Source organism: Notechis scutatus, chromosome 6, assembly GCF_049901735.1.
Source record: "Notechis scutatus isolate UNSWTSFEM ecotype Mainland chromosome 6, rNotScu1.2, whole genome shotgun sequence".
NCBI classification, from domain to species: domain Eukaryota; kingdom Metazoa; phylum Chordata; class Lepidosauria; order Squamata; family Elapidae; genus Notechis; species Notechis scutatus.
In genome coordinates, this window is record NC_142014.1 from 35,074,909 (window position 1) to 35,191,448 (window position 116,540).

A 116,540-nucleotide genomic window follows, 5' to 3' on the forward strand; every position below is an offset into this window, starting at 1 on the left:
TTTAGTACTATTTTGTTATGCTTGTGCATTTATAGTTATGACATCATGTGTTTAAACATAAATCACTGCTTTTATGACAGAGAAATGTGTGCTAATCCCTATAATTTACAGTTCTTGAGTCTAAAGACACATACAGGCGGCCAGTTCAACATGTTCTGCTCCAGCCAGTGAGGCGACATAAAGTAGGCCAGCATAATTTGCTGTCTCAACAGCTGATCTCTATTCCGCTTCAGTAACAAGACTGGCAAATGGTGCTGTCTCGACAGCTTTAATGTGCAACAAATTAAGGAAAGTCATTAGATTTCCTGCCAAGAGGAAAAACATTCCCTAGTCCTTCTTCCTAATGTTGCATGGGACTGGGAAAATAGATGTGAGTTTTAGCAGATGGGTTTGGTCTTCTCTGAACCTGATCTATGGGATAGATGGGGGCTTTCTGCCTTTTCTGCTTTACTAGGAAGCCCACACTTACTGCACAGGGCCCAGGCCACAGCTGCTGTCTCAAGGGGGATTTACAGATTATCATTCTCTCTCATTGTGGTTCCTCATGCTCTCTTTTTCTTCCTCACTCAACTTTTTCACCTTTTCACTTTTCTTCCTTGCTTTTTTTTTCTCATTTTCTCACCCTATCTTCAGTCAGAGAGATATAATTTTCTCCATCGGTTTTGTCCATTGTCCATTTTTGTCCCTCTATTGCTTGTTCTACCAGCCCAGTGTGTCATTCATTTTGGGCCCTACTCTGGCATATAAGTGGCCGTGTATAAGCCGTTCTGTAGGCAGAGCCTTTATACAGAAGTCTCCAGTGATCAGGGGGAAGAAATAGCCAATAGGAACATGTCAAATTCTGGTGAAATACAACAAACTGTGCTTCTGGAAAAGATGAAAAACACCACTTTAACATTGGATCGGATAAATATGAAGTTAAGTTGCTTCAGTAATGGGTGAGGGTTGAGGAAAATGCTTCAGTAATGGGTGAGGGTTGAGGGTTGAGGAAGATTCCTGTTTTGTAAGGAATCTTACATAGTAGCTGCAATTAAAGGAACATGGGATGAGAAATTAGATGTCCTTCTCATTTGGTCAGATAAGGCTTCTCCTAAAACACCATATACTCTAAATCCTTTACCAACCCATGATGTTATGAATTGGGGACACTCCTCTTGAAAACATAAACAAATATTTTAATTGCTGATAAATTTATTATTTACAATTTAATAGTAAGGTGTATGTTTTATCTGCAGAAAGTTGCAGGTATGAGGGGGAAAAACCCAAGGAGCTGTGTACCAGATCTTCTATACCGGGGTGGGAAAGTAGTCTTTCTCAGTTGTATCAACTGTAACAGTTGATACAACATAGCAACATACAGAAAACCACATTTCCCATGCCAGGTAGGTAATACTACCAATAACTCAGTTTCATATTCTTTATAAGGTAGCTTAAACTTTTCCTTCTTGCCAGTTTTTAGAATTTCTTTTGCATAAACAGGTGGATCTCTTTCATCAGACTTTAATATTTTTAATAGAAAAACTTATATTTGCATATGTAATCTTCTTTCTGACCCAGTATAATTACTATAACTTACCTATAAACAGTATGTGCAATTTATATTAATGATGAGATACTGCCATGAACAACTCTCACTAGATTTTGCCTACTGATAAAATGCCTCACTTTTATAGGTCTACTTTGTGTAAATAGAAAAGGATAAAGTAGCAAGTGAAGACTGAGAATCTCCATAGACATTTAGCAAGTGAAGAGATTTTCTAAAATGAAATAATCACATTAGCATGGGAAAAAAAAACAAAATAGAATGAGCTAAGCTTCAAATAGACTGCATGTTAATGAAAATGGGTCATAAAAACATGAAAACTTAAATTTATTTTAAATGAAAACTATATTTTACAAAACTGTCTTCATAAGCCCTTCCCATATATATATAAAAACAGCCTTTGAAAAATAACCTTGCAGATGTCCTCAACATTCTCTCTATTCTCATCTAAAAATTCTTTTTCACTTACGTTCTATGATTCAAATATGGTTGCTTGTCATTTAGACAGTGCTGACTTTAGACCATGAGCTTAGTAACTCCTTTTAACAAATTGGAAGAAGATTGTACCATTATAAGCCCAGAATCTTTCTTCAATCCTTATAAGATGATTATTCTACTTAATTCAAGCCATATTACAGTGCACGTAAAATTTGGTTAATATAATTTTATTTTGATTATCTGACGAAAGATAGCTTCAAACCCAGACATGCTTCCCATGACTATACTGCAACCTGAAATGTACATCTCAGCCTAGGGTTATTATTGAGGGCTTACCAAGTCCTATAGTTGTGCCTAATATCCTGTACTAGAATAAGTAACAATTATTCAGGTATTTAATATAGAATTCCCTGAAAGTGATTGTTCAATTAGAATTTCCATATGCAACATAAACCTTTTTTAAAAATAAAAACATATTTTGCTTTAAATAATATCTCAATGTATGATGTAGTGGTTCAATGAACTTTAATTGGTAGGCTTGTCTTACATCTAATTCTGAATGTAATTCTGAATTTAAAAAAAATCCAAGTTGGGCATGGATTATTATGTTTAAATAGTCAAACTGAAAACTAGGGTCAGGCTAAAAATAAAGAGCTAGAAATATGTCCCCCCCCCCTCTAATACAGACTTCTCGCTATCAAACTGCCCAATATAAAGCCAGGTCAGTTCCTTCACAGATAGTGCAGATATAAGAAACAAAGTTTATTTAAATAATTTTCAGCTCTGTGGGTGAAATGACCCTCATCATCAACCAACATTGAATTATTCTGCATTTGATTTTAGACTTTTCCGAATAGCAGCTATCCAGGCGTGTTGCATTTCTCAAGTAGCAGCGTCAAAATTTAGAGTGGTTAATTGAAAACTTGTATTAGGGAAATTCTGTTTCAACTCTTATTCGGCCATGAAGCCCACTAATGCCAGACATATCTGAACTTATCTTCACAGAGTTATTGTAAAACTGGTTGAGGAAGTTATCACAGCTCCTTAGAAAAACGGATTATACATGATGTATTATTTAGTACATTGCTTAAATGCCACGAAACATCAATTTCGAACATCAATCTTGGAAACAGTTTAGAAAACCAAGGAATTTAAAAGATTTCAACAATTGCTCGCAACTTAACAATAGCAGCATAATTTTCTGTCAGTCTTGCAAGCATCAATGTACTATTTGTATTTCGCAAGCCGAGAGCCCTCTCCGTGGCACTAAGTTACTCCTTTGCCTTCGGATCTGGACCGTGCGCGCGTGTCTTCCACAAAGATGGGTGTGGTTACTTCTTATACTTCCAGGCGCATTCGTGTAAGATATATAGATGCGTGCGCACATCTATACATTCTTTCTCGGTGTAAGATCATCATAATACTCTATATTTTCCCTTCTAATGGCTATTTAGTAGGATTCTTAAAAGGGACAAGGGATGGCGGAGGCACCTAGATGAACACGGTTTTCAAGAGAACACAAGGAAACAATGCTCTGGCGATCTTGCGACAAGGTTGCAGACGTGATCTCCAAACTAAGTAACCGCCCTTCTCTTTCCTCCTCCCATCTCCGTCTTCCAGCTTTATGTCTTCCAGACAGAGCCTCATTTACTTTCCACGCCAGGTCGAGAGTGCTTTCCGACACCTTATCGTCGCCCAACACTCCTTTCCCCGGCACAACCCCGCTCACCAGATGCTCGCCGGGAGAGGGAAGAACAGAGGCGCCGCGCAGCTCAACTGCTGTCCCTCCCCTCTGCAGCTGCTTTGAGTCCCGCTCAGCAGCACCGCGCTTCGTAAAGCCGGCGCTTAAGCACAGCCTCCAGCGCCAGCCTGGTCACAGGCCGCTCGCTTCTTCACCCCGGGAGGCACTCGGCAACCTCGCTCGCTACGTCCCACCTTCTGCTCTCTGCCATTGGGCGGCAGAAGAACTTGCGTAGTTGCCGTTGGCTACTACAGACGTCGCTCCGCGCAGGGTGGGGGAAAAAAACCCCGATCGGCATTTGGACGCCGCTGGGCTGGAGACTAAAGTCTTTCTCCTTGAGCGCTTTCGGATGGGCTGCTCGTCTTCTTTCCCCTTTCAGGCCAACAGCTGAGGGAAGCGGCGGGCTCAGTTAAAGGCTTGGCGGCAGCAGCAGCTGGAGGAGGCGAGGCGAGTGGGAGCAGGCGAAGGAAAGGGCGAAGCGAGAACTTTGTTGGGAGGGCGAGGCTGCTGGCTTCTCCGGGAGACGCTTTGAGGGGCTGCTGGAGGTTGAATTAGACGGCGCCTCGCCCAGGTCTCTTGGGAGCGGGTCGCCTGCGTAGCTCTCGCTCTCCGGGAGGAGGCGACAACAGCGATAGCAGCTGCCGAGAGAGCTCCTCGAGTGCCGCCGGACGCGCCGGAGACTAGCCGAGCACGACCCGATCCATTCCTTCTCTTCGCCCGAGGCAGGAGATGCTTCCAGGGAACACTCGACGGTTCCAGTGACTTAATCGAGGCTTCGGAGAAGAGCAGCCGCGATACGGAGCGAAAGGAGGCGAATGCCCCGCCTTTTGCTGCTTTCTTCCCCCCAATCCTTACCTCTGGAGATGGTGCCCGCCCCGGGATTAGTTTAAAGCCTTATCTTCAGCCCCTCTTTTGGGGAGGTGAGCTGGAGGGACCTAGGCCAGCTACTCCGAGAACCGGCAGGCTCTGTCTGGTGTGGGACGCGTTGCTTAGTGCCGCGCCTAACCCAGCCGATCCCTCTTCCTCTGTGGGAAGGAAGATCCTGTAATCTCAACTCCGGAGTCTTCTCTAGCAGTGTAAAACGAACAAAAAAAAATATCGTCTGGATAATGTCATCCTCAAGCAGATTCAAAAAGGACAAAGAGATCGTAGCCGAGTACGAAAGTCAAGTGAAAGGTAAAAAAGCCGGGGTGGGTCAGGATGCCTGTAGTTTATTTCTCTTTATTCCCCCCATCGCTACCATCACCTGTTTGGTTGCGCTTCCCTGCCCTCTTCGTGCCGAGGACAAAGTGAAAATCCGTTCTTCCGGATTAATCAACCGGAAAAAGAGAGCCACGGTATGCTCTGTGTATACAGATACTAGGATGGATTTACAATCTGGGCACTCTTGAGATAAAATTGCATTGATTGGAAAGGGTGACAAGAAAATCCACGCTTGTATCACTGAACCTGTTGATGAACTGTAGTAATAGTGCTGTTGATGTTGGCAGCTGTGTCGGAGTAAAATTAAATCTTTTTAAGTGATAAATGCTCCAACTTCCAGGAGACAGTAATCCGGGAGTCATTCAGTTCATCAGTCTGTCTCTTGGAGGAAAAGGAATGGGTGGGACGTTGGTATCAAGCCTTTATAGACTTACCAGCCATCTTTATAACTCTTCCTGGGCAGAAATCTGGAAGAGAGGTTTATTTTTTTTAAAAAAAAGTTAACTATGCACTTATAACAATAGCAACACATACGGTAGTTTTCCTTTCTTTGAGCTAAGTGTGTGAACTTGTCTAGTTACCCTAAATTTTTCTGTACATTAATTTGGTGAAAGGAAGGTTGTTCACATCTGCCATATACGTTCAATGAGTTCTTGAGAGTATTCACTTTTCATTCAATCAGGGCTATTCAAAATACTTTTTAAAACCAACCCTATTAGAGCCAAAGAGAACCAGAGTGGTTTGTCCATTTCATATGTTTTTCTTCAGTTATTACCTTTTTCATGTTACAAAAATTATATTTGAAGAACTCTACTTTTTATTCTATTTCTGTTCTTTCATATATCATGGCTGTTTTTTTTTAAAAAAAAAACAAAAACTAATGGAAATAAAATCTTCCAGCCACTTAACTAGAGTTCAAAGAATAGAAAAAATAAAAAGACATGCAGTAGTGACATTTTCAAATACAATATGTATGACTTGATTTGCTCACAAAATATACTTGGTATACAAGTTGGGATGTTCATTCTTTTACAAATGGAGCTTAAAACTGTGGAACTTTAAATATTTTTGTTTTTAGGAGTAAAGTTAATGTTGAAAACGAAATAAATTATCAATACTGCTGTAAACATTGTTTTCTGGGTTTGCCTCGCCCTCCATCAAGCAGTTACAGAAAGCTTATTTTCAGGAAAAAATAGATAAACAAAGTGATGGTGATGGGAAGTTCAGACTTCATGAGTTGTCATATGAAGTCTTGTTTAACCAGTTTCATTTCTGTAACTCTAGTAATATCAACAGTTTTTACTGCCTTTGAATGTAGATTTTATTAAGTAAAACTTTTTTATCCTTTCATGTATTAGTTTAGTTCTTAATTTGGTATATTCTGGATTATTTTGGATTGTGTTTGGTTTATAGTACTTCATGCTTCATAAATCCTTTCCCCACCTTTCATATCTCTTATTAAAGGATCCAAGATGGTGGTCATTTTGAATTTAGATTACAGTGTTAATCCAGAGTTAACTAGCATGCCTGTAGAGTATTGGAATGGCGCAGTAAAGTCTCTTGATGTGTAAGGTTTTGAATTCAAATTGACTTTGTTCTTATAGTCTACTTCATCTCATTCTGTCTTTTTCCCCTCTACAATTCCCTCACTAATATAAGCTTCTAATTAAAAACATAAATGCATGTGTAACATATAAACTCTCTTTGTATAACTATTAATAGAAGCGCAAGATTCAATTAAAGACTTGTGATGAAGTAATGAAAACTCTTTAGCAATCTATATTCTTTTAACTTCTGCATTCTTTGTAATAAGATCTCTGTATGTATTCTTTTGTTAAGATTTATTTTTTAAGTGTCTTGTATTCTTCCAGCAAAACTAAATTCACAGCAAAATCCACTTTAGATTATTCAGTAAATGTTTCTTTCGTTAGGTTTAGATATTTTTAAAATATTTCATTTCTTTTTTAAAAATATTTTTATTGAATTTTTCCTTTTTACATATCTCAATCACATATTAAACAGTACTGTGACATTTTTATACAGCTACGTTTCATATCCAATCCAATACAAATCCAATAAAATACATTCTATTGCTATACCTTCTAAATCTATTGTATACATTTCCTTTTCTTATTTCTATTTTCTATCCAATTATATCATTTCTCCCATGTTGCATAATATTCAGAATCTTTACCTTTCAATTCTGTAGTCAATTTATCTATTTCTGCACATTCAAAAACTTTTAATTACTATTAATTATTACTGGATGGTGTATATTCTTTCTTCCAACACTGCCCAAAGGTGATCCTTGTCACTGTTATTATATGTTGCACCATATATTTTGTCCTTTTATTAAATTTTCCTTTAATTATCTCTAGTAGAAATAATTCTGGGACAAATTCTATTTGACTTCCTATTAGTTCCTGTAACCACTTTTGTATTTTCCTCCAGCATTTATTCGCTTCAGGGCATAACCACCATGTATGATGGAAGGTACCTTGTTTTTGTCTGCATTTCCAACATTTTGGGTTTGAGTTTGGATAAATCTTAGCCAGCCTTATGGGCACCAGATGCCAGCGATAAAATTAAAATATTTCATTTCTAATCTAACTTCATATCCTGTAATGTCACTGAATTATCTTAGTTCCAAATAAGTGAGATAACCCTTTGTTCATTTTACAGAGCAGCTTCACCTCCACCACATCTTTTGTTGGAAGGTATGTTCTTTCTTTGGCATCTTTTTAAAGGACATAATGCTTATTTCTCTAATGTTTCCTCTGGACACAATTAAATTTGACAGGATGAGTTATTGTAGAAAGCATTGTTGCTAATGAGTCAATTTTATGGAAGTTTTATCTTTTCCCCCCCATTAGTTGAAATGGTGATCTTTCTGTGATAGAATGAAGAGTAGTTTAATCCTCAATAGAGTTTCATGTACTAGTGTTAGATTGAGGCTAATAGTTAACTATTACATTTCTTTTATTCTTTCTACCAATATTTATATCCTTGGATGATATAAATAAATATTTTTATGTTTTAACCCATTGTGACAGGTATTTTTTCCATTACAAATGAAGCAAGCTGCATTTTATCAGTTGCTATTTTATGTATTAGGAAAATCATCTCTTGAAAAAAAGCAAGCATGAAATGAACTGAATTGCTTTGTTTATAGGCCATTTGAAGTAATATTCTACCATTATTTGTTTATCAAAAACCCATTAGACCTAAAACAAGATTCTCTTGTGTACTATTACAATATTCTACTGGAGATAATGGAATATCAAATGTTTCTGAGATCACCTTTTGAAGTGTAGGTCAGATAGTCCTTAATTGCTTCCTTAATTGCTTGTCCATTTATGGTCATCAGTTTTTCTGGCTCATTGTTTAGTCAAATTAACTATTGTGGCTTGTAAAGAGGCTGGTAGTATTGAGTGAACAGTTTATTTATTTATTTGTAAAATTAAACCTCCTCCCTTAACAAAGCACTAATTGGCTCTTGAATATTCAAATGCAGGTACTTACCAGTAAATCCAATCACCTATGGAGCAGGGTATCAGATCATCACTAGATTTGTTGCATGATATTTGTTACTCTGCCTTCCTAGCCATTGAATTATATCTGCTGGTGCACCTGAAATTGTGTTGGCAGATCACAAATAGGGCTTATCTGCTGTGCTCTGCCGATTAGGGCATGGTTATAATGCCAACTCTATCATTCTCAAACAGGATTAAGAAGGAGTAAGATCTTATTACACAGGAAGTTGGCATTCACTAATAGCAGCCTGAAGCTAAGATACTTAGCAATCCAACAAACAGGATATGGAAGAAGGCAGCTGGATGGAAGAGGAGAACCAGTAACAAATTGCTGTTCTCTCCCAGAACAGCTACCTTATTGGTACAGGTACAGGAATTCTCGACTTATGATCACAATTGAGCCCAAAATTTCTGTTGCTTAAATGAAGAGAATTGTTAAGTGAGTTTTGCTCCATGTTACAATCTTTCTTGCCACAGTTGTTAAATGAATCATTGCAGTTAAGTTAGTAACAGAGTTGTTAAGTGAATCTGGCTTCCCCATTAATTTTGCTTGTCAGAAGGTTGCAAAAGTGATCACATGATCCTGGGACACTGCAACCATCATAAATATGAGTCAGTTGCCAAGCGTCTGAATTTTGATCATGTAACCATGGGAATGCTGCACTGGTTATAAGTGTGAAAAATGATGATAAGTCACTTTTTTGATGGTGGTGTAACTTTGAATGGTCACTAAAGAACTGTTGTAAGTCAAGGACCACCTGTATCTCATTCTAGCCATCAGTGTAATTCTCCCCTGCACTCCTGATGTTCCCATGATCTGCTCCAGCTAATAGCTGAAATCCTGAACAGTTCCTATATGCTGTCTATACCTGGCTGTCTGGCCAAAGGTCATTTCTGTTGATAGCTATTGTATCTCAACCACTCAAATAACAACATAGCCTCAGTTTAACATTTCTCATGCTCCTTGGGCCCTTGCTTCCATTAGAATAGAATAGAATTCTTTATTGGCCAGGTGTGATTAGACACACAAAGAATTTGTCTTCAGTGTGTAAGCTCTTGGTGTACATTAAAAATACATTCATCAAGCATCATAAGATAGAACACTTAGTGATAGTCATAGGATACAAAATAAGCAATCAAAATCATACTAGGAAACTAAATAAAACAATATAATCGTAAAGATACAAACAACAAGGTTATAGTCATACGTAGAAGGAAATAAGTAATAGGAAGGATGAGAAGAATGATAGTAATACAGTCTTAGTAAATAGTTGCTGAATTAGTTGTTTAGCAGAGTGATGGCGGGGGAAAAACGGTTCTTGTGTCTAGTTCTGGTGTCCAATGCTCTAGAATGTCATTTTGAGGGTAGAAGTTGAAACAGTTTATGTCAGGGATGTGTAGATATTTCACAGTCCTTTTTTTGACTTATGCAGTATACAGGTCCTCAATGGAAGGCAGGTTGGTAGCAATTGTTTTTTTCTGCAGTTCTAAATATCCTCTGAAGTCTGTCTGTCTTGTCTTGATTGCAGAGCCAAACCAGACAGTTATAGAGGTGCAGATAACACTCAATAATTCCTCTGTAGAACTGAATCAGCAGCTCCTTGGGCAGTCTGAGCTTTCGCAGTTGGCACAGAAAGAACATTCTTCGTTGTGCTTTTTTGAAGACATTTTGATGTTGGGTGTCCATTTTAAGTCTTGAGATATGATAGAACCTAGAAAGTTAAGGTCTCTAATGTTGATAATGTGTTGTCTAGTATTATAAGAGGTGGTAGTATAGGAAGGTTTTTCCTAAAATCTACCACCATTTCTACAATGTTGAGTGTGTTTAGTTCAGGATTGTTCAGATCACACCACAAAGCTAGTTGTTCAACCTCCCATCTGTATGCGTATGTATTAGGACTTCATAAGCTGAGGAAATATTCTCTGGTCTGTTTCTGGGGTTCCTACTTTTCTCTTTCACACTATTCTCACTCTTAACAGCAAGCAAAATCATAGGAGACAGCATAGCAGAGTCATGGGCAGCAATGGCCTGCATCTAGCCTACATTTTCAAATACATCCTTTAGGAAGCTAAAAGCTACAGTTGCAGCAATGATGGTGAAGGCAAGTTTCTAACTGGCACTTCAAATGACAACAATTGCAACAGCATCACGTCCTCAGTGATTGCAGTGATGCAGTAGTGATAGCAACAATTGCCCTGCCTTTCAACAAGGGTGGAGAAAGAGGCACCAGCACTCTTACCTTTACTAAACCTGTTCTCATAGACCCCATACATTTTCCATTACTTTTGGTCTTGTTCTAACTTTAATTAATCTTTTAGCCTCTCTTCATTTGTTTCTCAGTTCTTTCACCCATCTTGTCATCTCTCTCTCTCTCTTTTTTTTTGTGTGCATTTTCTCCATACTCCAGCCCTTTCCATTCTGTCTTGACCAAATTCTTTTCTATCTTACTGATGTCCCTATCCCATGTTCCTCTGAATACCTTTTCTTTCTGGAAAAAAATAGCTTTGCTTTCTCATCACCATTTCCTTCTTTGATCTGTTCCTTCACATACCTTCCTTCTCCACACACATGCCTTTTGGTGCTCAGAGAATTCAGCAAGTATTCCAGATTATTATTATGCTTGCAAGCCTTAATATTGTTTCTCATTGTTTTCTCTAACCCATTTCAGTACATTTGTAGGAAAGATCAAGGTTAGCAAGTTGTTATTGGCTATAAATATAATAATTATATGGAAATACATGTATGATTAATGTATTTTGCTGCATGAATATGTTCTAAAGTGGCCTACAGTCCCAAAACAAACTAACAACTCCTTAAAATGCTTTTTTTCTTGATGTCCCCGATAGCACTAAATGCTGAAAAATACAGGTTTCTTTTGTGTCAGTATAGCATAAGTGTTCAGAATTGTCATTATTATAGAACAGTTATTTGCCTGATGACATAAAGAGGAATGAAGTACATTTTTATCAGTTAATTATTTTAGAAATTTTATGATATACTTCATATAAGAATAATTTTCTCTTTACATTTCAAATGAAGGCTCAGTGAAATTATCTCAGTGGCAATTTGAATAATATGAAGTCCAGAAAAGATAAAAGGTCTCTATGATACATAGTTTTGGCAACTCTCAAATAGCTTTCACTAGGTTATTTTGAGTTTATATAGGTTTTTGAGGTATTATATATGTTAAGTTATAATCTATGGAGCTGTGGCACTTGAATTCATATACTTTTCTAATTGTACTTATTTAGCTGTATGTCAACCTTATTTATGATCCCTGGTGAATGATCAGAGGCAGTATTTTAATTGTTTCCATGGGGATCACATGTCAGTGGTGTCTACTTTTTCATCAGCAAAAATTGTAATATCTGCATATTTTAATTTGATAAAGTTCCTAGCCACATTAATTCTATGACTTTGCTCAGGATGATATCTCAAGATGATATTTTTTCAATCAGACAGAATGTGCAGACTGGGGAAGATCCTTAGTAGAATATAGAAGATCCTTAGTAGGACCCTTGGGGTATCATTGATGGACTGAGTAGGAAATGAAAGCATCTGTCAGCAATGCTGACCAAACAACAGGAGCCACTTAAATCAAAACCAGTGGCTGAGATGTTGAGGCTTATTTGCAGAATGACTTCAGTTTGCTACCTATATAAATAATCTGGATAATTTATTCTATGGATAAAAAATTCAGGCCATAGCCCCAAGGAAAACCTAAATGAGGCAAATTGAAACTCAAGTAGTTCATGGTAAACTGATTCGAATCAAGGGTTGATTCAATTAATTCTGGAACACCCTATATACCCTAGGAGAGTTGTATTCTGAATAATACATGGCTTTATTATTAATTAATTAATTATCTGTTATGTCATCATTATACTTTTTAAAGATCATTCTTAAGATATCAAATAACTGTGGATACATTACTCCGCATATATTAGATATAACATTATATTTAACATGTATGCCTAAAATGTGTTTCTGTGCCCCAAACTTCAGGAATCACATCAACAGATGGGAACCTTGACAAGTTCAGAAAGAGTTTATGCTATTTGGTTCCAAAATAATCCAAGGATCTTTCTGATTATTTCCATCACAATCAATAGTGGAGCTCTTTTCTGTGCAAGATTCATTTTTCTCTTGGCCTCATGCTTTTTATATCCTAAAAGAAAGTGCATTGTAATAGCTTTTAGTGCCTATAGTCTTGGGATTTAAAGATGATTGGCAGTAAGGGTGGTAGAAGAAAAACCTGGATATTTCATTAGTTTTGCCCAGAAGTGGGTTTCATTTGTATAGCCTTTTCTCATACAGTTGGAGGCAATTTGTTTCCATTAGTAAGATTTCCAAATGGTGCTTAAAATTCTGGCATAGTAATTAGTGGGTTCATCTAATAGAGCTGGGGAACTGTGGCCCCTTTATGATTTGTGGATATTCCTAAGCATGGCTGGCTCAGGAATTCTGGGAGTTGAAGTCCACAAGTCATAAAAGGGGCATAGTTCCTCACCCAATTCTAGCAATTGAGATAGAAAACAAACTTGGAGTGTTCAGCAGTTGCATTCAAGGATTAAAACAGTCATATGAACTTAAATAGCCAGTTCATATGGATCAGTTTCCATTCCTATTTGAAAGGAAAAAGGATTCTTTTTCTTTTCAGAAACCAAACAGAGAAAGACTAGCATTTTTTTAAAATCACACACTTGCTGCAAATGAGTAGCATAAGCAATATATGGTTAAAAAGTAAAACCTCCAATGCTTCCAAGAAATTGGAGGCTTATTGGAATAAAAGGGAGGAAGAAGAGATGTTTTAGTCAAGAGGTTAATCTTTATGAAAGGGGTGGGGGACAAATAGACTATCTAGTGCAGGGCAAATAGCACTAAGTCAGGCAACATAGCACAGAATAGCAAAGCAAATTATTCTCATCCATGCTGCGACAAAAGTCCAGGATGGGTATGACTCCTCCCTCTGACATCATCGAGCTGAGTCTGCCACTGTATAAAAAACCAACCCATAGCTGGCTCCCCCAGCTTTTGACTCAGCTTTTTGTCAAAGAGCTAGTGTCTCTGGATAGGAAAAAGAGCCATAAAAAGCAAAAATCAACAGCAAAGAACAGCAGAAGCAATAATAAAGCTTCAACACAGCTCCTGCGGCTCTGATTGAGCTGTGCCATGAGGAGAGCGGGGATTCACTCTCCTGCAGCGTCGAGGCTTCGGTGCTGCCTTCGGGGAAGCTGTGAGCCCAGGGAGTGATGAGTGAGCCTCCTACGCAGTTCCCCATGCGTTTTGAATGGCTGTTCCACAGCTGACTTCAGAGCTCCGTTTCACCGCCTCCCAGCTGATAACAAGATAAGTGTCTGTGATCACTCAGGGCCGTTAGTGAGCCTAAGGAGTGAGTGAGGCAACAAAGCCTTTTTAGGGCCGAGCAGCCATTTTGGGTGACAGTTGGCCATCTTGAGTGGTTGTTGGCCATTTTGTTTGGCGGAGCGGCCATTACCTGGGCCTCACATCTGAATCTGCTCACTTGGCCCATGCAACAGGCAACACTCTCATAGGGGAAGCTCCCAGCATCCTTTGTGTCAGTCCTGTTGGCAAGAATGGAGAGCGAAATGGCCCAGGCGAACTGGCCTGGAAGGAGCACAGGGTTCTCAGGTCCCAGTGAGGAAAAGGAGAAGAGGCCATTCAGCAAAAAGGGAGGCTGCAGCAAATATCAAGGCCAAGACCTTGGCCCCCAAAAAGACATTAAATCTGAACTCAGGGTTAAGAAACGAACGCATGCTGCTTTGGAAAAACAGTTTGCTAAGACCCAGGAACAGATGAGGAGCCAGATGCAACAATCTTCCCAATTGGGGGAATTGCAGGTTTGCCCAGAAACTAGCTCTGCCAGCCATCTTCAAGCTTGGTCCCCAGAGTGGGTAGAAGAAGAGTTTTTGCCCCAGGACGTCTGGGCCCAACTTCAGACAGGCATAATCTCTTATGTCCTCAGTGACAACAAAAGGTATAGTAAGTTATTATACCCATTATTTTCTTCTATATTATGTAATTATCGCTTTGTAGGAAGGGGTAACTACTTTTTACACCCTAGGATTGCATTTGATCCTAGAAAGATATGTGGTATAATATATGAGCATATACGTAATCATCCCATTCTTTCTACTTTTCCCTCTCTCTCTTTCATACATAAACACCAGTAGTCTTCAGGCGTCAAGTAGCATATACATTTAAATAATAATAAAAGCAGGGGTTAGGATTCTACTGGTTCTGACCGGTTCTATAGAACCCCTTGTTAACTTTCACTTAGTTCAGAGAACCAGTAGTTAGAAGAAATCTCCTTTTGTTTTTTTTTGCCATCCTTATTACATTCTTGGCAGAATGCCTAGACTTACTGTCTCCAAAGGAGGGGTTTTTTTCCCCTTTCATGATACTTTCTTAAAGGGGAAAGGTTGTTTTAAGCTTTTTACACTGCTGTTGGGAGGAAATACTCCCCCGGAAATACTTCCAGCTGGCATGCAATGATCAGCACTTTGAAGAAATAATTGAATAACGAAGCAGAGCTGTGGAAAGAAACTTTTTAATGATAAGGAACCAAGATGAGTGACATTCAGCAAGGCTTTGTGGCTAGCCAAAAAGATTGACATTGAAATGTGAATTTATATACCCTTTCTGAGTTTTGGTCTAAAACTGGTTTTTGGTGAAGTTTAATTTTGTGCTAGGTGATGTTTAATCCTATGTTTATTGATGGGATCATTTTCCCTATTCAGCTTCAGAAAGCAATAGCTACTGTTTGGTACTGTTCAGCTTTGTTTGGAAGGAAAAAGGTTAAAACTGTGTTCCTGAAAAGAAACTGGGTTGAGAAATCTGGCTAGTTCCTGTGTCTATTTGTTCTGGTAATTGGTTTAACAAATAACAGCTACTGTTGTGATTTAATTATTTGAATTGTGTTTGAATTTTTTCCTGCCTCGTGATTTCTTTTTCTATCTGGGGACGGGGTATTCCTTCACTGCTTTAGTGGTATCTGGCACTGTCCTTTTGGGGTGTACTTCCAAGAGGCAGGATGCAAGCTTGGCATTGATTTTTTTACTGCCTTTCTGGAGGGCATGTGACCTTTCCTTAAACCTGGATGATTTCCTTAGGGTATCTTGTGAGGTGAGTCACATGACCAGCTGGTATCTTTATGTGGCACAAATGGATCTAAGAATTGCTTTTCCTGGGTGTGCTCTTTCTAGAGAGCTTAAATGACCTCTGCTAAAGGATTTCACTTTATGAGCAAGAGTTGGCTGCTGATAGTTATCATTGCATTTTAATTATTTTAATTCCTCAAGGTGCTCTGGCACCCTGCCTGATTTGTAACTCCGGCTTGCAGATATTTTTAATCTAATAATTGGTATTTAGGGCAGCTTTGTGCAAGCAAAGAAGCTTTTTGTATTTTTGTACAGGTAATCCTTGACTTACAACAGTTCATTTAGTGACCATTCAAAGTTACAATGGCACAGAAAAAAGTGACTTATGACTGTTTTTCACACTTACGACCGTTGCAGCATCCCCACTGTCATGAGAGGCCAGGCAAGGAGAAGCGCCCCTTGATGTGAGCAACATCGAGTTGGCCACGCCCATCCTGTCATACTCACCAAGCCATACCCACCAACTAAGCCATGCCCACAGAACCGGTTGTTAAAAATTTTGAATCCCACCCCTGAATAAAAGCACCTGCCACATAACACCCCAGCCTTAACAATTGTTGATAAAGAAAACAAAAAAGTCTCAGTAGTGGATATTGCAATAACTGGAAACAGCAGAAGAGAAGAGAAAACCACAAAATACAAAGACCTACAAATAGAAGTAGAACAATTATGGCAAAGGAAAAGCAAAGGTAGTACCTAGGTGCTTCAGATGTGATCCAAAAACATCTGGAGCACCATTTGAACACTATGTGCATTGACAAAATCACCATCAATTAGTTGGAACAACTTCCATCCTGTGACATGCCTTTAACACCATCAGGCAACAACATCTGCCTATCTCAGGTTTTTGGGAAGAAGGATTCAGTAGGTGGATAAAAATGTCAAATCTAGTTGAAACATCTGGCTAACTGTGCAATCAACCAATTACACTATTGCAGGGCAACAATACTTCCATTCACTTCATTCACCATCTGACTTTTTTATTGAAAAAGCTTAGGGGAAACTTAACCAATAAGAAAAGTCAGAAGTAAACAATGCTGATTGAACTGTAACTTCAAAGCACGTGGAGACAATAGCATTTTGTCACAGAAAGGGAGTAAGATGGCAGATCCAGATTGGGAATAAATAATGACTGGAGCAGAAATCTGCATTATATATTGATATATGAAACAGGAAATGAAATTTATATCTAAGGTCACTTTCAAATGAATTCTTGAATCTATCGTGAACTGATAGATTCCCAACATAAGTTTAATCAATGCCACTGTTGGGTGTGTGTGAGTGCATCAAATTATAGCTTTCACTTGCTTTATTTGCTAGATTTTTTATTTGTAAGACATCGCACCATTTTTGCAAAAAAAAACCCTCACCTTTTTCCATCAGAAAGTGGAAGGAATTGAGTTTTATTTTGCCCTCAATTGCTGAAGATTGGCTGAAATATCTCCAGTATCTTATTGGCCAGGAAAGGCACTTGATGATGGGTTGTTAGTTCCCTCGAAGCACTACAGAACTGAGTATAATATCCTTTATTGCAGGTGGGTGTGGGGGCTGGTAATTTTAATAGAATCTTGTACTCTTTGAAATATTAACTTAAAAGAATTGAGATGAAAAGCTTCCTCATCTGGCAGTGTTTTAGACACACGTCTAGGATTGGTATTTGCAAATGGTTGGCAGTGTTTGTACAGAATTATGTTTAGAAAGGATTTTGAAAGATCCTTTCAAATTTAATGAACTTGATAGTTATTTTTGCTAGATTTACCACTATTGAGATATGTGCATTCAGGAGCTTCAGGTTTTCAAGAGATTGGTTTTATTTCAACAATCTAGTATTGTTCAGATATTAAGGATTAGAAACCAATTATCAACAGCTAGCATGCTGGGTGGAATTAATGAGAATTTCCCCCCAAAATAACTCTTTGACTAGGACACACTGATTAAGTATCTGTAACTACAACATACCAATTTGTTAAACATTTATAGAGTTTTCTTTATAGTTTAATCTATGCTAGGAGTTGACTTTCAGAATTTAGGGTTTAGAAGTTAATATATACCGGTATATGGTATTATTAATGGAGCACTAGCCCAAAGGTTAAGGTTCCCCTAACTTTTTAAAGAAGAAACGTAGGCAATGGTCAAATATAATAGTTTGGAGTGTACTGGTAGTGTAAATAATTTACTCAATATGTGAGACTGCAGAATTGATTGATTGCTTATACAAAGAATAAATTAAAACTGGGTGCTTCATTATCCAGTTATGTTATTATTTTATCTTTGGCCTAATCAGCTGCCACAAGATTTCTTTTACAAATAGTTCATTAGCTTTTAATGTATTTGCTCTACCTGTCTCCCAGTTTCTTGGATAGCAATTATTCTCAGTAGTCATGTCTAAATTGCAAAACTTTCCTTTGAAGGACTCCATCTTGAGGATTGGAGAATCCACACTTGGGTTGACACATGCCTTTCTGCCCAGAGACTGAGTCCTCAATCTTTTGCCACACCTCTCCGTCAACTGCCAAGACCCCAGTTTCGACTCAGTCTTGGCCCTATAGGGACGTGGTACAAATTGGCTCAGGAAACTTTGGAGAGAAAGGCATCGGAGTCTCGTCAGCAGGTTTGAAAGGGATCCAGGCGACAGGCTTGCAAGTGAAGTGTAACCATTGTGCTACTGCGGCTTCTGACCATTTTGGAAAAAAAAATGATATTGCAGCACTTATCCTGGACTGGCCGCTGCTAATTAACTCCAGCTGTAGGCAGGCAATTGGTGGAGCCTAAGGCTTGGGATCCCCCTGCCGAACATATCGACTCTGTTTTTTTGACATCAGTCAGCCATTTTAAAAAAAAGAAAGTGTGACTTGGCTCACCCGGGTAATTCCAGTGACGCTGCCTGCGGCCACAGCACTTCCCAGTTGAAGGAAGGGAGCCGGCTTAACCAGCCAGCCCAGATACCACAGAGCTCATTAACACACTGCTTACTCTTGCGATGAGTGTGTGTGTGTGCTGGCTGTCCAAGTTCGTCTGGTCTTGCCGCCACCACCGTGAGCCATGGACCAATCCATGTTAACTATCACAGATGGAAGTTGCTGCTTCATTAATTCGACAGTATCCCCTTTAGTTAGAGCGACAGTTGCAGTGTTCTTCCGTCAAGGATAAGACTAATTGGAGTTGAAGCTGTCAAAATGGCTGAAGACTCAGTGTCAGCAGACAGCTTGGAACAGCAACGTTCCTCTACATCGTCCAGATTGACAAAGCACAGCTCCAGAAAGGCTAGATCAGCTAGCAAGGATGCAGTCAACAAAATTAAAGCCAAAGCTATGTATTCTAGGAAGTCATCTAGAGCTGAAGAGAAAGATGCCAGCAGAAGACAGAAAGCCCTGAAGAAACAAATCTCCAGAGCCAAAAGAAAGGCAGAGCAGGAAAGACTCTCTACCTTGTCTTAGATAGAACCTGCCATTTCCTGCCCTCAGCAGCTGCAGCTGTTAACTCAGTCAAATGCTGCAGTTCCAATGACTTGGTAACCAGAGGTGATATTGAAATTGAAGGAGAAAAATTCCCCTTTTCTTGCACAGCAACTGATGTTGCAGAGCCTCAGTTTAGGGATAGATTTCAAATCCCGTAGGCCAGCTTTACTCTTACTGTGGCGGGGCTCTGCCCAGTGGAAAGGCAGGGATCTGGCCTGTCTGAGGAAATTAAACCCCTCATCTCACAGGCAATTTCGCATGGCATTGCTACCAGCTTACAAATCAGAGGCCATCTAGCCTCCTTAGCATCAGAACCTCCCCATCAGATGACCGAACATTGCCAGTTCCCAACTGAGGTCTCAGGGATCTGTATCACCCGCCCATTCCTCCAGGAGCAGGGCATTAGTGTTGGAGGATAAGGACCAGAGGGAACAGAGCTTATCGGAGGATATCTCTCAGATCCCCCTCCCTTCACTGGTCTATTCTGTTCAGTGCTATTTAAGTCCCTCCTCCACAAGGCCAGCTCTATGGCCCAGATGGGAGCAGAGTCTAGTGCCCCAATGGAACCAGTGGATTCCCAGGGCTCCAATAACACAGTTTTTTCTGAACCAATCATAATGCAGGAGGATATTCCTTGCCCTAAACTGTTCCTGAACGTGGTTCAGAGACAATGGGTTCAGCCTGGTACATTTGCCAACCTGGGGGGGAATGACAAAAAATTATTTAATATGGCTCCCATCCTCTCGGAAGTACTTGAATTGCCTCCTGTGGATGAGCCATTGGCCTCCTTGGTTTCATCCAACGCTGTGTCTGGAGACATAGCAGAAACCCTAAAAGCAGAAGACAGGAAGGCGGAATTAAACTTCCACAGGACCCATCAGGCTAATGCCTGGGCAGTAAAGGCTGCTATAGCCACTTCCTTCTTTGCAAGAACCTCCTTACTGTGGCTTTGCCAATTGAAGCAAGAGTTCCTCCAGAGGAAATTCGGCTTCACCAGGATATAAATAAGATAGTGGCTGCCGCTGAATTTTCAGCTGATGCATCTTTGTACGAGGCCCATTTTTCCTCCAAGGCCCCTTGCTTCCAATGTTATTTCTCACTGCTTACTGTGGCTTCGCCAATGGCAGGTGGATACTAGAACCAAGTAGAGTCTCGCCTCCGCCTCTTACAGAGGAACCTTCCTGTTTGGGAAGCACTGAATCCCTTCCTTGTCAAGAAGAAGGACAAACGCACAGTCTTGTCATCTAGGTGTGCAGATAGTCATGCCTCCCCATATATCCAAAGGCAGTCCTTTCACCCTATGGACACAGGTCTGGACAACAGTCATTTCCCACATACCTACCCTAAAAGATCTGACTGCCAGATCAGAGTTTAGGGACAGGCCCAGATAACAATTCCAGGCCAAGCAGCCATTTCGTGGATCAGGAGGCCATCCCTTTTGCTGCTCCAAGTGACTGCCAGGACACTTCTCCCATTGGCGGGCGCCTGGCCCTATTTGCAAACCAGTGGGAGAATATCACAACCAACTCTTGGATCCTAAATGCAGTAAGATTTGGCCTCACTCTAGAATTCCTCTCTACACCTCCAAGACGTTCATCCGTTGCCCCATCTCCAAAAACAAAATCAAGAGAGACCTCATGGACAAGGCAATCCAACACCTGTTGGATATCCAAGCCATCGAGCCAGTCCCAGAGGATCAACGGGGGCACAGATTTTACTCTATTCATAGGTCCGAAGGCCCCTCACTTGACAAACAAAAGATTCAAAGTGCAGTCCCTTCAGTCCACCTTGGAGGGGATCAGTGGGTGACTTCCTAATGTCTATTGACCTGACAGAGGCGTACCTCCATGTCCCCATTCTTCCTTTCTTCCCTTCATCGAAGGTACCTCAGATTTTGTCATGCAGGGCGCCACTTCAGTGCAGAGCCCTGCCATTTGGCTTGTCCTCGGTGCCCAGGACCTTTACAAAAGTTCTGGCAGCACTGGCCATGCACCTCAGGGCAATTCCCGTGCATGTCCAGTGCTACCTAGATGACATCCTAATCTAGTTTGTCTCTTACCATCAGACACAGAAGGACCTGCAGACCACGATCCGGGTCCTTCAGAACCATGGGGTTTCTGTCAATTTCCCAAAGAGCCACCTGAAAGCAGCCACTCACCTGTTACATCTAGGTGTGGTGATAGATACCAGGTCATGCGAGGTCTATCTCTCCCAGGAACGCCAGGACAGCAGCAGGTCCTTGGTGAATAGAATCCAAGTGGAACAAACGGTTCCCTTGGTGGTGCTTTCACAGCTCCTGGGAAAGATGGTGTCATGCATAGCTATAGTTCCTTGGGCACAGCTATACTCCAGAACCTTGCAATGGTTCCTGTTACCATTCCATAGGTCAGGAGACAGCAACTCCAACACCAGGGTTCGGGTTCCATTAGAGACCCTCAGGTCCCTCAGATGGTGGGCATCTCCAGTTATAACCAAGAGAAGCCTGACTCAGACAGATTTGAAAAACAACATAAACTGGCTGGAGCTTCGAGCAGTCCATCTCCCCTTACAGCACTTTCAGAACGATGTATCAGGACAATATATACTAATTATGTGTGGTTATCACACCAATGTTGCAACACCAGCCACACATGCTGCCAAGGTTCCTGCAGGAAGTCTGAGTAAATCAAAATGTCGTCTAAATAAATGACCACGAATTGATCCAATAAATCATGGGAAACATTGTGCATGAAATGCATGAACACAGTTGGGGCATTGGTTAATCAAAAAGGCATCACGGTATATTCAAAATGCCCGCACCTCATCTGGAAAGCTGTTTTCCACTCGTCCCCTGCACGAATGCGAACCAGATTGTAGGCCCCACGCAAATCCAACTTCGTAAAGATCTTAGCTTAACGAAGCCGCTCAACCAGTTCAGGGATGAGGGGAAGCGGGTACCGATTCCTCACTGTGATTGCATTCAACTTGCGGTAATCACAACACAAACGTAGCTCCCCCGATTTCTTTTTCACAAAAAGCACCGGTGCAGCCAATGGGGAGGTAGAAGGCCGGATAAACCGTTTCCGGAGGTTCTTGTCAATAGAATCCCGCAATGCACCAAATTCAAACAAAAAACGGCTGCCAAGCCTGACACACAAGATTAAAAAGAACCCAATACACAAGCCTGAGGATGGCAGATGAGATTCTGCCGAAACGTCGCTATAATAAAAGCACAATATTAATACGTGGGAAAATACCCAAAGAAACCTAAATACCATACATATAAATACCCACAAAAACATAAGAAAACAAATATATATTAAATTTATATTTAATGTAAAAAAAATATTAAATATATTAGCTTTTTTTAAAAAAAATGTATTAATGGTCCTCGGGATTTAAAAGTATGAATTTGGTGGGCCCTGAGATCCAAAAGGTTGGCGATCCCTGCTCTAGGCAATACAGAGAGCAAGAGTTCATGTTGATAACTTAAAACTGTGCTTCCTGTTTTTAAAGTCACTGTCTTTTTATTCCTTTCTAAATATCATTGAACAAAAGTTTTAAATTCAGTTTATCTTCTGCTTTCCCATAATCATTTATTTTAGACATGCTTAGGATATGATGAGTTGAACCAAAATGTAGAGTTCAAAGCAGTCTCCCCATCATTCCTCTAGATGTGCTTTAGCTGTATGAAGAGAGGCATTCAGCAACATGAAACTGCACTGTGTCTTGCAACTCCATACAGCTGCTTTGCAATGATAAGGAAGCAATGATGCATTCATGCTGACCTTGAATCTAAAGAAACCCTGTCCTGCAACTACTGAAAATAAGGAATAATTTCCTGTGATGTACTGATAATGTTGGGATTTCAGGGGAATAGAATTAAATCCCCATGCATGATGTATATTGTGTCTAACCACACAGGATTTCCTGTGTTGTTGGAAGGAAAGCCTTGTGGAAGCCACATTATTTTCTTCCCCTTAATTCATTCAGAAAAGCAGAGGTCAGCAGCATGAATGGATGTGGCTATAGTTGCTGTTAAAGGCTTAATTCAGCAATTGCTAATAAATGCAATGTGATTCCTAGATGATTTCTACAGAGTATAATATAATACAACTACCACAGGCTGCATTGTTATTACCCTTTTAGTTTAGGGGTTTTAAAAGTTTCTAAGAGAATATTTTTCCATTGATCTGTAGTTTGTATTATTTACAAACATATTTTAGTTGATTCTTCTTCAGCTATGTATTCCAGGAAACTTAAACTGTCATCCAAAGCAAATACCATGTGTTCTGGTCCAGGAAAATATATTTGGAGAGCATGTAGAGGAAGGCTGCTTTAGAAGAATCAGAAATCGTTTACATCTAAGTGTTCCCATGAGAATAGGACTGCTCTTAAATAATATTTCTCCATTGTAATTTATTTTAATATTATCTTTTATTAAGATTTTTTGTTGTATTAAAATATTATTTTATTTTATGGAAAGATGGTTTTTATCTTCTTTAAATTGGTTTTATTATTTTGAAGAATACAGTTGGGCCCCTTATCTCATTTTACTGAAGCAAATATCCCATGAGGTCCTTCCAGATAACAGCATCTTCTCAACTGTCTCCATCTCACCAATCTCAGTTTTGCCACCCACATAGTTACAAGCATACATCCAGAAAACCTTCATGTCCGGAGCAAACATGAAAAAAATGAAACCTCAGTCCTATCTTAATAAAAATAAGAACTGATGAGTAATACTGTTTCTCAGGCAGGTGAGTTTCTTCCTATGTAGAAATATTCTATAGGATATGCATGTGTTTTCTTTCCTGTCTGTCTTTATTTAAAGAAAAGGAAAACACATTTTACAAATAAAACATCCTGTATGTAGATACGTGCAGAGGCTTATATAATAAAGTGTGGGTATAATAATATCCCATTATTGGTTATACTGATAATTATTTATTTTGACTACTAGAGTTCCCGTGGTAGATGTAGTGATAGCTATATAAATTTATTTAATGAATAAATAGATAAATAACTAGTCTTCACTGCTTGGTCCAGCATAAACTCCCAGTCCTATTGTACATCTATCATCTCTCCTTTTGGAGCCTTCTTTGCCGCTCTTCTCAACTATAAAAATCTATTTGATTACGTATGGTGCCACTGTGGTTTGGGTTTATATCTGCCAAGCATTACAAGGCATGTTGGCAATAAATCTCAGCTCTTGAACATCTAACCTCTTATTCAGAAATTGACCAACTTTTAGGATTTCAACTGACAGCTTAGTTCAGGGATTTCAAACTGATGGCCCATGGACTGGATGGATGCATTACGTGCAGACCATGCCCATCCCAACTCCACAAAGGCAAAAAACATCACGATACATCGCTATATGTCACGTGACGCAATTGAGTTTGAACCCTGTGGCTTAGTTAAATCAGATTCTTTATTACAGAAAGAATATAGTTAGAGTATACATAAACATATATTTTGCATTGTGCCATATAAAGAAGTAAAAGATTTTACTAGGTCTGTGCTCCCAGGTTTAAGCTCTGAGTTTGCTTTCCAGTCAATGGATAATGTAAACCATTCTCTTGAGGGTTTTCTTTTCAAACTTTTCTGTATAGATAGTTTGTTGCTTGCTTAGGACTATTTTTTTTATGTATTATATGATTGCATTGTGCGTTAAAGCTACAAGTCAAGACTCTCAATTCTCCCATTTTTTTTTAAAAAAAAGTATTTGACATTGAAGGAAATATCAGTTTAGTTTCTTCTAACTACTGGTACATCTGTTATTCTACAATTCCATAAAGTATGACTCACTGGCTTATTGTTCATTTTTCCTTTAAACTTACAGGATGTATGACATGGTTTAAAACTTCATAGGTCATCATTTCTCATTTTTATTTAGCAGGAAATTTTAAATTGAAAAACCTTCTGGTGGTCCCATTGTATTATTTTTAGACAGCTAGTTTCAATTTCCGTTGAAGTTTAAATTTCTCCAAGCTGTATTTCCTTTCCTACTTATTTTGCAAATGTTAAAATATTTACTGTTAATAAGAATTGCCATTAGAAAACATACAATTATTCCTTTATGGATACAGACATGATGAACCACATCTGAAAAGTGGTTAATTTTCTTGTTGTGAATAAAATAAACTACATAAGAGAAACATTTATTTTACTTGACAATTCTGTTTTCTTTGTATATTTACAAGTCTGAATCTAGTTATCAAAAGAATTGGATATTTTCTTTTCTTTTTTTTTAAAGATTACATGCTATTGTCTCTATTCTTAATAATTACATAAATGTCATAGTTACAATTTCAGTCTGAAAGTTCATTTTACACCAAAATAACATTATTGAAATAAGGATTGTATTGTATCAAGCTGGATGCAAGAGAGTTGTCTCTTTTTATCTTTTTTGTAAGGTGGAAGGGTGTGTATATAATTGCATACCAGGGAGAAAAGGTTAATATAAACCTCTTTCTGATCAGTTACTTTATGATCTGCAGTGAGGTTTTTAAATCAGATATATTGATTTATGTATTATTGATGTAGTTATTTATTTTACTCAGGCTACAATTTACTCAAGGTCCAATCAATCAAAAAAAAATAACATCCCATGTGCAGCAGAACTGATATAAATTCTGGAACCTCAGTCTATTACACTTCATTCTTCATTTGAGATACTTACCACATATTCTGTGAATATCGTATACGACAGGATCAAAGAGTTTTGTTAAAATTATAGAAACATCATGCTATCAATTGCAATTACTGTTTGTTTCATTTCGGTATGAAACAACATGATGTATTTATAAAAGAGGCAGAGCTTTTATTGCAACAGCATGATACTGATTTAGTCATTGCCTTTCTAGACGTCCCTGATGATCCATCTATATATGGCCTAACAACATTTAATTCAATTCAGTGTATATGATTTTGCAAATTGTCTGCAAAAAATACCTGATGTTATTGCAATTGATTCATATTTTTTGCCTTCTGAGGCGATAAAAGCCTACAAATAGTGTAGCTGTTGTGCCTATCCATCCAATACTGGAAGTATTGTATTAACAAAATATATGAAGGGAACTCTAACATTTTTACAGTCTTTGGAGAACATGTGTTAGGTATAACATTGATACCAAATATGGTTTGGGTGAATAAATATATAAAACTTAGATATCATGGTTTAAGTGCTTATCACTTTAAGCACAATGCAGCAGGCAATTAGCCGATTAAGGGTGCGGTTAGAAGTTACTATATAAGGAAGCATTAGAAGCTGGAAAGCTGTCTGACTGTAACTGTCTGGCTGGCTGTAACTGTTACTGTGTGCTGCTGCGACCAACTGTGATTACTGACTGTGAGTGCCTGTGACTGAACTGTTATTGTTTGCTACTGTTTGCTGAATATCCAGCGTTTGTTTCTCTGGAGAGTGAAACCGGAGGAGGAGAAGATATCTTTATCGGCTGATAAAGATATTGCAAGGACTCTTAACTTGGACTATACTAGTGAGTCTTACTGGATGGAAATACTGTGAATGACTTAATGGACTGAATGACAATGCTTAAACTCTAACTGGATTAAAAACTATTTAAACTACAAACAGTGTTTGTGTTCAGTGTGTGTATACTCTGGGGCCCTTCCGCTCTCCTTTGGTTGCCTGGCTTGACTACTGCTGCAATACTCTGCTAGGGGTTAATCTCCAAACCCTAACATTGGTTATGGGCCCAGCAGCATAGTCTAACTAACCAGGATATAGCAGAGAGAGTTGGTGTGAGTTGCACATTACTGTAAAAACAAACTGTTTTAATTAGTTTAAAATAGTCACAATATCTGAAGAGTAATGGCACAAGTAAATTTGTCACAACTGTCCATGATATCCAGGCTGGATGGAACAAACTATGTTTCATGGTCAATGAAATGTAGTTTACTTCTACGCAGAGAAGGTTTGTGGGACATTATAGCAAACCCACCAGATGTGAGTAGCTGGGATCCTGCTGATGATGATGATAACGAAAAGTTACAAGACTTTAAACTGAAGAATGAGCAGGCTTTATGCATCATAGGACTGACTCTCTGTGATCAGCAGCTTGTCCATATTCGTGGAGAAGAAAATGCTGCAAACTGCTGGGAGAACCTCAGAAAGATTTATGTTCGGGACAGTGTAGGAGCACATATAAATCTTACACGGAAGCTTTTTCGAACGCATCTTCAGAGGAATGAAGATATGTTAGTTCATTTAAATTGTATGAAAAGCATTTTTCAAGATTTGCAAGAAAAGAGCTTATATTTAATGAACTGCAACAAGTCTACATAATATTATCTTCATTAGATCAAAGCTATGATGACTATGTGACTTCGTTAGAGGTATTGCCAAAAGAAAGTCTCTCATTAACCGAGATTACAGGCAGGCTACTAGAAGAAGCCAGAAGAAGGCGTGAGCGTGACGAGCTGAGAGAAGATAAGAAAGAAGAGAAATTATCTTCAAAGCTTGAAAGAAACCAGCAAAGCAAAGTAAAGCACCCGGAAGAAGAGAATTTATCTTCGACAGCATACACAATTAAAAAGTGTTTTAATTGTGGAGGCAGAGGACATTTGGCAAGATTCTGCAAAAAGAGAAAAAGCCAGAATGTAAAAAAGCCAAAGAAAGCATTTGAACTAGCCACGTTAAGCAACTCTGATGTGAAGAATAATTTATGGGTGGTGGACAGTGGCGCATCCCACTGCATCACAAGAGATAAGACAAAATTTATAAAAATGTCTACAAGTTCTCAACATATATCACTTGCTAACGGCTGGAACCTGAAAGCGAAAGGTCAAGGTTTTGCACGTTGTCCGTACATAAACCAGGATATAAAAATGTTGTATGTACCGCAACTAAAGTTTAATTTGCTTTCAGTAAGGGTATTAGATAAATTAGGTTATGTAATTACTTTTAAGGATAATAATTGCATAATTGAAAAAGATAACAAAAAGGTAACTGCAGCTTTAAATGGAACATTATATGTATTAGATAATAGTAAGAAAGGGGAGGCTCAAACTGTATTTAATAATATAAAACCTCATGATGAATGTATCCATTTATTGCATAGGCGTTTGGGGCATGTAAATTTTAAAATGCTAAAACGTACAGTTGAGTTATCTGAAGGAATAAGGTTAAAACCTTGTGATAAATATTTGTGTTGTAATGTTTGCTGTGAAGATAAGAGCAAGGTATTGCCTGCAAATAGGCTAAATGGTTTCAAAACAAAAGAACCTTTAGAAGTAGTATTTGCAGACATAATAGGTCCAAAGAAACCCAGTATGGGGGTGCTAGATATATACTGAGCATTATGGACCATTATTCTAGATATGGGTTTTGCTATTTAATGAAAAGCAAAACTGAAACATATCAACATTTTTCAATTGGCTTAGGTTTGCTGAAAGAAAGTCTAAACGACAACTGATAACCCTGGTGACAGATAATGGCACGGAATTTATTAATAACAAATTCCAGAACAGACTTAAGGTAGCTGGAATAGAGCATAAGAAGTCTGCTCCATACAGGCCAGAACATAACGCTTTTATTGAAAGAAGAGGCCAAACACTACAGGCAATGGTTAGAACAATGTTAACTGATTCTGGGTTACCTGATTCTTTGTGGGGGAGGCTACAATGTGTGCTAATAACATATTGAACAACGTTGTTAATACAACAACAGGTGAAATTCCATTCACCAGATGGCATGGCAGGAAACCTGATCTAAGTTACCTGCACACATTTGGTGCACCAGCATGGGTGCATATTCCTGCACAACTCAGAAAAAAAGGGCAACATAGAGCTAAAAGATTTTTCTTCGTTGGTTATCAGGCAAACCATAGGGCATATAGATTTTGGGAGAAAGGCACATCTAAAGTGTTATGTAGTGCTAGTGCCCAATTTCTAGAACATGAAGGATGGGAGAAATTAGAACAGGATGCCAATAAAGATGTAATTATTGAATCCTATAGAAATCCCATTAGTTATCCCTGTAACTTTAAAAATAAAGTAAAGAGACAAATACAGGATGAAATAGTGCCCATAAAGGAAGAAACAGATTCAATAGCTGAACAGGATGAGGAAGATGAACAGGTAGTAGTTCAACAAAGTCCTCCTGTAAGCCCTGTAATTCCCAGAAGAACTACACGTATATCTAGACAGCCTGATAGGTACCAGGCTAACACAGTGTGTCATATTAATCAAGTTCCTAATTCTGTTGAAGAAATTAAAAAGTATCCTACTAAGGAAAAAGAAAAATGGTATGCAGCAATGAATAAGGAACTGAATTCATTAAGTGATATGAAGGTGTATGAAAATGCCAAATTACCTGCAGGAAAGAAATCCATTGGCTGCAAATGGATATTTAAGGTAAAAACAGATAAGGATGGTAATTTAATCCATAAGGCAAGGTTAGTAGCCCAAGGTTTTAGGCAGAATGCTAATGACTATGATGAGGTGTTTGCACCTAGTCTTAAGGCAGCAACCTTGAGAGCAGCTTTAGTGTGGGCAGCTAGTAAAAACTATATAGTTAACCATCTAGATGTGGAAACTGCTTACTTGCACGCCCCATTAAAACATATTATTTATATGAAAAAACCTGTTGGTATTAAAAGTGAAAATAAGGATAATAATGATTGTTGGTTGTTAAAGAAAAGCCTCTATGGTCTAAAACAATCAGGCTATGAATGGAACCAGTATATTGTAAAGGAACTAGAAAATATAGGATTTAAAGCTGGTTTAGCGATCCATGTCTGTTTAAGAGGGAGACAAATGGGAAAGTATCATTATTATTACTATTCACAGATGACATTGCATTGATTACTGAAACTAATGATGAAGCAAATAAAATAATAGCATCATTAGGAAAGAGAATAAAGATCAAGCAATTAGGCGAGATAAAGAAATATCTCGGTTTGAATATAAAGAAAACACGGAAAGGTTTTAAGATATCTCAGGAAGATAAGATAAGCAAATTGCTAAAAGATTACAAGATGGAGCTTTGTAAGCCAGCTAAGACTCCAATGAGTCAGGAGTTTAGCAACACTGATGTACAAAGCCCTGAGTTTGATAAGGTGATTTATCAATCTTTAATTGGTAGTTTGAGTTATATTAGTAATTGGTCTAGACCAGATATATCGTACTGCGTGAATCAGTTGGCTAGATTCAATTCTGCACCATGTGAAAGACACTGGAATGCAGCTAAGAGGATATTAAGATATCTTAAAAAGACAATGAATTATTCATTGTATTTAGAACCAAAGGGTGATTTAATTCTGTGTGCTTATGCAGATGCTAGCTTTGCATCAGAAAGAGACACTAGAAAGTCGACTTCAGGAACAGCCATAATGCTGGGTAATACATTAATAGGCTGGAAGTCAATAAGACAACAGCATATAAGTTTGTCTACTATGGAGGCAGAATTCTCCTGTTTATCATTGTTATGTACAGAATTAATAATGTATAAACAAATGTTAATTGATATAGGTATAACAGTAGATTATCCTATAATTATACATGAAGATAATCAGGCAGCAATTCAAATGGCCACAAATATTGGAGTAAAAACAAGGAGCAAGCATACAGATCTAAGATACCTAAATGTGAGACAATCTGTAAGAAGTAAGATGATTCAGCTAGAGTACTGTATGTCGGAGGACAATTTAGCTGATAATTTTACTAAAGCCCAAGGTGCCAGTAAGCACCAGGAGAGTTGTGAAAAATATGGGATTAGATTGTAAGGTATTATATATTTATTTCACCCAAAAGGGGAGTATGTTAGGTATAACATTGATACCAAATATGGTTTGGGTGAATAAATATATAAAACTTAGATATCATGGTTTAAGTGCTTATCACTTTAAGCACAATGCAGCAGGCAATTAGCCGATTAAGGGTGCGGTTAGAAGTTACTATATAAGGAAGCATTAGAAGCTGGAAAGCTGTCTCTGACTGTAACTGTCTGGCTGGCTGTAACTGTTACTGTGTGCTGCTGCGACCAACTGTGATTACTGACTGTGAGTGCCTGTGACTGAACTGTTATTGTTTGCTACTGTTTGCTGAATATCCAGCGTTTGTTTCTCTGGAGAGTGAAACCGGAGGAGGAGAAGATATCTTTATCGGCTGATAAAGATATTGCAAGGACTCTTAACTTGGACTATACTAGTGAGTCTTACTGGATGGAAATACTGTGAATGACTTAATGGACTGAATGACAATGCTTAAACTCTAACTGGATTAAAAACTATTTAAACTACAAACAGTGTTTGTGTTCAGTGTGTGTATACTCTGGGGCCCTTCCGCTCTCCTTTGGTTGCCTGGCTTGACTACTGCTGCAATACTCTGCTAGGGGTTAATCTCCAAACCCTAACAACATGAAATAATTGCCTTCTCCATATGATTAGAAGTATTCTTTAGCTGTGGAATTATAGTCATTGGAACTCTACAATTCCAGATACTTCTGGACCATTTCAATTACACTTTTAATCTTCTGATCTGCTAGTATCTGTTTTTTAGTATCATAGAAATGCTTCTAATATATTTTTCTGTAGACTTGGTATAACATTACTTAGACACTAGTACCATATTTCCCCCAAAACAAGCTCTAGCCTGATTTTTTGGGGGTGGGCCTAATATAAGCCCTATCCCGAAAATAAACCCAGGGGGATGGGCGTGGCCAGTATGAAAGGCGGTGAGTGGCGGGAGACAATGGCTTTCTGCCACAGCCCGCCGGTTCCTTGGTGCAGTGCAAATATCGTTAATTCTGAGCGTGGAGGCAGGGGCGGCCAGGAGAAGACAGGCAATCTGGACAGGCTGCACGGCCTGACTCATGGGAGGCTCGCGGGAGCTTTGCACGGTGACACCAGCAGCAGGCAGAGGAGGGGGGAGGGAGGCGATACCGATACCCTGTGCGGATGTGTGTTCAGCATGGCCACAGACAAACCGAGAGACTGGGATGGAGTGGGCAGTGCATTGGGATTGTCTTTGCCTCTGCCTGGCTCTGCTGCACAGTTTTTGCCCAGAGGGAGACGAAGCTTCGTGTGCTTGCAAACGGGACGCTTTGAAACAGACCTAATCACTCTGTTTCAAATCAACCCCCTTGCAAGCACATGAAGCTTTGAGTTTCTATCATTTCTCCTTCTGGGTGAAAAGTGTTTTATCGCTTATCGGGTGCTTGGCAACAGAGCATTGAACTAATTTGTCCATTGAACCAAATCTATTTTACATTAAAGTCTGAAGGTGCAAACTTCCCATCTCCATTTTTAATTGCTCGATCCATTAGAGTGGGTCCTTCCTAAGTTTCTTTCTCTGACCTGTTATCCAGTACAGGCTCTTGCCTCTCTTGTGTGATTGTTTCCCAGGCAGTATCTCTTCCCCTCTTTCCCCAAGGTCATTCATATATTCTATTACACTCCTGTATTGTAGTTTCTTCAGACTTCAGCTTTTCTCTTAAATTCTTAAATACTGCATTTCTCATTTCCTCAGCTTGGTACTCTCCAATATGTGTACTATACTCCCACATTTCCCATCTTAGCCAAAGCTTGTCTGGAAATTCTAGTCTCAATATATCTGAAAATTACCAAGTTTTCTAATTTAGAAGAAGCCTTGTTAGTTTGCTTTTTTTGTACAACTAGACAAATTTCAAGCTTGGTTGTGTCCTAATTTTTGTGGATGTTCTTCATCTAGTGAATCATTAGATTCTGGTCAGTCATAGCTGTAACAGAGACGGACATTACAGAGCCGGACTTCTCAGCTTCTAATTCTGCACCCATGAATTCTCAATGTAATACCAAGACCAAATCTGTGAGCCACTCAGAACTAATAGCAACATGTTGAGAAGCAAACAGTAGAGAGGCAAAGGAGTACAAGATTGCCTAGAAGAGCAACTCGGGATAATCTACTCAAAATAGATTCTGTAGTCAGAATGCCAGCTATGATCAGAGCCGCCCTGGAAACAGCAAAGGACAGGCCTGTGGCATCATGGCCCAGGCTGACCAGGCACTGATCTACAACCCACCATCAATTTCTAGCTATCTAGGTCAGAAAGCAGTCAGTCTTAGATCTGTGGGACTGCCCCTGCCCTGCCCCCTGGGTGCACGGACAAGAGCCAGCGACTGTGACCATCTTCTCCCACAGGCTTGACTGTATTCTAAACATCTCCCTTTCACACAGGATGCCAGCACCTGCCTGCTCACTGCCTCCTATGTGTATGCTGAGGTGGCTGGATGGTCCCTCACTAGCTCCATGGGTCAGATCCAAGGCAGGTGCAGGAACCAATGCAGTCTGTGGCCCCGGTACGCTTCTCGCTTACGTGCCCCAGTCTTACTGTTTGAGTGCAGGAACAAAGCCTTCATCTGAATGAGGGGACACAGGGAACAGGTCCCCCCCTCACATCCATGTCCAGCCCTCCCCCCCTCACATCCGTGTCCAGCTCGCCATGCTGGGGGACAAATGAAAGATCCTGTTATCCTGCAGAATCCGCTGACGCTTGAGCAGGGAGGATGAGGAGAAGAGCAGTGAGGATTTGTGTCAGTCAGCCAGGCAAGGAGCAGGTCAGGTGGGGCTGGCTGGCTGGCTGGCTGGGGTAAGACGATCATGGCTGCTCAGGTGCTCCCACTGCCGCCAGAGGCTTGGGTGCCTCAGCTCCATCTGAGCTGAGGAAAGCAGAGGCGCAGCAGCAGAATTGCCCTCAAAGATTGCTCTGTTTCCAAGTACCCATTTGTATGCAGGTGGGATCCATGAGACAATGGGGTCTCATTCGTCCCCGGGTTTGGCAAATTCTGGTGGGCTGGATGCAGGTGCAAGGGGCCTGGCCCTGTGGTGCCTCCTTGCTCAGTAGAAGGATTCGTTCCTGCACTCAAACAATAAGACTGGCACATACAAATGAACAGCACACCTGGGCCATGGACTGCATTGGTTTCTGCACCTGGCCAATTCCATGATGGGCTTACTGTTTGAAGGCAGGAACGAAGCCTTCAACTGAGTGAGGAGGCACTGTGGGGCCAGGCCCCTCATATCCACGTCCCGCCCACCGGAGCTCGCAGTGCCAGGTGAGGAATGAGAGACCCTGTTGTTCTGCTTGAGCAGGGAGAACGAGGGTGAGGAGAAGTGTGTGATATGGGTGGGAGGGGCCTGGCCCCATGGTCCTTTTTGCTCAGTTGAAGGGAAACTTACCAAATTTGCAGATGATACTAAGCTGTCTGGAATAGCTAACACCCAAGAAGATAGGCTTAAGATCCAGATGGATCTTGACAGACTAGAACACTGGGCCGTATCTAACAAAATGGAATTCAATGTAGAGAAAAGTAAAGTCCTACACTTAGGCAAGAAAAACCAAAAGTACACATATAGACTGGGTGAAACCAGACTCAATAGCAGGAACTGTGAGAGGGATCTTGGAGTCTTAGTGGACAACCAACTAAAATATGAGCCAGCAGTGTGCATCAGCAGCCAAAAAAGCTAATGCAATCCTATATTGTATTAACAGAGGGATACAATCAAGATCAAGGGAAGTACTAATACCACTCTATAAAGCTTTAGTAAGACCACACCTAGAGTACTGCATCCAGTTTTGTTCACCACATTATAAAAAAGATGTTGAAACTCTAGAAAAAGTACAGAGAAGAGCAACCAGGATGATTAGGGGACTGGAGGCTAAAACATACAACGAACGGTTGCAAGAACTGGGCTTGGCTAGTCTAGTAAAGAGAAGGACAGGGGAAACATGATAGAGGTCTTCCAATACTTGAGGGGCTGCCACAGAGGGGAAGAGAGCAAGGAAAGAAAAGGAAGGAAAGAAGAGAAGAAAGAATAAAGAAGTAAGGAAAAAGAAGAAAAGGGAAGGGAAGGATTCCCCCCCCCCCCAGGCTAGGCCACCATAGGCATCCCCCAACATGAATGACATTGAGCTGGCCATGCCCACCCCAGGAATTCTCCTGGCCATGTCCCCCCCACCCCCTAAATCAAGCACAACCCTGATGCGGCCCTCAACGAAATTGAGTTTGACACCCTTGGATTAAATGAATCAACTACACATTGACATCTTAAGCATCAGCAAATTGAGATGGACTGAAACCAGATACTTTCAATCAGAAGATCACGCTTTTTACTCCTGATGACAAAGAAGGTTCATTGTTGCTTTCATAGTGAAGAAGTATATAGCAGGAATAGTACTTCACTGTAATACTATCAATGACTGGATAATATCAATTTGATTTTATAACCAATCCTTTGTGTGACAATTGTCCAGGTTTATGTTACAACCACTGATGATGGGTTATGGATTTTAAATTGACAGGACACCTGCCACTTGTGATTGGTAACTGCAGTGCCAAAGTTGGAAATATTAAAAGGGAAAGTACTATATGGTTTAGAAACTGAAATGAAGCTGGACAACAATGATTGTTAACGCAGATTTCATACAATAAAGAAATGCTAATGTACATAGACATCACCAGATGGGGTACAAAGAAATCAAATTGACTATATATTGATAGAAGGAATGATAGAAGGAAATGGAAGAACTTAATAATAACAGCAAAGTTATGGCTGGGTCTAACTGTGGAATATATCACCAGTTGCTCATGCACGAGTTCTAAATTAAACTGAAGCTGAAGCAAAAAACCAACTAGTTCTTGTGGTATGATCTTGAGTACATATCTGCTGTTCTCAAGGAGAGTTAAAACATCCAAAAGTTTTCTAAACTCAGGAGATTCCAATCTCAAATTGCTATATTAAAAGATACTAATGGATACTACTAACTGATTCTAAGAAGATAAAACAAAGATGGTAAGAATACTGAAATTATGTACAGAAGAATTAACGTAAAGATACATTAGAATATATTCCCTACTTGCAAGAAATCTTGTATTAGAAGATGAAGATAGATCAATACACAGATCATTACCAAATTAGAAGATGATAGGAACTGATGAAATACCTATAGAAATATGGCAAATAATAAAAGGATCAGTAAATCTAGACAATAATACATACTCCTGTGTAAAAATAATACTAAGAATATCATTTAATATGAGCAGCCAATAGAACAAGAATTGTTTTTGCCATAATGAAAGCAAAATGAAATTTGGTGACTGTCATAAAATCTTAAAATGTCTAGAACACCAAAACCTGATTATAGTATTTAGGTGCCTCTGGTTAAATGAAATTATATTGATGCAGTATTTTTTGGAAATAGTTCAAAATATTATGCATTTTAATACTTTTTAGATACATAGTCAATATTTTAAAGGATGCTCCTTTAAAGGATTTTACTTTACTGTATATACAAACTAGATAAAGTAGTTTTGCCATAAATCAAGAATGTTATTGAATTTTCAAAAAGCATATTTAGTATTTCCTATTGTCAGCGTTCCAGCAAACCTCCATTCCAATCAGTAACTCCGAGACAAACATATATCAAAAGTACCTTTATTAGAATAGCACCTGGCACATCTGTGGAATCCCGAATCTAAAAGTTTTCGGACTTTCCACAAATTCCCATACTACAAATCCATTCCCCCTTGGTCGTCATCACGCCACATGGCCCAATCACGATCCGTCCAAAAGTAAGATCCTTATTTCATCCTGCGCCATACTAAATGACCTTGAACTAACAAAGAATTTTATTTTGTCTACTTAGAGCTACTTAATTGAAATCACCCCCTCCCACTTTCTCAGGCTATGTGGCAGCATGGAATATGGCTTCCAAAGCTGACACCTATCAATTTTAATGTCCATAAAATAACTTTTAATATCCTCTAGCTAAGAGCAAGTTTCATTGATTGCTGGCTGTTTCAAAGATGAAATGTTACAATAATTTCTAAAGTTAAATTGTTACCAATTTGTGATGCATTGTTTTCTTGGGATATTTTTATTTTAAACTTGTAATTGTAATGTAACCAAACATCGACTTCAGAAAGATAGTTGTATATTTTCATTTGCTGGCCACTTCTGTTTGTTTTTTCAAATGATCTATTTTTAAATATTTGGACAACTTCTAGAATTTTTTGTATTCCTGATACTTGAATTAAGTCTGTTTTTGCTTTAGTATATGATTGTTTAAATTGCAATATATGTTATGCCTGAAAGCTATTTGTAAAACATAAAGTCATCAGCAATATATGTTACCACCTTAAAGCTTAGTCCAATGTCCATTATTTTCAGTCCTGCTAGGCTGGTATGGAATCTGTGTAAATAATGAAGGCCATCTGTATTGCATCTCTATCCACCAAGCATTGTGTGATGGGCATTAACATCTGTAAAGCACCCTTTTTGTTTTAGAGACAGTAAATTTTACGAAAGTTATGTGGTATCTAGTTTCATCAACTAGATCACAAGAAGATCTTAGAGTTTGCATAATTAATAAAATTACAAATGTAAAATTTATTTAAAATGGCAAACAAATACCTATTCAAAGCAGGCTCTCTGTTCCCTGTGTAATGATTGCACTGGATTATCTCAATTGCTGACCCTGCAGGTAGACAGCTGCCAGACTCTCCTAACTTGTTTTAAATTTGACAAGCCAGCAGATATTTGTGTGTTGGTTGAACTAAGAAAAACACTGAATACAATTTTTGACAATTGCCGATACTATTTCTGATAGTCAGCTTGTGGGCCTAGATAAAATACTTCATTCTTAAAAGAAAAACAATATATAAAAGCTGTCAACACATAAAACTTTTTCTATGCCTGTTTTATAGTTGCCAACGGAAAAGGGGGGAGTTTGAAAGAGCATGCTGCAGTTTGGAAGCGAAAGTATATTCCAATGCATACCTCGCAACTGCCATGCAAAACTCCAGTTGGAGAACATATTTATGACTCTTGGCTATGGACATGTTTTGTTGGAGAATATGAATTATGATACACGGGGGGAACCAGGGTCAACGGTGACAGTGAATTGCGTGTCTCAGAATCAGCTACATCCAGGTCATGCCAGTATGTTGTTCCTAATGAATTCTTTGAAGCTTTTTGAAGTTTGGCTCAAGGCTCATTATTTAATTAGGGTGATTGCTAGAATCCTGACAAAAGCTTTATGATTGGATGTTAGAAGTGTACCTATGATGTAGTTGAAGCACTTGACAGCTTGTGCAGAACCCTTGTATATTCATTTTTACTATCTGTTTAATAGCCCCATTGATAGCCCCATTAATAATTCCACCCCTTTTAATTTTAGCATGTTCTGGAATATATTCTCCAAATGCTAAAATCTGAAGGAAATCATATAAGGGATGTGACATTCAGAAAATCAGCACTGGCTTTCTTTCTATCAGAAATAATGAATAAATATCTTCAGCAGATACTTGTTAGAAATAAGAATATGACATAACTGAGATGACAAACAAAAAAATGGTCATGAACTGGCTAGAGTTCACTGGTCACTGACAAGAATTGCAAAGAAAATAATATTAAAATAGAAATAAAGTAAAAAGAAAAAGAAAATGAAATATTACAATTGGTGGTGCCTTTACTGATGGACAAAGTCTGCCTAATTTAACAGGTATGAATTTGGCTAAAGGTGAGCATTTCTGTGTCTCTTCATTTTCAATGACAAAGTCTCATTATACATTTTTCATTAATATGCAGTGTTTGGTTTTCATGGCCTCTTTTCTTCCCAATCTTTTCCTTACTTTTGCTCTCTCTCTGATTTTCTGATGCAGGCCATAGTTGTACCTTTACCTATATCAGAAAAGTATTGTTTGCACTTATCTACAGTTGGAAATAAATTAAAACATAAAGTCAGTTTTGTTCATTTAAACTGTATAGAAAGAGATTAATTTTATTATTTGGGACACAAGTAGAAGAGCTTCATTTACTGAGCCTGGGAAGGAATAACCTTAACATAGTTTGGCATGGCTCTTCATTTTTAAGACTTTACAATATATAATCAGTTACACTTTGCCCAAATATTTTGTGATTATTTCATGCAACATTTATTTCTGTCCATATTTTTAAAAAATTTTAAATTCTGTACTATTGTTTAAAAAATAATTAATGCTCTTTCCTCCTCCTATTTTCTCACAACCCTGTGAAGTGGATTGGGCTGAGAGTGTGTAACTGGATCAAAATCACCTAGCTTTTTTTTTTCATGCTTAAGGCAGGTCTACAACTCATTATTTCCTGGTTTTCTTCATGCATAATAGCCCAGTAGATGCTAAGAATATCCTCCAGTTCTTGGAGTTTTCTGCACTTTTTGACTTTCTTTTATGATTGTGCTTTTTTTTTTTCAGATGCTAATCTTATGATAGTTGCTGGATCTCAGCAAATTGTGGTTTCTAATAGTAATTGTTTCTCTACAATTGAAAAAGTGACTGTTAGAGTGTGTGTATGTGTGTATGTGAGAGAGAGAGAGAGAAAGGGCGGGTTGGGGAAGAGGAAGAGTAAGAGAGAAAGAGAACTGTATGGTTGTTGACTGAGTTAACTAATGCTGAGTTTTGTATAGGAGATGATAATAGTGGTCTTCCAGTCATAAGACACATATAACATGCTTATCCACTCCACAAGGAAACCACCCTTATTTTAACACCCTTATTTTAACTTTTCTCAGTTATACCACTTAATAGTTGTAGCTTCATCGTTTTTCAAAAATTATACAGCATATTACTTCCTTTTCATTATGTTTAACTTGGCCACTTATGTTTATAACATTCATTTTAATTTTAGTCTTTGCATTTCAATGTAATACCATACAGTTCTAGCATTCCCTATAATCACTGAAGCCTTTAAACCTTCCAAACAATTTTATTGTCATGCAATAAAACTGCCCTGCATTTTCTTTTAATCTTAATCTTTGTTCTTTCCTATATTATTTGATAACTTTTTCTTTTCATACAAATTATACAGTTTTTTTTCATTCTCTTTTACTGCTCTGTTGTTGTATGTATATTTTTATCCACAGAATTCATCAACTCTTTCACTTCACTACCAACCAAGGATTATTTTTCATACTTCTAATTACTTCAACACACATGCTTCTGTTGTATTTTATAAGATGAAGCACACAATTTTGCCACTGAATGATGCAGTTATAAAGTGAAAAATCATGTCATTGTGCCTGATTTGCAATGTTAACTGATCAGTTCTGGTTTTCAAAATTAAGTGAAGAACCTGTTCACTATTTGAACTAGAAAGTTCTCGGACTGAGATTCAACATGTATTTATTAGAGATACTAGAAAGGTATCTATAGCTCAAAACCAATAAAGGAGAATAAAGGATCCCACCAAATAGCACTTGCAAATTGAGATTCAAGCTACCCTACCTTTCCTCTTCTTTTTCTTTCTCTATTTTTCTCTCAAAGCTCAAACCTTATGTCTCTTTCTCCCATCTGAGCATCTTGGCTATCAGCCAGAGGAGTTTCTGACATCTGTATGGTGGAATAGAATAGAATAGAATAGAATAGAATAGAATAGAATAGAATAGAATTCTTTATTGGCCAAGTGTGATTGGACACACAAGGAATTTGTCTTGGTGCAAGTGCTCTCAGTATACATAAAAGAAAAGATACATTCATCAAGAGTCAAGAATACTTAATAATAGTCATAGGGTACAATAAGCAATCGAATCATACTAGGAAACAGTATAAATCGTAAGGATACAAGTGACAAGTTACAGTCATACAGTCACAAGCGGGAGGGGACGGGTGATAAGGAGTGATGAGAAGATTAACAGTAATAGTAATGCAGACTTTGTAAATAGTTGGACAGTGTTGAGGGAAATATTTGTTTAGCAGAGTGATGGTGTTTGGGGGGAAATTATCCTTGTGTCTAGTTCTGGTGTGCAGTGCTCTATAGCATCGTTTGGAGTAGTGGTTCCCAAAGTGGGCAGTACCGCCCCCTGGGGGGGGGGATGCCTTAGGGGGGCGCTAAGAGGCAAGGGGGCTGGCAGGGGGGTGCTAAGAGGTGGCAGGGGGGCATTCAAGGCCCTGCAGGGTCACCCCATTGACTGTTGCACCGCTCCAGAGCCGGCACCTCGAATGCGACAGCTCCGATGCACCGCATTGTAATGGGCTCCAGGAGGAGGAGGGGATGGAGTAAAGTGCACTAAATTTGACTGTGCTGCACAGGTGCTGCAAGAGCAACGAACAGCCATGGAGCCGGTTGTGGTGGGGCCTGGAAGGTGTGCACGAGAGGAAAAGGAGGGGAGAGGGAGGAAGAAAGCCTCCGATACGGTTTGCACTCATTCCTCAGCCAAATGGGATTTCCAAAAACTCGCCAAGAAGAAAGTAAAGAAGCTTCTCACGCTCTCAGAAAGTCCTGCGTGCTCTACTTGGGGCTCTTCGCGATCCTTTTTTCTTCCTTCCTTTTGGAAATCCGGGCTAGCTGAGGAACGAGCGGAAGCCGCGGTGGAGGGTTCCCTCCTCCCCTTCCCCCTCCTCTTGTTCTTCAGCCAGCCCAGATTTCCAAAAGGAAGAAAGAAAAGGGGACAGCGAAGAGCCCCAAGGAGAGCACGTAGGACTTTCCAAGAGAGTGAGAAGAGACACAGACAGGGAGCGAGAGAGAGAGAGAGATACAGAGAGAGAGAGAGAGATACAAAGGGAGGGAGGGAGATTCGGCTCAATTCAGCTCTGTCTGCTCCCCTCTCTCTGTCTTTGCCCAGTTTTGCAAGGATTCAGCAGCGATCTAAGACAGCAACCTCGTAGCACTGTGAGGTAACAGCCTGACTGTCACTCCTTTTGGAATGCAAGGTTTATTTTTGTATCTTTCCAGAGACAGAAAGAACGTGGCCAAATTTCCTTACAGTTATTCCCTGGGTGTGGGAGTTGGGAAGGGGGGTGAGGAGTGGGGGAGAAGGAAGGAGGAAGAGGCATAGAGAGAGAGAAAGAGAGTTAGAGGAGAGAGAGAGGAGAGGGAGAGAGAGAGAAGAGAGATGAGAAGGAGGAAAGGAGGGAGAGGGAGATAGAGGGAGATAGAGATGGGAGAGGGAGGGAGGAGAGAGAGAGAGAGCAAACTGTTCCCCATAGAAAACACAGAAAACCACAAATCCTGAGGGGTCATGTGACTCAGTGGGAGTGACATTGAGTTGCCACGCCCACCCATGTCTTGGGGCTCCCGGTGTTTTGTTTTCTGTGGGAAACAGGTCCAAATGGCTCTTTGAGTGTGTTTAAGGTTGCAGACCCCTGACCTAGGGGGAGGCAGAGGAAGGGGGGCTTTGACCACATGCCCAATATCCAGGATCCTGCTCAGCCAAGCCCGCCCCTCTTTGTAGTTGCTGTGCCTGACAGCAAGTTCACAGGGTGCCCCTCCTGCCAGGGATCAGCCTCCCAAGCTGCCCTCCATCTTGGGGCACTCACGTCGTAGAGGGCAGTGCTGTTCCCTCCTTCCTGGAGCAGGGCAGGGTTGAGGAAGCCCAGGGCAGGCAGCTTTGCTCTACTTTTGCAATGTGCCTCTGCTGCGTTTGATGCGCCGGCTCCGCAAGCTCACCTCATTGAGCCCCTTGCACCTCTCCGGTGCAACAGTCAATGGAATGAGCCTGCGGTGCCAGCGCCTCGAATGCCCCCCGCTGCCTCTTAGCACCCCCAAGGGGGGTGGCAGAGGGATGCTAAAAGGTGGCAGGGGGGCGTTCAAGGCACCGGCACTGCAGGCTCACCCCATTGACTGTTGCACTGCTCCGGAGCCAGTGCCTCGAATGCGGTGACAGTGCCTTTGCTTTACTTTCCCAAAGTGCTGTTGCGTTCTGTCTGTCTGTCTGTCTGTCCATCCATCCATCCATCCAAAAGGTCTTTCTGTCTACCTTCCTACCTACCTACCTACATCTAGCTATCTACCTACCTACTTATCTACCTACCTACCTACCTATCCATACATCTATCCAAAAGTTCTGTCTGTCTGTCTTCCTGCCTGCTTGCCTACTTACCTACCTACCCACCTACCTATCTATCTACCAATATATCTACCTACCTACCTGTCTCTCTCTCTCCATCCATCCATCCATCCATGTTCGAAGTGCCGGCTCCAAAGGCACATTGGGAAAGTAGAGCAAAGCCAGTCTGGGAGGGAGGGAGGGAGGGAGGGGGAGAGAGAGGGGGGGAGAGAGAGAGACCTGATGCATCAGATTGAAATGAGGCCCAGTTTCAGTCTGAGACCCTTTTCCACACTGAAACATCTTTGCCAGCACATTGAAACATCTTTGGCTTCTATTAAAGGTTTTGTGGACGAAACATGGTCATAAGTCACTTTTTTCAGTGCCATTGTAACTTTGAATGGTCACTCCACACAAGCAAAGTACCAGCAAAGGAGGGGGAAAAAACCTCCAGAGAAGTTCTTGAGACAGGAAGTCCAGTCCTGCCAAGAATGTAATAAGGGTTAACGGAGAGGCAGTTTCTGTAAGCAACACCAGAATGTTTTCTTCCTGCCTTCCTTACAGGATTAGGCAAGTAATTTCTTCTAACAACCGGATCTCCAAACTGCTTAGAATGTTAACAACCGGTTCTAGCGAATAGGTGCGAACTGGTAGAATCCCACCCCTGGGTTCAAGTCAGGGCTCCAGCTGGGCCACTCTAGAATTGTCCCTAAGCTACTCCAGGGCCACATTCACAGAATTGTCCCTAATCTACTGCTGTGTTGTCTTGGCTGTGAGCTTAGGATTGTTGTCATGTTGGAAAATGAACCTTAGTCCCAGTCTGAGGTTGTGTGTGCTATGGAACTGTTTTCATTGAGGATATCCCTGTACTTTGGTCCATTTAGCTTTCCCTTAACCCTGACCAGTTTCCCAGTAGTGCCTGGTTTCCTCCAGTCATAATCTTTAGAATTGAGGCCAAACAGTTCAATCTTGGTTTTATCAGACTACAGAATCTTATTCCTCACAGTCTGAGAGTTCTCAGGTGGTTTTTTTGCAAACTCCAAGTGGACTTTCCTGTGTTTTGCACTGAGGAAAGGTTTCCATCTAGCCCAGGGGTGTCCAACCTTGGCAACTTTAAGACTTGTGGACTTCAACTCCCAGAATTCCTCAGCCAGCAAAGCTGGCTGAGGAATTCTGGGAGTTGAAGTCCACAAGTCTTAAAGTTGTCAAGGTTGGACACCCCTGATCTAGCCACTCTGACATAAATTCCAGAGTGATGGATGATTGTTCTTCTGGAACTCTGCTCCATCTCCACACAGGATCTCTGGAGCTCAGTCAGAGTCGGCTCCAGAGTGAGCTCTCTTGATAAGGCCCTTCTCCTCCAATTCCTCAGTTTGACCAGGCAACGAGCTCTTGGAAGAGTCCTGGTTGCGCCAAACTTCCTCCATTTGAGAATTATGGAGGCTCCTAGAAACCTTCAGTGCAGCAGAAATGTCATTTTAGCCTTTCCCAGATCTAAGCCTTATAATAATCCTGTTTCTGGGCTCTGCAGGCAGTTCCTTTGATCTCATGGCTTTTGCTCTGCTACAGTTTAGTTTACTTTATTGTCACTGCACCTCGTACAACGAAATCAAACACCATCTTCAGTGCACATCATGACCATAAAAATAAACAAACACACATCCTTCACCCTCCGCACATTGAACCGAAAACCCCCAACACCACACCAATACTGTACTATACAGCAGAATTCAAAAGAGCTACTGCCCTGGGTTAGAAGCTGTTTTTCAGCCTATTTGTCCTTGCTTTTATTATTCTGTACCGCCTGCAGAATAATAGTTCAAAGAAAGGGTTCCCAGGATGAGATGGATCTTTGAGAATGTTTTGAACTTTCTTAGGCAGCGGGAGCTATAAAGCTCTTCTAAAGAGGGGAGAGGGCAACCAATGATCTTCTGGGCAATGACATTAATCCTCTGGAGTGCTTTCCTATCTGCCACTGTGCAATTGGCAAACCATAGAGGTGCAGTATGTTGCAGTGCTCTCTATGGTGCAGCGGTAGAAGGTCACCAGCAGTTTTTCATTCAGTTGTTGTTTTCTGAGAAGTCTCAGGTAGTATAATCTCTGCTGGGCCCTTTTGGCCAGTGCTGCAATGTGAGCACTCCAGGTCAGGTCCTCTTTTAACACTCAGAAACTTAAAACTGGCCACTTGCTCCACTTGGTCACCATTGATAAGCAAGGGCTGGATGTCTGATCTGTACCTTCTATAGTCCACTATAAGCTCTTTGGTCTTATTGGTGTTGAGGACCAAGTTATTGCCTCCATACCACGAAAGCAACCGGTCTGCCTCATCTCGATAGGCAGACTCATCCCCCCCGGGGATAAGTCCCACTACTGTTGTACCATCTGCAAATTTAGCAATAGTATTACTAGTGTAAGTGGGAATGCAGTCATGCACATAAAGAGTATAGAGTAAGGGACTCAACACGCAACCCTGTGGTGTACCAGTGTTAAGAATAAGGGCTGAAGAGGTATGATTACTTCATCTGACCCTCTGTGAGCGGCCAGACAGGAAATCCATAATCCAAAGGCAGATTGAATAAGAAAGTCCAAAGTCCAGAAGTTTAGATACTAGTCTATGTGGAAGAATTATGTTAAATGCAAAACTAAAATCTACAAAAAGCATCCTCACATAGCCCCCTTGCTGATCTAGATGAGTCAGAGCAGCATGAAGAGTGATGGCTATAGCGTCCTCTGTAGATCTATTTCTTCTGTAGGCAAACTGGTGTTTATTAAATGTATGTGGAAGACCAGAAATGATGTGCTGGCAGACCAATTTCTCAAAGCAATTCATGATGATAGGAGTGAGTGCTACTGGTCTGTAATTGTTGAGGTTATTGAAAGGGAACTTCTTTGGCAGCGGAACAATGGTGGAAGCCTTCAAACAAGATGGAATAGTGGACTGGGATAAAGACCGATTGAAGATCCTGGAAAAGACTCCAGCCAACTGATCAGCACAGTCTTTTAGCACTCGGCCAGATATACCGCCAGGACCAGCAGCCTTTCTAGGGTCCACAACCCTCAGAATGCTCCTCATCTCCTGTTCCTCCACAATGAGGTGGGGGCTACAATTGGTGGTTGGTTGTATTTTATGGTGGTTGTATTTTATCTGTCTCTGATGTCTCCACTTCAAAGCAAGCAAAGAAGTGATTCAGTTCCTCGGCCAATGAAGCATCCCCCTCAGCAGGGATGACATTGGTCTCTTGATGGTTTGTAATTTGTTGAATCCCTCGCCACACCTGGCTCATGTTATTGCTATAAAATTATCCTCAATCTTCCTCTTATAATCAGTCTTGGCCTTCTGAATACCTTTCTTCAGATTAGCTCTGGCAAGTATCTTACCCCATCACTGGACCTAAAGGCCTTGGTCTTCTCATGCAAGAGGTGCTGGACTTCCTTGAGTATGCATTATCAACTGTGATGCTTCTATAAAGAGGTGTGCAACTTTCCAAATCATATCCAATCAATTTATTTTACTACAGATAAACTCCAGTCAAGATGTAGAAACATGTCAGCAACGATAAAGAGAAATGGGGGGGGGGGGGACTAGAGCCAAATTTCAAGTGTTGCTGCAAATGGTTTGAATACTTGTGCCAATGTGATGTTTCAGGTTTTTTTAAAATAAATTTACAGACATTTCTAAAATTCTGTTTTCATTTTGTCATTATGGGGTACTGAGTATAGATTAGTGAGAAAAAAATGAATTTCAACAACTGTAGAATCGGGCTGCAGCATAACAAAATTGACAAAAGTGAAGGGGGTCTGAATACACTCTGAATGCACTATATGCATAAACCCTGGGAGAAACATTGTAGTAAATCACCACGTCCTTGGTATCTATGATATTTTATTATAGATTTTAATTATTGTTTTTATTTTATACTAGAATTTGTAATTGTATATTTACTGACTGTTTTTATTTGTTCTGATCTCTGGCTTATGACTGTAATAAATTGAATTGAAATCCTTGATAACAATCTTTTTCAGTTGAAATAGGTGATATTAATCGAAAAAGGCAGCAATTCTCTTTCTATCACTGATTTTAATGGCCTATTTCAAACTATCGTTAAGAATGTTAACAGAGTTGCAATACATTTCTTGAAGAACACTGGTATATTTTGCAATTTTTTTTTAGTAATATACAATAAGTAAACCATGGAGTCTTAATATAGAGTAATATTTCACACAGGGTATGCACTACTGTAGGTTTCACAATTTATTATTCAGATATTCATTGTTTGCAATTATTGCTTCCCCAGACAAACAGATGAGGAACAATTAATGTCGGTGCTTTTGGCAGAAATAATTGTTGTGTTCGCACAGAATCAAACAATTCATGTGCAATTTCATTTTAAAGGAGAAAATATTCTCTCTTTCCTGATGAAAATAATGCTTTACAGTCATGGTATTGTCAGAACTGTATTATTCATGACAAAAAGTAATTGTGGAACAATAAACTTCGGAATTTCCTGCAGAAGAGGTTTGTTGTGAGCATGATATGTGAACAACTGTTCTTTTGATAGAGAGACGCAAAGAAATGAAAATATAGCATTCTTATTGCAAGGGACAGTAAGCCAGTTTGGCGAGACAGCAATTTGTAAAACTCAAAGACTGAATTCGTGTTCTAGAAAAATCATGTTCTTACATGGATGATACAAATACAAGTTCAACTTTAGAGTAATAGGAATATTGACAACAGAGAAGAAGTAGGCCATATATAAGTACAATTCTGTTGCTAGGCAGAATAAAAAGATACTCGCGTGCATACTAGGTCCTTGGCAGTAAGGCAAAGAGGTCTGAATGTAAATTTCATATAACTTATATATGACATCTTCTAAGATAAGTTTTCAGCCTTCAGGGATAGTAAAGGATTTATTGACTAAATTAGTCATTGAGGCCAGTTGTTTCCGTAAATGCTGTATTTCAGCCATATTCAGTGAGCTGCTTCTAAATGTCTTATTGAACAATAATAGGTGTCATTCGGTGCTTTATGACACTGAAATAGGTACAGTCTCAGATGAAACTGACATGATGAATGAGGCCAAGAAAAGAGATACTTTGACATTCTCACTTGGCAGCTATTAAGCTATGTTCTCTCTACATACTTAAAAGGAAGAACAAGTGCAAATACTTAGGCTGAGTATCTAAGATATGGCAGAGAATTTTGGAATGATAGAATTAATGACTACTTCAGAAAGAAGGATGTGGTTTCCCATGCTGTGGGCAAATGACTCCCCTAAAAATGCAGATGGAAAAGATCAAAAAGTGCTTAGAAGTGATGAAAGATTTATAAGCACTCTTGGTGCCAAACACTAAACTGGCTTATCTCTTTGAAAGTGTCAGCACACTTGATATCAAAAGCTGGATATCTTTGCTTTGCTGTTGGGTTTTTTTTCCTTTACATTGTAATTCTATGATATCTACATAACAAATCCAAACAGAGGAGGGTTTTTTAAAGCAAAAAATATTTTGCTATTAAGGTAGTACCTAAATATTTTAATAGTGCCTACTTTTGTTATATGATATAAGCTATTTATTAATAGAAGAGATTATTTGTGGCTTAGGATTGAAATGTAGGATCCTTGGTGCTCTCTCAGTTTTAGTACACTGATGATATTACTTAACTTGGTAATGAAATGAAACGCTTGGCAAGAAAACAACAAGCTTAGAGAGCACCAAGGACCCTAAAAGCTACTCATTTGAAAACTATTTGCAACAAATGCAATTAATACACGATGAAGTGAGAAGAGATACAACAGTTAGTTTGGTTGTTAACAGTTTAATTAACGATTTAAAGAAGCCAACCACCAATTCTTTCTCCATCATCTTCCCAAGGTCTCAGTTCTCATGCTTTCAAGAAGAGGTGGGAAAAACTGGAACAGTGTCCTATATCACACCTATTCATAAAATGACTTTCTCTCCTTTCACTAAGTGCATAGTAGAGATTAGATCGGTGCCTTCAGTACACCTACCTCTTGTTTATATGAAAGAGATGTCATATACTGTACATAAAGTTCTTTCCTGGGTCCTAAATGAAAGCTGGGCATGATTAGGGTTTCTAATGCAATTGTGGAGCCTTACACTTGCATAGTTACATATTTCAGGCCCTTGTGCACTATTTATAAACATAGATGTCAAGGCATGAAGCCCAAATAAATTTTTTCTTCATCTACATATTGATTAATAACATAGAGAAAACTCTTAAATCAAGATGTGTATATAAAGATATACACATTTGTGTATGTGTGTGTGTGTGCGTGTGTCTTTAATGCTGAGTTCTATAGGAGCTATGGTGGCACAGTGGTTAGAATGCAGTATTGCAGGGTAATTCTGCTGACTGCCAGCAGTTCAATTCTCATTGGCTCAAGGTTGTATTAGCCTTCTATCCTTCTGAGGTCAGTAAAATGAGGACCTAGATTGTTGAGTGGAATATGCTGACTCTGTATACTGCTTACAGAGGGCTGTAAAGCACTGTGAAGTGGTATATACAGTAAGTCTTTCCATCTTATGTAGCAAAACTTGATTTGATTTGTGTGTATGTGTGCTTTTAAGTTAGTTTTGACTCTTAAGAATTGCCTGGATAAGTCCCTGCAGTCTTCCTGGCAAGATTTCCTGAGTGGTTTGCTATTGCTTCCTTTCTCGGTCTGAGAGTGACTGGCCCAAGGTCCCCTAGCTGGCTTTCTGGTTGCAGGAGGACTAGAACTTATGATCTCTTGATGCCTTAACCGTTCCACCAAACTAAGTCTCATTAACTGTAATACACTGTTTACACTTTTTTTCTAACTTTAAATTGTAAGTCTCACTTAGAATTAAAACACCTGAGTTTGCAGCTCAAAATACTGCATATTGAAAACAGGGAAGTTTTCAATGGAACCGTACAATTTTAAAACAGGTGTAAAAATGTCACTTTGAGGTGTTTTTTTTAAAGAAAGATCTTAATTTTTAAATATCTATGAAGATTCTCAGTCATCCGGGTCATAGTTATCCCAAAGTGCTTTTTCAAGAGGAAACTGGACTTTCTGATATTTTTTTTGAATATATTTTGCTTCTCATCCAAGAAATAAAATGTCTTTTTTTAAAAATGGAAAGTTCAGTTGCCTGTTGAAAAAGTACTTTCAGGACGTCTTAATTTTTAGTTGCTTTTCTCTTAAGGAAATATTTCTCTACATAGTGGAATATGTTTGTAAGTTAATTTAAGAAAAGTCAGCCCACATTGCAATTAGGAATGTAATTGGATTCAGTTTTGTGCTTGTTCTTATGTCAAAGCCTGTGCAAGTTCTTTAAATGCCAAGGCTGGTGGATTCATTCCTTTGTGTTTTAATTCTGAATCCTGTGGAGAAAGTTGCCTCCTCAAAAAAAAAAAATAAAGCTTTTCAGAAATTATTTTTTCTGTGTTTTCATGCTCTTACTGTGTAGTGAGACTGCTGTTTGAGACAGCTTTTCCCAGCAACGAAGTTTTAAAGCTTCTTTATTGAGCATAGCCATATGACATTGAATTATGATATAATTTTGTTTTGAGTGCCTGTTCCTTAGCGATCAATCTATAGCAGGGGTGTCAAACTCGGTTTCATAGAGGGCTAACTGCTAATTAAAAATAAGATTTCAAGTCTGTTTGGCAACTCTTTATAATATACATTAAGCATGTCCTGTAATTTATCCACGTTATCTCTCTATATAAAATAACATAGAATTAGTACTGTCTGTAACAATTATCTTTTGAGGATTTTCTTCAATTAGTTGTAATTTTAATATTTTGGGTAATATAGAATTCTGTTGAACTTATTATATCTAAAAGTGTAATGTCTAGTGTTTGTCTAGTGTTTACTAGACAAATTGGTTCCACTTTGTGTCTGAACAAAAAACAGTTCCTGAAATATATTTGCACTTAGCTGCAAAAACAGAAACATTAAAAAGCAAAAGTGTGTCGATTTTTTCATGCCATGTTATTCCTGATTAAAGCAGCATCTCATTCCAATTTAATTTTCAATGTGAATGTTAGTGAAAAACATTTTTAATAAAACTCCTGAAATTGAGTCTTAAACTTAGAATTTACAAGTAAGAAAGAATGGGTGTCAGTGTACATCTGTGTTTTATTCAGCTGCTTACACTTTGAAACGAGGAACAGGTTTAAAGCATGAAAAGACCCTGTTCTTTTCCTTGAGTTTCCAGGTCCATTCCTGCAGAGAGCAAAATAGAGATTTTGTTATATTATGATGAACAGATGTCGTGCCAACACTTCATTGCTGGCATTGCTGGCATAGATGGCTGGTTTCCACAATAGAGATGGTGCTCAAAATGTTACTCAGCACTATGATGTTTACAGGTCTACCAGATTGTGGGTGGGCCAAGTGCCTTCCATTCAAAAGTCTGAGAGAATAGGCAGCCAAATGACTCTCGGCTGTGACTACGAATAGCCAAGAACGAAAATCAAAGACCTCTGCAACTACGTGGAGTATTTTGGCACTCTTATTACTCCAATGAGTAGATTTTTCAACAAACTAAACAGCAGGGCAAAGGGCTCCTTGCCAGAATTGAGTTGGTTGTGGGGATAGAAAATTAATTCTTAATTCAGAAGAATAGCTGCATTAATCTATAGCAATACAATAAACCCCAAAGATTGTTATATAACTTCAGAAACAAGGTGGTTGATTAGGCAACAGATCTAGCAGGTTTTAACTTTCACTTTCAATTCCAGTTCATGGCAGGGGCTAAAAAGATGTATAGTGGAAGGGGTGTCTGTATGCACGCATATACATATATACATGTATATACATATTTTCTTTATATGCTGAAGATCTTGTTAATTTATAGTTTTGGTTCCAAATATTCAATTGGTGCTTCAGTATATAGTTTTTATAGTGAAAGAAACTACAATAGTTTTTCCTAGCAGCATTTTTTAAAAAAAATAATCAAAATCAAAATGAAGAAACATTAATGATGATTTCATTCTTTCAAGAACCACTGAAATTCAGCCTTTTATTTTGTCTGTGAATAGTTTTGTATCTTGGATGGTTAAAACTCTGCACCGAGGAATATGTGGAAGTAAAGAAAAAAACAAAAATGATATGAAGAATTATTGTTTAATTTTTCTCTCAAGACAGATGGTGATACTCCCTTAGGAATGTTCTTACCAGCTCCACTTTAAGTTATAAACAATTTCTCCAGCATCTGCTGAGCAACCTGCTACTCAGATAACACCCTGAAGGGTTTTTGTTGAAGGAGATGTTTTACAGAATACCCTGAAGAGAGAAGGGACACATCATTGAATTTAAAATGCCAAAGAAAATCTGGAATCCACAATTCAGAACATGCAGGAATGCAGGCCTACATGCAATATTGAAAGCTAAGATTAGATTAAAAATCAGCAAAATGGCTAGAAAGAAAAGTAGACCGACCAGTGATGAGTTTGTTTCTGAGCCCAACGAGTTATATATAAAATATAAACTACTTGATGTTTCATCATTCAATGATGAGTAAAATCTGTATTTATCAGCTTCCTCCACAGAAAAAAATATTGTTTGGGGAGAGAGGATAGCTGATATTATAAGAGTTCTCTAGAGCTTTGGATTGTGAGTTCTTTTCATCATGCTGGATTTCTTCACTTAACATTGCAGCTGTTGGATCTCATATCTTGTCTATATGAATGTACTCTGATTCATAGTCTTCAAATCGCCAGAATAAATTCTTTTCTTTCAAAAGCCGATTGGAAGCTTGGTGAATTTTTGTTAACATTCTGAATTTCTACTGTTGTCAACATGTGTTAAATAATTACATATTATTATGCCAAATTAAATTCAGGCTTGACAATTAATTTCCTACTAAAATATACATACCCATGACTTGTAGAAGATTATGAACAGGTTTTAAGATCAGAAGGGGGAAGAGAATCTTAACATTTATTTCCTTTTGTGTGTGTCTGTGTATATGTTTCATTTGCATTTAGAAAAAAATATGAAATAAGCTGAATGTTTATAAGACATGGAGTTACTACCACATGAAACCTCCTCTCACTTTGCAGTGTTTTTAACATTAAGAACACGTCATGTCATTCTGTGATGTGTTTCTTTGTACACATCTGCTAAAAGAAAATGTAGAATACAGTGACCATGTTGTATTTTCTATAGATGTTACAAGCAAGTAATGGAAGAGGTCAGTTCTAAAAAATACTTTCCTGGCTCTCATTTTCGAATGTTAAGGCCAGATCTATTTTTTTTTTACTGTCCTTCATTCAGCAAACAAGATATTTAAGTCTTTAGGATACTTATCATGTATTTGTCTATGCTGCTGTGAATCTATAGCAGTAGCTGAAGATACCTGACATTTATAATGAAACATTATAAAATAAAATACTAACATTACCTTCAGAAACAGTCAAAGAACCAAAAAGATCAGTAGGAAGAGATTTCCACAGTTACAATAGTATTCAGAAAGCTTTAGAAGCTAATTCCCTTCAAGGCTGCCTGAATTTCAGGATGAAAAGGTTAGGATGATCTTAGACAAGGCACTACCAAAAAGCTTCCGCTTTTCATAACAATCAAGGAAATATAATTGCTTAGCACATTCAAAACAATGTGTTACATCATTTATAAAATGATATAACCATGCCAGGAAAGTTACAAATCTTGGAATATTCTGTACTATGTAACATCCATTATTGATTATCAGTGTTAATGTATACTTAATGACCACATAGATGGATTTGCTCAAACATTTTAGAGGTGGAGAAATGAAGCAGATACTCTATGTTTTAAATTTGTTGGAGACCTCACCCCAAAGTTTACATCAAATACAGTATCTTTGTGCCAACCATAAAACAGCAAAATTTGAACTGTTTTTGAACTAGTTATATCATTATGTAAAATAATGAAGATAATATGGAATCAGCCTTTTCCTCCAGACATTACTGAGAATAAAGCCAGAATTTATATTGAAAGCAGTATTTCCCAAGATCTCATGCAAAGTGGAAACAATATATTTGATTTGACTGCAACTTCCTTAATTTCTCCAAAATTCTTACTAATAACCAATGAATTATTTTTCATTACAGGTTTAACATGTTTCCTTTGACAAGCATCAAATGTAGCCTGTCCACGAACCATTTGTATATTCTTGCTAATGATCTGATTATTCTTAAATTGTATGGTATAAACTTTATCAAAGTATGCATATGAGAAAGCTTGCTGGTAAGTTAGTAAACTTCTAACCACACTGCTATGTTTCCATCTAGAAATTCGAGCTCAGCTAATAGAACAACAAAAATGCCTGGAGCAGCAAACTGAGATGAGAGTGCAGCTTCTTCAAGACTTGCAAGACTTCTTTCGTAAAAAAGCAGAAATAGAAACGGAATATTCACGCAGTCTTGAAAAGTTAGCTGAAAGGTTCATGGCAAAAACAAGAAGTACTAAAGATCATCAACAGTACAAGTAAGCTGAGGTTCCTTGTACAATTGAAGGCTTAACTAATTTTCAGAATAGCTGTGCAATCAACCATCGTTTGTCAGACAATTTTAAGAGTTTTTTTTTGCACTCAGCCAATTTTTCTAAAGACATCCTAACCTTTTTAAAAATAGATATTGTACATGAAATATGAATTGTGATTAAAGAATGACTCCTAAATTATGATGTGAAACAAATCATCTTATTTTGGTCTCATAATCTGGTTATTAATATTGTACTCTAGACCTAACGAGGTATGGCGAAGAAAGTATCTGAAAACAGTATTTCCTAGGCAGATTATTCAGATATGTGATTTGTTCCTAGACTATGTCAAGTTATATTAGATTAATACTATGAATCTGAATACAATTCATTTGTTTTCATTTGAGAGTTGCATATTTGTTTAATTTCAATGTTGTTTATTAAAATAGCAACATTTACCCTTTTGCATTTTGATTTTTAATTGCATCACTTGAGAATTTGGTGATTTCAACTATTTCCCTCCCTTACAAATCTTGGAATATTCTGTATTCTGTACTATGTAGTGTCCATGGTTGATTATCAGCGTTCGTGTTAGTAACCACATAAATGAATTTTCTCAAGGAGGAAATAAACATTTTAGGGGCAGAGAAATGAAACAATATTCTATGTTTTAAATTTGTTGGACATCCAACCCCAAAGTTTATGTCAAATACAGTGCCTTTGTGCCAACTAAAAAACAACAGCAAAACCTGAATTGTTTTTGAAGTAGTTATGAAGATTAACATAGAATCATTTTTTCCTCGAGACATTACTGAGTATAAAACCAGAATGCCTCTGCTTGTTCCACTTTTTGTGCCACCTAGAGAACAGCTTTTCCAGTTTTATTATTAGCTTCCCACAAGGGATGTCCTCTCCCTGAATTATATCCTATATTTCAAGCTACAGCTCTAAACTGTAAACACTAAAGCATACCATCTGGACAGGGCCTTATTCACCATTGTTTGTTGACTTCCTGCATATATATGTGAATGCTACTGATAAAAGCAGATTTACAGAATAAATACATATATGTTACTTTTTAAAAATGTAATATTTATTTTAATATTTATTTATGCCTGTATTTAAAAAAATGTAAACTTAATGTCTGGTTGCAAACTTATGGCCTTTAAAAAGTTTAAAATCTAAACTGTCCTTAAATATCCACTGGAAGGCTTTACTGTTTTTTCAGAATGTTAATTTTCAGCATTGAAAGGGTACTTAATGAATGTTAAGATATAATTCACACATAAATATAATCCTGAAAATGCTGGATTTGTTAATTATTGATATAACGTAATGGTTGCAAATGTTTTAATTAAACTAAATAAAACACCAATGGTGCCTGCAATTGATATGAACTATATAACATATGTATGCTTACTAGGAAAGACCAGAATCTGCTATCTCCAGTAAATTGTTGGTATTTATTACTCAACCAAGTAAGAAGAGAAAGCAAAGACCATGCGACACTGAGCGATATTTACCTGAACAATGTCATCATGCGTTTTATGCAGATAAGTGAAGATTCCACGAGAGTGTTCAAGAAGGTATAATAATGTTGTTTCTTTCATTTCCAATGAAATAGAATAAAAGACATAATTTGAAAGCAAATACTCTGCAGGAGATTAGTAATTGACTTCATTATGACATTTTTCACTATAAATATGGAGAACAGGCTTTTTTGGTGAAAGTGACAAGAATATACAATTTTAAATACAGAAAAGCTAAATATGACATGCTTAAGTATACTGTGTTATCTTCAAAAAAGAGAAGCTAGTCTATGGATAACAAATCTAAGGCAATGTACAAGATAATTCTATTATTTTTTAATATTTGGGAGGAGTTACATTTTAATGAAAAAGAAAACTTATCAATCTTGCTAAAAACTCCACCTTAAAAAACTGCAATGAACTTTCTAAATTCTTTAGGTCATTCTTGAGGATAAAACAAAGGATATTGAAAAATCACATCAGAGGATGAGTTTGTCTAAATTAGGAATGTGGTAATGATCTAAAATTCTGTACTTCTTACTTTAATTATAGGAAGTGAACTGTAATTAACTATGCAAGCTCACTTGCATAGTTAATTACATTATTCTGTGCCTTCCATTTTGACAAATTCTATCAGCTTTTATAATAATTTGTGTTTACTAAGGAAACATTTTGAGATGATAGCATGTTCATAAATATTTCAACCAGAACTTAGTTTTTAAAGATATATTTTGCTTTCTGTTTTAGAGATACATGGAAGAATAAGCATTTTCACAGAGGTTTGCACTCTTTGCCCTGTCAGATAAATTATCTCTAAAAATCTATTGAACTTACTGTTTAGTTATGTACCATTTACCTTAACTTATGGAAAGGATAACTAAGGGGAGATATGGTAGAAGTCTTTAAATATCTGTAGAGTTGAAACACAGAAAGAGTGATCTTATTTTTTATACTGAGAATACAGGACCAGATTAAAACTACAAAGATATATGTAGGTTCAGTATGAGAAATTTCCTGACTTTACAGAAATATTAAGCAAATGAAAGTGGTAAGTTCTCCAACAATGGAAGCCATCAGACAAAAGCTGAATAACCATCTAAAGATCACTAATGGAATTGAATAGGTGGTTGGATCACATTTAAGGATGTTTCCCACAATATGATTTGACAATAAGTAATTAAATCCAAATTTATGTAACCTGGGCTGTTTCTTCTCAGAGGTTTCACACAGTTACTAAGATCTTTTAGATACCCATCAGGGTAAAGTAACAACAAATTAACATTTTGGATGACAGTTGTATCTATATTTATTTGGGAGAAAGCTTCATTGTACTCAGTGGAATACTAAAGATGTTTGTTAGGGTTTGAGGATTAACCCCTAGAAGAGTATTGCAGCAGTAGTCAAGCCAGGAAGGCCAAACGAGAGTGGAAGGGCCCCAGAGTATACACACACTGAAAACAAACACTGTTTGTAGTTTAAATAGTTTTTAATCCAGTTAGAGTTTAAGCATTGTCATTCAGTCCATTAAGTCATTCACAGTATTTCCATCCAGTAAGACTCACTAGTATAGTCCAAGTTAAGAGTCCTTGCAATATCTTTATCAGCCGATAAAGATATCTTCTCCTCCTCGGTTTCACTCTCCAGAGAAACAAACGCTGGATATTCAGTAGAATTACGCAGTAAATCAGCAAACAGTAGAAAACAATAACAGTTCAGTCACAGGCACTCACAGTCAGTAATCACAGTTAGTCGCAGCAGCACACAGTAACAGACAGTACACAGTTACAGCCAGCTCACAGTAAGCTTTCCAGCTTCTAATGCTTCCTTATATTGTAACTTCTAACCGCACCCTTAATCGGCTAATTGCCTGCTGCATTGTGCTTAAAGTGATAAGCACTTAAACCATGATATCTAAGTTTTATATATTTATTCACCCAAACCATATTTGGTATCAATGTTATACCTAACATACTCCCCTTTTGGGTGAAATAAATATATAATACCTTACAATCTTATCCCATATTTTTCACAACTCTCCTGGTGCTTACTGGCACCTTGGGCTTTAGTAAAATTATCAGCTAAATTGTCCTCCGACATACAGTACTCTAGCTGAATCATCTTACTTCTTACAGATTGTCTCACGTTTAGGTATCTTAGATCTGTATGCTTGCTCCTTGTTTTTACTCCAATATTTGTGGCCATTTGAATTGCTGCCTGATTATCTTCATGTATAATTATAGGATAATCTACAGTTATACCTATATCAATTAACATTTGTTTATACATTATTAATTCTGTACATAACAATGATAAACAGGAGAATTCTGCCTCCATAGTAGACAAACTTATATGCTGTTGTCTTATTGACTTCCAACCTATTAATGTCTTACCCAGCATTATGGCTGTTCCTGAAGTCGACTTTCTAGTGTCTCTTTCTGATGCAAAGCTAGCATCTGCATAAGCACTCAAAATTAAATCACCCTTTGGTTCTAAATACAATGAATAATTCATTGTCTTTTTAAGATATCTTAATATCCTCTTAGCTGCAATCCAGTGTCTTTCACTTGGTGCAGAATTGAATCTAGCCAACTGATTCACGCAGTACGATATATCTGGTCTAGACCAATTACTAATATAACTCAAACTACCAATTAAAGATTGATAAATCACCTTATCAAACTCAGGGCTTTGTTCATCAGTGTTGCTAAACTCCTGACTCATTGGAGTCTTAGCTGGCTTACAAAGCTCCATCTTGTAATCTTTTAGCAATTTGCTTATCTTATCTTCCTGAGATATCTTAAAACCTTTCCGTGTTTTCTTTATATTCAAACCGAGATACTTCTTTATCTCCCCTAATTGCTTGATCTTTATTCTCTTTCCTAATGATGCTATTATTTTATTTGCTTCATCATTAGTTTCAGTTATCAAAGCAATATCATCTGTGAATAGTAATAATAATGATACTTTCCCATTTGTCTCCCTCTTAAACAAACATGGATCGGCTAAACCAGCTTTAAATCCTATATTGTCTAGTTCCTTTACAATATACTGGTTCCATTCATAGCCTGATTGTTTAAGACCATAGAGACTTTTCTTTAACAACCAACAATCATTATTATCCTTATTTTCACCTTTAATACCAACAGGTTTATTCATATAAATAGTATGTTTTAATGGGGCGTGCAAGTAAGCAGTTTCCACATCTAGATGGTTAACTATATAGTTTTTACTAGCTGCCCACACTAAAGCTGCCCTCAAGGTTGCTGCCTTAAGACTAGGTGCAAACACCTCATCATAGTCATTAGCATTCTGCCTAAAACCTTGGGCTACTAACCTTGCCTTATGGATTAAATTACCATCTTTATCTATTTTTACCTTAAATATCCATTTGCAGCCAATGGATTTCTTTCCTACAGGTAATTTGGCATTTTCATACACCTTCATATCTCTTAATGAATTCAGTTCCTTATTCATTGCTGCATACCATTTTTCTTTTTCCTTATTAGGATACTTTTTAATTTCTTCAACAGAATTAGGAACTTGATTAATCTGGCACACTGTGTTAGCCTGGTACCTATCAGGCGGTCTAGATACACGTGTTGTTCTTCTGGGAATTACAGGGCTTACAGGAGGACTTTGTTGAACTACTACCTGTTCATCTTCCTCATCCTGTTCAGCTATTGAATCTGTTTCTTCCTTTATGGGCACTATTTCATCCTGTATTTGTCTCTTTACTTTATTTTTAAAGTTACAGGGATAACTAATGGGATTTCTATAGGATTCAATAATTACATCTTTATTGGTATCCTGTTCTAATTTCTCCCATCCTTCATGTTCTAGAAATTGGGCACTAGCACTACATAACACTTTAGATGTGCCTTTCTCCCAAAATCTATATGCCCTATGGTTTGCCTGATAACCAACGAAGAAAAATCTTTTAGCTCTATGTTGCCCTTTTTTTCTGAGTTGTGCAGAAATATGCACCCATGCTGGTGCACCAAATGTGTGCAGGTAACTTAGATCAGGTTTCCTGCCATGCCATCTGGTAAATGGTATTTCACCTGTTGTTGTATTAACAACGTTGTTCAATATGTTATTAGCACACATTGTAGCCTCCCCACAAAGAATCAGGTAACCCAGAATCATTTAACATTGTTCTAACCATTGCCTGTAGTGTTTGGCCTCTTCTTTCAATAAAAGCATTATGTTCTGGCCTGTATGGAGCAGACTTCTTATGCTCTATTCCAGCTACTTTAAGTCTGTTCTGGAATTTGTTATTAATAAATTCCGTACCATTATCTGTCACCAGGGTTATCAGTTGCCGTTTAGACTTTCTTTCAGCAAACCTAAGCCAATTGAAAAAATGTTGATATGTTTCAGTTTTGCTTTTCATTAAATAGCAAAACCCATATCTAGAATAATGGTCCATAATGCTCAGTATATATCTAGCACCTCCCATACTGGGTTTCTTTGGACCTATTATGTCTGCAAATACTACTTCTAAAGGTTCTTTTGTTTTGAAACCATTTAGCCTATTTGCAGGCAATACCTTGCTCTTATCTTCACAGCAAACATTACAACGCAAATATTTATCACAAGGTTTTAACCTTATTCCTTCAGATAACTCAACTGTACGTTTTAGCATTTTAAAATTTACATGCCCCAAACGCCTATGCAATAAATGGATACATTCTTCATGAGGCTTTATATTATTAAATACAGTTTGAGCCTCCCCTTTCTTACTATTATCTAATACATATAATGTTCCATTTAAAGCTGCAGTTACCCTTTTGTTATCTTTTTCAATTATGCAATTATTATCCTTAAAAGTAATTACATAACCTAATTTATCTAATACCCTTACTGAAAGCAAATTAAACTTTAGTTGCGGTACATACAACATTTTTATATCCTGGTTTATGTACGGACAACGTGCAAAACCTTGACCTTTCGCTTTCAGGTTCCAGCCATTGGCAAGAGATATATGTTGAGAACTTGTAGACATTTTTATAAATTTTGTCTTATCTCTTGTGATGCAGTGGGATGCGCCACTGTCAACCACCCATAAATTATTCTTCACATCAGAGTTGCTTAACGTGGCTAGTTCAAATGCTTTCTTTGGCTTTTTTACATTCTGGCTTTTTCTCTTTTTGCAAAATCTTGCCAAATGTCCTCTGCCTCCACAATTAAAACACTTTTTAATTGTGTATGCTGTCGAAGATAAATTCTCTTCTTCCAGGTGCTTTACTTTGCTTTGCTGGTTTCTTTCAAGCTTTGAAGATAATTTCTCTTCTTTCTTATCTTCTCTCAGCTCGTCACGCTCACACCTTCTTCTGGCTTCTTCTAGTAGCCTGCCTGTAATCTCGGTTAATGAGAGGCTTTCTTTTGGCAATACCTCTAACGAAGTCACATAGTCATCATAGCTTTGATCTAATGAAGATAATATTATGTAGACTTGTTGCAGTTCATTAAATATAAGCTCTTTTTCTTGCAAATCTTGAAAAATGCTCTTCATACAGTTTAAATGAACTAACATATCTCCATTCCTCTGAAGATGCGTTCGAAAAAGCTTCCGTGTAAGATTTATATGTGCTCCTACACTGTCCCGAACATAAATCTTCCTGAGGTTCTCCCAGCAGTTTGCAGCATTTTCTTCTCCACGAATATGGACAAGCTGCTGATCACAGAGAGTCAGTCCTATGATGCATAAAGCCTGCTCATTCTTCAGTTTAAAGTCTTGTAACTTTTCGTTATCATCATCATCAGCAGGATCCCAGCTACTCACATCTGGTGGGTTTGCTATAATGTCCCACAAACCTTCTCTGCGTAGAAGTAAACTACATTTCATTGACCATGAAACATAGTTTGTTCCATCCAGCCTGGATATCATGGACAGTTGTGACAAATTTACTTGTGCCATTGCTCTTCAGATATTTTGACTATTTTAAACTAATTAAAACAGTTTGTTTTTACAGTAATGTGCAACTCACATCAACTCTCTCTGCTATATCCTGGTTAGTTAGACTATGCTGCTGGGCCCATAACCAATGTTAGGGTTTGAGGATTAACCCCTAGAAGAGTATTGCAGCAGTAGTCAAGCCAGGAAGGCCAAACGAGAGCGGAAGGGCCCCAGAGTATACACACACTGAACACAAACACTGTTTGTAGTTTAAATAGTTTTTAATCCAGTTAGAGTTTAAGCATTGTCATTCAGTCCATTAAGTCATTCACAGTATTTCCATCCAGTAAGACTCACTAGTATAGTCCAAGTTAAGAGTCCTTGCAATATCTTTATCAGCCGATAAAGATATCTTCTCCTCCTCCGGTTTCACTCTCCAGAGAAACAAACGCTGGATATTCAGTAGAATTACGCAGTAAATCAGCAAACAGTAGAAAACAATAACAGTTCAGTCACAGGCACTCACAGTCAGTAATCACAGTTAGTCGCAGCAGCACACAGTAACAGACAGTACACAGTTACAGCCAGCTCACAGTAAGCTTTCCAGCTTCTAATGCTTCCTTATATTGTAACTTCTAACCGCACCCTTAATCGGCTAATTGCCTGCTGCATTGTGCTTAAAGTGATAAGCACTTAAACCATGATATCTAAGTTTTATATATTTATTCACCCAAACCATATTTGGTATCAATGTTATACCTAACAATGTTCTAAATAAATTTGAAATGTCGCTTTGCTTTTGGTATACACTTACCTATTTTCCTGTTCAGAAATCTAATGTTGCTTGGTAGAGGGAAAAAGAGCTATATAAGCCCTCCACATTTAATTTAATTAGAATATATTCTTCCTTCAATTAAGATGTTTACCTTAATTGCTCTATTCTGTGCCAGTAATAAACATATCTCTTTTACAACACGCATGCACGCACTTAATTTGATTAAATCTGTCTCTGCTCTCTGATTATGACCAGAGAAAGGCGCAGTTCTTCAATTTTCAGTCTACTAGAAGAGCTGTGAAGTGCTCAGTGGCTATAGAATCCAATTAAATAGAAGTGCTGGCATTTGCTTTTCAGCATAAATGTCAAGTGGATATTCATAAAAGTTTTTAGATCATTTCAAAGGTCACTTATTTTTTAAAACCATATTTTCCCCTTTGGGTTATTAGAACCCATAGAAAGAACTTCAGAGAGACATAAACATAAATATGGCATTTCACTCTTAAGCACAGTGTAGAAATATTTGAGTGTCAAAATCTGTGCTTTTATTTAAAAAGTGTTTGAAGCTTCTGAGTCTAAGAATCTTTTCTTGAAAATTAGGGAAAATTTGCAAAAAAAGAAAAGAAAGAAAGAAAAAAAGAAAAGAAAAGTAGGGGACAGATTTCTTTTGAATGTCCAAAAGCAATAGTTAGTGAAATAAGATCCATTTTGATGCATGTTGATTGGACTTAGCCTGCACCTACCATTCCCGCCAGGTGGACAAGGTAAAGCTCCCAAGTTACATTTATAAGTATTACTTATTCATTTCAACAAATAATCACCTTTTAGGCTAAACAAATCTTCTAATTCTATGACGCTTTAAAGTTCCATTTGGTGTAGCAATTCACTTAAAATATTTTTATCTGTATTTGAAGCAATCAATTTATACTAGTCAATTTTTTGCAAATCCATGATTCCTTCTTACTAGATATTCAACCATTGTATTGGTCTTCTCCATTGTATCAGACTTTTATTAGTTAAATAAACATTTTAGCCATTTAAGGACTTTAAGAATGTAAACAGTATTGCCAGTTAGAGATACCCAGAAATTTTGAGGGTAAAAGTTATAAGAAATGTGGCATGGTATTGTCAGACAGAAGAAAATCAGAATGGTAGAAAGATTTAGCAGCACAAAAAGAGATGAGAAAACAATGTGATTTGATTCCAGATGTAAGCAAAAATGCAAAGTAAGCTATTTCCATATCAGGCTAATGCCTGATATCAGTTACAGACAGTTTGCATTGGCAAATGAAGCAAAAATATTGTGAATTCTGGGAAAATGAACAAAATTACTTTTATTTATTTCTAAAATCTATATGCTGTCCATCTCACTGCCGTGCAATTCTGGACAGCCTAAAATACAACAGAACTATATTGTAAAAGATAAAAACAGTAAAATAATAAATTTAACATAAGAATACATAATCTCGTCCCTCCCCACAAAAAACTCTGGATTTTCCCAAAGATATCACTTGGTTATTACCAAACATCATTTGTTGACTCCTTTTAAAACCATTTTTACAATCTGATTGAAAAGTTGGCTGCTTGTTGTATTTCTAATACAAATGCAGTTATTTAATGTATCAACAAACTCATGAACATTAACTGCCTACTTATAATAAAGTAATATGTCCTTGAAAAATTGGCAGTTCTAATTGCATACAAAAGGGTTAAAAATTCCTGGTTGAACTACAGATCCCATAATTGTCAACAAGAATGGTCAGTGGAGGATGTTGAGTCTACTTGTTACTTTCTAATTACCTACTCACTTGCAAAAAATGCTAAATTGAATAGTTTAAGTTTGGATCTAATAAAGCAGAACCTATTTTTTCAGTAAAAGTGCAGTGGCTTTAAATTAGCATAAAACATCTAACTCTTGCAAGAACTTAACAATCATTGGAGTCACATGAGTTCTAGTTTTAAAGTAGCTGAGAAAACCTGGCAAGCAATCAGCTGCCAATGGAGTGGCTACAATAATTATTCAGTTGACTAATTTGTAAATATGTAATAGGACCAGCAGCCTTACTAAGAATAAATATCAGGGAGAAGAAAGTCCTGTTATGAAAGGAACCTGTCAACACTCTATTTTGCTATGTTATGGCTGATTTAATTGTCACAGAGTAGCAACGTTAATATTGCTTAATTGCCTTCACAAGACTCATACAATGGGTTTTGTTTTCTGACACTTGTCCCATGGACATACATTTCTGCTGTTCATAAGGCAGGACAAAAAATGGAAGAATATGTTTAGTGTAAAAAATACTTCATTTAGTTTTTTCTCAAAGGGAGTTTTACGTTTCTTTTTCTAATAATTCCTTTTTAATTACAGAGCAAAGAAATTGCATTCCAGCTTCATGAGGATTTAATGAGGGTTCTTAATGAGCTTTACACGGTGAGCATATTGATTTGGCTTGAAGGAAAGAATTATTGACTGAAAATCCTCTTTTTACATTATTTTAAATGTTTCAGTTGAGTCAACCTGTCTTAGAAAAATATTAATCTGATGATATTTAAATAAATAAGATGGTGGATTTGGACTCCAAAGACAGCATGTATCTTTCTAACTGTTATATGTTATAAGTCTGTTTACAGCATACAGTTAAAAGTGTGAATGTTGGAATGGGAATAAAATCCTAGAAATAATTAATCATGATTGTATAGATATTAACATCTGAAAATGACAGAATTTGCATATATATTGTAAAGTATCTAGATTTGCATGGTGAATGAGTCATTATAAACATTTTAAATCAATAAATATCATTGATACATAGTTGTATACTTTATACTTGACACTTCTTTCTTTTAAGGGCCTACCATCCTAATAGCTGATGTTACTATTCCTAAAATGAAATTAAAAATGCTTTATGAAAATAATTATATATTAAACTATAAATCCTTAGGCAAAGTTCAGTGCTGTAGAATTAAACAAGTAAGACACTTTTAATAACATATTTTTAAAAAAATTATGTAGTTTTTTCCAATTAAAGGTTTTCTAATATAAACCAGACCTTTATAACCTGTCCTAAGCCCCAAAACAGACCAAACAATAATTTAAAATAGGGTATAATGCAGTTTTATTCACTTTATAATCTTACCTTGAACTTTTCACTCTCTTGGACCCAGGTGATGAAAACATACCATATGTATCATACTGAGAGCATCAGTGCAGAAAGTAAATTGAAAGAGGCTGAAAAGCAAGAAGAAAAACAAATTGGCAGATCAGGAGACCCTGTTTTTCACATTCGACTGGAGGAAAGACACCAAAGACGGAGTTCAGTGAAGAAAATTGAAAAAATGAAGGAAAAAGTAAGGATCAGTTTGCCTTAATTGTTTGAAATTAAAATGAGCAACTCCAAAATTCATTTAAACTTTGGTCATAGTTTTGTATTAGATTGGGTAATTTGGGCTAGAGATAAAATAGTGTCATACTCACATGAGTGGTCCTCTCCTGTAGAGATGGGGAAGCTGATGTTCCATTGGTGTCTTCAGGGTTATGGTTGTATTTCTACACTTAAAGCAACTTTTATAAAACCTTTTGTAAGAGCAATTGAAATCTAAAGTTAAATGTACCAGTGTATTATTATAAACCCACAAACACATTATCAACAGAATAATGGGCTTTGTTACCCTCTCTATTTCATCCCTGCAAAGTTTTTTTTTCTGTTGGAGGAAATCCTTATTTTTCCTTCACTATTGCATGCTGTGGCTAGTGAATCAGGACTCCCACTGGTCAATATGACTTTCTGTAATTACAGAATATGGCAGCATATCCCACAGCCATTTTGCATATCAATTAAAACATTGTCTCTCTGGTTTTAGAGACAACTCTATTTCATGATTTGTATCATATGGAAGTTTTGTACAAGAGGAATGTTTAAAAATGCCAATCAACTAATAGATCAACCCATCTTAGACCAATCTCTGGGTGTGTCAAATCCCAGGGATAAAAGCAATATATGTAAACAATAAAAACAAACAATTCCCCCAGTAAAACAAAAAAAAGATTTGCATATAACTACATACATTTTTAAAGAAAGGAATGCCATTGTTCACAAATAGTGAATATGCCATTTTTTATTTTATAAAATGGTGTCATAAATTTATGATTTTGCACATGTGTTAATATATATTTTTTGCCAACTTTACATTATTTCTATTCGCAGCGTCAAGCAAAATACTCTGAAAACAAACTGAAATCTATTAAAGCCAGAAATGAATATCTGCTAACCCTTGAAGCAACAAATGCTTCTGTTTTCAAATATTATATTCATGACCTTTCAGACCTGATTGATGTAAGTAATTGGCATTTCTGAAATTCTTATGCTACTGGATCATGTTTAGAATTCTGGGTCTGCTTTTTGTTCTTTAAAATGGTATGATTACAATTATGTTAAACACAGTTATAAAAGGGTTGTTTTATTTAGTGTCATCTTTTGTTCTACTGAAGTGTAGGGAAATATATGGAAAACATAACAGCATAGGCTACTCCTACTCAGCTACAGGGTCTCAGACTAGAACTACTCATTTGATTAAGAAATGTGTTTATTATGAAAATATTTCAATAGAGGAGAATATTTGTAGCTCATGATTGAAATGAGGCGTCTTTGGTGCTTTCTGAGCTTAGTTGTTTTCTTGTAGTTTAATTACCAAAGTAGGTAACATTATCAGTACTTTCATTTTATATTCTAAAGCAGGGATGCAAACTCAAGTCCTGTGGGCCAGATCTGTCCTGGCTCTTTGAATGTTTAAGGTTGCAGACCCAGACCCCTGGTTTAAGCAAACAACATGGTCATTAAGGGAACCTTGTGGTCATTAAGCAAACACTGGTTGTTAAACAAGTCGATTTCCCCACTGGACATTTTTAACCAAAAACCAGGAGGAATTGTTGGAAACTGGCAAAAATCATAGAAAACCTCAGTCACATGACTGTGTAGGATGTTGTAACTGGTCATAAATGTGTGTGTGTGTATGTATGCGCATGTGTGTGCGTGCGCACACGCATGGCTGTCAAAACTCCAAAAACAAGTCAAGTAGCTCTGGGGAGATCAGTCGTAAATTAGAACACTTGCTAAGCAACTGGCCATTTAGCGATTTGGTTTGCCTTAAGGGTTCAGAGCTGTATGGAATCTGTATGGAAGAAAAAGGAAGGAAGGAAAGAAAAGAGGGAGGGAGGGGAAAGTGAATGACATATAATTGCATGGATAGATGGATGGTTGGATAGATAGATACATGAAGGGAGGGAGGGAGGAAGAGAGAGAGGGGAAAAAAGGAGAGGAAGGAAGGACCACAAATCCTGGCACTAGACGTGGCTTTAGAAGATGTTTTGAAACAGCACAGCAATCTAGGACTGGAAGGGATCTCAAGAGGTCATCTAGTCCAATCCCCTGTTCTAGCAGGAAACCTTATATCATCTGGATTATTTTGGTGCCTCTAACGGAGGGGAAAATTGCCAGAAAGGAGAAGAAGTTTACTAGGACAAGGCTCCTATGCAGAGGAAGCCCTTGACTTATGACTACAATTGAGGCCAAAATTTTGGTTGCTAAGCAAGAGCGTTGTTAAGTGAATTTCACCACATTTTATTCACTCCATGATATCTCCTGGCTCTAACAGTTATGTGCAGGCTGGGAAAGAACATCTGAAGACATGTGTAATGTTCTAACGTACAGAAGTTATAATTAAATGTGTGGCAGAAAGTGGGTGTGTTTTTCCAAACACAGTAAAATGTGTATAGTTTTAGAAGGGCTCTGTGTTTGTGTGTGTGTATAGTATGTGTGTATATATATATATATATATATATGGATCTTTTATTTTTTTCTCCCCGTAAGATTCAAAGTATCTGGACGTTTGCGAGGTCCCACTCGCCATCTTCACTGTGCTTGGCTTGGTGCCAGTGCAAGCAGTGCACTGCTTGCACTGGCACCAAGCCGAAGCACCAGCCTGAAGATGGCGCAGTGGGACCTCGCAAACGCTGCCTAGATACTTTGAATCTACGCGGGAGGAAACCCAGATAAGCAAAGATCCACATACAAATACCGCGAGAACCTCAGAAAATATATATATATATATATATATATATATATATATATATATATATATATATATATATATATATATATATATATATATATATATACACACACACTATATGTGTGTGTGTGTGTGTGTGTGTGTGTATGTATATATATATGTATGTATGTTTGTTTTCTTAAGTTTTCGCGGTACTTACATGTATGGTATTCAGCTTTGTTGGGTATTTTCCCACGTTATTGTAGTTGTGCTTTTAAAGTTGTAGCAGCGTTTGGCAGAATCTCATCTGCCATCAGATGAGAAGCCTGATGATGGCAGATGAGATTCTGCCGAAACGTTGCTACAACTTTAAAAGCACAACTGGGCGATGGAAAATACCTGAACAAAGCTGAATACCATATATATATATGTATATGTATATGTATATATATGTATGTATGGCCTTCGGCTTTGTTGGAAGTATTTTCCCACGTCATTGTAGTTGTTCTTTTAAAGTTGTTGTAGCGTTTCAGCAGAATCTCATCTGCCATCATCTGGCTTCTGTACTGTACTCCAGTACAGAAGCCAGATGATGGCAGATGAGATTCTGCTGAAACGTTGCTACAACTTTAAAAGAACAACTACAATGACGTGGAAAATACTCAATAACAAAGCCGGCAGCCATACATAAGTACCGCGAAAACTTAAGAAAACATATATATGTGTGTGTATGTATGTATATATATATATATATATATATATATATATATATATATATATATATATATATATATATATATATGTATACAGTATAGTATATATAGTAGATAATGTATCTTTTTGTGTGCCTATATACACTCTATACCAGGGTTCGCCAACCTGTTGGACCTCAGGGACCACCACACTCATAATTTTAAATCCCGCGAAACAGAGACTCTGGGAAAATCCCCCCAAAAAGTCTGCAGGACAATTCCCCACCCCGTTTTCCTACTGATCAATCATTCTTTATTTGGGATCGCAGCAGGATCCTGTCTCCAGCTCCGTTCTCAGCGGGGGAGACAGACTTTTGACTTCATGCAAGGAAAGCAGCAGAAGCAGCAGAAGTCTTTCTTTCTCTCCCCAAATTCCACCAGAAATGCGTCTTTGTGAGACTTGTCGCACTGGTGCAGCCTCTTGGAGCAGGATGCCTTGAAGGGTCCCAAAGACTAATTCTAGCAGAGTTTGGAGGAGAGAAAGAAAGACTTTTGCTGATTTCCTTGTGTGCAGCCAAAAGTAAAAGAAGAAAGAAGCAGCTTGGTGGCCAGGCCAGGCGTGTGAAGCAAGTGGGACAAGTTCCCCCCCTCTGCCCTTTCCCCCCTCCCCTCACTACCTCATGTTGTTTGCAATGCAAGCAATTCAAGCCTTGTGTTTCCGCAGGTCATGTGGGTGGCGCAGCCTTGTGTTGCCACACAGCCTGGATTAATTGCTTTGGGGGGTGCTTTGGGGGTGACATTTCTCTGCACACCACCAAAATTTTCTTGCGACCCACTGATTGGTGACCACTGCCCTATACTATGTAATATGTATGTAAACATATGGCATATATACATAGGATTAAATAGTGTATTTTGGATGTTCAGTAGTAGTAAATAAATAGACAGGGAAATTGTATCTCATTGAGGCCTTTGAGGCAAGGAGAGGGCAGGCAAGGTGCCCCTTGATGTGAGTGAAGTCAAGTTGGCCACTCCCACCCAATCACATGACCACCCAGTCACATTACCACCAAGCTTTGCCCACAGAACCAGTAGTAAAAAAAAATGGAATCCCACCACTGGCCACACTCACCCAGTCCCCTGAGGTCAACCACAGCTCTGATGCGCCCCTCAATAAAATTGAGTTTGATGCCCCTGTTCTAGAAACTTGTCAGTGTTGGTTGGAGTGGTCATAGTACTTTGGTTGGGCTGTTTACTGTGAACTTGTTCGACATCCCTTGATTGAAGTATTGTTTACTTCTTGATCATGAGTATTTCTTAAGTAAATCTTTAACATTGCTAACTTATTACAGGTGGAATCATATAGATAAATCCATTTAAATTAGTAAGTAAATAGGCATTTGCATAGCCTCTTCAATATCCTTTTCAAATTCCAAGATTTAAGTTTATTGTTAACTTCCAAATTGCCCTGATTTCCAAACTGATTTCCCTATTTCTAAATATTCATATTTCATTAATACTTTATCACCCTGCTTAAAATGCAGTAATATGTTTCAAATGTTATATAATAATATAAGTTGTGTTTTGCCGTCAGATGTGCTCCTGTTTGGGAGCCAGACTATCAACACTTCACTTTTTAAGGGTACACTTAAAACAGATTTAATATTTATTTGAAATAGCATTATGTAAATAATCCTTATTTCAAAAACTAGGAAATCTTCTCAGAAAACAATCCAATTAATGAGTGTGTTTAGAAGACAACTAAAATGCACACAGTAACTTAGAGATTCATTCTGCTAGTTTAAAGTTTTACTTGAAATATGTAAAATAATAATTTCAAACTCTGTACAAATCTTATGGCAATGTTTTGAACCTATGTCTGCTAAGCCTGCCAATTATACAGGACAGTGTAATTTGATATGTCAAAATATTATCAGAACAATAATAATATATTCTATATTGGATTAGATTTCTGAAAGTCACTTCATACTATTATTGACTGTTATGCCTACAGTCAATGCAATAATGTTAGATTAAGTGACATTTCTTTCAAATCTCACCATTATCTGCATACAAGTGATAGTGATATCTATTAAGATCGATGACAATTTATCATGACAATTTATCATAAAATTATTGTGAGAAGCATAGAAAACAACATAGCTTTAGTAACAGTTTCCATTACAGTTCTTCTTTATCCAATAATTATTCCATAATTATTATATAAGTCTTTTATTTTAAGATATTTAATAACATCAGCCTATTGATTATTAAATAAACTACAAAGCTTTATTATATATGAATATGGTAGCTGTTGCATTAAGCTATTGCATTGAAATTTGATTTTTATTTCTAAATGTATTTTTTTCTTTTGGATATTCTGTTAGTGTTGCGATCTTGGATATCATGCAAGCCTGAACAGAGCCTTAAGAACATATCTCTCTGCAGAATATAACCTTGAAACTTCACGACATGAGGGCTTGGACATCATTGAAAATGCTGTTGACAATCTGGAGCCTCGAAATGACAAGCAGAGATTCATGGAAATGTATCCTACAGCCTTCTGTCCTCCAATGAAATTTGAGTTTCAGTCCCATATGGGTGATGAGGTCAGTAATTGTTGACTAAATGTTTAAATAGTCCCACGCTCAATATTCCTATAGTAGAAAATTTATCCAGTTTGGAAGAAGTAAATTCTTCAAGCAGTATATAATTTATAGAGAATTAATATCATTCTATCCTTGTAAAGCCTTCATAACATCCATTTCCATATTTTCCTGTTATATAACTCCAAAGAAATTTCTAAAACCAAATCTTGTCAAAAGGTAATTGTCAACCTGTGACCATCCATTCAGTAACTGTTTGAACTTACTGTGCTGAAAAAATGGACTTATGACTGTTCCCCAAAGCTATAGTGATTGCACTGCCCTCACAGTCACACAATCAAAATGTGAGCCTTGAGAATCCATCTACACTTATGACCACAGGGTGCTTCAGCTGCCTATTTTCTCCCATCTCTCTTTTGGGTGCCTCACACACTACCACATATCATTTTACTCACTCTTGGCCTAGCTTCCTTCTGGCAAAGCCTCACAAGGTAACAGCAGCTTCCAATGTGTTGAAGCCTACAGATTGCTTGTCACAATTGCACAATTTTTATTTGGGTTGTTAAGATTAAATAAGTTTCTTTATTTTGAAGCTTTGGTCATATAAAAAGTGTAGTAAACCTAGCTCTGTGGAACATTCCATTAGTGATAATACTTATTTGCCCAAATATTTTATGCCCAGAGATTATGATTTTATTCCATTCTACCACAAATGAAAAAATGACCCTTTTTTTTGATAAACCTCTTCAACATATGGAAGAATAATTTGGATATATATGTACCAATCTAACAGAAATCAAGTATCAATGATATGTAATTTTCTACTGATATTCTTGCTTTGAGGCTGAAGTGAATCAACACAGTTTCCATAACTTCTGAAGAATTGTCTTCTTTATGGGATTACCAAGATCAGTATTCCAAGCTTCCTTTAAACTATATTGGTGGATCTCCTATTTCTGATTGCAGACATAACCTATACATTTAAAAAATTATTCCTTTTGCTTGTTCTAAATATTATCACATCCTGTGCTAAGCACATTGGGCTACAAGCATACTCCACACCTTTTGGTCTACAGCTACAACCTCTGCATCCTTCCATTTAAAGTTGATGTTTTTCAGATCTTCTTTAAATGTTTGGCGCCAGGTTTGACCTTCCTCTTTTTGTCCAACCATATGGTAATATCCAATTGATTGTGGTCTTTGGTGAATGTTGCTCACTCATGCAGAGCACATGTCCAGCAAAGTGCATTCTTAATAATAAGTGGAATCCTGAGATGTTTAATAATATTTTAACAAGTTGGATATGCCTAGACCCCATTTCTGAGGTCTATATAAAATCCTTTTATTTGCCCGCAGTTTTTGCCAATGAAAACAAAAGTTTCTTTTCTTCTTCTCTTTTCTTTTCTTCTTTTCACCAATTACCATTGGTGGGCATTGAAATAAAAAATTAAGCCATGCAATAATTTTCATTTTTTTATCACTGCAATTTGCCCTAAAATATTGAAATATTTTAAAGTCCAGTTTTTCATTTCTTTGTTTAATTTCTCCAATGTTGGTACATAATTATTTGTAAATATTTTATTAATACTTTAGCAATAGTAATATACTATTAGAATCTCTAAAACTGAACATTTCCTTTTTAGTTTTTTAGATTATATAAAAAATATCAAATGTGATTTATGAAAATTAAATGATAGTCCTGACACCTCAGCAAATACCCCTAACTCCTTCTTAAGCATTTGAGAAAGTCAGGTTCACATCATCTGCAAATAGATTTAAAAGATAATTCTCACCTTCCATTTTTAGCCTGTTAATTTGATTATTGGATCTTAGTGCTATTGCCTGCACTTCTGTAGCTAAGTTGAATACTAAAGGTCATAAAGGACAACTTTCTACCTCTTAAAATCATGATAGGATCTGAGTCATAACTATTAAGTAGTATCAGGGCTTTAGTTGGTCCATAACTATGTTCAATCTTATTATTCAACTTAGCTTTTCAAAACCCAGCCTCAAAATTAAATTGAATTAATATTTGTTTTAAACGTTGTATTCCCAAGTTTCAAAGGGTTTAAGTATATTTAAGGAACATTATGGCTAACAAAGATTTGTTAACAGTTTATATTAAAGCCAGATTGATCTAGATGATAATGATGCTGGAGATGGTGCTGGATTTCCTCACCTGCCCCATCAAGGGGGTGGGGAGTGTGGAATTTCCTCTTTTAAATTCTTGGGAGTGCTCATTAGTCAAGACCTTACCTGGAAAAACAACACGTCCCTGGTGGTTAGTAAGGTTCAACAGAGACTTCATTTCTTTAGAGTCCTGCAGAAAAATCAGGTGGAACAACGGCTGATGACCTCTTTTTATCGGTCCAGTATAGAAAGTGTCCTCACATGCTGTGTAACAGTATGGTACGCTGGTTTAACAGCCGCTGACAGGAAGGCACTACAGAGAGTGATTCATTCGGCACAAGAAACCATTGATTGCCCCCTAACACCACTGGATGACATCGCCATGTCTCGCTGTTTCAGCAGAGTAAGGAAGATACTTAAGGATGATTCACACCCTGGCCAGTATCTCTTTTCACTTTTACCATTGAGCAGAAGACACAGAAGTATAGACAGCCGGAAAAGCAGGTTTAAAAACAGCTTCTAACCACGGGCTTCAGTCTCCTAAATGCAATATAGCACCACAGATTAATATGACGAATTTCACTGCTGCCAGTGTAGTGTGTAATATGTATATACCATGAAATAAGATCATACACCAGAGTAATATACATGTTGCACAGAATATAATGTACATATGGAAACGTACGACTAGTTATTTTCCCCTAACTACTTGTATAAGGATTATTATTCATATTATTCATGTTGTCTTGTATTCTTGTATGGACTGCACTGGTAGAGCTAAACCAATTTTGTTGTATACATGATCTACAATGACAATAAAGGCTTTGAACTTTGAATTTGAACTAATTGAAGAAAATTTTATGTACAGGTAGTCCTCGATTTACAACAGTTTCTTTAATGATTGTTCTAAGTTACAAAGGCACTGAAAAAGTAATTTATGACCATTTTTCATACTGCAGCATGCCCATGATCATGTGATTTACATTTGGATGCTTGACAATTGACTCATATTTATGATGGTTGCAGTGATCACATCACAGAGTCATGTGTTCCCTTTTGGTGACTACTACGTTTCAGCAGAATCTCATCTGCCTTCATCAGGCTTGTTTGTGTATTGGGTTTGTCTGTGTGTCAGGCTTTCACAGCCGTTTCTGTTTTAAATTTGGTGCTAGCCTCGGGCTTTGTTAGAATGGTTTTTTCTTCATCCTGATTGGTTGGGAGTCTTGATCTGTGTTTATTGGTCTTGGAGTTTGCTGTGTTCTGCTTGATTGGTGTTTCTAATATCTTCTGTCTGTTTTATAGCGTTTTTTTGTCTTGATTAGCTGGCAACATTGTGTTTCGTATATTGGGGGCTTTTAGCGCGGCTTGGCTTCGGGTGAATGGCCGGCTATCGTTTATTAGGAAGCTAGGTTTCATCTGGGTGGCTGGCTGGGGTGTGTTTGGGCTGGAGGTATTGGGGGGGGGGTGTCTCTTTGTGCCCAGGTATTTGTTTGGCTTGTGGTGTGGAGATTTTTTTGTTTGTGAGTGCAGGCTTCCAGATAATTGACAGTCTGGTGGAGTCATCTCTTCTAGTCATACTATTAGGTCTTTTATCAATCTCTATGGCTTCTGTGATAACTCTGTACCTGGGGTTTTCTATAGTGGCTAGGGCTTTGGTGCCACTGAAGTTGATGTATGACCTGTGGCTTTCATGTGTTGGACTAGTGAGGAAGTGTGTTCCAGTTTCTTTACTGCATTTTTGTGTTCATCAAGGCGGGTACTTATTCTTCTATTGGTCTGTCTGATGTATGTGGCAGGGCATGATGCTCAGGGGACTTCATATATGCCTTGGTTTTCCAGGTCAATTTTATCTTTGGGGTTTCTTAGGATGGCTGCTATTTTTCTGTCTGTTTTGAAGGCAGTCTTGATGTGATGCCTGTGTAGTATCTTACTGATTTTGTCTGTTGTACCTCTTATGTAGGGCAGGACAGCTCTTCCATAGGTCTGTTCATTTTCTGGGTCTCTGTTGTGTCTCAGTATGTTTTTGTGGATCAGGCCCGTGATTTTGTTTTTGTGGAAGCCATTAGCTGTCAGTACTTTGGTCAGGGTGCATAGTTCAGTCTTTATGTGTGTCTTGTCTGCCAGGCATTTGGTTCTGGCAATTAGTGTTTTGGCCACGGAGTTTATCTGTGCTGGGTGGTGGTGAGATTGGGCGTTGAGGTGTGTGTTTTCTTCTGGTATATGGTGTGTCCTAGTGTGCCATCTGTTTTTTTGTAGATTAGTACATAGTAGGTCTGCAGTTTGGTGGTTCAAATCCCTAGCATTGCGTAACAGAGTGAGTTCCCATTACTTGTCCCAGCTTCTACCAACCTAGCAGTTCTAAAGCATGTAAAAATGCAAGTAGAAAAATAGGGACCACATTGGTGGGAAGGTAACAGCGTTCCATGCGCCTTCGGCATTTAGTCATGCCAGCCACATGACCATGGAGACGCCTTCGGACAGCACTGGCTCTTCAGCTTTGTAACGGAGATGAGCATTGCCCTCTAAAGCTGGAAATGACTAGAGGGGAACCTTTACCTTTACCTTTAAGCTCCATTCTAGAATGAACAATTTTGCCTCAGTTTATCTTTGATCATTTCATAGTCAGACATAGTATCGCCAGTGCATTGGGAAGGCCATATATTACAGAGAGTTGCCATATTTCAAGCAGTTCTGAGAATCAAGTTTTTAGCAATTCAGTCAGCCCACCTGTTTCAGTTGGAGTGTTGTGGCTACTGTATAATTAATACCAGTTTGAGAACACCCAGACATCCATGGTAATCAGCACCACAGGTTGTTTTTTTTGTAGTGTCTCATATGAAAACACCTACAGCAATTTTCATATTCTCATATTCATGACATGTGCACATATCTAATTATCTACACAATGAATATCCAAGAATATTAATTTAACGTAAGCTCTTATAGACTGAATTAAATGAAAATTATTAGCACCATGTATTTTATTCTGTGTCTTGATGATTGAAGTTTTGATCAATTATGCAAAGTAGCAATAGCACTTAGTCTTATATACCACTTCATAGTGCTTTACAGGCCTTTCTAAGCAGTTTACAGAATTAGCATATTGACCCCAACGTTCTGGATCTTCATTTTACCAACCTTAGAAGAATGGAAGGATAAGTCAACCTTCAGCCTGTGAGAATCGAACTGTTGGCAATCAGCATAATTGGCCTGCAGTACTGCATTCTAACCACTGCATCACCAACAGCAATTGTGGAAGCCCATTACAACTGTGTACATTTTTTCTTCTCTTTTCACATGATTTCTCAGTTTTTCCTGCTTTCTTCAGGTTTCTCAAGTCAGTGCCCAACAGCCAATTCAAGGAGAACTCATGCTTAGGTATCAGCAACTTCAGTCTCGACTAACAACATTGAAAATTGAAAATGAAGAGGTAAAATTTTGTAATATGGGTAGCATCTCTGTTTTATGTCTTACATGTATAAGGTTCATTCCATATTTATATAACTTGAAATTTGTCACGTATGTTCCTCTTGGCTTCTAGGTACTTGGTAAGAAAGGATTTTTCAAAGTGACCATCAGATCATTAGTATTTCTTATACAGTAATTAACACGCTCTGATGCTAAGGAGTTCTACTCCACACCTGAAAATAACTCTGTTCATTTTCTGCCAGTTGCCTCACATTCCGTTACTTCAGTTCAAACTGGCAGATGTTCCACTCCTTCACTCAGGAGCGGTCTGGGACTCGTTACAGTACTAAACATTGGTACCTCACCAAAATGTCTATGCCTTCCACCTATGGAACTGCTTCCGGACTCAAGGCAGCAGGAGCGATATTCCCTTATGTGTTTCAATCACCGACCATCACTGAGCCAATGGATGGTGAACTTAATTTCTCCTGCGTAGCCTGATCACAAAGTTTCATCGCGAAGCACGGGTATCCAGCTAGTTAGTGATATAAATGATACACTTGCTAAATTGGAGTCACACAATTGGACTCTAAAACATTTTGCAAATCTCTATTATTATAGATTTTTTAAATTGCACTCCATTGCCGTAGTGATTTTGCTGTATAGAAATCATATGGACCATTCTGAAATGAGTACAGCTTAATCATGCAAAAGTAGTGTGTCTTACTAATGGCTCTTTGGCAGTTTCTTGATTGGGGTGTAGCTTGCTTGATTCTTGGTCTGAAGTTGATCTTGAAATTAATCTATGCAGATCTGAGTGCTGAGTGCCCAACCAAAGAATCTTTAAGACAGCCCCCCTCCATACAGACAGGCTGGTCACCAGAATATAAACTGACAGCAAACAACACTCCTTAGTTACTCTCCCAAAACAGTTGAAATAGATGAGAACAAGCAAGCTCAGAGAGCACCAAGGACGCCTCATAATGTTGTGTGGTATTCATTGCAGTGTAGTCTCTGAAAAGAATTTTTCACAAGAAACACCAATATAGTATACTTCTGAAATAAACAAACTGCAGACTATAATTTGGTTTGTTAATTGCTTTTGTTTTTGTTTTGATGATTCAAAAGAGGAATCTATATATAGGACTTAGTGAAACCTCATTTCTCCCATGAACTGTTCAGAGCATCCAGTGATGGGAAGGTGCTTCAGTCCCTTCTAGGAAGGCTGGGCTTAAACTTGAAGACACTCCTCCTCCTCCACGAGACTCCTCCTTAGCGTCCCCAGTTTTAGCTCAGCCTTTCTTCAGACAGGTTGTGTTATTGTTTTCCTGGTCAGAACAGACACTGGCGATTTAGCTGATTTAGCTGATTTATTTCTCAGGTCAGGTAATACCATAGTTTCTGACACCAACTACCCCCCTGGGAACCTCCAAAAGTCATTTCGCTCAGTTTTTTGTTTTGTTTTGTTTTTACGTTTTTATGTCCCTTCGAGGTTTGAAGCTTCCATTTAAAAGTGCAGCCTTTTTCCCTTTTTATTATGAGGCTTTCCCCGCAGAACACCTCAGGGTACGGAATTAGCCCCTGCACCTTCCTGCTGAGCGGTTTTGCTTTCAGCAGGCTGGGCGGTGATAGCTGCTTTCATTTTCATTTTGCCACGAGGCAGCCAGCATTTTAAAGGCTGCGTGGTTAAATTTGCCGAGTAATTGTTACTGTCTGTGAGGCAAGTTACCCAACAAGGTTTCCCTTTTTGGGGACCTGGGAAGGGGGAGTTCCTACCACCAGTCCACTGGATGATAGAGGACTTGAACTGCTGGATTCCACAGGCAATAAGTGCAGCTAAACTGACCTAATTATCAGTTACAGACATCTGTGCCCTCATATAGGTGCCAGGTCTGGAGGGAGGTGTTCTGGTCTCCATATTTAATATTACAAGTACTTTATTCAAAAATCGACTTGATTGACTTAAATTCTACAAATCTTTAAGTTATTAAAATATAGATAAATAGATAACAAAGCAAAATGGAACAAGGAGACAACATTTGCTAAAGGCATCGGGGAACTATTTATTCCAGGATCCCCTGCCCCTTAAGGGAGCAGGCCCCTAGGTGTTCCAGCCACCTAATTTCATAGCCTCTTTCCATTTCTATCAAAGGCATTACCATGGCCAGCAACTACAACTCCAGATCTAGACTAACTGCTAAAAATAGAGATAAGTCCACGGAGCCCAAAGAGACCTCTAAGGCAGGAGATAAAGATGCAGGCAGACGCCATCAGGCATTAGAAAGGCAGGTGGAAAAACGTACACAAGCAGCTGCACAACCCACCTCTTCACCACTCATCATACCTTCTACCTCACAGGCCCAGAACCCTCCAATCTCCCCTCTGGATTTATCCAGAAGGAGCAGCATATCGATACAACCTCCCCAGGAGGCTCTTTCTAACATTCTCTCCCCAAGGAGGGCCCCAGAGGCAACATTCACACCAACTGCAGCTGGCCTCAGACAAGAGGAGGAACTTCTGGAAGAAATCCCTGCCAACATGAGGGCGTGGATGGAGCTAGCTATCCAGAAGGGCATATCAGCAGGCGTCCAACAGGCTATTCAGGCAGGATGAATACCCTCAGCTTTGGTTTGTGGATCTCTTTCTGAACGATCTCTGGGCATCATGGATCTACATCTTCATCAGGTACCCCCCCCCAGCAGAACTATTGTTGCCCACTGTTAGAGACCCTCAGTACACAAAGGATATGGGAGATCAAGGGGATCCAATGGATCAAATGGAGGAGGGGTCGGTACACACCATTGACCAGGTATTGTCAGAGGTGGATCTGCTAAAAAGGGGGATGTCTGACAATGAAGGACTCTCACCTGACATCCCCGTATTTACAGGATTATTCCGCCCACAATTATTTAAATCCCTGCTGTTTAAGGCCAAGAACACCTCATGGCTGGATAATACAGGTACCCCTCCCCCACCAAATACTCTAGGGGAAGCAGAGGATCTCATATTCTCTCAACCAGTCACTGAGGCAGAGATTATCCCTGTGCCACACATGTTTTCCAATTTAGTACAAAAACAATGGGCTGCAGCAGCCTCATATCCCGCTCCCACAGGACATGATAAAAAATACTATAATTTGGCACTCGAGTTCTCTAAATTTCTAAACACTCCAGAAGTGGATGAGCCTATCATTGCGCTTGCATCTTCCTCAGCCATCCCAAGTGAAGCTTAAGATGCTTTCAAGCCTGAGGAAAAGAGGGCGGAACTAGCCCTCCACGGTCACACGTCTCGGATGCATGGGCCATCAGAGCAGCCACAGACGCCTCCTTTTTCACCAGATCATCTCTCAGATGGCTCCGCCACCTGAGGGATACCATTCCAGCCTCAAACATTAGGGCACATCAAGATGTGGCTAAATTAATCACCGCTGCAGAGTTTTCAGCAGACGCTACCTTCAATGTAGTTAAATTTTCCTCTAGGGCCATTGCTTCCCAAATTGTGGCTAGAAGGTTACTTTGGCTCAGGCATTGGCAGGCAGTCATCAAGCACAAATGGCGGCTTGCCTCAGCTCCCATCTCGGAGAACAAACTATTTGGCAGCGCGCTTGAACCACTCCTAATTGAAACCAGAACCAAAAAGAAAATTCTTCCCTCTCTTTTTCGTCGATCAGAGTTGACGAAAAAGATCAGAATCACCACAGCCCTTTTGTAGGGGTTCCTTTTGCCCCTTCTACCAACCCTACTATCCAAGATTTCAAAGACAGCCTGGATTCAGACATCAGACAGATAGAATTGAACCTGGGGACAGATATATAAGGGGACTCCATCCTAGGAGACAATTTCGCGGAACAGGATCTAGGCCCTTCCACAGTTCCAAGTAATGACCACAACGAGATTCCCATTGGCGGTTGCCTAAAATGGTTTGCCGACCAATGGGACTCCTCTACCACTGATGCATGGGTCAGGAACTCAGTACGATTTGGTCTGGCACTGGAGTTCAGCTCCACCCACCCCCAGATTTTTTTATGAAGTGCCCAATTTCCAGGGACGCAGAAAAAAAGGTTTCTCATGGACACAGCCATAGTACATCTGCTAGATATCTGGGCCATACAACCCGTCCCTTCTAATCAAAAAGGTCTTGGTTTTTATTTGCACCTCTTCGTGGTCCCTAAAAGTTCAGGGGGATGGAGGGCAATCCTGGACTTAAAACGTCTAAGCCAATATTTAGTTTACCGAAAATATAAAATGACCACTCTCCAATCCATCTTACTCAGCATCAGAAAAAACAATGTCCTTACCTCCATAGACCTCACGGAAGCTTACATATCCCAATTAGGCCCTCACATTTCAAATTCCTTCGTTTCTGTTACAACAACGTCCATTACGAATATATTGCTCTCCCATTTGGCCTAGCTTCAGCTCCCAGAACTTTTACAAAGGCCTTGGCTGCCTTGGCAGCATCACTCAGAGATAGGTCCATCCGACTTCAATGCTACTTGGATGACATTCTTATTCTGGCATCTTCCATCAATCAAGCAAATTCAAATATTCAAACTACACTTGTAACCCTACAACAACATGGGTTCTCAATCAATTGGTCAAAAAGTCATTTAACACCCTCTACTAGACGCATTCACCTTGGTGCCATCATTGACACCCTGGAAGGCAAAGTTTTCCTCTCCCCTGACAGACAAGAAAGTATTAGAGATTTGGCTCAACAGATCAGAATTATTAGGAAAGTACAACTATGTCTCCTTTCTAAATTGCTCGGAAAAATTATTTCTTGTATTTCTATTATCCCTTGGGCCCGGTTCCATGCAAGAACCCTGCAGTGGTTCCTGTTGCCATACCAACGCACCGGGAGAGACAACTCCAGGACTTGCATAAAAGTTCCATCAACCATTCTCAGGTCTCTACAATGGTGGACACGACCCGAAATCAACAAGGGATGCCCTTTCAAGGATCCACACAGGTTGATTGTTACAACAGATGCCAGTCTAGTGAGATGGGGGGGGGGCACTTCCAATCACATACAGCGCAAGGCCTTTGGATGAATTCAGAGAAGGCACACAATATCAACTGACTAGAACTGAGAGCGGTGTACTTGGCACTTCGACAATTCCTCCCGCATCACCATTGCAAACACGTGCTCGTCTTAACAGACAACATAACTACAAAGGCCCATATCAACAAACAAGGGGGCACTCATTCCAATCTACTAATGAGGGAAGCAGAAAGACTATTCCTGTGGGCCGAAATCCATCTTCTTTCTCTAAAGGCGGAGCACATATCTGGAGTAGCGAATGTACAAGTGGATTGGCTCAGCAGAGCCACGTTGGACCAATGAGAGTGGCGTCTGGACTCCAAGATCTTTCTGGAGGCTACTCAGAGGTTGGGCCAACTAGTAGTCAACCTGTTTGCCTCCCCACTCAATGCACAGCTTCCCTGATTCATTTCTCGTTACCCATCACAGGGAGCAGAGGACATGAATGCCCTCAGATGTCACTGGCCCACCAGACTGCTATACGCCTTTCCTCCCCTCCCCTTGATCCCCAAATTGATTCAGAAGTTACTGGAAGAAAAAGCTACTATTACTATTAGATCTGCTATTAGTGGCTCCTTATTGGCCAAGGCGAGCATGGTTCGCGGACCTGAAAGACCTCTCAGTACCACCGTGGAGGATCCCATCATCAGTCATATCGCTGTCTCAAGGCCCAGTGCTATACCCGGACCCCCAAGGGCTAAACTTAGCCATATGGAAGTTGAACTGTGAAGTCTGAGAGATGAACACCTTTCTTCTCAAGTTATTCACACTATTCAGTCAGCTCAACGTCCTTCGACGAACCAAATTTATGAGGCCACCTGGTCTAGCTTCTGCTGTTGGTGTCAGAGGGTTTAGATCGACCCCACTTCCCCATCAGTAGCGCAGTTATTAGAATTTTTATAGGAGGGCCTAAACAAAGGGTTATCACCCAATACTCTGTGGAGACAGGTGGTGGCCCTGGCTTCGGTCATATCTTGGGATGATCTTACCTCCATATCTCATCACCCTCGCATTCGCAGTTTTCTGTGCAGTGCCAAGAACTTGAGGCCCCCCATAGTGCACTGATATCCAACTTGGGACTTAAATAAGGTACTATTAGCCCTTACTACAGGTCCCTTCGAGCCACTAAGGACAACGACGCTTTGATTTCTAACCTACAAAGTAGTTTTCCTGATAGCAATTACATCTGCCCGAAGAATCTCTGAACTAGCTGCATTATTGCTGCGCAAAGATCTCTTCATTTTCCATTCGGATAGAGTGGTTCTCAGACCAGATCCCTCCTTCATTCCAAAAGTTAATTCGGCATTCCATAGAGCTCAAGAGCTGGTGCTCCCAAATTTTTGCTGACGTCCATCACACAGGCTCAAACACCAATGGCACCGCTTGGATGTAAGAAGAGCCTTACGCATCTACATAGAGCACACGGCGCCCTCCAGAAAGACAGAAGCCCTCTTCGTGTCCTTTCAGCCTGACACCCTGGGGCGCAAGGTTTCACCCTCCACCATAGGTAGATGGCTAAGGGCCACATCGCTAAGTCATATGACTCTCACTTGATTCCAGTGCCCCAAGACACTCTACCAGGAGTACAGCCACCACAGCAGCATGGGCGACCCAAGCTACAATAGAGGAGATTTACCAAGCTGCAACCTGGGCTTCTTCATCTCCATTTATTAGAAATTATAAAATTGATGTATTTGCTTCTGCTGAGGCTTCATTTGGTTGGCGAGTTTTGCAGCAAGTTATTTCAGAGACAGTTAGGTCTGCAACCCAGACGGAGTCCCTCCCTTAGGACAGTGCCAAGCTTTGGTATGTCCCATCACTGGATGCTTTGAACAGCTCATGGGAGAAAGGGCGTTGGTACTTACCTGATATGCCCGTTCTCTGTGAGCTGTGAAGAGCATCCAGCCCCTCCCTTTTATTCCGTCTGGTAGGGGGTCTATTCCGGCCAGGGTTATTATATAGGCTTAAGCATGTAGGGTATCAATACCTTGGCTTTGCAAAACTGGGGACGCTAAGGAGGAGTCTTGTGGAGGAGGAGGAGTGTCCTCAAGTTTAAGCCCAGCCTTCCAAGAAGGGACTGAAGCACCTTCCCATCACTGGATGCTCTTCACAGCTCACAGAGAACGGGCGTATCAGGTAAGTACCAACACCCTATTTCTTATGTTCACATCCCATAGTTCAATCAGAGATTTATCTGATTGATTTCTTTCAACCCTTTTCCATTCTCATTCTGAAATAAATTTTGATGTGCTTTTCTGTTTGCTGAAATGGACTTGTTAACCCCAGGTTAAGAAAACAACAGAAGCTACTTCACAGACAATACATGACATGGTCAATATTGAAGACTATGATGTTTCTGAATGCTTCCAGCACAGTCGTTCAACCGAGTCTGTGAAATCAACAGTTTCTGAGACCTACCTGAGCAAGCCTAGCATAGCTAAAAGAAGAGCTAACCAGCAGGAGACTGAACAGTTCTATTTCATGGTATGTTAGATGCTTTACATACTGTGTAATATGATCTAATTGTAGTTGTTTTCTTACAATTAGAAATATTCAGATAAGAAACACAGATCTATGTCTCTGCAGAAATTCAGAGAGTATCTGGAAGGAAGCAATCTTATCACAAAGCTTCAGGCAAAACATGATTCTCTGCAGCGGACACTTGGAGAAGGTAAATGATTCAAAATACATTACAGACATATATTGAACTTAGGATTTGGTCAGTTATTATAGGTAATGTAGGTTTCTGCTGCATAGATCTTTCTTATTAAATACCAATAGCAAACTCAGAGAATACCAATAATCCAACAATTAAACTTTCAGCTGCATATTTTTTTTCACTATTGCAATATATTTAAATAATAATTTTGAGTTGTGCCCAATTTATGTTATGCTAAGCGATAATACTTAGCATGTTTGGGGGTTTAGCATGGTTGTAAACCATGCTTCCTGTTTGATAAACCAAGGGAATGTAAACCAAAAGTCATATTATCATTGAATAGTGCTTGCAAATGGTGTCTCATATCATGGCAAATTAATTATCCCAAACCACAAAGACAAAATAAAAATAATCTTGGTTTTTTAATTTATTGAATCCTTACATTTTTCTTTTCTTTCTTTTAATAAAGCAATTAATAATTATTGCAATAAAGGTATTAAACCTCTGATAGGCAGTTGAGATGGAAAAGGAGAAACTTTGCAAGAATTAGCCATCCCACTGTGCAAGGCCATTTAGTGTCCAATTTACTGTGTGAATTGATTTATAGTGTAATTCCTAAGAGTCAAGATATTTCTCTCTTAACAACACTGCTTTGCATCTTCTGCTGTAGTATTTATTAAGTACATCCCTGAAAGCTCAAACAGTGCCTCATAATGAGTAGAATTCATTATAAACTTTCTGGGGGAAAGCATGGAGCTGCCACTTTGTTCATTATATTACTGAGAAAGCATGTCTTTCATTCCAAATGTGCTCCAGCAGAGTAATTCTTCTAACAGTGGGATTTCATGCAATGTCATGAATCAGAGAAAAATCTCTTTCATATTTTAAATGGGATTTATAATCATGCTGTTCCAGCTATGCAAAAATCAAGCTTAAAAGAAAAATTCTATTACCCAAAGAATTTAATATTTAACTGTATTGTCTACCGATGTGTCATGATGTCTTACAGGGATACCTGCTATTTTGCAATGTTAAAATCAGCTTATATGAATTTTCTAAAAAATAAATTGCTGTTTTTAAGACCAACTCATTGGGCCATACTATATATGATTGTATTTCTTTTTTTTCCTTTTTCACAACCAGAATTATCTTTATGGAAATTGTGTTGTGAAACAAAATCTAAGTAATCATTTATGAAGAACAGCAATCAGTGCTACTATAGGAACTTATATGAGTAGTGCTGAATAATAGAATAGCTAAGTTTCAGGTTAACTATAACTAAATCAAGTTACCACATTAATGTGTATAATTCTTTTTGTAGAATCATTAAATATTTACTTTCCTAAGTATAGCTACATCCTAAATTATTTTTAACTTATGAATGTTGGCAATATGTTCATTCCCCAAAGCATACTGGCAAGCTTTTCTCTTTCTGTGAATAATTCATTATGTATGCATGCACAGATTGGTACCACTGGTTCAAATTTTGTTTTGCTTAACTTAATAACATATTCTTTACTTGCATAAAAACATTTTTAAAACTCTCTGTAGTAACTCTCTCCTAACTCTCTGTAGGAAACTATTTTTCTTGTTTGTAAGCATAAATCTTGTGAAATAAATATCAACAGTTACATTATAAATAATTGAGGATTGAAAATCTGGCTAGCATATGTGTTATATAAGAAATATACATCTGGTTCCGTTGGTTTTCAGATTATATTTTTCTTATCCTTTAGGTCATAGGGCAGAATATATGACTACAAGGTAAGTTGTTAAATATATTTTCATAAAGTTTATTTTATGAAAACTTATAAAATAGGAGAATTATGTTTCAGAAAGTATTATGTTAATATATCCCTTTTTTAAAAAAAGGAAGAAACTTTAAGAGTAGGACATTAAATCCTCCAGATTATAATCACATCTCCAATAATTTCCCAATGGGACTCGGTGCCTTCCCCTGGAAAGAAAAATTGTGTCCTCATTTTCAAAATACCTTTTTAATGGCCTTCTTATGTACACACTGATGGTAGATATTTGTCACAGTATCAAAGCCGTGGTGGCATAGTGGTTAGAATACAGTATTGCAGGCTAACTCACTGTCACTCCAGGAGTTCGATTCTGAATGGTTCAAGATTGACTCAGCCTTCCATCCTTCCAAGGTTGGTAAAATGAGGACCCAGATTGTTGGGGGCAATATGCTGACTGTGTAAACTGCTTAGAGAGGGCTATAAAGCACGATTAAGAGGTATAAAAGCGCTGTTGCTATTGCTATCAGAATTCTAACGTCTGTGATTAGTACATACATTGATTTCTTCTGTCTTCTATGGCTACACCAGTGCATCAGTGACATATTTCTTTGGCTTTCTAAGGAAGAAAATCAGCTTCCTGATAAAAGTTCATTGTTTGTTTTATGTGTAGTGAACATATAGGGTATAACTTCAGGATTCATTGAAGAGAAGGTTACAGAAAAGAAGGTCTAGGTGAATAAATTGCATATGGATATCTGGTGGAAGTGTCCATCTTTTGGCTGGCCCAGTGCTCTTCCCAAGTATTGATATGTCAAGTAGTGACTTGGAGATAGCAGGAGCAGAAACAATACGTAACAGTGTAAGGCCTTCTGGTTAGGCAACTACACTCAACTTATCATTGCCTCCTAATTTTATCTTTGGGAAAGAAGTGTGAGGGTTGCAGTTACGCGTGGTGATATAAAAATGTAATTTTGGTGTATCAATTCACAAAACAACAGTATCTTTAAGATGCATTGCGCTTGGAAAAAAGACTTAAATATATAGCAAAATTTACAAAAGAAGGCAGCTTAATAATAGCAATAGCATGTAGACTTGTATACCACTTCACAGTGCTTTACAGCCCTCTCTAAGCGGTTTACATAGTCAGCATATTGCCTCCAACAATCTGGGTCCTCATTTTACTGACCTTGGAAGGATGGAAGGCTGAATTCTTGAGCCAGTCAGGATCGAACTGCTGATAGTCGGCAGAATTAGCCTGCAATACTGCATTCTTATCACTGCACCACCACAACTCTTAATAAATAAATAAATCATTTTTAATATTTGTAAAATTCTTATTTTTTTTTCTACGTAACTTCAGTCCTCTCTGCTAAATTTCTGGATGGATACAACAAGAAATGAACTAAGTTTTCAGTAACTGCTAACTCACTTTATTGGCTCTGTCAGTACTTCTCAAAAATAGTCTTAATTAACCAATACAGAATATTCTGGACGCACACATGCATGCATAGAACATGAGAAATAATAAAAATAATAATTGAATTATGAGCTAGAGTACCATGATCAATCCATTGAAAGGCTATCATTTTAATGCTAGCTTTTGTCATTTATGCAAGTTTTTTAAAGCAATTGATGATTGTGCGTGTGTTTTTAAAATGCTATTGTGAGATTTATGCTAGAATAATTGATCTACACCAAAGAGTTCTTCTTATCAAATGTTCCCTTGAGCATTTTCCTATCCAAAACCTATCTTTCATTCATGGATTTACCATCATATTGTGTGATTATTTCATTTATAAATCCTACCTCCTATTACTTCCATATCTGCAATTGCTACTACTGGTCTGAACATGGCCATCAGTATCTTATTCAACCCATTTATCTAAAATAAAAAGATCTTCCCTAATGTTAGAAACAAACTTGGATGTATCACACCAAAGCTGGTGAAGAATTCTCAGCCTTGGATTGAGTTTTTAATATGGGCAAATCACTGTATACAACACAACAAAGAATATTAATAAAATTTATAATGTTGTGATTCTCTTTGCTATGATAATTATCCACATTAGAAACTAGTTGTAGAAAAGATTAAGAAAATATTTTGGATATACATAGAACATGAGACAAGGAAGAAAACATCTTTGAGCAAAATAGTGCTTTAGAATAAAGGTCTACAATTTTATTGTACATATTTGTAAGTACATTTGGACTACAGAATTTGATCCCACTCTCTATCATTTCCTTTTTTCTATTGGTTAAGTGTCTTACTTTATGCAGATCGTTTTATATCAAGTTTTCAGAGAGCATAACCCTAGAATAAAATGAGGGAAGCCAATATGTACATATGCTATATAGGTATATTCTTATAATGTTCACATTATAAAATTCACAGGGAAGATTACATCCAATCATTATTATGCTACTCTGGTTCTTAGAACCTAATATTTGTTTTTATTTTCTGAGGACCCTTTAAGCTTTATGAATAGCTATATTTTGTGACTTTTGTATTTACATTCTTCATCCTGTTGTTATGTACTTTATTTCTAATTGAATTTTACAGCAGAGGACGAAGGAACTCACACACCAGATATCAGGTATAGTGCTAATGAACTGATTAACGTTATTTTGGTTTTTTTTATTACCAATTATTGGGAACTGTTTGAATTTAGCAATGAGAAAAGTATGCAAGTATATTTTAACTTTTTAATGGCTCGAATATTCTTCATCTAGTATATTTATAACATCCACTTTATTCAACAAGAATAAACACAAGAGACAACACTACAAGAAATGAACTCATGCAATGACATACTTGTTATGGGTTTTTGTGTAACAATCCTACCTATATTCACCTGTAAAAATCCTATGATCAGGATTTTTTAACCTATGAAAGCAGTTTACAACATCACATAAAGTGTTTTTTGTATCAAAAGAATAAACTAAAGTCTTACTTTGCATTTAAATCTTCTGTGACTTTTTAAAAATTAAAGACATTCATAAACTATATGTTTAGCATCATTCATTACCAGTGCCAAGATATTTTCAAGGATGAATATACTTTCCACAAATTTGTCAGTAAACTTAGTGACAAGTATAACGTTTTGTATAAAATGTTCCTTAAATTTAATCCTGTAGAATTTGATAACTTATCAAGAGTACCTGCTACACTCTTAAGGTGAATAGAATACAATTTCCCCTGAAATTGTAAACTCTTTTTGGAATGTAACCATGGGGTATTTTATAAAATTCACAAACAGGTCACGTAAGGAGTACCAATTGGTTTTTCAGTTCAGGAATGGAATTGAAAACCCTCTATTCCCACAGAACCCCATATCTCACATTATCTTTTCCTGTAGCTTGTGGGTATTGGAAGAATAGAGTAAAATATTTCATCTCCAGATAGCAGCTGTTGAAAACAAAAACTTTTAGAACAAAGTACTTTGACATAAAACTGATTTTCAGAACACATTCAAGCCGGTAGACCAGGGGTGTCAAACTCAAAGCCTGGGGGCTGGATCTGGCCTATAGGGTGCTTAGATCTGGCCCACAGGGCCACCCTGGAAACAGCAAAGAATCGGCCTGCAGTGCCTCTGCCAGAAAGAATGGAGCTCGGGAGAGCTACAGGCGGCTCTCCCGAGCTCCATTTTTGCTGACAGAGGGTTTCAGGAGGCTGTCACAGCCGAAAACAGAGCTCAGGAGCCATTTTCATTGGCAGAGCATTCGGGCCACCACAGGCACCCCCAACATGCGTTACATTGAGCTGGCCATGCCCCCTGACCACGCCATGGCCAGTGCCCCCAAGGTCAAACACAACCTTGATGCACCCCTCAAATGAAATCGAGTTTGATGCCCTTGTGGTAGACAATTCTTCCTTAATTTCTGTATCTGGTCCAAAAAAGTAGCAGGGCTTGGCTTATTTCTAGTCAATTTCTATCCATTGATGAGAGCTCTTTAATCCAGCAATCTTCTTTCTCTGACATAATAATGAGGTGATTTTTCAGTACTTTCCCATTCTTTCCTACAAGTAGAATAAAAAAGTTAAAGAAATCCAAAATTGCTCAACTTCCCATTTCATTAACAGAAAACTCTGCTGACCAAGGAAGCTTCCCAAGTTGAAACCACTTGATGCATTTTTTTCAGTTTCATATTACTTATTTATTTGTTTAAAAGATTTTCATTGCACTTTTCCTCAAAGAGGTTACAGCAGGTTACATGGAGATCTCCTTTGTTTAATTCCCATGACAACAATCTTGCCTCTGGTGGGACAATTGACATGGTGAAAATATTTTGGAAGTTCTTTGGAAGTTCCTAAAGAGGAAAAGAATTTGTTCTATATAAACTACTTATTTCTTAGTGAAATAATGTCAATAAATACACTCCTTTATACTTTTTTCCATAGAAAATGAATAGTTCACTTTCATTCCTGTGGGAACAATAAATTACTGTTTGGAAGTGAAACTTATAACTTGTCAGTTTTACTGGTGATTCAGTCATGATGTATAAAGAATTCTTCTGCATGCTAGCATATACAAATATAAATAGCCAGATACAATATATAGAAGCAGTTCAGATGTAAGGGCATCAGTTTAATAAACTTCTGTGCACTGTGCCTTTAAGTTTGTATCATTTTTTTCCTTGTATATTATAATTCATTAGTTCTTTGTTCAAAATATGATCTTGATGTCGTATCTTTTTTAATAATCAGACATTAAATAACATTTTATCAGTTATGCTGTAACAGGAAATTGTGTTTGAGGAACCCCTCAAATAATAAAATGCCTTAAATAAAAGAGGAACAGGAGAAGAATGAAAAATTGCCTAGCTTTTAAATAAATAAGCTAAGATTTATTAAAGTCAATAACAGCAGCACTCTAGCAAGCAAGATTTATTACTTTCAATGTGCCTTCCATTATTGCATCTACCGGTCTTCTTAAATGGGACTTGCTAGCTACCATCAGTAGAAATATACAGCACTGGTTACGGACACTGGGCATTATTTGCTTCCTGACCACACTGAAAAACACAATTAGCTCAAGAGCTTGTTTTATGAAAAAGCTAAATAATCAAGAGACACAATTGATATCATTCTAGTGAGATTTAGATGTATAGAGTATTATATGTCTGATGTTATAAGGATGCCACTGTATCCTAATGATAAGTGCTATTTATCTCATAAACTTTGCAAACTGTTTGGATTATTTTTTCCCCTCACCAGGACTCAGGACAAGTAATCCCCCTCATTGTAGAAAGCTGTATCCAATTTATCAATTTATATGGTGAGTTCTAAAATACTTTTTTAATATTGAAGACTATTGTGCTTAATAATCATGATACTTTTTCCGGCATGTCCTAATCCTTTTCCAGTTACAGTTAGGAAGTATAATGAAACTTTAGTCTTGAATGAAAGAACTTCCCTTGTTGAAAACTTAAAAAGGGAAGGGCTTGGTGGGGAATAAAACAAAAGAGACAGGGCAGAATATTAATTCAGACAGCAATAAGAAGGGATTAATTGGAAGATATGAAGTCATGGAGCAAAGGAAGGAAGAGGGCTGAAATCAAGCAAGAAAAGGAATTCTTGCTCTTTGGAAGCAGTTAGCATTGCATTTCAAAATTCAGTAAGCTACTTTGTTGAGTCTTGGTGGAAAGTTATATATAAATGTGATAATAAAAGACTAAGATGCTAATATTTTCCCTCATTTGAATGTTGAATTTTATATATTTCTCTCGTTATTTTTCAGGTCTTCAACACCAAGGCATTTTCAGGGTGTCGGGCTCTCAGGTGGAGGTTAATGATATTAAAAATTCATTTGAAAGAGGTGATTTATCATTTTTCTGTTCATATGTACCATCATACCATAAATTTTTTTCCCTAAATTATTATTATGAAAGGGAGAGAACTTTTATTCATTGAGAAGAATAGAAAAACAAAGAAATTAGCACAATTGATCTTTAAAAACTTAGATAGCTTTGGATATTGATTTTGGAGATAAGGCTACTATTTTTGAACTTCATATGCTTTATTTATTTATTTATCAATCATATGGCAAATACGTGGACTTACAGTGGTTTAAATGTTAATGTCCAGTCCACCCAGCCATTCAAGGACAGGGTGGTCTATGTTGAAAAAAATCAGACATTGGGCTGGTGTAAACTCTTGATGGGCATTCAGACACAATGTGATAGATATTTTATTTACCGTATATACTCGAGTATAAGTCGACCCGAATATAAGCCGAGGCACCTAATTTTACACAAAAAAACTGGGAAAACTTATTGACTCGAGTATAAGCCGAGGGTGGGAAATGCAGCAGCTACTGGTAAATTTCAAAAATAAAAATAATTAATTTGGGAAACGATCTCACTATCATGAAAGGTTTAATTGATTCACTAACCCAAAAGAAGAAGATGATGATGACAGTGGGAGGCAAGAGTCACTCTCTTCCCCTCCCTCGGAGGCCCCTGAGTCAGGAGTCACTACCGCCGGCGCGGCCCCAGTCCCGCCGCTCGGGAAGGGAAAGGCAAAGCGCTTTTTGCCTTTCCCTTCCCGGCTGGGCTGTTGGGAGTCGCTGCCGCCGGAGGCCGCGACTCCACACCATTTTTTTTCAGAGGGAATCTGACTCGAGTATAAGCCGAGGGGGATTTTTTCAGCACAAAAAATGGGCTGAAAAACTAGGCTTATACTCGAGTATATACAGTATTTGTTTGTTTGTTTGTTTATTTATTTATTTTGTCAAACAATTATTAGATAACAGGTATAAGTATAAACATGGTTATAAATACATGAAATGGATACGAATAAGAAAGAAAGAAATTTTGTCGATTGAAATGGATACGAATAAGAAAAAAAGAAATTCCGTCGATGAGCACCACAGTCATCCCAAAGGGTAGAGACAAGACCCCACTTCATAGGCTCTAAATGTCAGCAAAAAGAGTTCAATGACAGCTCTGCTGTCATCTTGTGACTATCCACATTATTGCAGTCCAGAGGTGGCTAACTCCTGAATTTAACTCTTTTTGTAATTTTTAAATAGGCAGGATCTTCCTTCTCTGCACAGTTACTTCTTCCCCATCTGTCTCAGTGTCATCCAGTTGTACTCTGCTTTTCTGTTTACTTTCTCCTCCTCCTCTTTCTTCTTCTTCTTATTTTTTGGGGTGGGTGGGTTGGGGGAGGTGGAATAAAGTTTAGAAAATTATTTCAGATATATGTATGGATTATACCAGAGGTGGTTTTCAGCAGGTTCTGACCAGTTCTCGAGAACCAGTAGCGGAAATTTTGAGTAGTTCGGAGAACTGGCAAATACCACCTCTGACTGGCCCCGTCCCCATTCTACCTCCCAAGTCCCAGCTGATTGGCTGGATCTTCTTTTGTTGCCCTGCACATGAGAACGGAGCTGGAAAGCAGGTTAGTAGGGTGGGGATGGAATTGAGATTTTACAGTGTCCTTCCCCTGCCATGCCCACCAAGCCACGCCCACAGAACCAGTAGTAAAAAAATTTGAATCCCACCACTGGATTATACATTAAAAATTATACACACAATTTTTAAAAAGACTAAAATCTCATGACAGGTTTCAGCTGTAATGGGAAATCTTAGATGGAGAAGACTGGGAAACTGGGCATTATACAGGATTTTTTTTCTGTGTTTATCACTATTTATTGTGAAATTGTCCTAAATTCAGAGCTACCTTTTTGGGGGGTAAATATACCAATTAATGGAGAATGAAATAATAATCTGCATCTTCATCATTTTAAAAGGGTCTTCTGAATATACAATAGGTTGCTGTCTTTGTCATGTCTTCCTATTGGGTTTTTTCAAACACTGCATTATTGATCATTGTGGGGGGAAATAATAAATTGCTAGACTAGACTAATCTACTCCTGCAAAAATTTTCTATATGCTTAAATTTTATGTGATATTATTTTGGTGAGTAGAACCCCCTTCCCAAAGAATATATTATTTTTCTAGGTTATTTAATGAATTTATTTAATTATTTAATCTTATTATTTTTCTAGGTTATTTTGCATATTAGTTATTGCTAATTACTTATTATACTAACCAAGTTTTAAAGTTTTGTTTAAATTAGTCATTTAATAAATGAATTTACTAAATGGACATTGTTAAAACTACTGCATATTTCAATCTTGTAAGAATACTCTTTTAAAACACATTCCACACAGTCCTTAATAACATCATCTTTTCTATGAAAGTTTGGCTTTAGAATCTATTCTTTGTCATCACAATGGAATGCAGAACATAGTTTTAAAATCTTTTTAATTACTTTTTTCACCTCAAAGAAAATGTGAGCTTGAATATGTCAGTATTTGTATGGTATGTAATTTGAATGAAAATAATTGTGAAAACCAATATATTTCATCAATGCAGTCCTCAGCTTCTCAGGAATACTGGAATTCCTTTCAGCCTAATTAAATTCATTTACCCAAATCAGACTTTCCTATCTTTAATGCCTTCCAGATATAAAGACTTTACCTCCTAGAGTTATTTTAGCATTTGAGGAAAAAATTGTGAATTCTGATATCTACATATCTGGATCATGCTCAGGTTAAGGATGACTGAATCAGATGAATTTAGCCTTGCATGGACAATCTAGCATTTTTACCCGCTCTATCATTCTGCTATTTATTTATTTAATCAATCAATTAATATCACTACCCAACTTTCCAGTTGCAACTCCAGGTATCTGAGGTTAAAATAGGTTAATAAAATAATCAAGGCAAAATATACTCTATATTGTATTATAATTAGAAAGAATGAAATCAAAGTACGTATCCCAATGGGGAAGATATATATTTGAGCAATATTTTAGTTCTTGCTACATTCATTCTAATTTCAGGATGACCAATATAGTACAGCTCAGAATTTTCTATAGAAAAAAGCTGTCAAGATCTAAGGCCTGTAAGCACTTAATCTGATTTATTTTTGTAGGTGAAAATCCTTTGGCAGACGACCAAAGTAACCATGATATTAACTCAGTTGCTGGAGTACTGAAACTCTATTTCCGTGGGCTGGAGAATCCTATATTTCCTAAGGAAAGATTTAATGATCTTATTTCTTGTGTCAGTAAGTTAAATATGTTTCTTTCATGTGTTTTAAATTATAGGACAGCTTACTGCTATCATAGTTATTTATGTGCATCCATTTTAACAAGCATATTTTTGAATTTACATTCTCAATAAGAACAAAATATATTGTTTTATATACATAGCATTCAGACACTCTCCCTTATATAGATATTTAAGCTACCCTATTAGATGACACACACCCCTCCCAAATACCATTTTTGGTTAATGTACTGCATTTTGTTAAGGACAGAGCTTAAGTAAGGAAGCATATTTTTCTCCTTCCAGATATAGACAAAGATCCTATTTGGATAAATTAACCATCCACGAGCCTTTGGAACTTGTTCATATAATTAATATCAACAGGAAATCTTAGAACATATTAATGTGTCCATTTTGCACTCTTCTATAGTCTATATATACAGTCTTTTTTCCAAACTGGTATTCTCCAAATGTGTTGCAGTACAATTCCCATAGTTGCCCAATGTCATATAACCCAACACATCTTGAGTTGGCCCAACATATCAGCAGTGGAAAATTCTTCTATATTTTCAGTAGCCAACCATAACTAATTTTTCTACTTGATGTTACAGGAACAGAAAATCTCTATGAGAGAGCTCTTCACATACGTAAACTTTTGCTGACATTGCCAAGATCAGTCCTTATCTTATTAAGATATCTTTTTGCCTTCCTCAATCAGTAAGTAGCTTTAACTTTCTATAAAAATACTTCAGATATTTTAAGGAAGCTGTGTGTGTGAGAGAGAAAGAATGTGGTGGTGGTGCTGAGACCGGAGAGAGGGTGGGAGGGAGAGAAAGAATTTAATTTTAATAAAGACTGTGTGCTATTTTAATTGGCAGAAGAGGAATTATTTTCATGCAAAATGGAATTAGCTCTTTAAATGACAACACCATAGAAATAGTATGGAAAGCTTGAAAATAGAAGTTATGAAAATACTTGTACATTGGAACATTGTACATTTGTTGATTTTTTTTTCAAAGAAAGCTTCACCAATTTCTTTAAATGTATCTTAATGGGGGATATCAATGTTTGAAGTTCTAATTTCCATCATCCCAGAATATATTGGACACTGAATGTAAATATTGCTCTTGAAAATACAAAGTTGTATTCATGTGAAATATATAGAAATTTAAGGAGAACTTTCCCCCCCTTATCTTATTTATAAATGCAGATTCAATCAGTGTATAATATAAACAAGATTCTTGGTCAGTGGGAACATTTGGAATTTTGGATGTGGATGTTACAGGAACTTACCATAAGGATGTGATGAATCAGAATGTATCCATTGTTTCCATCATTCTGTCTAGCTCAGCATTTCTGAACCTCAGCAACATTTTGAATTCTGTGGGAATTGATCCACACATATTAAAAGTTGGCAAAGTTGAGAAGTGCTGCTCTAGAATATGAGGAAGCTCTCTTTCATTCTAGTTTTCTTTTTAATTTGGCAGGTGGCTGGTTTCAAAATAAGCATTGGACTATGTACATACATACGCATATCTTTACAATGCCAGAGGCATTGTTAGTACAGCAGATTATATTTGAGCATATGATTTTTCTTGGTTAATTCTAGTCATCTTTTAATTAAAATATTGTTAAAATAAGATTGTATTAGGCAAGAAATTTGTCAGGCACCAAGGAACAAATTGTAGGCTTATTGTTACACCTAAGGACTTTTTGGGAAAATCTAGGCTTTAAACAATATATAAGGTAACAATCTCAGTCCCTTAAGATGGTGAATATTTAGATCTGGGAAATAAGTGTGAACGTTTTAAGACAAAGACTTTTTAACACAGAAGGCCTATGCAGTATTCCTATGCTTGGATTACCAATAACAGTCTTTGTAAACATCACAGATCCAAGTTTCAAAATAGCAGTTTAGCAAAAGGTATGTGCCCACAATGCTAATACAGAATGAGATCACAAATGTACATTTCAGCTATTGCCTTCAGCAGCTTATATGTGTCAATTTAAGTCTAATTATAGAGCACATTGGAATTCTGTCTGGTATAGACATCAATCAACATATTTGAGTATGTAGAGAGATTCATTTTAAGGCTTCATTTTAATTTTCCTGTATGAGCATACAGTATGTAGGAGGATTATGATATTTTGAAAATTATTTTGGAAAAATGCTTCAAATCTTACATGAAAAAGTCATATCCCTGTTGTTCATTAAAGCAGCCACATCTTTTTTCAGGCGATTTAAGGAAAGAGTGAACAGAGAAAAGAAAAAAAGAAGGAATTGATCATCAGAACCATAGAGATCCTATTAGAAAAGCAGTATTAGAAAAAGTGTTGCTAAATGAATATTGTTTTTAGAAAGAGTTGAATTCCAAGTGAACTAAAATAAAAATGGGAAATAGCTGATAAATAGAGTAGAATAATATGAGTTAGAAGAGGCTTTGGTGGTCTTTTAGTCCAACCCCTTGCTTAGGCAGGAAATCCTATACTATTTCAGACAAATGGTTGTCCAATCTCTTCTTAAAAACTTCCAGTGTTGGGAGCGTTCACAACTTCTGGAAGCAATTTATTCCCCTGATTATTTGTTCTAACTCTCAGGAAATTTCTCCTTAGTTCTAGATTGTTTCTCTTATTGATTAGTTTCCATCCATTGCTTCTTGTCTTGCCTTCAGGTGCTTTGGAGAATAGCTTGACTCCCTCTTCTTTGTGTCAACCCATGAGATATTGGAATACTGCTATCATGTCACCTCGAGTCCTTCTTTTCATTAAACTAGATATACACAATTCCAGCAACCATTCTTCATACGTTTTATCCTCCAGTCTCCTAATCATCTTCATTGCTCTTCTCTGCACTCTTTCTGGAGTCTCAACATATTTTTTACATTGTGGCAACCAAAACTGGATGCAGTATTCCAAGTGTGGTCTTACCAAGGCATTATAAAGCGGTATTAACACTTCATGTGAACTTTATTCTATCTCTCTGTTAATGCAGCCTAGAACTGTGTTGACTTTTTTAACAGCTGCAGCACACTGCTGGCTCATATTTAAGTGATTGTCCACTTAAATATGAGCCAGCACTAGGACTCCAAGATCCCTCTCACAATTACTATTGTTGAGCCAGGTACCACATACACTGTATCTGTGCATTTGGTTTTTCTTGCCTAAATGTAGAAACTTACTTTTTTACCATTTAATTTCATTTTGTTAGATAGTGCCCAATGTTCAAATCTGTCAAGTTCCTTTTGTATCTTAAGCTTATCTTCTGGAGTGTGGGCTATTCATACCAGCTTAGTGTCATCTGCAAATTTGTTCCCCATCTATCCCCTCATCTAAATCATTGAAGAGTACTGGATCTAAAAGAGCCTTGGGGTACCCCATTGCATACTTTCCTCCATGTAGATGCAGTTCCATTGAGGACTACACATTGAGTGTGATTGGTCAACCAGTTACGAATCCATTTGGTGGTGATGCTATCTAACTCAACTTTTTCTATCTTACCAAATAGTAGGTTGTAGTCTATTTTATCAAATGCCTTACTAAAGTCCAAGTAAATTATACCCACAGCATTCCTCTTGCCCACTAATTTTGTCATATGTCAAAGAATGCAATAAAATTTGTCTGGCATGATCTGTTTTTGACAAACCCAGGTTGGTTTTTGGTTATGATTTTGTTTGCCTCTAAGTGTTCACAGATTTGTTGCTTGATTATCTTTTACAGAATCTTCCCATAAATTGATGCAAGGCTGATAGATCTATAGTTTCTTGGATCCACATTTTTCCTTTTTTGAAAATGGGAACTACATCAGCTCTTCTCCAGTCCTCTGGGAGTTCCCTGGTGCTCCAGGATTTTTTAAAGATATAGTTCAGTGGTTCTGAATTATATATTTAATTAAAACTGTAGAATCACTTTTGATGAAAAAGGCAGCCATATAAATATGATTAATAAATAAATCAACAAGATAAACATATGAGACAAAACAAAAGAACTGAGATGTAGAGAAATCTTTCTGTGCAACAAATGGAGTGCACTTTAGATACTTAGGCAAAAGGGGAGGTAGCCAGAAGGAAAGCAAAGGAAATGATTTACCAGACAGGTAGATGGGGTTTTTTTTTTTACATAGTGTAAAAATAAGATTCTATTTGGCTTTTAATGTGGTAAGAAAGAAACACCACATTGCAGCTATGAAAGATGTTGGGACAAAGAATTCAGAAAAAAATGAGAATAGTTCAAAGGCAAAAGGAAATTCTCTGAATGCAGACAAATTAAAGTACCTTACATAGACTGGGTGAAAATGGTAATGCTTTTTTTAAAAGTAGCATATGTAATGAAGTGAGTCATTTTGGTTAAGGAAAAATGTAAGAGGTCCACAAGACTGAACTGTTGTTTTTTTTAATTGAAAGCATTGTCCATTAAGATAAAGAACCAATTATCTTTCCTTCAGGTTAGAGAACAGCTCCTTCTTTTCCATATCTTTCTTATATAGAAATATTGTTGAGATTACAGTTCAAGTTGTTTTGGGGGGCATGGGGTTGTTTGAATTACCTGAAAATTATTGATCTGCTGTAGATATATTGTCTAAGTATAATGTTATTATACTTATTATATTCATCATTATGTGCAGTGGATATAGAAAGTCTGCACATCCCTGTTAATATGCCAGATTTTTTAAAAGGTTTTTCTTTATTAAACAAACAAACAAACATGAACAAAAATACATTAAAAATATTGAACATGGTACAGTCTTTCTAACATCCATCTTTGTCATTACTTTGCTAAGTCCAATAATAATAATACATATTTTCATTCCATATATATTGTATATACATATATCATTCATTATTCTCTTGAATCTTCTTCTCTAGTCAACCATAAAATGTATCTCATATTTTATAATAGTCCAAATCCTTATTTTTTAATTCCTTTGTTAATTTATCCATTTCTGCGCACATCATAATTTTCCTAATTATTTCAAATTCATTTATTTCCTCGTATTAATCCCTAACAGAAAGAACTCCGGTCTATATTCTATTTTCATCCCACATATTTCTTCTAGCCATTTCTGTATTTTTTGCCAATATTTTTGGGCCTCTTTGCAACTTCACCACAAATGGTAATAAGTTCCCTTTTCTTTATTACATTTCCAGCATGTGGGGGAAAGTTTTGAATACATTGTTGCCAATCTTGATGGAAGTATGTGCTATCTATAAAATAATTTATACAAATTTTCCTTAAACGGTATGGCCAAAGTCATCTTTTTGTTTTTTTTCCATAATATTTGCCAATCATCTAATTTGATGCTATAACCAAAATTTTTCATCCATACCACCATCGTTTCCTTTATCTTTTCTTCTTCCAATTTAAATTCCAATACGACTTGACTTTTTAACATCTTCTCATTGGTTCCTAATAGTATTTCATCTAGTTTTATCTTAGTTCTACTAATTCCCCACTCTTTCTTATCTCTTAAATATTTCGATTGGACTTGCAAATAGGCCCACCATTCCACATCAATTCCTTGATTTTTCAGATCCTGTCTAGATTGTAATTTCCCTTTATCATTTTAATATATCTTCATAGGTGATGATTTTTCCTTGTCTCAGTAGATGTGGATGCATCAATGCTTCCAAAGTTGATCGCCAAATAGGTGTTTCTACATACATTTGCCTTTTTATTTTATTCCATGTACTTAAGAGAGTCTGTCTAACTTTATGTCTTTGAACATAATTATAGCCCTTTTGATTATCCTGCCAGAGGAAGGCATGCCATCCCGACTGCAAATTGTAACCTTCTAATGTTAATATTCTTTTATTTCTATGGTTTATCCAATCTTTCACCCAGGTTAGAATTGCAGCTCTGTAATATAATTCCCAGTCGGGTAGGCCAAATCCTCCTCTTTCTGTAGCATCTTGCAGCAACTTCAATTTGACTCTTGGTTTTTTCTTTTGCCATATAAAATTTGCCGTTATTTTACTCAAATTATCAAAAAAAAAACTTTCCCCAATTTTATGGGGGCATTTTGAAAAAGAAATAATAATTTAGGTAGCCTCTTTATTGCCTCTATCCTTCCTATGAAGGATAGTCTTAATTTTTCCCATTTTTCCAATCTTCAGATATTTGTTTTATTAATGGGTCATAATTATCTTTTTTAGTGTTATATATCTTGCCGAAATTATAATCCCAAAGTATTTAACTTTCTCTACAATTGGGATGCCCGTTGTCGCTGCTAAAGTTTCCTTTTGTTTATCTGTCATATTTTTAGTAATTATTTTTGTTTTCTCCCTATTAATTTTTAGCCCTGCGACTTCTCCAAATTCTTCTAAATTATTTATCAGTTTTGGTCCGAATTTTGTGGTTCTTCTAAAATAAAAAGTAAATCGTCAGCAAAGGCTTATAATTTGAACTCTTCTTTTTTTATTTTTAAACCTTTAATTTCTGTTTCTTTTCTAATTATTCTTGCTAACGTCAAAATAAACAAAAGTGGCAATAGCGGGCATCCCTGCCTAGTTCCTTTTTGGATTTGAAATTTGTTTGTTATCCCCTCATTCACCAAAATTCTGAATATGCCAGATTTTTGAGATGTAAAAAAACAGACCAAAATAAAACACTTTAATATAATATATAAGCTGTACAATTCAACTGAAATCAAACTGGAATTTTTTAGAGAAAAAATAACTATAAAACCATCCAATAGCATGCTTGAAAAATACTTATTTTCTTTTTTTTTAAACAGCCTTTCTCAGTACAGTGATGAAAATATGATGGATCCTTATAACTTGGCCATTTGTTTTGGCCCAACATTGATGCCCATTCCAGATATACAAGAACAAGTGTCATGCCAGGCTCATGTTAATGAAATCATCAAAACCATTATCATTCACCAGGAGATCATTTTCCCAGATGGCAAGGAATTAGATGGTCCAGTATATGAAAAATGTATGGCAGGTGATGACTACTGGTAAGTCCTTCAGTCTTCAGTCTTATTCTGTGAACAGCTTTGAAGAATCTTGCTCTCATCTACCACAAAAAAACTATTTTGCCTGCCAGTCTAGGTAAATTATATGTAAGAATTTGTCAATAGTGCAACCAGTTCTTTTTCATATAATATAAGGCTTTAAGCTGGTAGAGCAGGAATCACTCATGCCAGAGAAAAAAGCATTTTGTAAACAAGGACAGATGGCAGAAATATTCAAGGCTGGAAAACATATAGCAGCTACGCAGCCAGTGGTCTCAGTGCTACTGCATCAAAAATGCAGTAGCACTAAGAGGCCTAGGCAGGGGTGAGATTCTACCAGTTTGGACTGATTCTATAGAACTGGTTGTTATGATTCTGCGCAGTTCGGAGAATCGGCAAATCGTGCCCCTGGCTGGCCTCCCCCCTCTCCGCCCAACCCTCCCCACCCAGTCAGTCCTTATCACTTATGTGCAACATCGCGTGCATGCCCAACATTGCTGACTGCATTCTTCTGGGCCACTTCTTAAGGTATTTCTTTTTCCCCCCTCCCTATGAACAGCTATTCCTGTGATCAGCTGTGCCGGGATTCCCCTTGCTTACTTACTGCTTTGCCCAGGAGGCTTCCCTGAGGCCCAGGAAGGCAAAAAATGGAGGGGGCAGCTCCCCTCCCCTGCCCCCCTCCTTTTTTTCCTTTCTGGGCCCCAGGGGAGCAAAAACGCCCCCCCAGGAGGCTCCCCTGAGGCCCAGGAGTTCCCAAAATGGAGATCAGGGGGATGCTGTGTGCCGCCCCCCATGCTCCATTTTTCCCCTTCCTGGGCCCTTCTGGGAGCAAAAAATATGCCCCCCAGGAGGCTCCCCTGAGGCCCGGTAGGCCCAAAAAACGGGGGGTTTGCAAAAAAAGGCATGCCCACCCAGTCACGTGGCCACACCCACCTAACTACGCCCACAGAACCAGGTGTTACAAAATTTGAATTCTACCCCTGGGCCTAGGATTTAAATTCTGGAACTAACATATATAAACAGCAGAATTCTGGACTGGTATAAGACAACTTATGTATGATTTCCTGACTCTCTGCAGTAAATCTGTTTTTCTAACCTTTTTTTGTCGGCATGGGAGAGAAAGTTTAATTATCCAATCTGGTATAAAATCTTACCACATGGCCTCTTTTATATTGGATAAAAGGCACATGAGATTAGTCTAGAACTTTCTTAGACTAGAGATCCACATTTAGTTGAATATCATCCATAAAATGGTGGTAATTTTTTCAGGATCAAATAATAGCCAAGAAGAGAAAAAGTAGATTTTAAATCACATTGGCTCAGGACTCTGTTGTGGATCCGGAGGAAATTTTAGATGGGACTGGCTTAACAGGCTTGGCATAACTAAATTTAAGATGCAGTCAGTCCCTTTCTTCTTTGATATCTTGATGTCACATTGATTCTTTTGTATGGTGGCTTCCCATCAGTGTGAGTTTGAAATCAAGATGCAGGCTACGATTATTTAGACCAAACTAGATGTTACATACAGATATTTGGAAATACTCCATCCAGAACACTAATATAATCATCATGACCAACTTGACAGTTTGGTGACTGATTCAATTTTATAATTTATATGGAGACATACATACCATAGTAGATTAATTTTAGCCTAGATTCCTGGCTAACTTTATACTCATTAGTTAAGAACTAGAATTCCCTTGAAACACACACTTTCTCAAATAGCAAAATGTATTCATATTTTGTCAGATGTCTGCGTGAAGCCATTTAGATTCCTTTTCTGTCTTGAATCACCTTATGCAACTCTGCCTTACTTTAAAAAGCTTCAAAATTTCCCTTCCCTTCCTTCAGAGGGAGTTGCTGGGATTACCTCTTTATGTGTACATTACAGAGTGCATTTCTTTCCCATATAAAAAGAGATTCTGTTTGAATTAAGGATGTGTATTCTGTACCTAGCATGATGTGTGTATGTGTGTGTGTCTTTGTGTGTAGAAATCTGGAAAACTACTTAACCAAGTGTTGCTAAAACCTTGTTATATTTGAAAAATAATACATTAATATGACCAGTTTATTGGAATTTTAAATGGTAGATCAATTCTACCATCAAATAAATTCATATGCTCCTTCTTTTCAGTGACAGCCCTTATAGTGAACATGGTACCTTAGAAGAAGTGGATCTGGATGCTGGAGCAGAAATACACACCAGTGATGATGGTATGCTATTTTTTGCTCTTTCCCATGACATTCTGTCTCTGTGTATGCCATTCACAATGCTTTTTCGTTGTCTACAATATTACATAAATGATTTTTTATTTTATTTTTTGCACAATACTCTTACTTGTTTCTTTGCTTTTTTTCTGACTAACACAGTCAGGGTGGAAATAAGTACTGTGGCAAAAACAATTTCTACTGCCAGTATAACAGGCATAGTAGCATTATGTATTTTCAGTTATGCATTACTAGGTTCATGGATAAGAAGAAACTGCCAAATCTCTGGGCACCATCTTCCTTATTATGAAGATCAGCCTAGAATCAGCTGCACTTGTGCATAGGGGTTGGATATGGGCTTGTCCTGTTAAACTATGAAAATAGGGATCAGTGATAACAGTAATCGGAGCACACTGATCTGTCTGAAATTTGTTGAAGAAAAGGCAGGCACTATTTTTTCCAACAGCAAGGACTTAAATAGTATATCGTGACATAGAGAAGAGACCAAAATTATTGGTGGTTGCATCAGTGTTAGAATAACTGGTAGATCAGGCCATGACCCATCTGATCCACCATTTTATTTGTCATGTGGCCTCCAGATGTCTTTTTTTGTTCACAAGCAAGAAATGGAGACATAGGTCCTTCAAAACCGATTTTATGTGTAACATGCTATCTCCCATTCAGAGATAACATTAACTTTTTATTTATATAATATATAAAGAAGTATTTTATTTTATAAATGTTTTTCCATTATTCCCCTTCTCAGTAATCTTTAGCTTTTTCTCAGCTACCACAGACTGAGTTGACATTTTTAGTAGATCGTCCTGTTTCCTGGTTAGTTAGAGATTGTTCAAACCTGATTGAAATTAGGATTTCCCCTCCCTTCCCCAATCTGCATCACTTCATACCTACTTAAGTCACATTTGTCCTTTGCTTGACACCAGTTTTATAGATATCTTTCTGGAGCTCTTCACAATCTTCACAATCCTCTTTTGATTTGATCACAGTAATCACGCTTGGTTATCTCATTGCTCACTTTTAAGTGAATATTTTAAGTTTTAAAAACACTAATTTCCACCTCTATTTAATTTAATTTAATCTTATTTTCTCCATTGAGATAATTGGTTAATTATTCCTATTCTCCAGTACTTCAAAATGTACTACATTGATAGTCTCTTTCATCCATATATTTGAGACATTATGAAGTCTAGAAGCAAGATAGAAGGAAAGTAGTGAAAATATACTCTTATCAGCAACCCCCAGACAAGCCATCAGTTATTGTCATCATGTCTCAATCAGTTTCCTTACCAAAATTAGACTCATGGCTAACAAGCCACATGTATTTTTGCATAAAATAAGATGAGGAATTTATCTAGCTTATGAACATTTTTGCTGCAATAATACAACCCCGTTCTTTAAAGCCAATGTTTTAGGAATCCATAGGATCTACAAACATGAATACTAGGATTCTGTATTGCTGAAAGGGTAGGTATATAATGGAGTACCTGCTACATATACAAATTGTCTCCTCTTACAGTTACCTCCGTTTATTCTGTTTATACTATACAATTAAAGTAGAAACTGTGCCTAATAAAATTAATAAGAGCTTTAATTTGACCAAATAACATTTTTATATTTTTCTTTCAAAATAATTGTAATAACCAAATAAAAACAAATACATACAGTATTTGAGAAGAGGCACAGTTAAATTCTCTTCATAATAGCATACTTTATTCAGCATAGTACTCCCTGGCTTTGGATCTTCATAACAATATTGAGATGTCAAGCAGACAGGTAGCAAGGGCAAACATTTAACCAGGAGCAGCACATGGAGATACATTTAAATTTTTTGTCCTATCCTAGTAGCTTGTTGTTAGCCCTGGAAGCCCTGTTTCTATTCATGCATTTCTATAACACAGCTAATTTTGAGGAACTGTTTTACAATCTTTTTAAAGAAAATATTATCTTTAAATAGCACAATTGACCCCAAAAAATCTGCAATCCCATCTTTTGAACATTGGAAATTTGTGGAATGGAATAGAAAGTTGTTGCATATTGAGTACTGGTTTGCAATTGTATGCCATGCAGCTTTCTTTTACTCTGAAGCACAAGGCACATACAAATGGAATAATTTGCAAAAAGAAAATCAGAAGGAATTTCCTAAGGAAATTCCACATAAATAAATAATTCCCAAAGTAGAATTTGCACAGAAAATGTCACAAAAGAATTTGCACTTATCATACTATTGCGCTATATGTGTTGGATCAAACTGACAGATACAAATGGGGAAAGTACAAAATAGTCGAGGAAACCATTGTTTTATTGTTATTCAAAAGAGCAATATTGTATGGCATTATGATATTCTGCATCATATGAAATACTGTTGTAAATTGATGCTAGGATTATCAGCACTAGTGGCATTTCTGAAATGGCTTCTCTAGAAATTCTGAGCTTAGAGTCTAAGGGCAGAATTGCAAAGCTTTAGGCAGAGAGATTTCTCATTTGGAGTATGCAGTTAAAAGGGTTTGCAAATCTGGAATTATTTCTCTTACATCTAGCTTTATTATAATTACCAATATTTTTTTCTATAAAGAGGAAAAGAAACTTTCCAAGAATAATATTGTGTGAGCTTATCAAAATTTCATATCAGAAAGATTTTTCGTAAGAGCTTGATGGATCCTGCCATAGATCTACAGAATGTAGGCAATTATTCTGCAACTAGCCAGATTGGAAAAACTCACAAGTTTGAACTGGAGAGTGAAGACCCATTTAAACTTATGTTTCCCTCCAACTAGTACTGAAGACATACTGATTAGGATTCAAGAAGTAATTCACGTACATAGTTGAAATGTATTTGAATATAAGTAGCTCAGGTTGGTAGTTGGGCTGTTGGGTCTGAGCTCCGAGCTTGGCAATTTGGTTGCAACCAAATTGCCAAGCTTGGAGCTCAAACCAACAACTTCACATACAGAGTATTAGAAGTCCTGTTTGCTTGATCCTCCATGAATCTTCAATTACCATGATTGCTGGCAGTGAATTTTGCTATTTTACTATGTAAAAGAGTATTTCCTTCTGTCAGTTCTGAATCTGTCCTCATTTATTTTCAGCTGTTAACCTCAAGTTATAACACCGTAAGAGCAGAAGAAAGACAACTGTATCTCCATATTATGCATGTTGTTTTTCTCTTTCCTTCAGTCTGAATAGCCACAGTTGGTTGATCTCTTCTGATAGGGCAGATATTCTGGTTCTCTAGTCTTCTTGATTGTGCTTTTTTGCTGTTTTCCAATTATAATGAATTCTTAAGGTACAGTGACCAGAACTATGTACAATATTTCAAGGTGGTCTTTCCATAGTTTTGTATAAGGTAATTCCATGAAAAGAAGTCCTTTAGTCCTAGCCAGATAGCTTTATTCCTCAGAGATTATTGGGTCCCAAAGTATACTATTTGAATAATAATATTTTTCTTCATTCAGCTTTGCTAATTTTTATTATGTACTCATGTCCCTTGCTGTTATAAGATATTTTTAAAGTCTTGTGATTTGTCTTTCACAGAATGTGATCCAATAGAAGCTATAGCCAAGTTTGACTATATTGGAAGATCTGCACGAGAACTCTCTTTTAAGAAAGGGGCCTCGCTGCTTTTATATCATCGAGCTTCTGATGATTGGTGGGAAGGAAGACATAATGGAATTGATGGCCTTGTACCCCACCAATATATAGTGGTTCAAGATATGTAAGAAACAGCTAAATTGTATTGTAATGCCAGAGGTACTCTTTTCAGACCAGCATTTTCCTCTGGTGGGAGAAGATCTACACAGAGTCTAAATTCCAAATTACAGGATACCAGAAATCTTTACAGCTTAACTGTTGCAAGTGCAACTAAGGATTACTCTCTCCCAGCCATTCTGGGAGAGAGATAACATATTTCCTGTTCTGTGATTTTAATTTTAGTTTGCTATCTCTTAACATCAGCCTCCTTATAAAACTAATTTAAACGTATACATTATTTACTCAACAATTAATAAACAATTGTATTATTTTGAATATATCAAGTCATTTAGTTAGGCATCTTAAATGAAGGCTGCATCTAAAAACTTAATATTGAATTGAAAACTACTCTGGTCAGAGTGGCTGGCTTTTAATAGCCATGTATTGGTCAATGTTTGATTATGCATGTAACAAATGCCTCTGAAAACAGTAACTATAACAGTGGCAACTACAGTAAACTACAATCACAGCAAAATGACACGAACACAATGATCTCATCATGCAAATACTGCCACGATGTATCCTAATCTCTAATGCAAATATGCACATTGCAGTATTTGCATGTTAACATCACTATAAAAAATTGTTTTTGGCTCCCATTGCTTTTCCTTGTGAATCCCATGCAAAACAGTTGTTAGTGAAGAGAAGATAAATGGAAATAAGGGGATATAAAACTGGGGCTGAAATAAAACATACTTTTCTTGTTTAAAGCTATATACCCTAATTTTGCAAAATAAGATTTTTTTTATGTTTAGGGATGATACATTCTCAGATACACTGAGCCAAAAAGCAGATAGTGAAACCAGCAGTGGGCCAATACTTGAAGACAAATCTTCTTCCAAAGATATGAGTTCACCAACAGATTTGAATTCTGAAGTATATCTAGGAAGGTAAATATAATCAATTATTTGTCATTAAATGAATCTGTTTCATTTATATTGCACTTCAAAATATTAAAATTCATTTTTCTCACATGTAGTAGTCACTAATGCCTGTAACATATATAATTTTTATTACACATAGAAACTTGAAAATTAAGGAATGTGTAAGTTAATATTTTAAGGGGCAACTTTCTGAGTTCAAATTCTACACAATATCATGCTGTAGCATCATTGCCAGGTGTGGGAGGATTTTGAAAGAATTATTTACATGTTCTTTATTTTGTCTTCTGAAACTTTCTTTTCCTGTCTTGTAGGCAGCGCAAGAGATCTGAACTCCCACTTTCTGGTAGACGTCCTGGCAGGATCAGTGATGGACACTGTCCAGTTCATACACCACATGGCCTTACTAATTCCTCAATGGAATTAGTTTCCCCCAGTATGGCAAGTCACACTACTTCTCGAGCTGCCCTTCAGAACCACAGCCTCACCACAGATAGCCCAGAAAGGAGACGGAAACCTGGCCACAGCAGCCTCACCAACATTAGTAGACATGAATCTCTGAAAAAAGGGGACAGCCCTCCAATTAGAAGATCAACCTCATCTGGCCAATATCCTGTTTTCAATGACCACAAACCACTTGACCCAGAGTCAATTGCTCAGGTATGTATTGTTAACATACAAACAGTTGGGGGAGGTGAATTGCATCAAGCAATATATTTTCATCATCATAAATCCCTTCAGATATGTTGGATGTGGGGAGGGGGTAAGCAGGTAGAATTTCAACTTTCTAAGAGTTGAAATCTCAGCATATCCAGAAAATGCCAAGTTAGGGAAGGCTATGTTATATCATCAACATTTTGTAAATAGGTTTGAGTGGATAGTTCCTTCCTTTCAGAATCAACCATCATCCGCAAAGGAACAAGCAGTCAAGTAATTCACTGCACTCAAGTATTTGGTAGGGAATCATGAAGGCCTTGAAAAAAATAAAATGCCATTATGTGTCTGTACCTATAAAGATCAGAATTGCAAGCCATGGTATTCCCTGGTATACTCTGAAAGTTAGACTTTAAAGAAGCAGGATAGGAAGAAGGTTGACTCCCGTGGTATTGGAGAAGATTCCTGAGAATACTGTGGACAGCCAAGAAAACAAGCTGTTGGATCATTGAAAAAATCAGAGTTCTCATTTGAGGTGCAAATGACAAGAGTCTAAAGTATCCTATTTCAGAAAAATTATGCAAAGACTCAGCTCTCTGGAAAAGGTTCTATTGCTGGGAAAGATGGAACAAAAGAGAAGAGGACAACTAGCAGCAAGATGGATGGATTCAGTTATAGTAGCAATAGGTGCACCATGGGGAGACTTGAAAGGACAGGTTAAGGATAGATCATCATGGACAAAATCTATCTAGGTCAAGGGTTTTCAAACTTGGAAAGTTTAAGAGTTGTAGACTTCAACTCCCAGAATTCCTGAGCTAACATGACTGGAGGAGGAATTCTGGGAGTTGAAGTCTACAACTCTTAAAGCTGTCGAGTTTGAAGACCCTTGATCTAGGTGTTTGCTAAAAGTCAAAAATGATTTGATGGCATATAATAAAAATCACTTTAGCAGCTGTTCAGCTTCTCTGAATTGTAGTTTAGCCTGAATTCCCTGTCCATATTTGTATAGCTGCATTACTGTTTGTGAAGATCTTTCTAATTGCCATTGATTGATACAAAATAGGTCATTGGTGCCTAAATTTTATTCAAGTATTGCATAAATTTCTGTAAGAAAACTCTTTTTTGCTACAAACGTCAGCTTTTTAGTATTGTGTTTTCAATATTTTGCTGTTACAGTAAGTACAGTTCTAATCTAATTGCACATCTAATGCTTTGCAGAACATGATTGTACAATTGTGTTATCTCCATTTTTCTCCAGTGTAGACTTTAAATTGATGCACATGCATGCATATTTGTGCCTTCTTACATGACCTATATCTCAACAATATAGCTTGAAAATGCTGTCCCTGTCCTCATACTTCACAAGCATAAAGGAAGCTCCACTAAAGATAAAGCTCAGATAAAGGTCTTCAGACTTTTACTTTGATCAAAGCATCAGTATTGTATTTCACCCAGTCAGGAAATCCCTGGTATTGCACTTGCTGTGAGTAAACTGTGCTAAACTGTTTTCTGTTTAATTTACAAAGCCAGTTTTAAATAAAATGAAATACATATATCCTTTTTCCTTTGTCTTCTGTGAACATTTGTCTGTTCTCTTCCCAGTTAAGCTTTTTAATTCTCTGCTTGAGGTGGACTTTCATACTTCTTTCAGTTGTCTCTCTTTTCAGAATCTTTATCACTTGATTGAATGCTAGTGTATATGCATACATGAGACAAAGTAAATTATTGTATTTTGTATATGATTTGTGTGAATAATTCATTTATGCAAATGCAGGATTTATATGTGTTTGTTGCTTCATATAAAAGTAAAGAGTATTGATAAAGCTTGAATTTCCTATTTCTGTAGTAATTGTCAACATATTTGCTTCTCCCTCTTAATAGGATATTGAAGAGACAATGAATACGGCTCTAAATGAACTTCGGGAACTGGAACGCCAGAGTTCTGCAAAACATGCTCCAGATGTTGTCCTTGATACCTTAGAACAAATGAAGAATTCTCCTACCAGCACCACCTCAACAGAATCTTTGAGTCCTCTTCACAGTATCATGTTAAGAAATGCCGAGCCTCAGATTCGCCGTAGCACTAGTTCTTCCAGTGATACTATGAGTACCTTCAAGCCGATGATGACACCAAGAATGGGGGTGCAGCTGAAGCCACCTGCACTGAGACCAAAGCCAATAGTTCTTCCAAAAACAAACCCAGGCATAGGCCCCTCTTCTCCTTCCCAAGGCCCAGCTGACAAGTCTTGCACAATGTAAAAAACCCTAAGAACCCAAGTGTGGACTGAACTACCAAAAGAATGTATCTGTGATAGTTATCTGAATTCCAGTATAATATTAGTTTATATTTAGGAAAGGAGAGATTTGTTTTTTAAAATGTTAAAGTCCTGACCTACTTTAACATGGGTATTTAACAGGAGTTGGGTTCAATTTTTAAACTGGAAAATTCAGTGTCTACTTTTGCAATATATGCTTAACACAGTTAAAGACTCAGCGAGTGCATTTTTACAGCATGCTGAGCTTGATTAGATTGGGTTGAGGGGCTGTAGTTTAACACATTTCACAAAACCAGTCTCTTTGGTTACTTCATGATCCAGTGTATTGTAGAAAGGCAAGAAATCACGTGTGGTGTGTGCCATTTTAAAGCAAAAGGAATACACACATTTACTTGAAATCTCCACACTGCACCTTTTCTGATGAAAACACAGTCACCGTCATCACACTAACAATGTGTACTTTTGTGTAGTTTAAGACTTCACAAAGAATTATGGTTATTTGAAATGAATTGGTTAAGAAATAGGGTTTATTTTTAGTGCTGCCTGGTTCCAGATCATTTTTCAGAAGGTCTGAGGCTGTGTGTTAAGAATTACTAAGCAGCCTGTCAAAGTCAATGCAAAAAGGAGACTCACCTTGACATTGCCTTCTGTGGTAGCTATTCAGTATGCATGTGACAGTCCTAGTGCAGCTCACTGAAGGATATGAGGAATAAAATTGCTTCTAGGAAACAGCAGTTTTCTAAACCAGTGGAAGTCTGTGGTCAGAATGACAATTGTGGTCTTCCTCTGGTTGATATCCAGCAGACACCTTCTACAGGCTGACCAGGAATACTGAGCATTGTATTCTGACCCTGTTGAAGGACTCTATTGAAGAAAGTGGGTTGTTTCTAATGCTTCCACTCAGGCCTATTGCAGTGCAATAAAACTAGACATTAGCCACTGAATCTTTGATATAATTCTTTGCTATCAATTCAGCTCAAAAACTGTTTACATTCCTAAGAGCTACTTGTCTGGACAAGTTTTAATTAATAATCTGTAGCAAAACATTCCTGAACAGCTGCAAATTAAATGAGTAACTTAATGTTTTGAAGCTGCTGCATCTTCAAGATTATGAAACACAGTGCATACAGATGAATTATATTGTGTTTTTTTGTTAGTTTATTTAAATTGAATTATCTCTTTTTCAACTGGAATAGCTTCTTCAATTAAGGCAAGAGTTAATTCACAGGGCAAAACATTGTTTTCTACTGTTCTACAATCTGAATAAAATGGGTCAGAATTTTTTTTCTAATTATGTCAGTATCTTTTTGTGAGTGAATGCTTGCATAGTGCTACATCATTAGGAACTTTTCTGTTATATGTGATCTGTCTTGACAACTCTTGCACAAACTGACACTTAAGCCATGTCCTTTCTCTGAATGTTTTATAGCTTATCTTTGCACTCTAAAAGAGACATTATTGTTTGTCATTAATTAAAAATAACACAAAATAAATAAAAAACACCGTCTAGGGAAATATTGGGTAGGGAAGAGTCAGTTTATATCCATTGATACATGTAAAATTGAAACCAAATACTTCTTTTCCCATAGCTCTTGTCACAATAGAAACTTGCATTTCTTCCAGTTGAACATTTTTCTCTTATACTATATGAAATTCCAAAATGTAGAAGACTAGCTAATATATGAAAACACTTGTTATTACATAACATTTGAAAGGCATTGTTCCCTGCTACTAAGTGAAGTTGATTCATTTTGTTAAGTGATCATAAAAATGCTAACATTAATGAAATTACATTTAGCTAAGAAGTTCACAAAAGTTGATGTTTCCTAATGTATTGAAAATCAGCTGCTCAGTAGTTATTTCTGATCTATTGTTAAGTATTATATTTTGTAAAGCTTGCAGGCCTATTTTGGGGGCATGAATTTTTGTGTGCCCCAGATGTTGTAGTTAATAGCTATTTAGCAAACAAAATTAGAAATTAATGATATTCATTAAGGAGAGTCAAAGAATCCACTTAAGGATATTCAGCTATGGTATGCTGAATTATATTTTTTGCCCTCAATAGACTGAAACAATAAAACTTTAATATTTTTCAGTGGGGTCACCAAAATGAACTATGACATGTCTCTACCTTAAAACTTAACTAAGACCATACACTCAGTGTTGAGGCTTCAGCTAATATAAAACTTGTGAAATGTGACAGTGACCCATGTAAGGTTGAGAATTGTTTGCTTAACTAGACCAAATCTGAGACCTGTGGGACAAACTTGAAAATGTCAGCTTTCTTTTAAGTGCATTCTAGCCTAGTGATTGTTGTTATTAACAGGCCATATGGTGTAACAAAGGTGGTGCCTGTATCTTGAAAGTGCATAAAGAAATTCTGTATGTCTGAATATAACCGTACTGGCTTCCATACTGCTTATAGTAGAAATTGTTTAGTGAAGAAAAATATTACAAACAGTGAGTTTAGTGAATGTTTCTAGTTGGAGCATTCACTTGAGTTAAAATGTGTGTAGTTTGATGGTATGTTGTAGCTACTTCAAGTATAGTAAGTGGATATAGGTAAAGGGAAATGGATACAACTACAGGCATAGTGAAGGCTAAATGCCTCTGTACTAATCAAGTCAGTATTGTCCTTGACTGTCAGATAGATTGCAGTGCTGGTATCTTCCTGCTTGTTGACTGTTACCTAATTGTGTCAATGTACATCTGTAAGTATGTACATGTGAAAGTGCCTTTACATTTTTAGAGAAGCTGTTTTGGCTTAGCTTCTACTACTGTTGCATTTTTATTTCTATACTATGTTGTTTTTGTCCTGCCACGTCCCCACATTACTCCCATTCTGGAAAAAAAAAAGAATTACAATTGCACAGTCCTGGAATAAAAAAAGAAGAAAACATACTGTTAATCTGTTGTGACAATGCACTTTGATGTATAGTACTGTACATTTTGGCATGTACCATATACTTTCAAAATTGTTTCTCATAGTGTAACTTTATAATAAATAAGGATAGTTCTGTCAGAGTATATTTTTGTTGAATAATATCTGCCAAACATTTTTTATTCTTGGATGCCCTTTAGTTCCTTTCTCCCTATTCAGTAAATAAGAGCTGCTTGACACAGTTGAGATACACTGTATTTTGTGCTCCATCAACTCCAAATGGAAATTTCAAAGTAGCTTTAGAGTGTCAGATTCTTTACTTGAGGGTTTATTAGTTGATCAGGCAACCAATATGTAACAGTGGTGCACCATCAGATTTAATACTTCTGAAGCACACAGGCTGCTGCCAAAAAACTAGAACTTTCCCTGCAATTTTAAACTGAGGAAGCACCTCTTAAAATTCCAGTCCATGTTAAATGTGAGCCATGAATAGATATTTTACAAAGGTTGCCAAAACTGTGGAAAAACTACCCTTAAAATGTTACATGTTAAAAATTTCCACTAAACTATGTTATTGCATATTCCCAGACAGCTGTTTCAAAGCTCAAACACTACTCAACTGTCTACCAGACTTATTTTATTCATTGCCTTGTTTTAATTACAATTACAAATATTTTATACCATTTCTTATTACCAATGGTTCCAAAGATATTTACTGTAATAAAAGCAGGCTGAAACAATTTTTTTTAAAAAAAAGATGTGGCCATAGGGATGAGTAGGAAATGCCAAAATAAAAGTTGGAATAAAAAAAAAATGCTTGAAATACTTCAGCATTTGTACTGCTGCTTGTACAGGTAGCTCTTGAATTATGGCCACAATTAATCTTGTAATTTTGGTTGAAGGCGCAATCCCATAACCCAACCTGAACTGACTGAGAAAGAATCAGATGATCCACTTTATCCAAGGTCCTTTTCTGCTGTCGTGAGCT

At 37.6% G+C, this 116,540-nt stretch overlaps 1 protein-coding gene across 1 annotated transcript; it reads left to right on the top strand.

Annotated features, from left to right (window-relative positions):
• The first annotated feature begins 3,988 nt into the window (after positions 1-3,988).
• SRGAP1 (SLIT-ROBO Rho GTPase activating protein 1) lies at positions 3,989-114,171 on the top strand. The gene is made up of 22 exons (XM_026667795.2): positions 3,989-4,898; positions 54,147-54,342; positions 55,760-55,922; positions 64,908-64,970; positions 65,705-65,887; positions 66,745-66,873; positions 71,667-71,888; positions 77,344-77,445; positions 84,753-84,950; positions 85,053-85,137; positions 86,862-86,889; positions 89,434-89,467; positions 92,089-92,149; positions 92,612-92,689; positions 95,817-95,951; positions 96,544-96,649; positions 102,663-102,887; positions 105,019-105,098; positions 108,645-108,825; positions 109,616-109,750; positions 110,056-110,401; positions 112,277-114,171. The coding sequence occupies exons 1-22, from the start codon at positions 4,832-4,834 to the stop codon at positions 112,652-112,654; spliced, it is 3,195 nt and encodes a 1,064-aa protein (XP_026523580.1). The 5' UTR covers positions 3,989-4,831; the 3' UTR covers positions 112,655-114,171.
• The last annotated feature ends 2,369 nt before the right edge of the window (positions 114,172-116,540 follow it).

Coding starts and splice junctions, on each gene's coding strand:
- SRGAP1 (XM_026667795.2), top strand. CDS start 4,832: ATGTCATCCTCAAGCAGATTCAAAAAGGACAAAGAGATCGTAGCCGAG. Junction 71,889..77,343: donor AGTCCCATATGGGTGATGAG/GTCAGTAATTGT, acceptor TGCTTTCTTCAG/GTTTCTCAAGTCAGTGCCCA. Junction 96,650..102,662: donor CTTTTTGCCTTCCTCAATCA/GTAAGTAGCTTT, acceptor TTTTTTAAACAG/CCTTTCTCAGTACAGTGATG.